Source organism: Chenopodium album, chromosome 10, assembly GCF_948465745.1.
Source record: "Chenopodium album chromosome 10, dcCheAlbu1.1, whole genome shotgun sequence".
In the NCBI taxonomy this organism is placed as follows: domain Eukaryota; kingdom Viridiplantae; phylum Streptophyta; class Magnoliopsida; order Caryophyllales; family Amaranthaceae; genus Chenopodium; species Chenopodium album.
In genome coordinates, this window is record NC_137843.1 from 56865039 (window position 1) to 57007968 (window position 142930).

Genomic DNA, 142930 nt, shown 5'->3' on the forward strand with positions numbered 1-142930 from the left:
TAAAACATCATCAAGTGAGGTCTTAGGGCTTGTTTTGATTTACTGAAGTAAACTGAATTGAATTGATTGGAGTTGAACTGAACTTAACTGAACTGATTGGAGTTGAACTGAACTGAACTGAACTGAATATTTTATGAGAGAAGGAAATAAGGAACTGAACTGAATATTTTATAAGAGAAAGAAATTAGGAACTGAAATGAATAATTTATGAGAGAAGGAAATTAGAAACTGAACTGAACTGATTAAAGCCGAATTGAATTGAAATAAATTGAAAAGAATAGATAAAGAATTAAAAAAAGAATCTAAAAAAAGGCACCTCAGGGGGGCGGGAGGCCCCACTACCCCGGTTTGTAACCTGAGTATACATTGACCATGGCAGATAGACAGAAGTTATGACAACCCTCACACGAGAGCCAAAAAGAGGGCGCTTCTACGGATTGAAAGTAGCACGGCTATAGGGCAGAACTCCAGATCTACGAATAGCCGCGGGCAAGCACCTTTAACAAGCAAGTAGCTAACTTCCACCTTACTTAAGAGCAAAGCGCGAAAGTCTTCGCCTATAGCTTCAGAGTAGTAATATACCCTTATTTACTTTAAACTTAAAGATGATTTCATGAAATAAAGTTCAAATGACGTGAAATTGTGGGGGAAACGTAGCTAGCTACTTACTTAACATTGCGTAGTGCTACTAGTAAGCTAAGTTTGGCGTAAATCATCAATTACCTTCTAGATATCTCTTGATAAACCTTAATCATCTTTCAATTTACATTGTAATAAACTTAATGGCTTAATTTCATCATCTTTATGAAAGGAATTTAAAATATTGTCACATGTATATATTTGACCAATGAACTAGAGCATGATTAGTTAATCGGCTTAATCCAAATCTTGGTGTGAAATGCAAAAAGATATACTTGATAAAATTTTGACGCTTTACAAGTGTATACTAATATCAAAATGCCACGTACTCCAATAAAGATGAGAGGAGACTTTTGTAGAAACAAAAGAAAAACGTGAATTGAAGAATTGATAATGACCTAACCCATAAGTCCATAACGTCGTAACGCGTAAGTAAACTGCAAACTATCCGCGACTAATACAAGTGTTTACTTGTGCACAAGATATATTATTTACTTAAAAAAAATGATTATTGAGAGGGTGTATTAAATTAAAAATTATTTTAAAGTAGTAACAATAAAAATTGAAAGTATATTTTTTAAACATTAAAAAAAAAAAATTCTTAAATTATCTATAATTGAAAGATTCTAAATAAGAACATCAAAATAAAACGAGAAAATATTTTTAGAATTTATTATATACACCCGGGTGTATCGTACACCCGAGATTATTTGCTCATTTAATCAATAAACTAGTTTTTGGGCCTGGGCGATGCCCGGATTATTATATGAAACTAACTGATCATTAATATAAATTGTAATTTATGGTTTAATTTTCTTTGAATGAATATGTGTTTTTTTTTAAAAGTAATTAAACCATGTGATTTATACTTATATATATATATATATATATATATATATATATATATATATATATATATATATATATATATATATATATATAAGTGGTTGTGGGGTTCGAATTCTCAAGTGTTTGTGAACTGATGTGGCGTAATTTGGAAGAGTTTACATGGCGCATGGACGTTTTTATAAACGCCTTTTTATATATTAGTATAGATGAGCAAATAATTGAATATTTCTTTAGTAAGTTATGATGGACCCTTTATTATTTACAAATCCATAAGCATAATAAATCGATGATTAGCAATGCCGACGGCTAAAATTACCAAAAAGAAAAAAAAGTCAATACTTTTGGCAGTTTATCAAACCATCAACGACATTATGATAAAGCTTTTTTAAAAGGTGGCTTTTTTTGTGAATTTTGTGATAGATGTATGATGTATATGTATATCTAATTAATCAACTTAATACTCAATCAAGATAATTCTATCCACTTTAGCTAATCCTAAATAAGTCATTCTAAGACTTCTACTATATTCTTCATTTTTTTCTTTTTTGCCTTAGCTTAAATTTATAGATGTTAGGTTTGATTTACTTAAAATATTGAAGAAGGATAAAGCAAAATAAAAAAAGTCTTTGATCAACAAAAAAAAGAAATTATTCTATACATTGAAAGTGACATTTATTATTTTGAAACAGAAAATATCATTAGAAAACTTAATTATTTGGATGTAGTGGAGTACTTGATGTACATGAAGAATTAGACCAAGGGACATACAACAACTTATGTTGATTAAATATCTCCATATTCTCCGCAATTTAACTAATGAATATCACACTCGTGTATATCTCTAAATTTATACGCGTAATTTTAATTTAATTAACAAAATTATGATGATTATGTGACTTTCTCTAAATTGGATGGAAGATCTTGACAATCTATGTTGTATTGATTATATCAATTATTATTAAAAATAGAAGTTGTTAAAGAGAGTTAGAGTACTTTACAATATTATATTTAATTATACTCATATGTTACGCGTCAATTTATCAAAATTAAAATAAAAAAGGGTAGCAATGAAAATGAAAGTTGTTTTTCCAAAATTTGACCATACCTTATGAAGTGTATATAAATTCATGTGTGTGTATCACATTTTGCCACAGAAATATAAAGCCCCACAAATTGCTCCACCAAACTCACATTGATTTGGCAAGCTACCCTCTATTGCTTCTTATTACATATTGCAAGGAAGAAAGAAAAAGAAGAAAAAATTTGAAAGATGATGCAGTTGGGTGTTGTTGCTGAGCTCCTTGAACAATACAGGGCTGTTCTTGCAAGGATGAGGCTTGAGTTGGATGCTAGAAGACGATCGTCGCCTTCGTCTTCTTCTTCTCCGTCTTCTTCACCATGGTCTCCCATTTCTGAAGGCTCGCCTTCTTTCATTGTTTATTTTTGATGATGAAAAACCCAAGAATGGTTTTTTTTTTTTTTTTTTTTTTTTAATCTCTTAAGGTTATGTTTATTTAGTTGTTGGTTCATTTTTTATTGTTTGAATTATTCTTTCATTTATTTCTTAATATGATACAATAAGTGTTGTATTTGATCATATTATCCATCATAAATTTAGAGGTATACTTGTTCAAATTATTTTTATTGGGATGATTTATGACACGGAGTACCATACTTTACTTTAAAAATAAGGTTACTGATATCTCATGAAGATCAGTATTAGCACACAGTAATTATGAGTTTACCGTTTACGCAGTACATAGTTTTGATGCTAAGAATAGCTAAGGTGTTTTTGATGGGAATGTAATCTCGTTGATCTTGTACGTAGTCAAACTCTCTCACAAATTTTAAAATTTAAATTATTGGTTCTTCATTATGATAAGCGTCACTTTGTAATTAATCTTCTTTTTTTTTTTCCCCTTGCCAATTCTTCACATACTCATGGAAAAAAAAGTGAATTCTACATCTCTACAAACTGACAAGTTAGTTAAATGTTACTCTTTAAACCATAGCTTCGGATGGAAGCCAAGTATAGAGGCATGGTTGATAGTTCCAAATTGAAGAGTGCATGTATCTTAGAATTGAAGATGTGTTAAGAGTCTTAAGATCACATTATTTTGATCAAGTAATCGTTCGGTTCCTAAATAATACAAGTATAAGTATGCTACTCCATACTTTTTTTTTTTTTTTTTTTTTTTTTTTTTTTTTTGGGTGTTTAGAGAGCCATAAGGACGAGTGATGAGAATCGATCCCAAAATCACTTGGAATCGAAAGGGAAACTCTAACCACTTGAATTATTTGAGATATCCCTCACTCTCACGATTTTAAGGCCGGATTTGAGTTGTTCATTTGGTTGCTCTTGGTAAAAATGGTTTGGGTGACTAACTTGTTTTTTGGGAAGCCAAAATTACACACCTCCCTTTCAATAACTCGATTAATTAGATTAGATAAACATTCTTTAACAATTAAACCTAGAAAATGACAAATCGATTCATTATCATTAATTCATTAGTAAACGGGTAAGTTTACTCTTTTTAGAAGTAGCCAAAACATTATTATTAAGTACTCAATCCCATTAACTTTTAGTGATATTACAAATCATTAGCCCAATATGTTAGACAGGACAATAATTTTCCTTGGATTTGAAGTGCACTTTAATGTAGATACAATGTGTGGTAAGAAGGCAGTCCATGTGACATTGCTGTTTTTCAAAATATTGTGGTAATGAAGATATCTTCATTCTCCTCTAGGCCAACTTTACATTAATGTTGCATGACATACATCTAATGGCGAGGACGACAAGCAGGGCCAAGCCCTGTTTGACATTGTCCCCATAATCGGCTTATCATTTGTGCCTTCATATGCCTTTGCTTCAGATTCTTCAACCGATGCATAACTTGCTACATTGTTTCACGTAATTAGCAGTTACAAGTACTAACTATCGCGCTGCCTCTGGCCTAGATTTGCCGTACACCAGTGCTTGCCTTTCAATAAAACAGGTTAGATTCAAATAAGATTATAAGTTGACAGAGAGCTTAAAAAGCAAATAAGAAGTTGAGATGACGATGATACAGTACTAGCTTTGCGTGTCTTGTTACACGATTGCTTGTTTACAAAAATATAACTCCATAAGTTCAATTGATTATTCAGTAACCTCGTGCGTCTTATACAATCACACTCGTTCAAAAAAGAGTAACTTTTGTAGAAAAGAGGTAAACAAAGAAAATCAAAAGATGGAAAACCAAAAAAGAAAAATTATCTGCTTCAAATGAAACTAGAAGCAGATATGAGAGATAATATTCATACAGATCATCATATTGAAGACTCTGACTTGGGTGTAATGAGGAGCTAAAACAGGATATATAGTACAATGTACAGGAAGAGTTCTTCAGTCATCAACTTCAGCCTTGATCTCCTTCTGGAGGTCCTCCTTATACTCCTCAAATGTTCCAGGAAACTTTCTCACTGTCCCATTATCGACGATCCAGATCTGGCTCTTCTCTTCATCCTCACAAACACGTGAAATCAGCCGTGAATCATGACTAACCAACACAACACCCCCGGTGAACTCATCTAGTGCATCAGCAAGTGCATCAATACTCTGCATATCCAAGTGATTTGTGGGTTCATCTAACAGCAGTATATGGGGCTTTGACATTGAAATGGAAGTAAAAACCACCCGGGATTTTTGGCCTCCAGATAGTTTTGCAATTGGTGTAAGGTGGTTATGACTAGGAAGCCCGAATTTCCCAAGCTTAGCTCGGACAGCTTCTTGCTTGCTCATCCCTTCTTGATTGGGGTGTAAACGGAGGAGATATTGAACAGGGTTTTCATCCATTGTTAAAAGATCAACGAAGTGCTGCGAATACCTTCCTATCCTCAGTTTCTGGCTCCTCCTGGCCTCGCCTTCAGTTGGGCTCAAATCACCTGCCAAAAGATTGAGCAAGGTAGATTTTCCAGCACCATTGGGCCCCACAATAGCAACACGGGTACCCATATCAATACCAACATCAACATCTGAAAGCCTAAAATCAGGTCGATTAGGGTAGCTAAAACTGACTTCAATGAGCTGAAGGAGTGGAGGAGTGAGCTCAGTCGGTTCTGGGAAGTGAAACTCCACTGTGTAATCTCTCCATTTGCTTGGAGCTTCTTGCACTGCTTCATCTTCATCCACTTTTCCTTTTGATTTTTTCTTGGATACTTCTTTTGCTACTGCAAACTTTGCTCTCTCCTTCACTTTCTGCTGCTGAGCCTGGTTTCCTGATCTTTTAGCGGCTTTCAATTGCTTTTCATATACTTCATACTTTTTATTCATCTCTTTTCGACGCTGTTCATATCCACTCTCAAAATCATCAAAATTACCCCGGTATAATTGAAGCTTCATATCATGAAGATGTATAATCTCATTACAGACAGTGTTGAGGAAATCGCGATCATGGGAAACAACAATGAGTGTTTTTTTCCACCGGCATAAATACTCTTCTAACCAAAGAACTGCTCTAAGGTCAAGATGGTTGGTTGGTTCATCGAGCAACAAAAGAGTAGGTTGCATAAATAGCGCCCGAGCTAGTGAGATTCTCATTCTCCATCCTCCGCTGAATGACTTGGTAGGACGCTCCTGCATATCCTTTGTGAACCCTAAACCAGCTAAAATTTTAGATGCCTGAGCCTCAGCAGCATCTGCATCCAACAAATTCAGTTGCTCATACAATTCAGCAAGTCTCTCTCCTGCATCATCCCCACCATCATCATCATTAGCACCATCCTCTGCAGAAGAAGCATTCTGCAAAGATGCAGCCTCTTTCCTGAGTCTCACCAATTCTTCATTGGCTGAAACAACTGCTTCAAGTGCTGATCTATCATCACCAATTATCTCTTGTTCTACCAGTAAAACATCTATATTTTTAGGTACTGGAACCTTTCTCCATGCCAAAAGCTTCAAAAGGGTAGATTTCCCCATCCCATTTGGTCCAATCAAACCATACCTCTTTCCATGAGAAATTTTTATTGATGTATTCTTTAGGAGCTCTTTTCCTCGAGCAGAGACGGAAAAGTTCTCTACTGTAATATCTTTGATATTAGCATCAGCATCATCTCCGCCCTCAAGGACAGAAGCCCGGCTTCCAATGACAACAGTGAATGCATCACGATCATCCCTCAAGGCCTCTCTTTTTGCCAGCTCAGCAGCTTGAGCAGCCATCATTTCTTTTTTCTCTCGTTTCTTCAGCTCTTTATCAGTTATAGAAGCTTCAACCAACTTGGGTTCTGGCTTCTGCAGTAAAGAGCTATGCTTCTCTTCTTCTGAGTTATAGTCATCATCGTCATCTGATGGAGGAAGATCTATATCATCAGTATAAGATGAGACTTTTGGAGGGGCTTTTGACTTAGGTTTACTAGACACAGATGCCTTTTTTGTTTTGTCCGGCTTTTCATCCATGCTAGCAAGCATGGCTGAAACAGAAAACTTCTCTTTCTTCCCCTCTTTGGATTGACCTTTCGAAGTGGTTCCGGCATCATCAGATTTTTTCTTTCCCATTGAAACGATAACTGCAACAAAAAAATGGGCCAGTCATTCACTATTTGTATGATACCAACCCTTAGTTTGAAGACTTACAATCATAACATATAAACCTAAAGGGCTAAAGGGCACTTCAGATCCTAGTAATTGCAAATTCAGCAACTACACTGCTACATCACCAACTCTCTAAATATTTTAAATCTTAACTCTATACAATTATACTGCACTGAGCTAATCTTCCTCAACCATGTCAAAAATCGATATAGCTCATGAGTCAAGGCATATTTTTTGCTAAGGCATACTTCCTCCGTTACTTATTACTTGCAAGAGTTGCAACACTTTCATTTTCACAATTGCCAATTCATAATTTCAACTATGAATATCTTTAATTTTCAGCAATTAAAAGCTATAAAAAGTTTATACTCACTGTCCCTTTTTTTGTACCATGTGAGTCATAAAGCTCTTACATAAAGCGGGTGCAAAAAAAGGGGGACAGAGGGAGTATTTAATAATTTTCGCCGAATCAACTATAACAAGATCCCACCTGACTGAATTATCACATTTTTTCTTTCCCATTGAAACGATAACTCCAACAAGACAAATGGATAGTCATTCACTATATGTACAAATGATTTCTTGTTCTCTACCAACAAAGAAAACAAAGGCTATAGAAACATACAATCCTGCTGTGGTTCTAGCCAGATTATCCTCTAATATACATAATAACATCATTCCATCCCATTTACTGTAATTAAGATTTCATCATTGCTACAATCCTCGAAACATCATAAAAATACAAATTTATTTGAGATATCATAAAAAGACTTACAGTCTCAAACTCTCAAAAGATAAACCTAAAGGGCACTACAAATCCTCATCCTAGTGATTGCAAATTCAGCACTTACACTGCTACATCAATTCTTCTAATATTCTAAATCAACTCTAAATTGCACTGAGCTAGTCTTCCTAACAATGGAAATCAGTGAAAATCGATATAGCTCTTGATTTACGGCATATGTTTTGCTACGGCAATACTCCCTCCGTTTCTTAATACTTGCTACACTTCTAATTTTACACTTGCCAATCCATAATTTCAACTGCGAAATATGTTTAATTCTCAAGAATAAAAAACTACGAGTATAAAAAGTTGATATTTTGGAAGCATACACCGAGTCAATTATAGAATTATAACAAGATCTCATACGACAGTATTAAGAAACAGAAGAAGTATAAGTTATAAACAAGGAAGCATCTAAATCACATCGCATAACTGATATTGGTTAGAACAACAAAATCTCAAAATAATCAAAAAAATTCCCAATTGAATTTGAAACCACAAATCACAAGAAAAAAAACCCAACTAAATTTGATAACAAACATAAATTCGTATAATAATAGCTTGAACAAATCCAAATCCAAATCCAACCCACAACCCCAAAGAAAAAAAATATGTTAAGCAAAGATTCGAGGAGGGTATAACGAAACAAGCAAGAAGAAGTTACCAGAAAGTCGGCAGTTTTAGGAAGACAAATTGGATAGCAATGAGAGCAGATGAAGTTGAGAGCAAAAGTGTGTTTTTTTCTCGTGCGTTTTATACAAGTGATAGAGATTTCATATGGATTTAGACTTTTGTAATAGCTAATGTTCCGTTGGGCCCAAGGAATTTGTATTCAAGTTTAAGTTGAATTTTTGTTTAATTTTGAGCTCTAAAGAGAGGATATTCATAATTTTTTTTTTTCAAGAAGAAAAGAGATTTCATTAATAAAATATAGCCGAAAGTTTATATATAATTCCTAAAAAATCAAGAATTTCAACATAAGTACACACCTTAAAACTAAATACATCGTAAATTTGATTAACAATCCGCCTTAATAAAATACAGTAATTTTAGTAATAATTTTGTTACTCCGTAATTTTTTGGGGTTAGGATAAGATTTTAAGTGATGAGATGTACTGATGTAGGTTTTTTTGCCTTCAAAAAAAAAATGTAGGTTGGTTCACACGGGAATTAGAACTTTTAATTAATTGGAAATTATGGGAATCAAATTAAATTCCTATAATCAAATTCATGGTTAACAATGAGGAAAGTAATTTTTAATGGGAATTCTACTTACTTAAGGGGGGTTAGGTAAGTAAATTCCTATATTTTGTGGGAACTCAAAATTCTTAGAAAATTTCACTTCTCCCATTTTATCGGACTATTGTCATCCAAAAGCACACAAAACTTACAATTCCTAGGGAGTCTCACTTTCCATTTTTTTAATGTCAACTAAATAAGCTATAATTTGAGGTTGATGGACTTTCTTTCTCACTTTACTATATAGTAACATTTTTTTTTTCTAACTTTAATTCAATCAATTATCTTACTATGCTCTTTTTTCTCTACAAACGGTTTCTTTTGATGATTCATGTTAACCAAATGTAGAATGATTATAGGATTGAGATTTTGGTGTAAGTAGCTTTTAACAAAAGTTAAGAATATTACATTAGAAGGATAAAAGTAGATGTTGTCATACTTTATACATTCAAAGGAAAACTTAAATCTATCTGACAAGCAGTTTATAGTTAGGATCTACTCAACAACAACTTTACCAAATGTTCAACTGGTCATACTTTAAGACTTGTCACTGCTATAATTATCCATCTTCACAGCTAATTGCTACTCGTATAGTTATAATGTAATTACATTTTGTTGGATAGGGCCTCAATCAAAACGTTTAGCTTAGTTTGTAAAGTTTCACCTTAGTAACTAGAGGTTTAAACTTCGGATCCTGCCAAGTGAGGGGTGTACTTGGAGGTGGAGATCCTCTTACCTCATCCTAGACTTCTAAAGTTCCAAGTATGTAGCTTGCAACTATTGAACCAAAAAAAAAATGCAGGAGTTGAGGTTTGATCAAAGTCTCAATACTTTGCCTCAACTTTATAAAATTTGGCTTAAAAACTTTTTATTATTTGATCCTAACCAACATGTACCTTTTGGCTCAAAATGAGCAACATTTTTTAGTTGAAATGACTAGAATACGTCAATTCTGCTATATTTATTATGGTTATAAGTACACCGAACAAAAATATACATCATTTTCCTTATTTTATTAATGGCTATGCATATAAGTATATAACCCTTAACATTGCATAATTACCAAATATATTTCCTAAAAATGTATAGAATTATAACAAATCATGCATAGATTAACTTATAGATTATACATATAGATTAATGTATAATCAATCCTAATGTATTGAATTTATAGCAAATCATGCATACATTAATGTTATTAATGCCTAATAATCCTTTTTAACTCTCCTTTATAAATTTCTTGTATGCCCCTTACACATCATTTTCTTTCTAATTATTTAATCAAACTCAAGCAAAATCTCATTATTGTCAAACGTGCACTTATTTTCGAATACAAAAAATGTGGAAATTTCAAATTTGTACTTGTACAATTGACTGATCACCAACTACTTTGTATACTTGTATTACTTCTATGGGTTTATCACTTTATCTTGTTCTCAAATAAAAGATCAGAAAAATAAAATTACAGGAAAAAAAAATTAAATAAAAATTTCAACCACCGACACGTGGTTGACAATCTGAATTGACAAATAGAGGTCCATAGACTGTGGCGTAAAACAAATAAAAAAAAAAAAATAAATTAAAATAGAGTCAAAAAAACCCAAACAAAAAGAAAAATTGATGCCCATTGCATAAACAGAGTGACTGGGTGAAAGAGAAAGAAGCAAAAGAGAGCATCCAACGACGTAGTTTTGTGGGTTCATCGGTCAATCTTCAGGTTATCCCTAATTTATTGTATGAATTGTTGATTTTATTCTTCAAGTTTTGATTTTGAATGATTTGATTAATTTTACTGTTCTTGATATTTTGTGCGTTTTAAATATCTGATTTAATATGGATTTTCGGTGTTGTGAGATTTTTAGGTTTTGTTCATATTATGGAATTAATTGTCTGCTAAAACCCTTATCTTAGGTTGATGATTGATGGGGTTTTCTCAAATTTATCAGATTATAGTGTAATCATGTTAATCCTCTTTGATTCTAAAAGATTTTGCCATTTTCTTTTTTGGGGTTTCTAATTCAGTTTGTAGATAGTGTTCTGCTTAGTTATTTTGTTTTTGGCTGTTGATTATTTATTTCCTGATTCTGGGTATTTAATTTTGCTGGGCATTTGGTTGGATGAAGGAAGGAATTATATGCTGGAAGACTAAGAAATAAGTGTGAATTTTGAAGATTGTTATAAGATATGATGACTTCTTCTGGGTCAGGGGCATATAGGGTTGGAGGATCTTTATCATCATCTAATCTTTCACCCTTAGCTCCCCCGTTTAAGGTTGATAAATTCCTTTTGAAGCCGAATTCAACGAACACGACGGTGAATTATCCTGATGTGCCTGTTTATGGTACTTGCTTTGACCCCACCCCTGGCCACTTCTGGAACTCGTCTTCGTCGTCTAACTCTGGACCAAACTCTGTAGCAACTGAGTCCGTGGTTACTAATACCAATTGCTCATCTTCAGCTCACATGTATGGGTACCGAGACCCCCAATCCAGCAGTTCGTCTGCCAGTGTTTATTATGGTAACACTAATTCTGTGCCTGCATGTGACCCCTTTTCGTATGAACCTTTTCCAACCACAAAGACTGATGAGGCCGCCAAGCCTTATTATCCTCCATATGTTTCTCCTCCACCCCAGAAAGATGAATACTTGGGTTTGGGGGTTGGTAGTGGGCCAAGTTATGACTTGCTGTCTGCTCATTTGAGCGGACGTGGTTCTGCTCAAGTTGATCACACACAAGCTGTGTCTGGTGATGGAAGATATAAATCGAAGTGGGGGGTTTCCTGGAGTGGATTGAATGAGAATGATCATGGCAAATGGACTGATTATACCCAGGGATTTGTCTCGAAGGACTTAAATAGTTCAAAGCTATCCAATAACAAGAGTCCTCTTGTTGTTGATGGGAGTAACAAGAGTCAACCTTTTGTTGACATCAACGTTCATCCTTTTGCTAGTGGAAGCAACAGCAATAATCTTTTTGGTGATGTGAGCAACAAGACTTCAAATCAAGGTATTTTACTTCATTCTGCTTTGCATGTTCTTGTAGACCATTTCAATGTCACGGTGTTCTGTTATAGGATTCTTATTATTAACGCTAGTGAGAGTGGATTTCTTTTTTCATTGGCTTGTTCTTTGTTGTTTGTGGCTTATTAATTGTTGCTAGTGAAGTTGAATGACCGAACAAGTAGAAAGGGTATAATCAGGAAATTTTTTAAATTTACTGGGGAATGGGTCAATTGTGATTGGATATGAATGAGAAAGTTTACTGTTGCTTCATACATATGGTGTTATGTTTATGTTATTCCCAGCCTTTTCTCCTGTAATTTTTATGTAATGCGACTTCTTACCAAATTTGATGTTTTTTGGCATTTTAGTGATCAATATTACCTTTTTTCTTGCTCTCTTAATGTCTCTGAATTTTCGTACTGGTTGTGATGTTGGCAAGGTATTTAGTAAATTGTATAGCTTGCTTTGACGTTGTCTAGGCACCTTGCTAAATCTCAGTACTGATGCTGGTGGAATGCTGGGGCTAGTGTATTTTCGTACTTTACATTTTTTGAGCTATTATTGTGGCCGAGGTCTTCTGATTCAGCCCTGATAGTGTTCTTTGTATCTGTGTTGTGGTGGGGTTAGTGTGTTTTTTTAAACAGCAGCTGTTAAGATTCTGTTCTAGGAGTTAAATATCCTATATTTTTTTAGTTTTGGATTTAAATGGACTAATTAAAATAAGTCATTGTGGAGTACAAGATAGCTGCTGTATTTCAGCAGTGTCAACTGGAAACAATCTATTGTTCTCATGGGGTAAGAATGTATGTATCTGAATGTCCAACATTATACCCCTTTTACCCAGCTTAGAGAGGGAGCTTTGTTAGCACTGGGGATTGGGGTAGTGATGATGATGTTGATCAAAGTATTCTACTTTTTTTTTCGTGCTATTGATCACTGAGGCGGACAAAATTTGTTTATTTTTAAAAATTGACCATCAATGGTTTTTATTTCCTTTCTCAAATCACTTTGCATGTTGTTAGCTTATGAAACCATGCTTATTTTGGTATCTATGAATCTATCATAGCAACGGGAAGCATGTTTCTCAGAAACACATGAATGCCTTTTTGTGTTCCATTAAAATGTGAAAGCTTGTTGGTTATAGTTTTCTTTTGGACATGAGAAACCAAACAGTCATGATAAGTCTTTTTAATATCTTTCAACATTATATCTTCTTGGTATATATAATGCTAAATCCTTGATATCTTTGTGATCACTGATCAGTGATATTTGCTGTTCTTATATTCAGGGGCTTGTGGTTTACATGGGCAAGTCTCTACTGCAAAAGATAACTGCTTCGATATCTTTGGGGGAGGATATAGTCTGGGAAGCCTTGGGATAAATCAGCTAGATTGTAAGTTATCATCTGAATGCTCAAGAACACGAACCTCTGCTTTTGCATCTGTCACTAAAGAAAGCCCTCATCCTCAGGAACCAGTCCTGGAATCAATTACAAGTTTCTGTGGCCCTCAAAAGGCAAATATTTCTTCACCCGAGGGCCAATTCAGCCAAACAAGCTATTATATGTTTGGTTGTCCATTAACCACCAACACTTTCCCCATGACTGTGTCTAAATTACCGTATGGTGGGAGCAGCTCTTTAGTGCAAAGTACTCCATCAGGTGCTAGTGTGGATTCTATGGGCATTGATGCAGCCAACCAAAGTAACTCTGCTGCAGGGTATAACTCTTATCAAATGGAGCCTCAGATGCCAGTTGGCTCAAAACGCCATTCGAGCATTAGAATTAGAAGACCTATCCCCTCCTCAACAGCAGCATCCTCTGGCCAAATAAGAGAAACTGCAGATAATAGACTTGATGACAAAGTTGTTTCTGAGAAAAGGAAATTTTCACCTGAACTACCTCATGAATTAAGTTTAGATGGTTTAAACATGGACGCTGGTGATGCTGAAGCTGTGTATTCTATAGAGAAACATTCTGGGGGGTCTGATGGCCATAACCCTGCTGAAGATTCACCATGCTGGAAAGGAGCTTCATCCCAATTTTCACCATTCGGACGCTCTGAAAGTGTGGCTTCTGATGTTTTTGCAAAGAAAATAGATAGATGCAGAAGTTTGAGTTCTCAGGATCTCCAGAATAAGAGCTTTTTTTATAATGCTTCTGCTTCTAAAGATTTTTACTCTGGAAAAGTAAATGAGGCAACTTCCTTAGAGAGGCCTTCAGCCCTGGATTGCTCATCAAATGGTAATGAAGATATTGGTATTGTGAAGAACCCAAAATCCTATTGCTTTGATCTTAATACTGGAGATGGCCTTCAATCTGCTGATGATTGCCATGCTTCTGTCATGGAATGTGGTATGATGAATAAATCAAAAGCAGTGTCAGACCCAAAACATTCTCTGACTGCACAACTCAATCTCAAAGGAGACTTGTCATCTGCAAGAAATGTTTCAGCAAATCCCTCTTCTGAAAAAAGTGGGAAGGGCACTCCTGCAGCTGCAAAGAGTCTTTCTGGGTTGCCATCCAATATTGACATTAATTGCTCTAATTCACTTCCTGAAAATGAAGCCAGTGTAAAGTCAGCCAGTGAAGGTTCTGATTCAAGGATTGATGTTAATGTTCTGCTGAGAACAATGATGAATCTATCAGAAATACTTCGGTGCTACATCCTGAATAATCAAGTTGAAGTTGCAGGGATACAATCTGTAGCCATTAAGGAGATCATCAACAATCTTAATGCTTCCATGTTAACAATGACTGGACATACTAATGTGCTTTCTTCACCAGACTCTTATCTCCAGAAAGATTTTCCTGCTGGTCAGATGGTATGTTGCTTTTGCATTCTGTTGTTATATTTTCTATGATCTGGAAGAAACTTGTCTCCCTATGCATGAGGACTAGGATATCCCTACTATGCTCTTTCTCTTGGATAATCTATTATCCTGAAGTTCAATAATGCTGTTCAGTATTCTATAATTGAGTTGCTTATGCTGCTTACTGTGGGTCTCAGGTGAATGACGCTGAAGCATTTGCTGCTTCTGTGAGGCTTGGTGGGACAACTGCGGAGATTTTGGATAATGTTTCTGTAAAGGATGATAGAATTCCATTCGGGGATGCTAATATGACGGAGGTATGCTTCTTTAGAATGAAAGAGGAAATAAAGAGAATATAATTGAGGAGATTTTGTTAGTTTTAACAAACAGCAATTTCTGCAGGCTGTAAAGAAGCTCCTTTCTGAGAATCTTGAAGAGGAGGATATAGACCAGCAAAAACTTTTATATAGAAATCTGTGGCTTGAAGCGGAAGCTTCACTCTGTGTCATGACTGCTAAAGCTCGCTTTCTTCGTATGAAGACCGAGATGAAGAGGATCCATGACGGAAAAAAAGGTAAGGTTTATCTTGAGTTCATTGTGTTTGGTAATCTAGTTTAATATTGTTGCTCAAAGTGATTGGAAGTATGTTGCAGATAGAAATATCCCTATGAGCTCTGATGTTTTTGCAGATTTACATAGGGCTGATGAATTAGCAAATGAGGATAAAAAATCCCCGCTAATTAGTGAATGCCCAAAGTCTACTACAACCAGCCATCATAATCACACAGGGTTCTTCCATACTACACATCTACAGGTAGCGGGCTCACATGTCTCTGAACATGAAAGGTCAGGATCAACCAAAAAGGAAACCAATTTTCCATTGCCTTGTCTTTCTAAACCAGGTGCCTCTGGAGATGACTCCGATGATTCACTCACTGCCAGCCATGCCAATGATGTTGACACTGGTGTTATGGCCAGATATCAAATCCTTAGGAATCGTGTTGGTTGCTTAGACTCTCTGAATAATGAGAGCAAACAATCTTCTAGTGAATACAAGTGTCCTTCGAGTTTTTATGATTCAGGCAATGGTATAAATGCTTCAGGCATGACTACCAAAGAAAGTGATCTTGATACTGTTTTTGGTGGGTATCAAATTTTGAAGTGTCGGGATGGCAACTCAGATTACACAAACTACGATGGCGAACAGTCACCAGGAGATGAAAACTATCTGCCTGGCAATAGTTTCTCCAGCCCAGATAAGGCTTTTACGGATTCCCAACTGTCTAACTCCTTGGGTGTTACTGATGAAAACGAGGCCTCTGTTATGGCTAGGTTTCGGATCATACAAAGTCGTATGAATCATTCAAACTCCATGATCAATGATTCAACTCCAAGTACAGCAGTTGCCGAGGATGGAACTGAAAAGATGGATGGTTCGCAGCAGGACTTGAACATCAAGATAACCTCTTTTGGGCCATATCCCGAATTGACTGAGGATGAAGATGTAAATATACTCAAAATTGGTGTGAATGGTGTCAGTGATCAGGCATTAGCTCCAATTGTCAAGAACAGTGTGATTTTCGAGGGCTGGTATGATAATGACTGCTCTTCATCAGCAGACTGGGAACACGTCTCTAGCCGTGATGTCTGAAAACAGGATTGATGCCTTCGATCTCACTTGTCCTCTGTTGCACGTTTTAAAGCCGCTTGTACATAGTAATTAGTTACCTCAAGAACCTTTTTTTTGTTTTTAAATTTTCTTTTAAGTTTGTAATAAGTGATTGCACGTCTTGGGTTATCAAACTTTCTATTGCGTGGATTATGCTTGTTTGGATATATACTAATTTTAATGTCCAATTGTTCGTACATTTTGTGTCCAATTATCAAACTTTCTACTGCGTGGATTATGCTTGTTTGGATATATACTCTGCAAAAAGGGTTTCAGAAAGGTACTCTAGTTATGACTTCGCCATGGTTGATAATTTGTATAAGGGTTTCGCGGGTAACCCTTACACAAATTATCAACCATGATGTCTTTGATTTTTTTTAAATTCTAAAATAAAAAATATATTTTTTTTTTCATTGGATGAAAATGTTTCCTTTATGTATATTACGTATAGAAGAAGAATATATATTAATAAAGATTATTAATATCAATCACAGATTATTAATTCTGGTTGGAGGGAACATTTTCAGATATTCAATAGCTCCATAGCCTCCATTTACTTCGTAATTAACTAGTAATATATATATTTTTTTTCATTAGAAAACCCTAAACATTAAAAGATAAAAAAATCTAACTTACTAAAAATGGCGGTATCTCTTTTCAACTAAAATTACTTAATGTGTGTTTGCCTCATAAGAGGGCTAGTTCTTAGGTCACAATCATGTTCATTATAAAGAAATTTGTCTTAATTTCAAGTTTACTAAAAGGTGCTAACTGTGGTCGGATTACTGATACTACATATTTAATTATGAACCAAATGCACTTAATAATGTAGAAATAGCTAACCAATTTTGTATTTAGCCAAAAAACAAGAAAAAAAAATCTAAGTAATGAAAAAAATGAAAGGGGTTGAGGCTATATATGAAGGGTAGAGAACTAGCTAGCTATCCAATAACAGAATGCTAAGTAGACAGTAATTATAATAGGAACTAATTATCATTAGTGGAATTAATTATTAGCTGTTTTTTATGGTTTATATGCTTCTTGAGTAATAATTTTACCAAAACTTTTGGCAGTGGAATAATGGATCATTATTAATTTGTCCATTTCAAAATGTATATGAATTCCAATAGTGATCATATTCTTTGTTGTTGTAAAATTATGAAATATAGGCTAAAGTCTATGATTCAACCTGTCATTTGTGGTTCCGACCAATAATAGAATTACAAGTTGAATTTCGCTTAATTTGACAGATCCATATTTACATCTTGAAAATCAACCTTAATAGAAAAATGACTAGCTATCTCGCGTGTTATAATTGATTTGAATCATGGATACGTTAAGTAAAATTTTTTGGTGACAGGTTAACTACAGTCTAGAGGTGCCAAAGCCTAAATATCACACAGCTCATGTGTATTGTACATGAACACGTAGTGCTATATGTGCATATATGTAAACAAAGGGTAATTCGAAAGGAATAACTAGAGTAAGTACACTTGCTTGACCCCCTATAAATACCAATGAGTTTTCTGAGCAACAAACTCATATTACCACCAATCATAATGACCTTTTTGCATCAAAATATAAGAATACAGACAGCTAATATACTCCTGAAAATGAAGCTAGCTTTAGTAATAGTAGTATGTTTCTTAAGTTCTGATCACATTGTAGCAGGACTGCAAGTAGGATTTTATCGCGATAAATGTCCCTTTGCTGAAGCTATAATCAAAGACGAGGTCAAAAAATCCTTTCTTGGAGACAAAGGGATTGCTGCTGGCATTATCAGGCTGCAATTTCATGACTGTTTTGTCAGGGTAACATTCATTCATTATCAATGCTACTACTCTTGCTCTTCATATATACTTTGTATTACATGACAATAAGTCAGTAAGTACTTGATAATAAATGTATGCATTACTTATTTTTCTGTGACAGGGTTGTGATGGATCGCTACTGATAGATTCAACCCCAGAAAATCAAGCTGAGAAGGACGGTTCACCCAATGTAGCAATACGAGGTCTTGAGGTGATCGACAGTGCTAAGGCTAGACTCGAAGCTGTGTGTATGGGTGTTGTGTCCTGTGCTGATATTATAGCATATGCTGCTAGGGACTCCAATGTACTTGTAAGCACATCTATCAATCTCATTACTAAATGTCTGACTCGCTGTCTGTTAGTACTATCTGAGGCATTAATTAGTCTTATGCACAAATATTGTTTGGGGAATGTATGTAGTCAGGAGGACTGTACTGGGATGTACCAGCAGGAAGGAGGGATGGCAGGATTTCAAGAGCATCAGAAACTGAAGATATCCCTAAACCCACTTTTAACCTCGATCAACTCATCCAATCTTTTGCAAAGAAGGGTTTGACACAGGGTGATATGGTTGCTCTTTCTGGTATGTCTCCATTTTTTCCTATGTTCAATTAAGTGTGATCTAAATACCTGATAATTCTTCAACAACATTCATGTTTTGGCTGAATGTGTTGAATTATGCGCCTTGAAGAAGTACCTTATTCTTTACTCTTCTAATCAGCCAATGTTCTAGCACTTCAAGTCGCGCATGTGCACAGATACACCAGTACATGAAAAACATAGTACATCACAGTATCACACAGCAGAGTTTAGGCAAAAAGAAAAGAAAATGGCCTAAAAAAAACATGATCAAAAGTTTAATTTAAATCAGCTAATATTCATAACATTATTTATATGTATGCAGGTTCACACACAATTGGTCGCTCACATTGTTTCTCATTCACAGACAGACTCTACAACTATAACACCAAAATGATGCAGGACCCGAACCTAGATCCACATTATGCAAAGTTCCTGAAGATAGAGTGTCCAAGATTTTTGCAAGGAATTCTCAACCAAACTTTGGTTGTTGCTATGAACCAAAGTCCATTTTTCATGGACTCAAGCTACTATGGAAATCTTTTCAAACATGCAGGTCTATTTAATTCTGATCAGTCACTCCTGGACAGCCAGACGACTGCTGAACAGGCGGCAGTTTATGCAACAAATAATTTAGCTTGGAAGGTGGATTTTGCTCGAGCTATGATCAAGTTGAGCCAGATTCAAGTCCTGACTGAAAGTCAAGGAGAAATTCGAGCTAATTGTAGGGTGATTAATCCATAAAAAAGATTAGACTATTGGGTTACATAGCAAAATTTGCTGGTTTTCCTGCTGTTACTGTAATGCTGCAGTCATTAGTAATTCTTAATAAGCCAGAGACTTAGACCAACAATCTCAACTTGTAGCTCTTGAGATGTGTAATGTTTGTTAATGACGCGTTCCTGTCTTTTGCAATGGTCAGACTAGAGCTTAAAGTCTTAAAGATGAAAAGTTTCAGAATTGTCAAATAAGACGCACTTTCTTGGTAAATCATGTATGTGAAAATGTTAAAAATAAAAAAACAACACACATAAATCTTACTAAATAAACTACAATGATGAAAAGCATAGTTATTGGTGATATTGTATAACATCAACTTGCATTCTGTTACACAATTTGCTCAATTGCTCCATACTGCTACTCTTGTCTTTGGCTTTCATCATCCAATTATTGGCCATCTGTTAGCTCATCAGCAGCGTAACAAAATCCATCTCTTTGATTTTATTAATATCAAGGCTTAATCAAAGCGACTGACTAAAGCAATGGAATTTTTCATACCTTTCATTCAACTACAATTGCCTAAATAAGGGGTTGCCTCATTGGAAGAAGGTTGGTCTAGGGTCTCAATCATGCGCAATTTAGTGAAATATGCTTAATTACAAGTTTTTACTATTAAGTGCAAACAGTGGTAGGGCAATCATGTACAATTTGGTGAAATATGGCTTAATTACAATTAACTGACTAATCATAAAATCTAATGCAGAACAACTAAATTAATTCGAGTGTCTGCTTCCTCTATTTATTGAGTTGCAATATACTTTGACTTTTATATATACACAATTTTGACCAATAACGTATGTAATTGTATAAGTATTTAATTAAAAATATATACAGAATACATTGTTTAAGTGAACAAATTTTTACATAGTATCAACGTGTAAGAGTCAAAGCTACTTTATGAATTGTGTAAAAGTCAAACAGCTGCAATAAACATAAAGAAAAAGAAAGGAAAATAAGGCTTTAATAATATAATATCAAGTATATTCTCTATTATAAACAATTGCAAATGACACAAGTATGTAATAGCATGTGAATTTATGGTTATAGTAGAATACAAAGAAAGTATCAAGTGGATAGAAATTATGGGGGCAACATTATATTTCCAAATGTGTGCATTATTTTTTTCCTGCTATAAATAAATCCTTGGGATTTTTCTGTATAACAAACTCAGAACTAATAACAATTGTAATTACAGTACATCACTTGTATCAAATATTAGGAACATATTAGATAGAGATCAGAGCAGCTAATTTACCCATGAAAATGAAGCTAGCTTTGGCAATGATTGTAGTTGCATGTTTCTTAAGCTCGCGCATTGAAGCAGCACTGCAAGTAGGATTCTATCTTGATACATGTCCCTTTGCTGAAGTTATTATTAGGAACGAGGTTTTTAAATCTTTACTTAGAGACACCGGGATTGCTCCTGGCATTGTTAGGCTACATTTCCATGACTGCTTTGTCAGGGTAATAAAATTACACACATTATATTTGTTATTCTTGCTCTTCCTCATATAATCATACATACATGATTATGTACGTTAACATAAATGTTTGTGTTCCTATTAAACTATTGTTTTTGTTACAGGGTTGTGATGCATCAATCCTTATAGATTCAACCTCAACAAATCAAGCTGAGAAGGATGGTCCACCCAATGGAATTACTTTACGAGGACTTGAAGTGATCGATAATGCTAAGGCTAGACTCGAAGCTGCTTGTAAAGGGGTTGTGTCGTGTGCTGATATCCTTTCATTTGCAGCAAGGGACTCTGTATTATTTGTAAGACCATCAATAACCAACCTCAATTTTTTTTTTTTTTTTTTTTTTAAAAAAATCTTGTTAATAGCTAAATTTTGTACAATCAATTACTTGAGTCTTCTGATATTGTTTTGGCCTTATTGAGCATGTAGACTGGCGGACAATACTGGAATGTACCAGCAGGACGTAGAGATGGCAAGATTTCGAGAGCATCAGAAACAATAGAAATCCCTGCTCCGACGTTTAACCTTGATCAACTCACTCAATCTTTTGCAAACAAGGGCTTAACACAGGAAGAGATGGTTATTCTTTCTGGTAAGTCTGTTTCTTTTCCATTTAATAAGTTCACTGTGACCTTTCCTAGGAAAATACAACAAAAAAACAGTTAGAAAAGAAAAATTAAAGCAGAATAAACTATATTAATATGTTTTATCTATATGTTTACAGGAGCACATACAATTGGGCGCTCACACTGTTCCTCATTCACTAATAGACTCTACAACTTTAGCACCATGACGATGCAGGACCCGAACCTAAATCCATCCTATGCAGAGTCTTTGAAGCAACAGTGCCCCAGAGATTCTCAAGGAAATGTTGATCAAAACTCGGTTGTTTTCATGAACCAAAGTCCATTTCTTATGGAATCGAGCTACTATAGAAATCTTTTCCAACATGGCGGTCTATTTACCTCTGATCAGGCGCTCCTAGACAGTCAGAAAACTGCTCGAGATGCAGCAGATTATGCAGCAAACGGTTTTGCTTGGCGCAGAGATTTCGCTCAAGCTATGATCAAGATGAGCCAGATTCAAGTTCTGACTGGTGATCAAGGAGAGATTCGAGCTAATTGCAGGGTGATTAACTCATAAAAGGAATAGACAACTTGGCCACAGAGCAGAATTTGCTGCATTTCCTGCTGTTGCTGTAATTCTGTTTACTACTTTACTAGTAAGGGCCTCTTTAAGCCAATTTAAATCTTGGGTTACCATTCTCACAATGTTTCCTGAATTGTCAGACTATATAACAAGGATAGAGTTTCAGAAATGTCAGAGTTTATTAATTTTCTTGGTGAATTATATGTTAGTCATGTTAAAATGAAACCAAATGAAAAATTTACATGTACCTTACTAATTAAATCTGATCCCAAATTTTCAACGAGACCTTATTTAGTTATTTATACCTTTTCACCTAATGGAAAATTGTTCCAAGGTGACTTGAAGGTCTCAAGTTCAAGTGTGATGAAATCCCTTCTCTGAAGAACAAGTTAAAAGTTACATACTATGTTACGCGGACTCTTCATTATACCTCAAGGACCCATGTTGGATACTAACCAACCCAATATGGGAATGAGCATTTCAACACTTATTTGATTTGCACCAAATCATTAGATAGTCGAGCCTAACACTGGGACAATCGACATACCTGTGGGTTATCAAGTCCGACTGTCCGAGTAAATATACATTACATATACAATTGAAGGGTACATTTGATACCCCTGAGCAAACCTCCACTACATCAATGGGAATACTGTCATGCATTTCTGTTGCGTTCTGAAAGGGATTTCTCAAGTTTTGACCTTGATCAGTCATTTATCTTATTATATCCTAATTATTTTCCCTAGTGAAATATAAGTTGCCTAGCATCACAGTCCATCAATCTGAACTTTTATTTGCTGCAGAAGTAAAATATACAATTAGTCAAATATTAGTGGTAAGTTTACAGGTTTAAGATTAGATAGAAGACAAAGGCGGCGTAACTCTAGAGCACAATCAAACTTACTTAGTATTAATCTTGTTAAGTATTCCATATCAATCTTCAACTGCAATGCTCCACAGTCCTCAGTTTTCCACCACTCAAATCACTACACAGTGGACACTTCCTGATTGATCCATAAGCGAAGCCACTTTTTACGGGTCAATAACATTAATTAGCACTTACTAAGCAAGGAGTGCCTGTAAATGACCACAATCAAATAAATAATTGTAGGCCTAACCAATCCTCTTTGTCTTATCTTCCCAATTGTCTGTAAACATCAAAACACTAATGAGTCATGACAGTATACTACTTCTGTATAACGCACTAAGAATTAAGATCATGGAACATTAAATAAACTAAGATTGTTAAAATTGTGGCGCAAATATATAATTTTATATTGTCTCACTTTGACTATAAAAGTCCCTTCAGAGGTGCACAAGATCTTCAGAGTAAGTAAACAGACATTGTCAGAAGTATCAGTACAGAAAAACAAAGATGAGTCAAATTAGGAAACGTCTTCAAATTTCAACTACTATAGCCTTTTCAATCTTGGTCATATTAAGTCTTACTGGTTTCTTAGAAGCACAACTTCAACGAGGGTTTTATATGCAGTCATGCCCTATGGCTGAGTTCATCGTAAAAAATGAGGTCCGAGAAGCATTTTTCAGTGACAGGGGATATGCTGCTGGCCTCGTAAGGCTGCATTTCCATGACTGTTTCGTTAGAGTAAGTTACTAATAATCTGACTATACAACTTTTGCATTTTTTTGCACCTTCCTAGTTTTGTTCAGCAGCCAGTTATTACAAAGCCAAGTTATAACCGAAAATTAGTGGGATTTTATTCCTTAACCTGGGTGTCTTTTCAGTAACCTTCCTAGCTAAATTCCAAGGAAACAATCATTAAGTTGGTATATGCAATTATATATTTAATTATCGAAAGGACTAAAGTCTAAAGCTAAACCAACTTCCACTGATTGAATGCATTTCTTCCAGAAACTTGCAAGAAAAAGTGCCATGCTTTAAAGGATAGTTTGGTGCATGACTGAATGCAGGCCTATATTGTATCAGTAATTAACCTTAATGTTTCCACTTAAAGCTAATGTTCTAGTAAATAATGAGATTTATACTCTCATAGGTATAGTATACACGATAATAATCTAACAAAATTTGTTATGTTACATGTAGGGATGTGATGGATCAGTGCTCCTAGATTCAACTCCAGGAAACACAGCCGAGAAAGATGCACCAGCTAATAATCCTAGTCTTCGAGGGTTTGATGTCATCGATAATGCCAAGGCTAAAATTGAAAATATGTGTCCAGGAGTTGTGTCCTGTGCTGATATAGTAGCCTATGCTGCTAGAGATGCTGTTGAAATGGTAACTAAACTAAAGAACTAGGAAGACTTCTTATTTCGTCTTAATATATTTAAACATAGTATAATACATAGAAAGTTCTGCCAAGTTTGGCTGTAAGTTTGATGTTGCAGCAGCAGTAGTAATTAACTGGTATGTTTGATCATTTATGTAGGCAGGAGGATTTGGCTATGATGTTTATGCCGGAAGAAGAGATGGTAGAATCTCCCTAGAATCAGACATCAAGAAGAACTTGCCTCCAGCATTTGGCGACGTTGATCTACTCACTAAAATATTTGCCAGCAAAGGATTAACACAAGAAGAGATGGTTATCCTATCTGGTAATGAATTAACAAATTTTAATTTTACTTAATACTTAAGTGCTTTCTTGTTCATATGTTACTCAATATCGTGTGCAAAAGAAACTGAAACAGGAAGGTAAGCCTCAAGGATTTGTAACTAATCAATTACTTGATAAATTTCCGGGGTGCAGGGGCTCATACCATAGGTCGCGCTCACTGCAATTCCTTCACTGATAGGCTATATAATTTCAACTCAGCATCAGGACAGGATCCCAGTATAAATGCCGCTTATGCAGCTCAACTGCAGAGGCAGTGCCCATCAGTGAACTCAGATACCAGTACTGTGGTTCCAATGGATCCAATAAGCCCCTTCACAGCAGATACTGCTTACTACAGAAACATCCTGAATAACCGCGGCCTGTTTGCATCAGATCAAACACTAGCGTCAGACCCTGTTACTAAAGATCTAGTTACCCAATATGCAAGAAATCCTGGGCTTTGGGGAAGGAAGTTTGCTGATGCAATGGTGGCCATGGGTCAGATCGACGTCCTCACTGGTGGTGAAGGGGAAATCCGAATCAATTGTAGAGTTGTTAATTAATCAAATGCAGATGTCTTAATTATGCTAGGTGCTGAAATCAATAAAATGGAAGTAATATATGGCTTTGTAGATTACAGGCTTACAGCAATAAAATTGTAATGGTTGTATATGTTTGATCTAGTACCTCAAAGCTATTGTTATTTGAAATTAGTGACACTATCTTAACTACTACTAGATTTTCTCAACTACTACTACTGAATATTCTATTTTCTGCTGACTTTCTGAGTATTAATTAAGCATCCATTCCAAAACATAGTTGCTAAATCAAGAATGAAAAAAAAAGCCTGAACTTTAGAAAAGTCAATAAAAACCCCCTACTTCCCCTCACCCATAGTTTTGGCTCAGTAACTATTAGAACTTCCGATTGTTCAGAAGACTAGGAAATAGAAGATCGGATATTTCTTTTAGGTAGGTTGGTAATAATATCACTTTCGTACTAGATATTTTTCAACCGAACCTCTAGGAAACAACATGGTTAACATGGTATAACCAATGAAATACGAGTGTTACGCCAAATCAATCTACATAATACAGCACTTATGAACAAAAACTGCCTTATTTGTGTGAAGTATGTACATAATCAATCCACTAAAAATACTGTGAAATGGCGCTAATTTGGTTTTTCACTAATTATATTATCATTAGTAAGTCATTTTCTTGTAACTTTAATTTTGTATTTTGGTAGTGGTAAAAAATATGAAAATTAGATACTTTCTGATAAATAGAAAAGTTCTAACAAGATCCAGTTTGATTTTAAGAAAGTTCAGATAAAAACTGAACACCTTATTTCAAATAAAAAGATAATATTGTTAGCTAGTTAATGAATTGAACCAGGTCACCACACCTCCCTTCATATAATAACACCCTTTCCAAAGTTAAGCTAAACAAAGGCAACTACGACGCCTCTAATCAAGTGGCGGCCAGAACTTCCACCTTAAACTAAGGCAACTGTTGAAAAAGTGTTCAAACATACAACAACCAGTTGAAAAACATGACTACAGTTTATGAGATCAATGCTTCCACTAACAACTATATAATTAATTACGTATTAATTCAGGTCACGTTATCTAATACGAAGTATGTATACTAATAAAGTATTATACTGCATTAGGTAGTTCATACCCCCACTCTAAGTAAATGACAAAACCTACCACTAATTGTACTAATTGCACATGTTTCATTATCATTATTATAGAATTCTGTCCATTTTTCGAAGTTTAATAATGATAGTAGTATGAGTAGATTATCACTAGGGAAACTCTCATCTAAACTGTAAGCATGAAAGTTCGGTCTGTTGTAAGTACATCTTACAGAAAGGTGAACATTTCATCATCAAAGTACATAATATCAAACTCTATGAACCTATGATGAAGCATGGTCCTTATTTGGTGCATCAGTTTTCCCAACGAATACTAAGTTGTCACGGTGGAGATTCAACCGGCTTTGCTCGTGAGGAATAAGTGACATGATCTAAAATGCAGTCTTGTTAGACATAAAAAATTGCCATAACTAAATGATTACAGCTGTGCAGTAGCTTGTATTGATTGTCTAATACCATGAACGACGTAGACACATAGTGACCCTAAATTATCTGATACTTCATAAACTTTCGGATGATCATCTAATCCATTATAGTTTTTGAAAGGGTAAGGACTTCCTAACAAGTTTTTGACAGGTTAAACAAACAGGTACAGTCGTGTAGAAGACAGCCATGAACTCAGGATTACGTTTTTCTTATCAATAACACTCTTCAGAGCCTTCACTTTTCAATGCACTTAGTCACTAATCACCACAGCAGTAAAGTAGAAGGAAATATAATATTTCACAGTGCTCCAAATCACCCAATAATGCATTAAACACCATTAACAGAAAAATATTTCCGCCATTTCCATCCTATAGGACCAAAATTTTCAGGAAAAAAACTATATATGGAGCCTCATCCATCTCCACTAAGTTGTTTAAATCAACGATAGACATCCTGTGAGACAATACCTTCCATTGACACTCGTTGCTGACTGTCTAATCATCCTTAGATTGTGCCATAAAATATGAGAGTTAACAATGAAATGCATACTTTGAATAATATGCAGTGACAGTGACAACTTAATAATGCCCGAAAATCAGCACTATTAGTCCTAAAATATACCTCTATTCAACTAATCTTGTTGGCTTCTTATGCATCTGAAGTCAATAGAAGTAGGAATAACCGCTTTAAGGGTGGCTAAATAGTGCTTATCATCACATATTCCATAACCAAAATGAATTAGACAGGTCAGTAACTATCAGAAAATTCTAGTTTGTGTTTTCTTCCATCTAAAAATGCCATGTTGCAATTTAAATAAATCCAACATATTGTATCACGACGCACTAATTAGGATGTACATCATTTTATATTCCTTGTTTTCGGCTATAAAATGGTTATTACTGCATGATTAGGTTCTTCAAGAAGAAAACAAAGTACAATAACACAGAATGAACCTAAAAATGAACATTCATTCTTTAACAAGATTTCTTGTTCTGTTTTTGGCTTTCTCTTGTCTAAGTGTTCAGCTAGAAGCACAGCTTCGAGTTGGATTTTACTGCAACTCATGTCCATCAGCTGAGCGAATTGTCAATGAAGAAGTTATGAAAGGATTTATGAATGACAAAGGGATTGCCCCTGGTCTTGTCAGAATGCACTTTCATGACTGTTTTGTTAGAGTAAGTTAAATATATTAACAAATTTTATCTATAATTCAGTGAACTACAAATCTAAATTTTCCTTCTGATCTTTTCAGGGGTGTGATGGATCCGTTCTCATTGACTCCACTTCTGCAAACACAGCTGAGAAGGATTCACCAGCAAACAATCCCAGTCTTCGAGGGTTTGAAGTCATCGACAATATAAAGACTAGACTTGAAGCTGAATGCAAAGGGGTCGTGTCATGTGCAGATATATTAGCTTTTGCAGCTAGAGACAGTGTAGCAATAGTAAGTAGAATTTTTTTTACTGATAAGAAATAGTAGTATATAAGCTTGGGTAGAACAAATTTAACTCTGTTACCTGCTGCTACTGCATAACTTTGTTTCGCAGACCAGAGGACAAAGATATGATGTTCCATCTGGAAGAAGGGATGGCAGGGTCTCTTTGGCTTCAGAAGTGTTGCAAAATGTCCCTGGATTCACATTCAATGTTACTCAACTTACACAGAGTTTCGCAAACAAAAATTTGACACAGGAAGAAATGGTCACCCTATCAGGTATCAGCTTTTTAGCATATTCTACATTTGAAGCATTGATCTTCAAATTATCTTAACTTTCAAGGATGAATGTAAGTATATGACAGACTATACATAGCGCTAAGCGGATAAGTTATGTTTCCATATAAGGGTCTACAAACAGCAATCAGCTGTTCAAGTGGTTGTCATCAGTTTCATCAACTACTAACCGGCCAATTTTTAATTGAGAAATTAGGCAATGTTCACTTCAACTTGTAAGATTATGGTTCATTAGATATTAGATTTATTCAGTAAAACATAAGTTTTGAAAAGTCAAAATCAGATTTAACAGCATATAACAAATACTACTGAATCAAAAATATCAGCAATTTAAGTCAGCAGAAACCATTTTTACAGTAACAAACAATTATTCAGGTGACAGGACCTTAGCTGTAAATGGTTAGTTTAACAATTAGAATAACTGGTAAAAACTAAAAAGACAAATCCATTTTGGCAAATCATATCAGGATTTTACACTATCACAAAGGGCAAATTGGTATATATCCTGCTAGGTTTTCAAATTCATTATTCCATACCCAAGTTTGTTTGCTTTGATGGGACTAATACCTACCTCGGCTACATTTATCTAGCGTTAACTCTATTGAGAGCCTAAATCACCTCATATAAGTCTAATATTGATCACAGGGGCTCATACAATCGGACGGTCTCATTGCACATCCTTCAACAATAGGCTATTCAATTTCAGTGGAACAAATGGGCCAGATCCCACTCTGGATTCCAAATATGCAGGACAGTTGCAGCAACAGTGCCCACAAGGAAGCACAAATTCTAGCATGGTGGTTCCAATGGACCCTCGTAGCCCATTTATTTCAGATGTAAATTACTATCAGGATGTCTTAGCCAACAAAGGCCTGTTTACATCTGATCAGACATTGTTGACAGACTCCAACACAGCTAATGAGGTGAACCAGAATGCAAGGAATCAGTTCTTGTGGATGAGAAAGTTTGCAGCAGCAATGGTAAACATGGGTCAAATTGAAGTTCTTACTGGTACTAATGGAGAAATCCGGGAAAACTGTAGGGTAATCAATTAAGAAATATGGGTTTATTCCCCTTGTCAAGAGATCAGACTTACTGAGTCTTAAGTAGAATTAACTCATGTTTGTTTGTTTTATTGGAAGGATAATTTTCAGTCTCAAACATATGTAATTTGATGAATTATATACTTGCAAGTCTATTTTTAGATGCAAATAGAGGAAGACTACCATGAACCTGAAGTACTGAGGAAAACAGAAACAGATAATCAAGTACCCCTTTGGATTATTGAATTATTGCACGATTGATGCTATGATGACTTCCCTCTAACCTTTGGTGGAAGCTTTTTAAGAGGCATCAGAGTAATTTTATAGTTCGTTCTATTTACATTTGACACAATCAGCAAACCCTTTCACCGGGGCAATGGAAGCAACCTAGTGTACCATGTAATGTTATGTTTTAGAAATGGATCCCTTCCCCTGCTATTATCTTTCCTTGGACTGGAAAACTCAGTTTGCCAAGCATCATAGTCCACGGATCTAAAATTCCATTTGTTCAACGATAACAGAATCTTGGAGAAATGGTTGCTTTTAGCTGATGGAGCAAGAAACTAGCATTAAAACGCTGGATAAACTAACAACAAAGCTGCATAAATACTCCGTTGTGCAGGAGCTAATAACATAGGTCATGCTCAATGCACTTCCTTTAGCAAAAGGCTGTATGCACAGGATCCCAGCATGAACTCTGCATTTGCAGCTCAACTGCAGCAGTAGTGCCAATCAGGGGATGCTGGTGCGAATATTGTGGTTTATTGGATCCTAATAAGCCCGTAAATTATGACTCTGGAATTCTGGATGTCCTCAATAACCATGGCTTGTTCACAACAGGTCAGACTCTTGTCAGAGACTGCTAAAACAGACCTAGTAAACCAGTATGCCTGAAATTCTTACTCTCGGCCTCTCGGGGAATGAAGTTTGATGATGCTATGGTGAGGATGGGATTATAGGAAATAATCCCTTGAGTTCTCATTATTGCCAAAGGGTATAAATACAAGAGTATACACAATTAACTAGGATTAGGTACAGCTAATCTAGGTGAACATCATAAATGCAATAATACACTATACATAATCTAATACACCCCCGTAGTCGAAGCGGGAGGTTCATGTACGCTTAGACTATTGCGAAAATCATCAAAAAGAAGTTGAGGCAGCCCCTTTGTGAAGATATCGGCAATTTGATAGCGAGAAGGGACGTGGAGAACACGGACTTGGCCAAGAGCAACCTTTTCCCGGACAAAGTGTATGTCCATTTCGATGTGCTTAGTCCGTTGGTGTTGAACAGGGTTGTCGGAGAGGTACACGGCACTAACGTTATCGCAGTACACCACGGTAGCTTTCTTGATAGGACAATGAAGTTCCAAGAGCAAATTACGCAACCAACAAGACTCGGCAACGACGTTAGCCACGCCACGATACTCTGCTTCAGCGCTGGATTTAGAGACTGTTGGTTGGCGTTTGGCGGACCACGATATCAGATTGTCACCAAGGAAGACGCAGTAGCCGGACGTCGAGCGGCGGGTGTCGGGGCAACCACCCCAGTCGGCATCGGAGTAAGATATGAGACCATTTGTGGGAGATGAATAAAGATGAAGGCCAAGTTTCAAAGTCCCCTGAAGGTACCGCAATATGCGACGAAGAGCAGCCATGTGCTCCTTGCGAGGGTCATGCATATATAGGCAAATCTGTTGAACGGCGTAGGAGATGTCGGGCCTAGTGAAGGTCAAATATTGGAGTGCCCCTGCTAGACTTCTGTACAGTGTTGCATCTTCGACTGGTGGGCCAGAATTCGAGCTTAATTTTGCTTTGGAGTCGACGGGTGTCGCGGATGGTTTACAGGAAGACATGTTTGCACGAGCAATTATGTCGGCAGCATATGAGTGTTGAGACAGAAATAAACCATCACGATGCCTTGTAACTGAAATGCCGAGAAAGGAGCTTAGTGGGCCGAGATCGGTCATGGCAAATTCGGAGCCCAATTTTGACATAATAGAAACCCGAAGATCATTAGAAGAAGTGGTGAGAACAATGTCATCGACATAGAGAAGGATGTATGCCAAATCTTTCCCATGAGAGTATATGAAAAGAGAGTTGTCGGAGGTGCTATGAGAAAACCAATGGGAGATTGATATTCTCACAGGCAGTGAAGGAGAAATCCGAAGAAACTGTAGGGTGGTTATTTAAATAAAGATATGAAAGTTGCACTAATCTGAGCTGAAAGCAACAAATGAAGAATATGATATGACTTTAAAAGACAGATTTTAATGATTGCAAAAATAGCTTTACAGCACTAAAATTACTGATATCATATCATATGGCTATACAGCCATAAATTGACTAATGTCACATGATATGCCTCTACAGATCTAAATCCTCCATAACATATATTCCGTATATCTCAGATCTCAAGTAAGGTTAAGTATCTTATTTGCTACTCATTGTCAGAAATGTATCCGTATCAAAATGCCATAATGTTAAACAAAAGCCAACTACAAAGAGCTTAAACAGGACATTGAACTTCCCACCTAATACTATTAACAAACATTCAAAGTATGCTTAAAAAGAAAGCAACCATAACTATTACAAAGTACTTAGTAGTATGCATTTAGTCAGATAATGTTTTGTCTAATGTAATAGATAGGTAAAAGCACACCCCCTCATACAATGACTTGACAACTTTTAACACTTCAGCAAGTATTTCATCAGTACAGTACTGTATTCTGTTAAGATCGTACATATACTCAATAGAGTAGACAAGTACTGACTCAGGAAATACTCGTAAATGGGATCCAATCTAAGGCACTATGTCTAGAGAGATAAACATTCAAACACAGCCCACAAATTGGTTTATAATCCAGTACACAGGACACTGCTGGTGTGATACAAGCTTAACCTTCTTTTTTTTAATTCTGTTCATATTTTTACTAATACGCCCCTATGAGAGGATAATTATAGCTACTTCCAAGTAAACAATCAGTTATGTGCTTCCATGCCTTCATAGTAGCTAGGAGTATTGTCTTTATCACTGTTTCGAATCCCCCAATAATGCAATGTTACCTTTTTCTATAGGACCATAATCCCCCCTAGAAAAAAAAAACCCTTCCCCTTCCCAGTTTCCATAGGACCATAATCCCCCCCTACCCCGGCCCCCAATAAAAAAGGAGTCTTACCCAACTTCCCTAGATTCTAACCGAAACGAAGCATCCTTTGTACAGACACTTATTGTTAACTCTAGTATTCTCAGCCTAATAGTCAGCATACTAATGAGAGCAATGCATGTTTGAATCGTACACTGACAGATTAACTATATCAGAATATCAAAACTATTGGTCCCATAGTATACCCAGTTCAACAGCTATCATTGGCATCTTGTGCACTGAAGTCAATAGAATCAAGGCATGCCTACTTCAGGGAGCTCATACAATGCATATCACATAATCCATAACAAAAATTAATAGACAGCATAATTACTATCAGAATCATTGTAATTGTCTTTTTCCAACTAAAAGTTTTATGTGCTCAAACTAAACAAAGCAAATGTGCTGTCTAACACCACACTAATATGAATTTTTTTCTTCCACTTATAAAATGGGACAATTGTGTGTTTAGGTTCTCCAAGATTGAAGCAAAGTAAAGAATGAGTCTAATGATTCCCCATCACTCTTCAATCCTCTTTCGTGTTCTGTTTTTGGCTCTTTCTTGTCTAAGTGCTCAGACAGAAGCGCAACTTAAAGTTGGGTTTTATAGTGAATCAAGTGAATCAGCAGAGCGTATTGTGAATGAAGAAGTTACGAAGGGGTTTATGAAAGACAAAGGAGTTGCCCCCGGTTTAGTCAGAATGCACTTTCATGACTGCTTTGTCAGAGTAAGTTGGTTAAACTTTTACTGTATTATCAATTCGATTAATTGAAGTTTCCCTAAGTTCCCTCTCTTCTGATACCAGGGTTGTGATGCATCCATTCTCATTGACTCCAATTCCTCAAACACAGCTGAGAAGGATTCATTTGTAAACAATCCTAGCCTTCGAGGATTTGAAATCATTGACAATGCAAAGACTAGACTTGAAACTGAATGCAAAGGGGTCGTATCATGTGCAGACATTTTAGCTTTTGCAGCCAGAGACAGCGTAGTAATAGTAAGTAAGAATTTTTATTTCTTTACCAGAGAACAGTTAATTTTGTAGTCTGCTGCATAACTTTGATCAGTTTCACAGACAAAAGGGCCAGTTTATGATGTTCCGGCTGGGAGAAGGGATGGAAGAGTCTCTTTAGCTTCAGAGGTGCTACGAGACATCCCTGGACCTTCACTGAATGTTGACCAACTTACACAGAGCTTCGCGAACAGAAATCTGACACAGGAAGAGATGGTCACCCTATCAGGTATCAATATCAGAAAAGAGCATAGAGGGTGAATTTTTCTTTAACTTAGGTTAGACTTTCAAACAGAAACAGCCAGGCAAAATTTACCAAAGCTAACAGACTAATTTACTATTCAGTTACGAGTCAGAGTCCTGAAACAAAGAAGTCAAATAATGTCTCCTATCTAAAGGTCCTAATAAACAGCTTTTAGTTTTCAAGCAGACCCATCAATTAGAAATTTAGAATCTTAGATAATACTCTCATTAACTCTTCTATGTTAGCTATCCAGTGATAAACTATGGAGTAGCAAATAAAAACCAAATCCATTTTTGCTAGTCATGACAGGTATTGAATAGCTATCGACAAACACAAAGGTCGAACTGGGTTCTAGATATAAAAATCTTCCTATTTATACCAAAATTTATTTGCTTGCTTAAGTCTTGAACAATTGAGCTTGAACCTAAGTCTTTACTCTTTTGAGGACTTTAATCTGACATCAAATTTCATAAACCCAATCTTGAACACAGGCGCCCATACAATTGGCCAATCTCATTGCACATCCATCAGCAACAGGCTATACAACTTCAATGGAACAAATGGGACAGATCCTACTCTGGATTCTAAATATGCAGGACAACTGCAGCAACAGTGCCCGCAAGGAAGCAAGGATTCTAGCCTAGTCGTTCCAATGAACCCTGGTAGCCCATTAGTCACAGATGTAGGCTACTACCAGGACATCTTATCCAACCGCAGCTTGTTCACATCTGATCAGACCCTCTTGACAAACTCCAACACAGCTAGTGAGGTGAATCAGAATGCAATGAATCAGTCATTGTGGATGAGAAAGTTTGCAGCAGTAATGGTTAAGATGGGTCAGATAGATGTTCTTATTGGCATGTCTGGTGAAATCCGGACAAACTGTAGGGTAATTAATTAGAAAAGATTATTTTATATTTATATTCTTTGTAATCAGGAAACTTACTGGTTTGATAGTATTAGTAATTTATACCGTTTAGAAATTACTCAATAAAATGTGGACACATTAATCCAAATCCGTCAATTTAAAGTGTTATTCAATTGTTCATATTTCTAGTTCCAAATATAAGGATACACCTTGAACAACTGGTCAATCAACAAGTAAAACATCTAAAGATTGTATAAACCCCAATCAAATAAATAGAAAGCTACTGCAACTTTGAGGCAACAAAACCATTATATTATCAAAAGGCAAATCCAAAATAAATAGAATTGGCAGCAGTTCGAAAATGCATAACCTCATCACTAGAATGTTTAGGGCCCAAAGAAGAATAATAAAGCTAGAATGGGCAATTAAACTCCCGAGGAGTGGAATCAATGAGCAGGTAAGATTGCCGACCTAAGCAGTGAGCTCCATGATAGCACCAACGATGTCACCATCATGAGCCTTGAGTGCATTGACAGCCTTGCCCTTCGAAACCCCAGCTTGAGTCATAACCAACTCAATGTCTCGAGGCTCTACCCCTGTTTCATCGATCTCTTCTTCCTCTTCTTGGGCAGCAGCAGTGGCAGCAGAAGCTTCTGAGTTGGCCATCATTGATGACATATCAGGGAGTCTGAACTGTTGGGCAGCTTGAGTTTGCAACTGAGAGCTCAAGTCTTCGATCTTGGCCTCACCAAATATGACATAGGTTTCAGAGTAAGGGCTCTTGAACACATCAGGCTTTGAAATGAAAAACAATATCTGTAATCCCAACACACTAATGTCAGACCATTACATGTTCAAAAACACCTGTTATCAATAACGTTTCATAAGGAAAAATTCTTACATTTTTGGCTCTCTTTATGGTGACCCGGCTTACACCTGAGACAGGTTTCAATCCTAGTTTCAACATTGCTTTACGACTCTTCTTCTCACTCCTGCTCTGCTTGATACCCTCAGCTGAGGCTAAATGGATACAACAAATCACAGGATAAAATAATTAGCACTCAAGCATTAAGAGCACGTAAAACCCATCAACCCTCAACCCTAGAAATAGAAACAAATCATTCACATCAGTATATAACATACAGTAAGAGTTCTTCAAAATAATCAAACAAATAAAACCCAGATTCCCAGCCTTACTGATAAGACATATGTTGCTCAAGCTTATACAACAAAACGTACACGAACAACAATCAAGCAATATAGCACACCAATAATCCTAACAGCTAACCAATCAAGCTACAAGAATTTCAATATATCAGGTCCAGTTTCTATCCAAAATTCAGGAACCCTAAAACACCAAGCTTCCCAATTCTTCATACATCACACAGCAAAAAAAAAAAGTCACCAAAACTGCCAAATCAAACAAATACCGAGTTCCAGTCCAACACATATCTTCAATTTCACTCAATCCTCAATTTAAAAAAAAAAAATCAAACATTCTAACAAATTAAAATTTCTAGCTTATCACTCAAGATAACAGAAATTTGCAATATTTACGGTCAAATTTCATCAGAATTTCAATTCAACGACCCTTATCCTATTATAAATAACCCCCATTCCAACAAATTACACAACCCAATTGTTTCGGGTGAAACAATGGGACCTCGCCGAAAGTCCTGAGAAGTGGTGAAGACTGGGCTCGGTCCAAGTGATGTTGGGCCGAGGATTTCCTGCACAGCAAACACACGTAAACTAGCCTCGGGGGTGTTGCCGAGGAAGACCCCTCCAATGCTAGAGTCAGTACAATGTGTAGAGAGAGAAAGCTATGCAAGACAATTAATTGCTTGAGGCTTTATGTAAATGTCTGTAAAATGGTGGAATTGATGGCTTTTATACCTTCATACATATTGGAGAAGTGGGCCTAAGCCCAATTGACTTGCCACGTTCGACTGACCTTGACTTTAGCACAAATGGGGAGTTGAACCTTGACCTTGGGCTTTTAATTGGATCATTTATGGACTGGGCCCAATTAGACTAAATTGGATCCAAACAACTTGCCCCCCAGACCCGATTTGGAAGGATGACGGGTCGGGTTTAATTAGCCAGAAAAAAGAAGGGAAGTAAATGATTTAATTAATCCAAAAAATTTGAATTTAAACCGCAATTAATGAAGTAACTGCGGTTGAACGGATAATTGAGGAAGTTGGACGGATAATGGGTAGTTAATTAGGAGGGAACGTGTTTAACGGTTACTTAATGAGGGATTTAAGAGAAAATTAAAGCGCGGACTCCCAAAATTCCCACTTCTGGAAATAAAACAAAAGGGGCGCACTATCTCTCCTCATTTCTTCACAAACACGAACTCAAACACGCGAAAACCCCAGAACCCGCATCAAAACTTCACTAATTCCCCGAGAATTGAGGTTTGAAACTTAAATTCGTCACTTCGAACTTGTAGATCGACAAATTCCGCCTCAGATTAAGGTAATTTTCCTTGATTTTTGTTTGATTTTCTTCGAATTTGAACACATCCCCCTTTTTCGACTTTTCTCTTCGAAAATCCGACAATGGTGAGAGGTAGATCACGCCAGCCACGGCGAGCACGACAAATTCCAGATCCGAGGGACCGGATTGAAACATGGAATGGGGCAAGGGTAAGACCTGACCCTGCTGAGGGGATTATAGAAACCCCGATCTCTTCGGCGCCTCCTGAGGGAACGGAGGAGCTGAGCGTCTCTGGGCAGGATGAAGAAGTCCCTACCATGCTTTGGGATATACTCCCCGGCTTTTAGGAGTGGGAGAACCCTGAAGTGATCTCGGCGATGATGAAGAACATGCCTTACTTTTGGTGGGTAAGGCACGCCGAAGTGTATCGGTTCGCCGAGCAAATTGAGTTGCACTACGGCATTCTTGAAGCCGATGGGTACTGGTGCTGAATGCCTACGACATCAGACATGATTCATCGTCCACCCCCTGGGTATGTGGGGATGTACACAAGGCAGCTTCAGTACGGGCTGCGTTTCCCTTTGGACGAGTTCGTCAGAGATCTCCTGATTCACTACAAGATTTCTCTGTGCCAACTGACCCCTGTCAGCATCCAAAGGGTGATGACTTACTTATGGGTTTGTAAGTTCTTCAGATACACGCCGAACCTGCACTGCTTTAAAAAGCTCCATCGGCTGGTGCCGAATGCTCAAAGCAGGTATGGCGAGCATGGTGCTGGGCGGTATCGGATCGAGTCCCACCCCCAGTACCTAACAATGTGGCCGAATGACTCTTCAGACAAGGACTGGAGAGGGCAATGGATTTGGGTTAGGGCACCCGCAGATCCAGGCCATCCCTTCGTCTTCAGCGCTCCTCGGTATCTCTCCGAGCCTGACCCAGACATGTCGAGTCTGGGCCCTTTAGAAAATGATGGCCAAAGAAGACTTTCATCTCAATCAGGCCAATATCTTCGGGAAGAGAGATAACCCTGGAGGGATCGGCCGAATGAGATTTGTCCCGGAGACTTGGCTCCCAGACAACCATTATGTCTTCCAAGAGAATATGCTTGCTGCTGTCGGCCTCAGCCGAAAGTTTAGAGACTGTAAGCTCCTTCGGCTGGGGCCGAGGCCTTCTCCTTTTTCTTTTTCTGTTTTTGATTTGCACTTTTTCTTTGGAGTTGTCCAGCGTTTTTATTTTGCTGAACTAACTTCTGCTCATTTGTGTGTTCAGAGCTGAACGAGGCCACCGCAAGAATCAACTACAAGCGTCTCAGCGTCAACGTTGAGAGGACCATCACAAATTCGGTTCCTCCCATCACTGATCCGAAAGACAAGGAGGTGCATCTGGACCATTCTCACCTCCAGATTGAGGCTGCTGCACTCTATCAGAGGCAGAAACCCTGGTGGAAGAAGCGTGACCCTTGGTATCGCTTACTTCCCGAAGAGGAGGAGGCTGCTCGGACAGCTGAAGAGGTTGCCCGTGCCATCGAATCCTACGAAGGAGGTGAGGGGACCTCCAAAGCTGCTGAAGACGAAGCAGTTGCCAGAGCCGAGGCAGAAGACGAGGCCTTGGTAACTTTTAACTTTTCAGCTTCCTTTTTTCTCTTTTTTTTTTTTTAAAACTCAATCCTTTCTTGCCCCCCAATTCTGCAGTCTGAAGGAGGCAGAAGGAGAGAAGGCAAAGCTCCAGCCTATCCCGAAGACCTTTCGGACAGAGAATCCTCGGACTCAGAGGACATGGACGATCAGCCTCTCGTCCGCCGAAAGAGGAGAAGGACGGGTCCCGCTGTCGTGGGTCCCGATGGCTTCGAGCTGAGGCCGATGCCGGGGGTTGTTATTAGGGACCCTGCCCCTGGCTGAGGCAGGGCTCGAGGTGCAAGAAGCTCAAGGGGTCCTCCACCCCCAGTTCAGCCACCACCAAGAATCCAATCTCCACCAAAAACTCCTCCTCCAGAACACGAGAGATGGAGGTGGATCAAAGGACTTCTAAGCCGAAAGAGGCGGTTCAGGAGGAGGTGCTGAATCAGGAGAGCGCTTCCAAGCTCTCCACTGAGAAGGAGCCAGCTACTGCAGGGGTAGCTGAAGAGACAGTGGCAGCCAAAAACATAACAGTGGCTGCCACTGCTGAAGGATTTGCTGCGGAGATTCAGCAAGCTGCTGACGCTCTTCTGACGCAGCCAGAGGAACATCCAGTGGTTGAAACAGTCAACCTGGATGAATCTGCTGAAGAGACGAAGGACCAGAATGTTGAGGTGCCTTCGTTTTCAATTCCCTCATTTCAGACATTCAGGTCTGAAGAAATGGGGTTCTTGGCCCCCCCGCATCCCAATTCCCGAGCACATCTGGGACATCATTTGGGGCCAGAACAGAGAGAGAGCTGCTGCCTACTTCGGCAATTTTGCCGGCATGTCTGAAGTAGACAGAGCAAGGTTGTGGTCGCTGAAGGCCACTGCTGGGATGGGAGAATCCAGCAGAAAGGTTCCTGACCCTGCTAGATCCAACCAACTGCTGATGATGCAGGTAAATTTTTCCGTCTTGCCTTTACTTTCTTTTTACTTCAGCTCTTCAGTTGTTTTTTTTTTACTGACTTGTGCCTCTGTTTCCAGTTTGTGCACAATCAGACTCTCACTGTAGAGCTAATAGACGATCTCCTGGACAAGTTGGAGATTGCTCAGGCTGAAGCATCCTTAGCCGAGGAGAAGGTAAAGGCTTCTGAAAAGAAGCAGGCTGAAGCTCAAAAATACGAGAAACAGGCTGATGAGGCCCTCAAAAAGTTCTGCGATGCTATGCAGAATGAGATCTTCCCCACCCTTCTTGAAGGGGAGCAGCTGATCAATGAGTATGGGGCTGTTGACATTCCCAGCTTCAGGGTGGCTGTTGAGCGCCGAATTGCTGAGGAGGTTAACAACAGAGTTGCCCTTCAGATTCAAGAGCTGCAGTCAAGGGTTGAGGTCCTTGAGGCTAAAGAAAAGAATGCCGAAGAGGCAATGCAAGCCAAGGACGCTCATATTTCTCAGGCTAACACCACTGCTGAATATCAAAGCCTGAGAATTGAAGATTTGGAGGGCCAGCTGAAGGCCAAGATTGAAGAGCTGTCTCAAGCAGAGACTACTATTGGCTTAGTTCAGAACCAGCTGAATAACACCAACGTTGCTGCAAGCAGAGTTCAGCTGGATTTGGACGAAGCCAAACAAAAGTTGGTCGATCAGCAAGCCGCTTCTCAGCAAGCCCTTGAAGGTGTCCAGAAGCAGCTCGCTGATGCTGAGGGGTTGTTGGCCGTGAGGAAGTACACTGAAGATCAGTATGCCACGACCTTCCACCAAGGGTACAAAGTGGCCCGAAGATTGGCTCTTCATCTGGCGCATGAGCTAGACTTTTATCAGTGCGAGCTTTGGGCTGAATATCCAAAGCATCCTCATATGCTCTTTGCTAGTCAGGCTGAAGTGGACTTGGAGAATCGTCTCCAAGTTGAGGAGCTTGAGGATGCTGAGGCTGAAGAAGCCGAGAACCAAGAGAGAGAAGCCCAAGCTCAAACTCAACCTGCACATTCAACAGCTGGAAGCGAAGCCAGCACAGAGCCCAGCGCCACTGAGAAGCGTGATCCCTCAGCTGAAGCCTAGGGACTCGGACAGTCGTCTTTAGAATCTTGCGGATCAACTTGTGCTTAATTTCTGACCTGCCGCTTCTGAATTTTTGCCTTTGTTTTGCTTCAGCTTGCCTTGATGTACAAACAGTTAGTTTTTGTATTTGTACGTACTTCGGCAGCTGTAATTTTTCGCTAGTGGGCGGCTGCCAATGCTTTACTTTATGTTTTAGAACACTCGAACTTGTAGCTCGTTTCCCGAGCACTTTTCTCATTTATCCAATGCTTTTCTCCAATTTCTTTGCCTTAATTTGCATGCTTGTTTTTCTGAATTTTGAAATTTTTCGCAAAATTTGCTAAGTACAAAGCTTTCGGCTTGAAGATTAGCTGAAGACAGTCTGCACTTGTAGTGCCTCTTGCCCCCCCAGAAATCTGAAGACTTGGTCTTTGGATTTCTAAGTTGGGTTTTGTTTTCTTTTGCTTTCAGACGAAGCTAAGTAAAAATTTCTAACAGTTTTGCTATTTATTCTTGGTTTCCTGTCTATCTGAAAGAATGGATATCTGAAACACAAGGCCAACTGAAGGCAATGTTTCAGATAATGGCCCTCTGGGATACAAGGCTCAGCTAAGGCAATATCCCAGATTTGTCCATGGACTCATTGTCTTGGAGAACAAGTCTTGCTGAAGTTTTCACTTTAGTTGAAAGTCCAGAGTTCTTTAAAAGACGAGTTTGTCAGCAATCTGAAACCCGGTGCCCTGAAGGCGAAGGTTTCTGACAAGGCTGAATAAAAACCCTTAAAGAGTAGATAGAATAAAGAAAAATTGAAAGAACAAAAAATTGCAAATATTTATAGAAATGGTGGCTCTGAGGCCTTTCAAATAACTCAAAATGTACTTACAAAGATTGTTTTGCCCCGAAGGGTTTACACATGATATTTCTTAAAAACATCAGCATTCCTGTGATTTTTCAGCTCAGTTCCATCTAACTGCCGAAGTCGGTATGTCCCTGGCTGAAGCTCATCATAAATTTCATAGGGCCCCTCCCAAGCAGCTGAGAGTTTCCCATGGATTCGGCTTTTCTGAACTGCAGCAGCATTCCGAAGGACGAGTTCTCCAACTTTGAGAGGCCTCGCATGGACTATTCGGTTGTAAAACTTGCTGATTCTCTGCTTGTAAGCAGCTATTCTATCTCGGGCCGAGTCTCTTACTTCGTCAAGGAAATCAAGAGATTCCTTCATAAGTTGCTCATTCTCAGCCGAGAAGTGGTGCACTCGTAAACTTTCAGAACCGATTTCTACTGGAAGAACTGCTTCGGCACCATACACCAACTCAAAAGGTGAATAGCCCGTAGCCTCTTTTTCGGTTGTCCGAAGTGACCAGAGGGTTCCTGGGAGTTCCTCTATCCACTTGGACTTTTGATCTTCAACCCTTTTCTTCAAAGCATTGAGGATCTGTTTATTTGCAGCTTCGGCTTGGCCATTACTTTATGGATGACACACTGCTGAATATGCCAACTTAATGTCGAACTGATCTGTATACCGCCTCAGCGGCAAATTATCAAATTGCCTTCCATGATCGAAAACAAAAACCCTCGGAATACCGAAGCGAGTAATGATGTTCTGCCAGATAAATTTTCTGACAGTTTGCTCTGTGATATTCGAAGCTGCTTCAGCCTCAATCCATCTGCTGAAATAGTCGATGCCTACTATCAACCATCTTTTTTGGTACGGTGCATCTGGAAAGGGTCCCAAAATAACCAATCCCCATTGAGCAAATGGAAGCGGATTAAGGACTGGCTGAAGGTCTCTGGCTGACTGATGGATAACTGGTGCGAATTTTTGACATTTTTCACACTTTCTGACCAGCTCCTTAGCATCCGAGATCATGGTGGGTCAGAAAAATCCGGCCCTCAGTGCCTTGTGGGCTAAGGTCCTTCCCCCAATGTGGTTCCCACAGATGCCGAGGTGGATCTCCTGAAGGATGTAATCTGCATCAGTTGGGCCCACACATTTCAGTAATGGGGCTGAGAAGGATTTTTTCAGAAGCTCTCCCCTAAAGACGATGAACCTTGAGTTGGTTCGCTTCAGTTTGGAGGCCAAAATTTTGTCTTCGGGAATTTCCCCCCGAAGCTTGTAAGCTTGGATGGGACCCATCCAGCTGGGTTCTGGGTCGGCGCAGCACACCTCAGTTGCTTCGTCGACACTTCTTTCTCGGCGCACTTCCACATATACAAATCTGTTCAGCTTAGTGAGAGTTGAACTGGCAAGTTTGGAGAGTGCGTCGGCTTGAGCATTTTGACCCCTTGGGATCAGCTGAACTTCAAAAGTTCTCAGCTTTGCAATGACTGATTTGATCTTGGCAAGATAGGCTATCATTGAGGGCTCTTTGGCCTCGTAGCTGCCACCGATCTGATATGCAACTAGCTGAGAGTCTGTCTTCAGACAGACATGTTCGGCTTCCAGAGAGATGCACAGTTCTAGGCCAGCAATTGCTGCCTCATACTCAGCTTTGTTGTTCGAAGCCTTGAATGAAAATTTCAGTGCATACTCGAAGGACTTGCCTTCGGGAGAGGTTATTACTACCCCTGCCTCCGAACCACTTATGGTGGAGGATCCATCCGTAAAAACGGTCCAGATTTTCTTTTCATTGTCTAGCGTCTCCTAGTACGAGCATTCGGTCAGGAAGTCCGCTAGAGCTTGAGCCTTGATGGCTGGTCTCGGCTGGTAGCTAATACTAAACTTAGTGAGCTCGAAAGCCCACTTTGCCAACCTACCAGATTTTTCAACTCTGCCGAGGACTTTTTCCAGCGGCTGATCAGTTAAGACCACTATTTGATGGCAATCAAAATAGGGCCTCAGCTTCCGAGCAGCTACCACTACTGCAAAGGCAACTGTTTCGAGTAGAGGGTAGCGGGTCTCGGCATCCGTCAGAGTGTGGCTGACGAAGTAGATCGGTTGCTGAATTTTATTTTCTTCCCTCAGCAGCACTGCACTGACGGTGGCTGGGCTAACAGCCACGTTCAGGTACAAAGATTCTCCCTCTACTGGACTAGCTAGTGTTGGGAGTTGAGCCAGATGCTCCTGAAGCTGCTTGAAGGCTTCTTTTTGCTCGTCTTCCCAGACGAGCTCTTTTGTCTTTGGGAGTTTCAGGGCTTTGAAGAAAGGTAACCCCTTATGCGAGGCTCTAGAGATGAACCTCGAGAGCACTTAGGGCATGGAACCTTGGGCCGAAGCACTTAGGCCTTTCGGCTTCTTCGCACTTGGCTCTCTTTCTTTCTCCTCCTCATCCTCATCGTCGTCTTCTGAATGACTAGTGGATGGCTTGAGGTAGTTGCACCTTCGAGCTTCCTTTTGGCTGCCCTCAATCCTTTCCGGGTAGCCGACTGATATGTCCATTTTATATAGTATTTTACCCCCGTCCCTTGGTCATAATTAGTAGTGTTTTTGGCTCTTTAGAGCCACTTTTGTTACTAATATGTGTTTTCTAGTGTTTTCGTAGTTTTGGTTGAGTTTTGTAGGGAATTGCACCTTTGGAGCATTTTCCCGGGATTTTATGAAGCAATTACGAGCATTGGAGGAGCACGGCCGTCGTTGAAGCCCAAGGCCGGCTAGATCCATCGAGCCGGTGATTAAGGGCTCGGTATCTGGAATACCGAGGTTTGGACCGAGTACTCAAGACCCGAAGAGGAGATCCGGATTGGGCCGAGGAGTCGAGCCTAATCGGAATTCCAAAGCCTCGAGGAGCCACAAGGGCCCGATCGGGCAAGCATAGCCCCGATCGGGCAAGGCAACGCAGCACCAAGCCTCGAGTGCTAGGCGCGCCCGATCGTGCGAGGCCTAGCACGATCGGGCGAGGTGCGCAGCAAAGGGCATCGAGCAAAAGGCGCGCCCGATCGGGCGCGTGTTTCTGGGGAGTTGAGTTGCTGAGGCACTTAGTTTCTAATTAGGATCGTTAATTATTTTCGTTTAAGTACGTTTTAGGATTGTAATTTGTTACACACTCTTTCCTTTTACTTTCTCTCTCTACTTAATATTTCTCTCTCTAGACTTTTCTCTCTACCTTACTCTTGTTCTTGACTACTTTGTAATTCCGCCGTCTTTGGTACGATTTCTATTTCAATTAATTTCAGTAATTTCTTCCTTTCAATTCCTTATGACTTGTTTTATTACTTTGCTTGCTTTAGATTTAATTATGTCCGAGTAGTTTAATTCTAGGGTTTATGGGGATCCATAATTAATATGAAGGGATTTGTTATTGTTGATTATTGATATTTCATGATAATTTCTTATTGAATTGGTTTAATTCTTTGCAATTTGATTATGAATCGAGCAGATGTAATTTGATTGTGAATGTTTAGCAATATTGAATTGATAAATCGAGCAGATCTTAATTTAATGTTAAAGGCTATTTTCAATAGGAACTTAGATCTAGTAAATTGCGAGAGCCTGTTAGATCTATGTTGGTTAATAAATTGCGAGAGCCTGTTTATCATGTTATCCGTGCAATGTTAATTAATTGATTGTTATGTTTTATCCCGAAATATTAATTATTGGTGAACCTATGACCCTAGGCCTTCTTATTATCGACTTTCTCTCTAAACTTAATCTCCGTAGTATAATTTCATATTAAACACAATAAATTGGTTACCTTAATAATTTAGATTATATTAATTAATTAGGAGTAGAAAGACCAGTTTCCCTTTGGATTCGACCCTACTTCCCTATTTACTTTAGTTAGAGGACTTAGGTATTACTTTTGATTAGGGGATACGACTTTACCCTGTCACAATTTGGCGCCGTTGCTGGGGAAACGGTTTTATTTTTATTTCTAATTGTTTTTGTAGTCTAGATTATTTTCTTTTTGCCTCAAAGAACATTAGTTCTTTGAGGTAGTTCTAATATCTGTCTTTTTAGTTCTTTGTTTATGCACAGGTGTTCCAGATCAGGTTACACTCCCTTCGATCCTGAGATCGAGCGCTCTTTTCATAGACAGAAGAATTTTTATAGGCAGATTCTGGCAGGTTCTGGGAGTAATGATATTTCTAGAAATCCATTACCTAATTCTAGTGATTCGGAGCACTCTTCTGATTCAGAACTAGAGATGGGTACACCACCACCACCTCCACCTCGCAAGCTCTGTGATTATTCGCAGCCGTCCCTGACGGATTTTCCACATCTTTCTCCTACACCTGATCTCGAGGGAGTCCAGTTTGAGATAAAGCCCCAGTTTATAACGATGATAGAAAGAAAGCAGTTCAGTGGAGCTAAGGGTGAAGATCCTAATCTTCACATTGCGGATTTCTGTCAATACTGCAACACTATTAGGCAGAATGGGGTAACGCATGACCAAATCAGGGAGATTCTTTTTCCCTTTTCTTTATGTGGAAAAGCTAAATTGTGGTTCAATGGTTTGAATAGAGCTGCACTTGGTATTACTAACTGGGAGACACTTGCTTTGAATTTTTATAATAAATATTACCCTGCAGAGAAAACAGCTTTACTGAGAAGCGCCATTCAAAACTTTGCCCAGGAGCCAGATGAAGCATTATATGAGGCTTGGGAAAGATTCAAGGATCTGCAGAGGGAGTGTCCCCACCATAACTTGGCAAAGTGGCAGTTAATTCAAGCTTTCTACAATGGATTAGGGAATGCATCAAGGACAATTTTAGACTCCGCAGCTAGCGGTAGATTTATGAATCTTAATGTTGATGATGCAGGTCAGGTTATCGAAGATATGGCAATACACAATTCCCAATATGGGAATACTAGAGGTTATGCAAATAAGGGCAAGCACCATGTTGATTCAGTAACCCTTATGCAAGCCCAGCTTACATCTATTTGCCAGAAATTAGATAATCTTAGTACTACTATTCCTAATTCTGTTGCTAATGTTTCTGCTGTTACTAACAATGCTAACGATGCTTTCTGTGAAAATTGTGGAAGTGTAGGTCATTATGAACAAGATTGCAGGAGTTCAATGGAGCAAGTTAATGCTTTCCAAACTTACAAGCAAAATAACCCATACTCCAACACCTACAATCCTGGCTACCGGAACCATCCCTACCTATCTTACTGTAGCACCAATGTTCAAAATCCTCCACCTCCACAACAAGCACCCCCTCCACAGCAGAAATATTACCACCCTCATGCTAACCAGAAAGCCCCAACACAAACCCCTACTACATCTTCTGACCCTGCTTTGTCAGAAATTAGAGCAATGCTGACCAGTATGCAAAATCATATGGAGAGTAGAGACCAACAAATTGACTCTATTATAGCCCATAATAAAGTCATGGACACCCAAATTGCCCAATTGTCCTCTACCCTTCAATCTCGCCAACAGGGAGCCCTACCAGCGCAGGGAATTCAACCTACGGAACATGCGAATGCGAATGCAACAGGGAGTTCATGACCATGAAGTCGGAGAACGGTCCAGTTTTGAGACCGTGCTGAAGGGAGAAAACTGCCAGCCCTTGGTCCAGCTGGAAAATGCTGGATGACTCGTTGCTGAAGCGAGTCAGATAGTTGCGGAGGCTTTCGGCCTCCCCTTGCTGCAGACCCATAAGTTCTGCATTAGTCTTCTCCCGGCGATTTGCCATAGAAAACTTGCTCTTGAACTTGGCGGACAGATCGTCCCACCCAGTTATTGAGCCCTTCTTTACTCCCTTGGAGATCCACGCTTGCGCGACCCCCTTGAGAGTAGTGGGAAAATATTTGCACCAGGTCGCTTTGGACCTGGGGCAGAGGTGCATGTGTGCCTCGTATGAGGCAATATGGTCCTTCGGATCCGAAGTCCCATCATAGGTAATGTGCGACGGGATTTTAACCGTCGGCTCATGGTCTTCCAATATCCATTGATCGAATAGAGAACTGAAAGGAAGCATCACGGCCTTGCCTTTATTCCTAGCCGAAGGGACCGCGCTTTGCCCTCTCAGAGAGGTAGAAGTGGTTTTTGTCCCTGGCTGGGAAGTCTGGGCTTCGGCTGCAGGAAAGGAGAGGCGACTGTGCACACTCCGCTCCCTGTCGCCGAGACGGTCAAGAGCGCTTCGGCGAACAGTTTCTGGCCGAGAGGCAGAACTGCTGCTCCTGTTTGTTTTGCTCAAGGTGAGCTGGGTAGTAGGTTCCTTGAAGAAATGAGAGTTCCTGTTTCTTTCTCTTTCGGTTCTCCAGGTTTCCTCTTCCCATTCTGCCAATTCCCTGAAGGATGAGGGTTTCCCCCCTTCCTGACCAAGCGTTCTCCGCTGATGCCTGGTTTGCGGAGGAGTTCGGTCTCGTGGAGGTGGCATGTTCTAGGCCTTCATGGCATCCATGAGGACCGCTAGGGCTCTCACTACCTCCTCCGAGTTGGGCCCCGTCTGGGGTGTTCTCGGCTGAGAGCGAGAGTTAGAATGAATACTCCGAGGTTGATTCCGAGAATGAGAATGAGTCCTATGAGTAGACTGATTGTCTTCATTCGACCGAGGTGGACTCGGTTGATGATTGGATCGAATTATGGGAGAAAGGGTCCTCTCCCTTGATTTCCCCCCGGAACTGAGCTCCCCGGAGGGGCTCCGGTCCCGCGGAGGAGATGGACTAGGAGTAGGGTGGTCCAAGGGCCCCCCACCTAGTGACTTTCGGCGTTTCCTCGAAGGAGAAGCACCGTTGTTCTTGTTCTTGCGATTCTTATCCATTGATACTAAGATTATGGTAGAATGAATGAGATTGGCTTAAAGACTTTTTGAAGGCCTTCCCCACAAACGGCGCCAAATTGTTTCGGGTGAAACAATGGGACCTCGCCGAAGGTCCTGAGAAGTGGTGAAGATTGGGCTCGCTCCAAGTGATGTTGGGCCGAGGATTTCATGCACAACAAACACAGGTAAACTAGCCTCGGGGGTGTTGCCGAGGAAGACCCCTCTGATGCTAGAGTCAGTACAATGTGTAGAGTGAGAAATCTATGCAAGAGAATTAATTGCTTGAGGCTTTATGTGAATGTCTGTAAAATGGTGGAATTGATAGCTTTTATACCTTCACACATATTGGAGAAGTGGGCCTAAGCCCAATTGACTTGCCACGTTTGATTGACCTTGACTTTAGCACAAATGGGGAGTTGAACCTTGACCTTGGGCTTTTAATTGGATCATTTATGGACTGGGCCCAATTGGACTAAATTGGACCCAAACACCAATTAAACACAAATGTTTGAAATAACACACAAAAAGTTCAGCGTCACATAAAACATTAAATATGAACCAAATAAGAAACTTTACGAAAAAATAAGAGCCATAAACCCTAAGTAAGAATATTGAACAAACAAAAACAAAATTTAAAATCGAAAGACATAAAATTTATAAAAGATAAAGAACAAAGAAGAAAATTACTTAAGGTAGTGTCATCCTCCTCCTCCTCATCATTGTCGTCATCATCTTCATCGTCATCCTCATGTTCATCCTCCTTAACATCTTCATAAATTACTTCATCTTTCTGCAAAATTCAGATAAATAAATGCAAATAGAATCAATACCCAATAAAATTTAACCCATAAACCCCCAGAAAAATGGTAATTGAGAATGAAATATACTTCTTCTTCTTTAACGGGAGTAGGAATTTTTTCTTCTTCAACAACTGGAACAGTCATGGTGGTGGGATATGTGTGATTTTCTCTCTCCTCTGGTAGAAGATGATGAGTGGCAGAGGGAAGGAGTGACAAGAGTGAGCTTTTTTTGGTTTTTAGTTGTTTATGGGGTTTTGGTTGGTTGGTTGAAGAATGTAGTTATGTAGATAAACTTGGTTTGTGAGAGAAAATGATGTCTGGCTAGATGGGTATTTTATGTCTATTTCAATTGTTGGGCTTTCAGCCTTATAAAGTAGTAGTCAATTGTTATGCCCTGTTAGTTCACCTTATTTTTACTTATTTTAGAAAAAATAAGTTTAGATCATATCAGATCAGAAAAAATAAGTTCAGATCAGAAAAAATAAGTACAGATTAGATCATCATTTTATGTGCATTTTTTTATCGCTAAATATCTTTAATTTCATAATAAAAAAAATTATGAAATTTACATATTAATAAAATACACATTATAACGAATCTAATAAGATCCCACTTGATATATTTTTCTTTTATAGATTATCGTACACTTAAGGTCAAAGTTTGATCAAATTAGACAATCAGATCAGATTAGACCAGACCAGATCAGATTAGACTAGACCAGACCAGACCAGATTAGATAAGTTCAGATAAGTAAATATAAGGCAAACTAAACAGGGCCTTAGTCATGATTTTATGGGCCTGATTTATTTACCTTATTTTCACTTATTTTAAGTTTAATAAGTTTAGATAAATTCAATTCGGAAAAAATAACTTGTGATAAAGGTTACTTAGGGTTGTTCACATTTACTGAATTGAGTTGAATCGAATTGAATTGATTGAAGCTGAACTGAACTGAACTGAATAGAGCTGAATTGAATAGAGTTGAAATGAATATTTTATGAGAGAAGGAAATTAGGAGCTGAACTGAACTGAAATTAAGCTGAAATGAACAAACCCTTAATGTTGTCTATAGGAGAAATTTGTGAAAAAATGGTTTATACAATACTCCCTCCATCGTTTTATTAGAGTCCACTATTCCTTTTTTAGCAAATCAAAATTAAAGTTTCATTGTTAAAATCTTTCCTTTTTTAATAAGTGGTTTTTTACAATTTTAACCTCATTCTCCTAATTTAATATCCAAATTATCCTCAATTTTTACTGATTTTTTATGCCAAATATTTATGAGCACACTATTTATTCTCTTTTTTTTCTTTTTCTCTAACTTGTTATTTAATGTGCTTTGGTACTTCAAATCACATGGTTTAAGTGATCTGTCTATTTTATATAGTATTTTACCCCCGTCCCTTGGTCATAATTAATAGTGCTTTTGGCTTTTTAGAGCCACTTTTATTACTAATATGTGTTTTCTAGTGCTTTCGTAGTTTTGGTTGAGTTTTATAGGGAATTGCACTCTTGGAACATTTTCCCGGGATTTTATGGAGCGACTACGAGCATTAGAGGAGCACGACCATCCTTTATAGCCCAAGGCCGGTGAGAGTCTTCGAACCGGTGATTAAGGGCTCGACATATGAGATACCGAGTATTGGACACCGAGTATTCAAGCCCCAAAGTGGAAATCCGGATTGGGCCGAGAATCGGAGCTCAATCGAAGTCCAAGCTTGCCCAAGTGTCCTTCCCGGCCAAGGAAGCTCCCGCCCGAAGGCGCGCCCGACCGGGCGGGGTTAATGAAGAAAAAGGCCTCGCGCCCGGCTGGGCGCGAGAGACGCCCATGATGGAAAAAAGGCGGACTCGATCGGGCGGTGCCTCGCCTGATCGGGTGCGTGTTTCTGAGGAGAAGTTTAAGCGTCGTTTAAGTTGTTTTAACTTAGGATTTTCGAGCTTAGTATATATACGCTTTTGTTAAGCGAGTTTAGTATTCTTTTCTCCCTTCCCTTAATCCCTCTCTCTTTCTCTCTCTAACTTTTCTTTCTCTCTCCTCTTAAACTCTAGTATTATTTTCTCTCTCTACAACTCTTTGTTTAATTCCATCTCTTGTTTCCTTCAACTTTGGTAACGATTTCTTCTCCTTTAATCTCAGTTATTTATTCTCTTTCTTTCATCATGACTTGTTTAATTTCTTTGTTTAGTTTATATTTAATTATGTGTGAGTAATTTTCTTTCTAGGGTTATGGGGATCCATAAATAATATGAAGGGGTAATTTATTAGTGTTAATTGTCAATACTTGATTAATTTCCTATTGATTGATTTAATGTTATGCGGTTAGATTTGGCCAGATTTAATTCGTATGAGTTTAGCAATATTGATTCGAGATTCGAGATATGAGAATTGATGTTTAGGCTTACTTTCAATAGGCAAACTAATTTATAAATGGTTAGGTTGAGATTCGAGAGATGAGATTTAATACCGGTAAATCAACTCTGTGATTGTAATACGTAGCGAAAGCCCTTTATGATCTGATTAATTGATGCATTGATGATTGATTGTTATATTTTACCCTGGAATATTATTTATTGGTGAACCTATCCCCTAGGTCTTTTATTATTTGATTTCTCCCTACTCATATTCTTCGTAGTATAGTTCCTTTAAATAACAACTTTTGGTTACTTAATAATTTAGATTATAATAATTAATTAGGAATAGAAAGACTTGTTTCCCTGTGGATTGACTCTACTTCCCTATCTATTATTAGTTAGTGGTTTTAGGAATTACTTTTGATTAGGTGATACGACTTTAGCCTGTCATTAAGGAATCTAGGAATCTACAAAAACCTTAATTTCCATGAAAAATGAGAAATGAGACTCTAATAAAAGAACGAAGGGAGTATATTTTTATTTGAGGTATAATTATAGCTATAAAGGGAAATGAGAAATATAATTCGGGACTCTAAAAATGAGAAGGCATGGGAAAAGTAACAAGGGACGAATGAAACACTTTCAATTATTATAATATATTAATATGAATTGTCATACGGAGTATATGTTTTTAGAAAGGTAAAACATGCATCACGTGCATTTAAAGCTTTATAATTGAAACCAATGTTACAAGTAAGTCATCACCAATTTTTTGTTTGATATAAAAGCTAGTGATGAGTCATCACAAAATTTGCATAGACTTGAAACAAGTCCACTTTTTTTGAATCAAAGAGTAAGATAAGTGAATGAATAGAGGTGTCAATTCGGGTGTCTGGATTGGATTGCATAAAGTTGGCTTAGGTTTATTTTGAACTAGCTTAAGGCTCGTGCCATGCACGATAAGTCTAATGTTTTTTAAGAAAATTAATTATATCCAACAAACAAAATTTGATTAAACATATATACACATCAAATATATAGAAATTATAATGTCATAATCTATATTAATAGGCAAAGCAAAATATTAAACAAAAATGGATTGGGCTATCCAAACCCGAGAATTTTTTTAGGCAGGGTTTGATTTGATAAACATAAAAAATTAATCAAACAACAGACTAAAATCTCCACTGAAACTATTAGCAAAAGTGCACAAAATACACACACATATACAAAAGGAAATGTCAATTGTCACTACGTTTGGTACGATATGTCTTTTAGTATGCAGATCATTTATGAATGACAAATGTAATAAATTTATCATCTCAATTAAGTGTCTCAGCAAAAGATAATATATTTTTTTTCTTTTACTAAGATATTGATTTTTTAATTACGTAATTTATAAAAAAAAAATTGATTGATATTTTATCTTTCCCTAGATTTAGACATATGATATAATTGTCAAACACAACATTTATTTTATAATAATACTATACTCTATAAATCCTTAATTTGTGATAATATATACGTAGTAGTAAAATTTCAAAAACAAAATTGTAATTAATTTGAATATATAGTTATATTGAAATTGAAATAAAATATTAGCTAGAGGTATTTGAAAAAAATAAATTAAGTGATGTTTTGAAGTAATTTCTTTAACATTTATAATATGATTGAATCAAATTATTATGTTTTTGGCAAAATTTAATAATACTCCATTTACAAAATAATTAAAAAGTAGTTGGGATAATTATTTAGCTAAATGTGTATAGAAAATAATAAACACTAAGTAAGAAGAATATATATTTGTTATAAAAATAATATCAAAGATATGGAAAGATATTATTATAAAATAAAATATTAAAAAAAAAGTTAAAAAGGGAAGGGGAGTTTTGGAGAAAAAAAACAGCACCATGATGTGACACGTGTCACTCGCGGTGTCTGTTTTAATATTAAGTTATTAATAGTTTAGGACTCGTGCCATGCACGGTAAGTCTAAAACAAATCATACATTAATTATATAGCTATATAACAAACAAAATAAATTAAAAAAAAAAATCAAAGATACACAATGAATATCGAGGACTTAATTAAATTATGAATAATACAAAACGTAAACATATACTGATTAAATAAAGTAAAAATATAAATAAAGTAGAATGGTGAAATAAAGATAGTTGATCACCAATCGCTTTAAAAATGTTTCAATTTATCTAATTTATTTCATAGAGTATTTAAGCAAGATACACATAGAGTTCACAACTTGTAATTATGTCAGCAACGTCTAGTCCAATTTCATCATTAACTCCAGCAGATATCTCGTCAAAAAATAGTGAACTAATATGTCTAGTCTAATGTCTAGTCCAATTTGAATTAATATGCAGTCTTGTTACAAATAGTGAACTTTGTGTTCCCACAATACCTTTTAATTGATAAATAATAAGTACATGAATTTATATAATTAGAATCAATTAATTTCAAGACCAAAATGTATTATTACATATACCATTCCAATTCTTTATTTTTACGAATTGCACTATCAATATAACTTGACAACCTGGATGCTCATTCAAATAATCTTGCATTTGATTCGCATACCTATCCCATAAAGTGCAACTCAAAACATTTTTCCTGAAATATTTTTAAAAATAATCAATAACATTCTTTTAAAAAAAATGTGTATATATACGATAGCAATGTTATATTAAGATTCAAATAATTCATAGTAATTACTGCAAATCTTCCAACTGAAAAGTGAGCCACTTGGTTGGTTTGCCATCTCATGTTGAATTGGAAGTTTCCACTATATCAGTAAAAAATCCAATAATATATGTTGCAATAAAAAAAATGATATTACCTCAAAGCAAAGACTTTTGAAGGTACAATTCATAACCTAATTACTCTAGCCTGTATAACTACATGCTCATTGATAGGACTAATATCTTTAATTGAACAATGATTTGTTACCATGATAAAAATGATGTTTTGCACATTTATTCATAGATTTATTTATATAGGATAAATTATTGAAACTTAACAAAAAAAAGTTTTGTTTAATTAAGTAGTATGAAGATCAAATCAACAGGAAATTATGCCGTATAAGATCTAACCCTTTGTGCGTATAAGATCAAAAACTTCACATTTTGTGCGCTCATCTAAATGTATAAGATCAAATCATTAGTTATATAGTAAGTGTAATGATTTACCAACTCATGCATAGTTATATTGTGCTATTATTATTAGGGGTGAGCAAAAAAACTGGGTACCCGGTATTGGATCCGGAACTGGTTGAGAACCGGCGGGTCCGGACTTGGAATTGAACCCGGCGGGACTAGTTCCAAATCCGAAAATTGGGACCCGGTTTTAACTGGGACCAGATCCAATTCCTAATAATTTGGACCCGGTACCCAGTGGGTACCCGGTACTAGTAAAAATCCTTGAAATATAGTATGACTAAGTTTGCATACAAGCCCAGCCCATTAACCAAAAGGTCCATAATATCACTAAAACCTAATTTATCTATCATCTATCTGCCGTTTCACATGTCATGCTTCACTCATTTGTTAGATACAAAACAAGTCAGACTTTAAATCATCCTTTTCTTCCTTTAATTTTTTAGTTGTTTCATTTTCTTCATTTTCATCTTTATTCATTGAATATTTTGTAAGTTCTCTCTTTTTTTTTGCCATTTTTTCTTCTTAATCGACTAGTAATTAAATATTGTGTTTAGTTTTCATTTCTTTCTGAAATTAGTTAATTTTTTGTAGATCTAATATGTTTTTAGAGTGATAATCTTGAGTTGGTTTGAAACTTTGAGAATTTGGGGGTATTTTTTCATTTGGTAAGGAATTCATCTATGGTGTAGCATTGTGTAATTGAGGGATGGCGTGGTGAAGTTGCAGGGGTGGTGCGATGGAGACATGTGGTTGGTGCAGTTTTTTTTTCTTTTTTTCTAATTTATGTTTGCTGGAACCGGGTACCCGGTTTAGGAACTGGTACCCACCAGTTCCAGGACCAAGTCTACAAAACTAGGACCCGGTATGATCGGAACCGGGACCAGTTCCAAATTTCAGGACCCGGTTGTGACTGGATCCAATTCCGGGTCCGAGATATTTGACCGGGTACCCGGTCTTGCTCACCCCTAATTATTATAGTAAGTGTAATGATTCACTCATTCACCAAATCGTACATAGTTATACTGTGCTATTATTATAGTAAGTATTATGTAAGATTTCTATTATTGTGGTATTATCAATTCAAATATTCAATTTATTATAAAAGAGAATCAAATATATTTACTGTTATATAATATTTCATAATAGAATATTTACATATGTAAAATATTTTAATCCAAATATATTTAAATTGTAGACTTGATATATATAATTTAAATAAAATTATAGAGAAATATTTTATATAAGGACTGAGATAATTAAAAAAAAAAAAAAAATAGAAAAAGCTTTTGGAGGGAAAATGACAGAACCAGGAAGTAACACGTGTCATTTTTGGTGTCTGTTTTAGTATTATGTTATTGATTATTGATTGATTGATTTAAACCATGCTAAAATATTGTATTAAAGTAGAAATACAATTTTTTTTTTTTTTTTTTTTTTTTTTTTGTGAGCGGTTTCTATTGAGTCGGTTTTTGACTAACTCTAGAAACAAAGTGTGAAGAGATTAAGATACATGAAGTTAAGAAACTCTTAGCTTGTACGGAGTATGGATTTTTATAGGACATTCATGAAATTGGAGGGAGATCATCGAGGTGACAAAAGAAAGAGATTTAAACCACCAAAATCCTCAAAGCTCTTGTGAAACAGAGTTGGACCCTAAAGTTAATAGTCTTCCTAGCTCCGTTGTTAGAACAATATTCCATACATCTTCCTTGCTTAATCTTGTCGATGTTTTCGAGCATGCAAAAACCAATCTTCAATCTTCAGATCCTAAGCATCCAATCACTCACTGGACACCATAATGCCATATACGGTTTACACTTCCTTCGTAAACCTTGTTACCAGTAGCATCACAATGCTTCGCAGCAATATTTGAAAACTTTTTGGCCCATTTCTTGCAAGATGCTGGGCTATCACAAACACAGCAATAGCACTGCAATTATACCAAGAAGCCGATCAGACATATCGAATGCTTAATCGAAGAAACAACTGTCTACCATTTAACAAAAAGAGGTAATGATATTAGCAATGAGAGACAGATAATATTAGCAAAGGATACCATTTTGCAGTGAGTTTCGTGGCGAGTTTTGTTGAAAGGGTGGACGACACAGAGGTGCCTTGGATGTGGACAGTCTCTACAAGCCACCTGCCAATTATTTTAAAAGGGACATTATTATCATCAACATCATTACAGAAAACCAATTAACCAAACATACAAACTTTTATTTGTAGGAAATGTACACAGCTATTTACAAATATTGCTGACAAAAATAGACAGCAGGTTATTAAACTAATACTACCTGGCCTTTTTCGGCGATAACAACAATGTTAGGAGCATCTTGAACTTCTTCTAGGCACTTGGAGAGTGAAGAAAGATCAAATGATTCATAGGGATCAAACTCCAATATAAAGCAATCTTCAACCTTTTCGATATCCTTTATTCGTTTCTTATTCTTCAGACAAAATCTTTTCCAACATGGCGGTCTATTTACCTCTGATCAGGCGCTCCTAGACAGTCAGAAAACTGCTCGAGATGCAGCAGATTATGCAGCAAACGGTTTTGCTTGGCGCAGATATTTTGCTCAAGCTATGATCAAGATGAGCCAGATTCAAGTTCTGACTGGTGATCAAGGAGAGATTCGAGCTAATTGCAGGGTGATTAACCCATAAAAGGAATAGACAACTTCGCCACAGAGCAGAATTTGCTGCATTTGCTGCTGTTACTGTAATTCTGTTTACTACTTTACTACTAAAGGCTTCTTTAAGCCAATTTAAATCTTGGGCTACCATTCTCAAAATGTTTCCTGAATTGTCAGACTATATAACAAGGATAGAGTTTCAGGAATGTTAGAGTTTATTAATTTTCTTGGAGAATTATGTGTTAGTGTTAAAATGAAACCAAATGATAAATTTACATGTACCTTACTAATTAAACCTGATCCAAAATTTCAAAAGAGACCTTATTAATACCTTTTCACCTAACGGAAAATTGTTCCAAGGTGACTTGAAGGTCTCAAGTTCAAGTGTACCTTCAAGTTCAAGTGTGACAAAATCCCTTCTCTGAAGAACCAGTTAAAAGTTACATACTATGTTACGCGAACTCTTCATTATACCTCAAGGATCCATGTTGGATACTAAACAACCCAACATGAGAATGAGCATTTCAATATTTAATTGATTTGCACCAAATCATAAGATAGTCGAGCCTAGCACTGGGACAATCGACATACCTGTGGGTTATCAAGTCCGACTGTCCGAGTAAATATACATTACACATACAATTGAAGGGTACATTTAGATACCCCTGAGCAAGCCCCCACTACATCAATGGGAATACTGTCATGCATTTCTGTTGCGTTCTGAAAGGGATTTCTCAAGTTTTGACCTTGATCAGTCATTTATCTTATTATATCCTAATTATCTTCCCTAGTGAAATATAAGTTGCTTAGCATCACAGTCCATCAATCTGAACTTTTATTTGCTGCAGAAGTAAAATATACAATTAGTCAAATATTAGTGGTAAGTTTACAGGTTTAAGATTAGATAGAAGACAAAGGCGGCGTAACTCTAGAGCACAATCAAACTTACTTATTATTAATCTTGTTAAGTATTCCATATCAATCTTCAACTGCAATGCTCCACAGTCCTCAGTTTTCCACCACTCAAATCACTACACAGTGGACACTTCCTGATTGATCCATAAGCGAAGCCACTTTTTACGGGTCAATAACATTAATTAGCACTTACTAAGCAAGGAGTGCCTGTAAATGACCACAATCAAATAAATAATTGTAGGCCTAACCAATCCTCTTTGTCTTATCTTCCCAATTGTCTGTAAACATCAAAACACTAATGAGTCATGACAGTATACTACTTCTGTATAACGCACTAAGAATTAAGATCATGGAACATTAAATAAACTAAGATTGTTAAAATTGTGGCGCAAATATATAATTTTATATTGTCTCACTTTGACTATAAAAGTCCCTTCAGAGGTGCACAAGATCTTCAGAGTAAGTAAACAGACATTGTCAGAAGTATCAGTACAGAAAAACAAAGATGAGTCAAATTAGGAAACGTCTTCAAATTTCAACTACTATAGCCTTTTCAATCTTGGTCATATTAAGTCTTACTGGTTTCTTAGAAGCACAACTTCAACGAGGGTTTTATATGCAGTCATGCCCTATGGCTGAGTTCATCGTAAAAAATGAGGTCCGAGAAGCATTTTTCAGTGACAGGGGATATGCTGCTGGCCTCGTAAGGCTGCATTTCCATGACTGTTTCGTTAGAGTAAGTTACTAATAATCTGACTATACAACTTTTGCATTTTTTTGCACCTTCCTAGTTTTGTTCAGCAGCCAGTTATTACAAAGCCAAGTTATAACCGAAAATTAGTGGGATTTTATTCCTTAACCTGGGTGTCTTTTCAGTAACCTTCCTAGCTAAATTCCAAGGAAACAATCATTAAGTTGGTATATGCAATTATATATTTAATTATCGAAAAGACTAAAGTCTACAAGCTAAACCAACTTTCACTGCAGCATGTTATCTATTCTTCAGTGAACTTAAAATCTAAATTTCCCTAAGCAAGTTTTCTTTCTGATCTTTTCAGGGGTGTGATGGATCCGTTCTCATCGACTCCACTTCTGCAAACACAGCTGAGAAGGATTCACCAGCAAACAATCCCAGTCTTCGAGGGTTTGAAGTCATCGACAATATAAAGACTAGACTTGAAGCTGAATGCAAAGGGGTCGTGTCATGTGCAGATATATTAGCTTTCGCAGCTAGAGACAGTGTAGCAATAGTAAGTAGAATTTTTTTTACTGATAAGAAATAGTAGTATATAAGCTTGGGTAGAACAAATTTAACTCTGTTAAATTCATTATTCCATACAGGAAATTTTAGAAAATAACACCACAAAAAGACCCAAAATTTGATTATAACACCACAAAAAAAAAAACTTTTTATTATAACACCACCAAAAAAACTCCAAAAATTGATTTCACCACCACTTAACGGATTCTTGGATGAAAATCCGTTAGTGGGACCCACCACATACACGTGTCAGTGTAGCAATGGTTTACAAAAAAAAAGTTTTTTTTTTTTTAAATGAAAAATCCCTAAACCCAAACCCAGCCACAACCGGCAACCTCCACGGCCGGCAGCTCGATCTCTCTCTCCCCGTCCCACCGCCAGCAACCCGTTCCCCCTCCCCATATCTAAACATAAAACTTTATTGCTTAAGAAATCTATTCAAGGTTACTGTATTATTTATAACACATAAAAATATAACTTTTTTATTAAGATTAAGGGCCTGTTCATTTCAACTTAATTTCAGTTCAGTTCAGTTCATAAGATATTCATAAGATTTTTGGGAAAGTTAATTCTATTTCACATTAATTGTTTGCTATAATTGCCGCCCAAGTGAAAACAATCCCACCACAATATGTATAAGCGGTAAATGGGTAAAATAATTCCCGCCCAAGCTTCCCTCTTTTTCCCTCTTTTATTTTTAGTTTCCCTCTTAAGCTAGCTGATTTGGCATAATTTAATTGGTGGTGTACAAAAGAATATTGTACACTAAGAGTGTGCGATCTAATCGATCATAATTGTGGTGAATGGGATATGAGCATTATTTCAAGCAATTTTAACAGTGAGGATACAACAAAAATCCTCAAGATCCCTTTGTCTCCAAGCTGCCCCGTTGACAAAATGTTTTGGTGGCCATCTAAGGATGGCGCTTACTCGGTGAGATCGGGGTACTGGTTATGCAAGAAAGTTCCGTCTGTAATGCAGGGGTGTGATATGAATGAGGTTTGGAAGCTGATCTGGTCTCTGAAGTGTCCCCCGAAACTACATCATTTCTTGTGGAGAGCATGTATGGGCTTTCTCGCTGTTAAAAAAAGATTGTTCTATCGCCACATTGTCACTGAGAAGAGCTGTAGCATTTGCAACGCCCCTGAGGAGTCTATCATACACGCCACTTTCGAATGTAAGGCAGCAGCAGAAATATGGGCAGCAAGCCCACTTGTATCCCAGGTGAGTAATGCCCCCGCAAGTAGCTTCGTGGAGCGATTTTTGTGGTGTTCAAAGAATCTATCGAAGGAGGAGCTGCTCTCTACTGCCACCCTTGCTTGGGCATCATGGCATTGTCGAAACAAGGCTATCTTCGAGCAAGTCAATTTTAATGCCGTCGATGTAGCTCGTGGGTGGGTGCATTATGTGAAGGAGAGTGCTGAATATGCTGTGAAGACTGCTAGATTAGCTCCTGTTGGGAACAATGCTACGAGCACTTGGCATTGCCCTGCTGCTGGTATGGTAAAAGTGAATTGTGATGCGCATTTAGGGGTGAGGACAGGGCTGGGCGTGGTTATTAGGAGTGAGCAGGGTACTATCTAGCTGCTGCTATTCGTGAAGTTGGGGCTGGCTGGGATGTGGATGCTGCTGAGGCAGCAGCCTGCAGATATGGGTTGCAAGTGGCGAGGAGGTTGGGCTTTATCAACGTGCACCTTGAGTCTGATGCAGCAGGTGTGGTGAATGCTGTAAAATCGAAGGCAAAGGGCTTCTCTCCTATCTTCCTGTTATATGATGATATTAATAGCTTAGCGTCTTGTTTTAGTTCGTTTTGTTTTTCTCATGTTAAACGTGCGGGTAATACTCTAGCCCATAGTGTTGCACGATGGGAAACTAGAGGATGTAATGAATGTGTTTCTCTTGGTCTTTCCCCCAAAGCTTGACAACTTTGACGGAAATCGATCTCCTTTAATGATAATTCGCAGCGTTGTTTCAAAAAAAAAAAAAGAATATTGTACACTATAGGTCTGTTTTGATTTACTGAACTGAACCGATTGGAGCTGAACTGAACTGAACTAGATTGTTTATGAGAGAAAGAAATTAGAAACTGATTGGAGATGAATTGAAATGAATTGAACTGAATTGAAATTAAGCTGAACAGAACATGCCCTATGTGTACCTCTACTTTTTTCCGTAAAAAGACAATAATAGGCCTTATACCATATTACGAAGTATAATAACATGTCTGTCGTGAGTTGTGACACCTTCTATTTAAAATAAACTTTTTAAAAAAAACATCTTCTATATTACGGCCAATTGACCAGATTGGTAAATAAAAAAGACCCTAGTGACAATTTGGTAAAAAAAATATCTCCGACGACAATATGGTAAAAAAAAAGTTAACTCCAAGTGACAATTTGGTAAAAAGATATTATTCTCAGGCGATATTTAGACCAAAATATCTACTTTTTTTTCCGACAAAATATTCAAATTTCCTAATTCAATACATTATTATATTTTTTTAAATTATTTTTGTCATTTTAAAATTTTATTAATATGTCATCTCCTTTTCAACCTCATTTTTTAAGAAAATGGATAATATAGAGAGTAGGAAAATTACGTGAAAATTAATATTTAAACAATAATTTTTCTTCAAATTGTTAATTCCGAAAAAGTGGTTGGAGATTTAGGTAAGAAAACCATGAAAAATGAATTAAATTAAACACTTATGAGTAGTTTGTCGAAATTTTTTTTGTATATTTTAGGTTAATTGTCGCCTGAGATGATTTTTTTACCAAATTGTCGCGGGGTTAGCTTTTTTTACCAAATTGTCACCGAAATTATTTTATTTACCAAATTATCGCTTGGGGTTAGCTTTTTTACCAAATTGTCGCCATATTATTTTATTTACTAAATTGTTGCTAGGGTTTTTTTTACTCCGTGATTATCAATTTAGTCAATTGGCCTCCATATTACCGAGTAAAGGTAAAGGCGGTTTACTCGTTTATATAAAGGCGGTTTTGCCCTTGTTCATAGCTCACTAACAAAAAACAAAAAAACAACCGATTCTTTGAAGAACTTGTGTGTGTTTGTTTTCTGAAATTGGAATTTGGATTATTGAAATTACTGGGAATTTCATCGAAATAGGAAGAATATGGATGCAGAAACTGAAAACGTTTGCCCTAGTTTTGCGGTCTCTTGCTTACAAGCTGTAAGTTTTTATTATCTATATTTATTTTTGCACTTCTCTTGTTTGCTGATGATAATTATGTGATATTGTTCGTTTAATTTTACATATTATCGTTAGATTTTCGTTCGATTGTTTGATTGAGGTTAATTTCCAGAGAATGAGAGTTGTGAAACGAGATTTGAGGTTGAGGGCTTAGGTGATAAATTGTTAATAAGATTGGCAAAATTATGTGATATTGTTCATTTAATTTTACTTATTATCGTTAGATTTTCGTTCAATTGTTTGATTGATGTTAATTTCCAGAGAATGAGAGTTTTGAAACAAGAATTGAGGTTGAGGGTTTAGGTGATGAATTGTTAATATGATTGGCAAAATTATGTGATATTGTTTATTTAATTTTACATATTATCGTTAGATTTTCGTTCAATTGTTTGATTGATGTTAATTTCCAGAGAATGAGAGTTTTGAAACAAGAATTGAGGTTGAAGGTTTAGGGGATGAATTGTTAATAAGATTGGCAAAATTATGTGATATTGTTCATTTAATTTTACTTATTATCGTTAGATTTTCATTCAATTGTTTGATTGATGTTAATTTCCAGAGAATAAGAGTTTTGAAACCTGAATTGAGGTTCAGGGTTTAGGTGATGAATTATTAATAAGATTGGCAAAATTGTTGTGTATGAAACTCAAGATTTATGGGATTGAAACTTGAGCGTTTAAATTTTGATAGTTTATTGTGTTCATAATGCCTTAAAGTTATTGGATAGACTACACATTATACATTATATTAAATTCATGTTTATTTAATTGTAACCAGTATTTTAATCAACCGAGCAAATAAATTTGCACCATATCTGAGTTGTGTCATCATAAGCCTAATTGAAATAATCTATATATATGGACTGTCATATACGATAATTTGAATTGTCAATAGCGAATTTAGAATGTGTTACTCTCTCTGTTTTACAATGCTTAAATAAATTTGCCAACAATGTAGGGATTTGACTTGGAACATATGATCTGATAATGTGTAGTTGCCTAGTGGGAGTTGGGAGTTGCTCTGTAATTGTTTATAATTTATTTATTCTAATTAATTTTAATAAGAAGAAATCGTATTTTGTTTCAGGATAAAACGACCCCATCTGATGTACTGCAGTTTGTACCAAAAATTCGCTCAGGTAGCTCTGCTGATATTGGGCCACGTAAGCGTATGGAGGATGAACATATAAGGATTGATGATCTTTCTCTGCACTTTGACTCAATGTCTAGTTGTCCCAAGCCAAGTGCTTTTTATGGGGTTTTTGATGGTCATGGAGGTCCTGAAGCAGCAGCTTATGTCAGGAAAAATGTGAAAAAGTTCTTTTTTGAAGATGTGAACTTTCCCGAAGCCTCTGAATTGAACGACTTATATCTTCAAGAAGTGGAGAATTGCCTCCGCAATGCCTTTCTTCTTGCAGATCTAGCCATTTTTGAGGATAGCAGCATCAGTACTTTTACAGGAACAACTGCTCTTACAGCTTTGGTTTTGGGAAGGTATTCCTTCTTTTCTTTACTTTCTTTTAATTACAGTACATATGCCTCCTCTTTTTCTTGTTGTATTAGGTGTTGCTCGGATCTGTACTCAATATTCAATAATGCACCATGAGCATGGACTTATACTTGAATTATCTTAACTACGCACTATTGAGTGAGCTAGTTTAGTTTAGTTCAGTTTAAACTTTCAATGAAGCTGTTTTTGATCATTCATCATTATCCTGGTTCTCTTTCAGGTTCTTGCTAGTTGCAAACGCTGGTGATTGTCGTGCTGTCCTATGCCAGAAAGGAAAAGCAATAGATATGTCGCAGGACCACAAGCCTATTTACCCATCAGAAAAGAGACGAGTTGAAGAACTAGGTGGCTATGTAGATGATGAGTATCTAAACGGTGTTTTAGCAGTGACAAGAGCACTAGGGGACTGGGAAATGAAGCTTCCTAAGGGTTCAGCCTCACCCCTCATTGCCGAACCTGAACTAAGACAGATATTCTTGACTGAAGATGATGAGTTTCTTGTAATGGGGTGTGACGGAATCTGGGATGTAATGTCAAGTCAACAAGCTGTCAACTTTGTGCGAAATGGATTAAGGAAGCACAATGATCCACAACTATGTGCTGAGGAGCTAGTCAGAGAGGCTTTAAGGCTCAAGAGCTTTGATAATCTGACCGTCATAGTTATTTGTTTCTCTACTTTCGATCATCAGAATAAAAAACACCCAATGGTCAAGCGTTCGGGGCCTAAATGTAGCCTCACTGTGGAGGCCTTGTCAAAGCTGAGGAGCTTTATGCTATGATAAGCATGATGTGCTTAGAACATTAGAACATTTAGAAGTGAGCAAGTTTATCATATACAATTGCAGTGGATGGCTCATTTCAAAAAAAATAAAAATTGCAGTGGATGGCTGCATCCTGTCAATGCTACTCCCAATAGATGAATTTTGTTCTCGCCTTTTGTTATTAGCTACAGATCTGGTATCTGTTTGTTTGAGTTTTCAATGCTTGATACTTCTGAAAAGTTTTCAATGCTTGATACTTCTGAAACCTTGAAGAAAATGAGAAGGAAAATTCCATTAATCTGCAGAAAACAGGTCTTTTTTTCTTTTTTTTTTACAGTGATTTATGTTTAAATTCCCCTGGCTCTTTAAGTAGAAAGATTGTGGTAAGTTCTACAAGATTAGGGAAGTAGGTTACCTAGCTTTCCTTTAGGCAAGTTTCACTTTATGTGGGAAGATTGATGTCTTAAACATTATCTTTTCCCCCCTTAGTTACAAGTTTAAGCTTCAGTTACCTCATTTCAGCATAGAGCTCATCTTTCTATGACAGACAAATGAGACAATGAACCTTATTGGGTGTATCAGTCGTTACTGTGAATGCTAGGTGTATGCCTTTTAATTTTGATGTACGGACTATGTATAGTTCTCTTTACCTAAACTATAGTGCAAACTCTTAATTTATTATTCGGTACCAATTTAATCAGTCTGCAATCTGTCCGTACTACGCAACAAGTCATCTTTGACAAGATCTTGCCGTTGGCTTATCGAAAGTGGGCTGCAAGAACCCGCAGATATGAGAGTTTAGGCTGAAGACCACTTTTCTACATTGGTGGCGACAGATATGGATTGACCTGTTGATTACCGCCTTGAAAGACCTTGGTTTTTATATTGGTGATAGGTGATCCCTGTATCAATATTGTACCTTCCTATTTTCAACTATTTTGTGTGTGTGTGTGTTTAGAGAGCCACAAGGACGGAAATCTCCTGGAACCGGGAGAGCTAACCACTTGAGCTATCCCTCACTCTCTTCAACTAAGAAAATTTGTTATTCCATTTCATTTAATTTGTTAAGTCTTTTGCAACAATAATCTTGACGTCTTTAGGTGAAGATATATATAGAGATTAGTTATACAAGTTTAGTTACTCCGTATGCCTCAATTTTGTTTTTATTATTAATTTTTTATTTTTTATTTTTTTTACAACAGAGTAAGCATACAAAACACGAGACTACTATTTATCTCTAGTCATACTTGCTAGATTTTGTGTAGTCTTACACGACATACAACTACTATACCAATACTTAAAATTAGAAATACAAACACATAAACTATTGTTAAGTTTCTTTTTTGGATGATCGAAGAGATTTCCAAACGTACCACCCTTCCTTTTCATACCTGCATGAAAACTTGATCTAATGATAGGATAGGCATAATTAGGTTGCAGACTCTTGCTTCGTTTCCGAATCCTTAGTTACTCCGTATAATATACTACTACAAGTTTAGTTAGGTAGTGAAAAATGCCTCAAAAAAAAAAAAAAAATAGTGAAAAATTCCATCAAAAGTCCATTCTTATAAATACCCCCGATAATCCCACATCATCATCACCATTGCTCCATTTCTTCAAATTTTTCTTCCAAATTTAAAATCAACACTTCCCTCGCAATTTTTTTTTTCTTCCTCCATTTTTTCTCTCATTTTCAATGGAGCTTCGTAACTTCGACGAGCAGTTTGAGCCACTCTCTGTAAGTACTTCTTTAATCTTGAATGTTTTTTCTTTTTTTGTTGCATTTTCGTTGCATTTTTGTTGCATTTTCTTGATGTTTGATCGTATTTCGTATATGGTTTGATATGTGTTGTTTGTTTGTCGTTTTGGTTGATCTTTGTCGTTTTGATTGATGTTTGATGTTCTTGATGTTTGATATTTTGTATCTGGTTTGAGGTTTGATGTTTGTCGATTGAAATTAGAAATTGAAAATTTGAGGTTTAAGCTTAGGTTTTAGAACTTTTGATGTTGCTAATTATGCGAATTTGATGAGCAGTTGGCTGATTTTTGATATCTCGTATCTGGTTTGATGTTCTAAACAAGTTGAACTTAGAAATTGAAATTTTGAGGTTTAAGCTTAGGTTTTAGAACTTTTGATGTTGCTAATTATGCTAATTTGATGAGCAGTTGGCTGATGTTTGATATCTTGTATCTGGTTTGATGTTCTAAACAAGTTGAACTTAGAAATTAGAAATTGAATTTTTGAGGTTTAAGCTTAGGTTGTCGATGTATGCTGGAAACTGAATGTGTGTGTTGTTTGTGTGGGATGTAGGATCAATTCGTTTTGAATCTTGATCGTCTAATTTTAGAAGGAAACTTTATGTGTGTGTTGTTTGTGTGGGATGTAGGATCTATTTGCTTTGGATCTTGATCGTCTAATTTTAGAAACATCAATGGCAAGTATTCCTGTAACTCCAGTTCCAAAGCATTCCTTTACCATCTCAACCTTTCTGTCGGGCAAGCATGGCTATCACAAGCTGGTTTCTGATGGAAGAGAGCTGGTGGCTGATGGGGCTGCCCTGCACTTGGGCCTCTGTCTCTCAAATATTCAAGCTATTACTGTTAGGACTGTGTGTGGGAAAGAGTTTCAGTACCAAGTTGTGAAGCAGCAGATTGCTAAGAAGGGAGATGGACCTGTTGAATTGATTGTTGACGGCGAGGAGCTTGAGGACCAGAGTCAAATTCAGGTGTATTGTAAGAACAGTGATGCTGTTTTTCACTTGCTTGTTAAATCTCCCAAAGTGAGAGCTAAACCAGTTGAGAAAGACTTTGAAGTTTTGACAGTGGCTTCTGATTCAAATGAGAAAGGAGCTGATGAAGTAGTCACTGATGAGTGCAAACAGGGAACTCAACCTGTTCATCCTCTGGGTGCACTCCAGAAACAGTTTTGTAGAGATATAATTTTGGAGCATCAGATCGTGAATCCTGACATTGAGCTTCCTTCAGTGATTAGGAATCTGATTAAGTCTACATTTAGTGGGTTAGATAAAGGAAAATTTCCAGTATTGTGTCGTGAGGGCCGTGGAGGAACATATCTCATGTTTGATCCCAATGGTCAGGATTTTATCTCTGTTTTTAAACCTACTGATGAGGAGGCCATGGCTGTGAACAACCCTAAAGGATCATCTGTGTCTAAGGACGGTGAAGGGCTGAGAAAGGGTACTCAAGTTGGTGAGGGGGCTATTCGTGAAGTGGCAGCATATATTTTGGATCATCCAAGCAATAGGCGTCGTTCTCATTGCCATGAGGACTTCGGGTTCTCTGGTGTGCCACCAACTGCCTTTGTGAGTTGTTTGCACAAGAGATTCTCTAACAACTTGAAGATTGGCTCTCTGCAGATGTATATAAAAAAGTCTTTTAGTTGTGAAGACAGGGCTTCTAGTGTCTTTCCTGTTGAAGAGGTTCACAAGATATCAGTTTTGGATATCAGGTTGGCCAATGTAGACAGGCATGCTGGAAATATTTTGTATACCCGAGATCATGAAGGTCAATTTGTCCTCTTTCCGATTGATCATGGGTACTGTTTTCCAAGCAAGGTAAAGTTCTTCCCACCCTTTTACCTTACGTGGCTTGCTTTTTTAGCTAACTAGACACATTGAAGGACATGTTATCTAATACTTGAAATTAGATGTTCTTTGTTGTGTTAAGTCATTGTTCCTATGTTTTTCTTCATGTTGAGGTTGGATTTTTTATGTTCATTGTGAGTTAATTATGACTTATGATGCAAACCCAAGGCATACTCTGATCCATTAAATGATGAAAAACATTTTATCCCACACATTTCATGTACAGCCTTAATGTTTGAATGAGGAAAAAAATTGTGTTGCCAGCTTGCCACATGCCACTTAGTCCCAATTATGTAGGAAAGTTACTAAAAAATTCATCACATTGTGAATATGAATCACTAGTGAGTTTCTTTTACTTCACGTAATTACTAGCTGCATCACTTACTATTTGCCTCAAGCCCCCTAACTCTGGTGGAAATCCTATAAATGCTCTGAAAATATGTAGCCAGTTCTGGATTAGATAGCCTAATCGGGTGATAGTGTATCTGTAACTTGGTAATTGCTTTTTCTTGAACAATTTTAGGCTTCTACTGTTTTTACCAGACAAAACTCCGGCTTTTCTAACTTTGTGCATGCTTTCATTCACTACACAGTTTGAGGACTGCACTTTTGACTGGCTTAATTGGCCTCAAGCAAAACAGCCATATGCCCCTAAAACCATTGAATACATAGAATCCCTTGATGCTGGAGAAGATATTGCACTGCTGAAACTTCATGGATGGGACATGCTACCTGAGTGTGCTCGTATATTACAAGTTTCCACCATGCTCTTAAAGAAAGGTGTCGCTAGAAGGTTGACTCCCTTTGTCATTGGAGGCATCATGTGCCGTGAACCCTTGGACGAGAAGGAATCCGTGATTGAGCTGATTGTCAAAGAAGCAGAGGAAAAATTGCTACAAGAATCAAATGAAACTACATTTCTCGAGACCATCTCCTCAATCATGGATCGTTGGCTTGATGAGCTCTCTCTATGAATCCCATGACAGTTGATATTCTGAAACTAAATGAAGTTTCTGTTTTAATTTGTAAACTAACAAGATTTATGCAGCAGTAGCACGCATATGTAATAGTAAGTTCTTAAACTGTATAGCCTTGCTTCGGAAACAACTCACTCTGCAACATAACATGAACAATCAATAAGAAACATATTATTCTATCATGGATTCTCAACCTTAATCCAACTCCTCCCTGCAAGTAAGGTTTAAAATCAATGTATAAGATTAGAAGTTTGCCAATTTTCCATATATTAATAAATACAATTATAATCAGAATTACTTGCAAATAGATACCAAATGCTTATCTTAATATGAACTTTATATGCAAAGTATGCTTGCATAGACTTCACATACAAGGCTATTGCGTAAAGAGGTACATGAGCAATACTGAAAAGAAGGTCTATACCTTGTTACCAATTGTTCGGCCAAAACCACAAGCAACTGCTGCAACATCAAGGTCTCCAGCATGCATCCTCAAATTCTTTCTTACCCTAAAACATAGAATAATGATTATCATACATAAACAGAAGATGGGATGCCAATCAATGTAGCATAGTTGGTTTAAGTATTGGGTCTTAGTCTAGGATCAAATCCCGTCTACATGATTGCCCTTTGTGGCTCTTTATACACCAAAAAGCAGACAGCCACCATGAATCTATCATGGCAGGAACGAGTGATGTTCAATCAAAGAAGTGGTAGCAGGGGTAAAAATGTAAGCTGCTGATACTAGGAGGTTAACATCAGGATTAAACAGTCATGCATAGTTACCAGATAGCTATGAGCAAACCAGGCCAGCGAGGTGTCGTGAACCTACACGTTCAAAAGCGATTCCTTCATCTAAGATCTTACCAATAGCTTCTTCCCAATGCTGCCCAATGGCACTCCCTTCTAGTCCTACCTGTATGTACAAGAAAAGTTTAGAAAACATCCAAAGATGCTTTTTTCTTACTTTATGCAGTACTTGAACATTCAAATTATGCAAGTAGTTTAGTAGTTGCATAACTTTCTTATGCTATAAATATCTTGTACTCATACTCGGACATAAAACAATCATACTTACCTCACCATAATTGAGGTTTTGAAAAACCTTATATTCTTCAAGAAAGAAAGAATTCAATAGAGAAGTCAAAAATATAAAGAACAAAAGGGGGATTCTCAGAGTTTCTTTTGCTGCAGACATGGCAAGGAAGCCAGCTCCCATTTCCACTTCTTGCAACCCAACCACAACAATTCCAACATCTGATACTACAGAACCTAGCCATGTTCTGAGTGCTTCAGGGTTGGCTTTCCCTTGACCAACATTCCATGATCCAACTAACATCTTATACTTTCTCCTCTCGTGTATGTCAACTCTTTTGAAGACAGTGCAGAACGTATTATACTGTCGATTGGCCCAGGGGACATAAGGTGCCATCCGCTTATACCACCATGAATAGCCATGCTGAAAACGTAACCTCCACCTATATTGCCATCTTTATAACCGGACTGCTATGAGAAACCCACCCTGCTAAAAGATTTCCTTCAAGGTCCAGCAATTGAACCACACCACTAGCATATCCTACCCATATCCTTGGACCATGGGTGCAAAAGCATAGAACAGCAGAAGGATGATGATTAAAATCTTGGACACGGTTTCCATTTGAATCCCATTGCAAAATTAAGCCATGTGAACCTCCACTCCAAATCGTCCCATCAGTAGTTAACACTAGTGCTTCAGTCTTCCTGTTATCTTCATTAAATGCCCCTGTACCTCTCTCTTGTAGCTACTCGGCGTACAGCATCTGCTGCACCCATTAAAGCATTACGCGATCTCTGCAAAAACCCCTGGGGCTTTTCTTTCTTTGACTGAGAAGCAAACTTTACTTTCATCTCATCCTCTACCTGTGGTTGATCCTGTGGCGGCACTGGCATCTCAGCTCGATTTTCAACTTGGCCATCAATATCAAACACTTTAATAAGTTCCTTGGTACGAGCATCCCTACATAAGAAACCAATTATTAGGCTTATTTCTTGTATATTGCCACAACTTTCAGAACGCGAGTTTACTTTCACAAAAACTTTGTAATACAATTAATCTCAAATCAAAGAGAAAAAGACAAGATTCTTGTGATTCAAATCTTTGTATAAGCCAACTGAAAAGAATATATAAATCAAGCATATAGAATATATGGTATCATAAAGAAGATCTGCAAGCTAGAAATTAGAAGAAGGCGAGGGCATACCATAATGAGAGTGATAGAGAAGTGGCACACCACACCCTTCCTCTAGCATGATCAGACAGCGTAGCCTTAATATCTGATGAAGAAATGTTGCATACACCATTCACAGTAACTTGGCTCCTCAAGTCCACATTCGCCCTCTCAACTAGCAAGGTAGCCAAGTGCTTTTCCTCTGCTGATAGATCAGAGACAGCGATTTCTCTATCGAGTCCCATGGCCAAACTTTGATCACACCACCTTCTCCATCAGACCATAGGTCGCCTGCAGAACCAGAAAAGTCAAAGTGTATTCAACTTTGAACCCATTGTTTAAGATAATGTTATATCATTACATCAATTCTAAATTCAGCAAACTAATGTTGTCCCATTTTATTATTTCTTCAATCAAAAGATTGAAGACAAGAAATTAACTTGCAACCAAAAATGTTGACAACAACCTCAATCAAGATTATTAATTATCTCCATCCACTATAAGTTTATCAACAATTCCTTCAAATAGAACAAATGACATCGGAGCAATCTTTATCATCAATCACATTCTATGATTGAAAATACGAAATTATTGCTCCGCTTAACTCATTCTATCAACCACTTCATTTTAATAACATCACCATCACATTTAAAAAAAAAAAAAAGTAAAAAAAAACTGATAGAGAATATCCATAGAATATTCTCATCTTAGGTTTAGGATATATTTTGTATAAGATTATCTTTATATCTGTACATATCTTATAGTTACCTAATATGATTAGGTTTCTCATTGTAACCCTATAAATATTGATCAATGGAAATTCCACCATCAATTGCCAAAATAATAGTGGAAATGATCATAATTTGCCTAAATAAATTCACCCTATAAACATGAAATTAAGAACTTGATCCAAAAAACAAAAACTTGATCATTTAAATCAATTAATCAAATTCAACTACTCCCCATTTTCATCCTTAACAAACCCAAAACATCATGTATTACCATAATCAACAATGTCAATAATTTAATTGAAAAAAAATCCAGCTAATATTAACCCACCAAAAAAAAATCCAATTGTTTAATTTAATTACCATAGCAAGACATGATCATGGCAAGAACAGGTCCTTTATGAGCTTGCCAAACAAGACCTTCACGAAACGGTGGTGACGACGAATCATCAGAACAATTCTCAATCGGATCCATCTTCCATGACCGAATCTTACCATCCTTATATCCAGTCCAAACTCCAAACCAGCCTATTTCCATGATCAACAACCACACACATTGTAGGCGAAGTCACAGCCGACTCATAAAACGGCGACGTATCCTTATCCCCCTTTTACCTTTCCCGCCAGAACCGGCACCGGCCTCGTAAGCATCCCGAAACCAGAACCTCACCCCATTCTCCTGCCCTGCCCACAGCTGACTCTCCGTACACCCTATGGTACGCAATAACCTCCCCACCTGAGTCTCCCTCAAGGGGTGAGGCCGGAGCTCCAATGCAGGGGGCCGTGTCGGGTGCACAGCAGACCTCGTCGGAGCCTTAAAAATCCCGGTCCCGCCACTTGCGGTGAACTCCGCCATTGCGGAGGGCTGATCATCTTCACTAGTGTTGTTTGAACAGGTGGATGACATGGTGGTAGAAGGGAGCGAGAAGGAGTGATCATACCTCGGGTTCGAACCGGGGCATAAGATGGAAGCGTAAGGGAAGAAATCACCGTCGTTGTAGAACGGCCCACCAAGGTGGCGTTGGTGGTTTGACATTGCATTGGAGATTCGTGCTTCGTCGAGGGCCGGATTGGTTACGGAGCTGGTTTGCCCGCTTCAATGAAGTGTCGTTAGCGGCGGCGGTTGCGATGGCGCCGGCGGTGGAAGCGGTGGTGCCTTGACGGTGTTGGGAGCTGAGAGAATGGGCTTTCCGGTTGGCGGGGCCGCCATTGTTTGGGAGAGATAATAACACATCGCGGTCTTCGTTGTCCATTAATGGCGGGAAGTTATTGACTTTTCCTAGCTGCCCGGTTTGATGGTTGATTAACTTGATCACAGAAAAAATTATAAAGTATTAAAAGTACATAAAAATAAAAATAACAATAATAAGGGATTGTTCTCATATGTTTATTTTCATTTCAATTCAGTTCTTAATTTCCTTCTCTTATAAAATATTCAGTTCAGTTCATTCTAGCTGATTTCAGTCTATTAGAACAAGCCCGAATAGTACTTAACTAATAAAAGGATGAATTTTGTGGAAATAGAAGAAGGTGGTAGAATTAGAAGGCAAGAGAGAGGGTGCACTGATAGAAAAATACATATCCCCACCGGTTCAAACCCCCTATGCCACCGGTTTTGAACCGGTGGGCATTTGAGGGGTGCCAAAAATAAAATTAAATGCCACCGATTTAAAACCGCTGGCAATTCTTTAATTTGGCACCGGTTAACCAGTGGCAATTCTTTAATTTTAGCACCAGTTAATCGGTGACAATTATGTAATATATATATATATATATATATATATATATATATATATATATATATATATATATATATATATATATATATATATATATATATAAATGAATATATATATATTTATATATATATATATATTTATATATATATATATATATATATATATATTTATATATATATATATATATATATATATATTCATTTAAAAACGAGAAGACACTTAAATATAATCATAATTATATAACTAATATATAAAGCTAAACTTTTAGCCAAATCACGAGCAAAAGTTCTTGGGTGGACCTGGTCCACAATAAACTTATTGTGGACCAGAAATGTCACGTGCCACATACCACTGCAGCCCATCTACTACTAACTTATTTCACAGCCCAGTCCACTAACTTATTTCACAAGCCATTTCTTCTGCCACAACCTACTTATCTCAATAATTGCAGTTCGTCGCCATTAACAACTAAAATAGAGCTCGAATTTTCATCTCTCTCCTTCTAATTCTACGCAATTCTAGGTTTAATTTTCTACTTAATCAATCAATTTCTTCAAATTTCATGGAGAATTCTTCTATACAATCAATTGAAATGGATCTAAATCGAAGTATACAGGACACTATAGAAAACTTCGATATTAATGTCATCAATTTCGATCTGAATGAAGTTGTTGAAGATGAAGAACAAGCTATTATTGAAGCTGAGGATTATAATGAAGTTCATGACGAAAATCAATCTCTAATGAAACCTCAAGGTATTATACGATATATTTATATGCAATTCATATAAGAATTTGATAATGTGAATTAAACGATGATGCAATTGTTTGATAATTTAGGTTTTAATTTGATAATTTGAATTAGGCGATTATATTATGCAATTGTGAATTAAGCGATTATGCATATTTAATTTATGTTGATTGAAAATTAAGCGATTATGCGTAATGTATGTTTATTGAATTATGCGTAATTGTGAATTAAGCAGTTATGCGTAATTGTGAAAGTTAAGCGATTAAGTGTAATTGATGTTGATTGAAATTAAGAGATTATGCATAATTAAGCAACTTTTAAGTAATATAGTTGCCTTTAGTAATAGTATAGTAATCTATTTTTAAAAATAAATACATTGTACTTATATGGTGCTTGTTAAAGCTTTTCTGACATGCAAAGCCACTTTTAAGTAACATAGTTGCCTTTAGTGATAGTATAATGATCTCTTTTTTAAAAAAATAGGTGCAAGTAATAATGATGAGATTAGTGGTTGGTTAGTAGGAGAAACTCGAGCAACACTTGCGGAAATACATGAATTGTATTGTCAACATGCTGCTGCAGTTGGTTTTAGTGTTAGAAAAGCAAAACAAACAAGCAAAATTGGAACTAAAGATATCATCACCAAAAAGTTCTTTGTATGCTCTGCAGCAGGATTAAGAAATTCTGGTAAAAAAAAGGAAAAAATTGCAGAAGAACTCTTGACAGAGGAAAGTTCTTCAGTTAAAAAAAAAACAAGACAAAGTAGGAGAGTTCCAATAACAAGGACAAATTGTAATGCTTTGATAATAGCAAAATTGAATGAGGAAGGGCAATTTGAGATAGTTCAGCATGTGTTGGTGCACAATCATCCACTCACTAGACCACAATGGAACCATTTCCACCGTTCAGAGCGTGCAATGACTGGAATTAAAGGGCAAGTAATTGAGGCCATGCAAGAATCTGGACTAAGACCTATGGAATCCTTTAATTACATGTCAAATGAAGCTGGTAGAGAAGATGCTATTGGTCATACAGTGAAAGACCACGTGAATTATTGTTATAAACTGAAAATAAAGGCCATTGAAGGAGGAGATTCTCAAGTAGTTTGTGACAAACTACAGGAAGCTTATTCTGAGGACCCTAACTTCTTTTTCAGAGTAAGGTTGGATTCATATGGAAGGGTTTGTAACTTGTTTTGGAGAGATTCCATGATGCTTGAAGATTATAAAATATATGGGGATGTCACTGTATTTGACACCACATATAGGACTAATCGTTACAACCTCATCTGTGCACCTTTTGTAGGAATAAACAACCACTGGAAGAACACTATGTTTGCTTGTTCTTTTATGGGAGACGAGACCACAGATTCATTTGTGTGGTTATTTGAGACCTTCAAAAAGGCAATGGATGGTAAATGTCCTGTATCACTGTTTACAGACCAAGATGCAGCCATGGCAGCAACAATAGTAATGCAATAAAGGTAATTTCTAATTTTGAAGGAACTTTTTGAATACCACTACATCTAAATATGTTTGTACTAAAATTATATAGTTACCTATATTTTAAATGCAATAACCAATTTTGAAACTATAGTAACCGTATAAAAATGTGCAGGTATTTCCAAATACTAGACATAGATTATGTCTATGGCACTTGATTCAAAATGCTGTAACAAGATTTGGAGTTTTGAAGAGTGATGATACATTCAAAGCTGCTTTCATGAAATGTTTGAGTGGTTGTATTAATGAAGCTCAGTTTGAAGTATGTTGGGATTCAATGATGACAAAGTACAAACTGAAAAACAATAGTTGGTTCAAAAGGTTATACTCACTGAAGCACAAGTGGTCAACAACTCTAAGTAAGGACTTTTTCTCCGCGGGAATCTTGTCATCACAGAGAAGTGAGAGCACAAATCATGCAGTGGGATTCAAAGCAAACAAGAAAACAAGTTTGACAGAATTCTACAACATATTTCAGAACACAGTGAAGACTTGGAGAAGGAATGAGGATTTTTATGAGTTCAATAGCATAAAATCAATTCCTACTTCAAGCTATCCAATGTCTGCCTTACTAAAACATGCTGCTGAGGTTTATACACATACATTATTCAGGGACTTTGAAGAAGAATTCAACCTAGCCATTGGATCACAAACTAAACTGCTATTCATTAATGGAGACAAAATGGTTTACCAAGTGTACCTTGAAGGCAGAGATGGCACAACTCAAGCAGTAACTTATGATCCTGTTAACCAAACAATTCAATGTCCATGCAAGAATTTTGAAGAGTCAGGTTGGTTATGCTTCCATAGCCTTAGAATCTTACACATGCATTCTGTTGAAAAAATCCCAGAGCAATACATATCTATCAGGTGGACTAAAGTGGCTAAGGATAAAGTTTGGGAGAGTATTGAGGCAGAGCAAAGGAAGAAGGGGACATTAAACAACTTCACACCCTGGCGGCTACACATGGTGAGGAAGTATTATAGTTTAATCCTTCAGAGCCACAAGTTTGAAAAAGCAAGGAAAGTGTTAGAAGAAAGCTATGCAAAAGATTCAAGTGCAATTGATGAGATTATTTCTGCTATGAAGTCAACTGACAACCATTCTGAGAACACTACAGGTGTAGAAGAAAATTCAGAAGCAACTTCGTCTAATGTGGTTCAAGTACTAGACCCAGATCGTGCAAAAACTAAAGGAGGCCAATCAAATAAAAGGATTCCAGGAAGCTATGACTACATGAAAAAGGGGAAGAGGAGGAAACATAGAGAATTTGGTGCCAAAACACCAAATTTTAATAATAAGTATATGCTTTGATAGTTTTAAGACACCAAATATTAATATTTTTTATCATAGTAACCTGAATTGTTACATGGTTACCTTTTATTTGTAATTTCATTCTTTGAAACTTTATATCTTTTAAATACTTATATAGTTTCTTTTTTTTAAGATATAGTGTCTTTTTTTATGATATAGTGTCTTTTATGATTGACATAGTGTCCTTTGTTATAGTATTATGTCTTTTAATTTGATCTTAATTGTAATTATTGCTTTTCAAAGAAACAAGGAATAAAGCACATGAGTACTGTAATACCTTATACACAAACCTTTTTTCTCTAAACTTGTTGTTAATTGGTAGTTTGTGGTCCTACACAGAAGGCTCCTTTTAGTTGTTAAAGCTGTTTCAATGTTTCCTGTGATCAACAGATAACAAATCAAGAAATTGAAATGCTTAAATCTTAAATACTGATTATTATGATATAGTATCTTTTATGATTAACATAGTAACCTTTAATTTTGAGGTATATACTTCTTGGAATAGTAATATTTTTTTACAATATAGTGATCTTTATTTTAATATAGTAATCTTTATATAATACCCTTATATATATTGTTAGTTTATTACCATTAGTTAACATAGTCCATAATTTTGACTTAGTTACCTTTATATTTAGAATAGTAACCTTATTAATAAAATAGTGACTTTATTTTAACATATAGTGACCTATGATAATTACCATTAATTTAAAACATAGTCCTTATACCTTTGACACTATAAAATATTGAAAAGGAAGTAGCCTTTTATTACCAAACAAAGACCTTGTAAATAATATAGTGGTTTTATTTTAACATATAGTGACCTATGGTAATGAAGTGACATATTAAACCAACTAAAGACCTTATAAATGATATAGTGACTTTATTTTAACATATAGTGATCTATGGTAAATGTGACCTTTTTGAACCAAACAATGACCTTATAAATAATATAGTGACTTTATTTTAACATATAGTGACATAAGATAACAGAGATCTTTAATAATTGAATTAAACAAACAATATACCATTTTCATAATATATTGGCAAAAGCTTGTTTACACAAAATGAATATTTTTCCATTCTTCATTCAATAACCTACACAAAAGTTGAATGAATACTAATTAGCTATACATTCTTCAAAGTACTTTGCTTAGTTTAAAAAATTATGATAACAACTAAGTTTAAAAATCAGTTTCACAATGTTAAGCCTTTCCTTGGTTAGTTTCAGAAAATTATGATATCTTAAGCCTTTCCTTTCTTCTTCTTGTCTACAGTCTGCTTCTTCTTATTCTTCCTCTGCTCAATCTCTTTCTTCCTTCTTTCTTCAACCTCTTTTGAAAGATGCTGCCTATCAGGTTTGAATTCAGCCACCTTACCAATTACATTTGATCTAGCTTCATTCATATCAGATAACAGTAAAGATGCAGCAATTTGAACCCGGAGAATCTTCTTATTTGAAGCCTAAAAAATATATATAATCGATATAAGATATTGTGATATTAATTAAAAGAAATAAAAGAAATAAGTTAAAAGGAATAGAATCATAACTGTTTTTAAAATTTCACATTTAAACTCATCAGCTCCATTGAATAAAAGCATACTCATCATAGTATAAACACCAGAATCTGAATTATCTTTGCTAGATCTCCAATTCAAAGTAGGAAACTCCAAAGCATAGTCAACCATAGCTCCAGATTGAGTAAGTCTTTGATCAAAGAAGGTACTGATCATATCACACTACCAAAAAATCATATAATCAGATCACAGTCACATTTGTCCAAATCCTAATTACTAAAACTCACTGTAAAAACCTTTAGACAAGAATATAGTAAAAATATGGAAGAGTGAGAAAGTAATACCAAGAGACTAGATAACTTTTTGAAGAAGTTACGACCATTCTCATCATAATTCAGATTATCAATAAACTGAATTTTTCCTTGAGTCAAATTCACCACAAATAAGCAATAATGATTGCCACTTAGACAAGGTAAAAATATCTGCAACAAAGATATCATAATTAGCAAAATTATTTTTCTTCCCTCAAATTCTCTTATTTGAAATTATTTTTCTGTACACAGGTTCTTTGAGTAGTTAAGTGTTACATATAGGAGTTAATACATACCAAAACACACATAATTAAGGTCACAAACCAAGCTTGCAACTGTTTACAAGATCAGCCAAAATCAAATCAATAGCTAAAGGGCGAAGAGTTGGATAAGTGCATTTCTAAAATCGTCCCCTTCTATTCATAGAGAATATATCTGAAAGTCAGAAAGTATGCCAGTGATGGCACCCACTGATACTCTTCAATTCAAAACCATTCATTCATTCTGAAAATGTCAAACTAAAAATGGCACCCTTTATCAACTGATAATTAAGGTCACAAAAAATTTATAATGTAGACTTTCTAAGAGTATTTTACAATATGCACTCTCATTTAAATAAAGGTTACTACAACATAAAAAAAAGGAACTATATTATCATAGCATCAAAAAAAGAAAGTATTACCAGCTCCACTTCTGACAAATCAAAATCATGAGCTATTTTCATCCACTCCTCCAATTCTTGATATACATTGTCCACTAGTTGTGAATTGTCATCACTGCAGGCAGCTTCTACTATTGTAACCTTCATAACATTTAAACAAATACAAAAATAAGTGAAAAGTAAACACATGTATAAACATTGAAATAATCAAAAAACTCACACTAATTGAAGAACCAAAGTACAATTTTCGAGGTCCATCCTTAACAAATTTCTGATTTTCATTGAGAAGCAACGCCCAGCAATCCAAAATACTACTGCTCATGATTTCAGAAGGCTCTCCTAATGTGTAAAACTCTTGCCTTTGAATCAAATGATTTTCATGAAAGCATACCAATAGTTCACTGTGTCAAAGAATATAAAATAAGAATTAAAAAAGTGTTTCATAAATAAATAAAAAAATAAAAGAAAAACAATGTAATCAAGTAAAAGCTTACTTACTTAGGAGGCAAACAAGAATCATTGATAATGCAATAGTCAACAATCTCTAAGACTAATGGATCCAATAGCTTCATTTCCTTGTTATTTGACTTCAAAAAGTGTGAAATAACAATAAGCCTTTCATCAGATTTCCAATTTAAAGAAATCGAACACCTGGACCCTCCATTTGTAATAATATTTTCAAAGCCAATCACAGATAAAGTTCCCCTATTTTCCTCCCTAATTTCCTCCCTCCCTTCATTTGTCTTGTTTTGCTCAAATGCAGAAACTTGATCCAACACCTCGGGCATTTTTGTCACCCAAATAGCAAGTTCAGAGATCTCATCAATCACAGATTGAACTTGAGGATCCAAAAAAAAACGATCATCCTGAGAATCATTAACACCGGTAGCATTTTGAATCTCATTGTGGCGTGAAAGAAGAATCTCCTTTATCTTGTCATTGTAAAAACAAGATATCACATTCATATCTCTTTTCATGAACAAAAATTGTTCATGAACAGGCTGCAAAGAGATTAAAAAAATCATGTATAAATATTGAAATCAAATCCAATAATTCAAAAAAAAAAAAAAAAAAAAAGGAATAAAAGTCAGAAATTCCTTACATCAATAGCAGATGAATGAATCTCCTAATCTGACATAGAACCTGGTGGGAGATTAAACTGTATTGTACCATCATTACCCTCCCTAACATGTTCAACATTTCCCACACTTCCTGCTGTAGTACATACGGGAGCATCCTGTAAATTCAGCTTACGACTAACAGGATACACATCACAGAGCAAAATCCCTGAACCAAAACTTTTCGACAACTTTTCCTTCTTAATTCTGTCCCTAATCAACTCATCATTCCAATGTTGAATTAAGGGTAAAGAAGTACTTAATTCAACATTCCTAAATCTCAACCTATGAAAGTAAATAATCTCCAACATCAAAATACAACCACAACAGTTTTGAATTTCTCCTTTTTGGTAACTTTAACACCTTCACACAGTTTTTCAAGAACATATTTACACCAATTCAAATTTTTAATTTGTTCAACATCATCAATTGCCTTAGCAATCCTAAGATCAGCAGTTCGGTTAGAAGTAGGAGCCAGAAAAGAGGATACTGCATGCATAACAAAGAGTTGCTTAAACTCATCACCACCTTGATCTAAAGTAGGTATCCTATCCTCTAACAAATTAAGTGGAATTTGGTCATTTTCATCTGCCAACCCAAAATTCAACCTCCAATTATGTTTGAAAACAAAGTCAGGATTACTTTTATTAGCAGATCGAGGTATCTCCTCAACATTATTAGGGTTCAAAGGAAGGCAAAATACATCATAAACATCATATTCAGTGACCACAAACTCCTTACTATTGTCTATTGAAAACATGCAGCTACCATAGTCAAAACAGTCAATTAGCCACCTATACATACTAGTAGGATTCCTTTTCAATTTCAATGATAACAACCCTCCAAAGCCGATTTCATTCACAGAAAGTTTTTGAGCATCAGTAAAGTTAGACATCAAGTCAACCAATTGCAAAGGCCTACATTTAGTTTTAAATGGTCGCAATCTGCAAAATAGAAATAATAACGCAAAGTCACACAAACATGCACGTTGAATCTAATTTTTTCAGAACACTACAAAGTAAACAAAGTTACTTACATAGGTACATCACCACCAGCTTCAACTGCATTTGTTCTTGTCCTTTGCCTCTTAACACGTACAAGAGCAGTAGCGCGAACGCTAGATTCAGGTTCATCTTCTCGAGTTCTCTTTTGCCGAGACGAAGGTGAACCAGTTGCCTGATGCTCATGAAGCTCTCTGGAAACATCTTGTTCAGGAGCATTCTTTTTCTTTTTAGCTCTAGTTTTCTTCTTCAATCCTTTGACAACATTTGTATACAAAAGAAATCAAAATGTATATTATAGTAACCTTTAACAATTTTTATAATTATTATATAAAGCACAATTAACAAATCATACATGAAACATATTGCTATCAAAATTACATTCAAACCTCACAAAAAACTAGATCGAGAACAACACATTAACAATAGTTCAATTAAACAAAAACAATAATTAATCAACTCAAATTTACACAAATATTAATCGAGAACAACACATTAACAATAAAATTGAATGAAAAACAGGAAACAATAAAATTGAAAGAAAATAAAAATCGAAAATAGCAAAACCCTAAATCTTCACCACAAAACAAAATTAAAACAAAAATTCATACAAATAGTTGAAATTAGAGAAAAACAACAAATAACCAGTTCAAATTAACACAAATAATCATCGACAACAACACATTATCAATAAAATTGAATCACAAAACAAAAAACAATCAAAATTGAACGAAAATTCATACAAAATTGATCCAAATAATTTCAGTTAAAGAAAACAACAATTAATCAACTAAATATTGCAGTAAAAAAGAAATAAACGAAGATTACCTGAAGGTTGTGGTTCGTCGACTTTTGTAGCAGAAGAACGGAGGCCGCGTTTTCGTTGAAATGTACCACCTCCTCTGGTTCTCGCCATTGATGAGCTCGAGCTGAGGAGAGAGAAAATGGAAGAAGGGAAGAGAGAGAAAATGTCAGAGTAATTGGCAAAATAAAGGAAAGAATTAAATTGGTAATTTGGAGCAATTAATATGTAAGAAAATAGGAAAGGAGAGGAGAGGCAGAGAGGAGAGTAAACTCAGCCAGCTGAGTAAAGTCACGTGACAACTTTGGTCCACAATAATGTTATTGTGGACCAGGTTCATTTAAGAAAAATTAAATCACGAGACAGTGACACTTAGCGTTTCAATTTTTCGCCAAGTGTAGCGTCACGTTGGATAGACTTAGATAGATTTCATAGGATAAAAAAAAAATATAAGTTTAGAATTCTATTTTCAATCAAATTTGGATACCAACTATAATTTAGGATAAAATTGTTAGTTTAGAGTTTTATTTTCGATGAAATACCAATATTTCAGATGTACAAATTGAAATTTAATTTTATTCAAAACAAATTTTTAGATTATAATTCTCAAAAATATCATATAAATTTATTTTTTATATCATAATATTTTTTTGAAGCGGAGGAAGCAGTTCAATCGTAAAATATTCATTTTTAATATATACTAAACGTAAAATATTTTTTAACGCCAAGGATTGCATTTGCATGCAAGAGAGTTGTTCATTTGGAGTTGCCCACTTTAAAGAAAAGATGATAAAATAAAATTAAGAATAAAATGTTTAAAAGAGGGATTTGACAGTGAATTTATAATCTTTTGTATATTACAATTATTCTCTAGCATAAGGCATTTTTTTGCGGTTCCTTTTCTCATACTGAGGTCTAGTCTTTGGACACAGTTGCTTGCTAGCCAAAATTGAGAGATAGTGGTACTCCGTTTGTCCATAACTAGCTGTTACACTGTTCCATCATAAGTATTTGTCAAAATTTGACTATATTGCTACATCCCCTTCTCTCCCTCAGTCATTCTAATGAGGGTATCATGAGAAATCTGTTTTTGACTATATTGCTGGCTACTTGTTTTTCACTTGCTGATCGATGGGTTCTTCCCTCCAAGAACGATCTGCTCTAGTTATTGGTTGAAGTAGTCTTGGCCATGGCATGGGTCTCTTCACATTTTTAAATCTATTTAAATTACAAGATATAAAAAAAAAAAATTGGTGTACGCCAAACAAACCAACCATAGAAGAGTAGTTGGGAGAGGATTTTGATATTGATTTTCATTGCTGAAGTTATTTTTGCACTTAACCTTCAAAATTACATCAAGAAGATGAAAAATAATGAATTTTCATTTAGTTACAAGCTTTCAATCATATTCTGGTGCTGAACAAAGAATGAGGCCATATGTACATGAACTCCATTCAGTTTGGACAGTGGCGTCTTACTAATGCAGCTGGAATTCACCACACCCAAAAACAGATCTAATCAGTACATTCAAACCGAAATCAAAAAATCGAATTGAAAATACCTGGAGTGATTCACGGGGTAAGCACTGTAATTGAGAAGATCGACGACCTTTCCACTATGTCATACTCCGAACCCACGAACGGATCTGAAATATATCAACATGGATGACAATGGCGATTAAGAGGGTCGAGCTTCGAAGTTTATAAATTACTTCTTTCCTATATGAGTTTGATGGTAACGACGTTACCCGCTCCGTTAAAGGACCCCACTAACGGCTTTAAAACATCCTTAACGACAAAAACCCACAGACGAATATAAAAATAATATGAAGTACTAATGGGGCCCACGAAAATCGCTGATTTACAAAAGTTTGTAAATCAGGCTGATTGCCTGGGTGCTCCTCTAAAGTTAGTAGATAAATTATTATTCTGAAACGAAGGGACGGAGGAGGTAAGCGCATGAATTACCTGAAACCACAAGAGTTCCCGTTGCATTTGGAGGGCTGCACCCGAGGCCTTATTGAGAATTTTAGGGCAAGGTAAGGAGGCAGCCAAATGAAGAATATTATTTCCAGTGATGGGATGCACATATTCAGTTAGCAAATGGTTAACATCTTTTAAGTGGAAAATATGACTAAAGATCTTCTCTTGACGGTACTCAACAGCAACATGAAATATGGTTTTTTGTTGTTTATCCACTTCCCATATTAGATCCGGGTACTCGCGTATAAGGGTTTCGACGAACTCATTGTTGCCCACCTCTATAGCTTCAAAGAGCAGCCCGGGCGATGGAAACCATAAGAAACTAGAGATTTTCTTATGATCTCTTTCTCTTATCACTCTTTTCCAAACTTGTTGTACCAATTCTAGCTTGCGGTTATGATCTTTCTCTTGCTTCCCCCATTTGTTTTTCACTGTAACAAATTATCAATATATTGTCAATATAATAATGTACTAGTAGCAAATAATTAAACAATACTCCATCTGTCCCAAATAACTTACACAGCCAAACTTTATATAAATGTTGATGTATTAATTTGATCTTATTTTTACATAAATAAATATTAATAAAAATTAAAAAAAAAATTATATTATAAATCTTTATATCAATATCTATTTAACAAGCAACTTATTTTATGATATAATATGTTATTAAATGTTAAAAAACAATAGTCAAAGTTAATATATGAATAGTGAAAAAGTGTAACGCGTCGGTTATTCTGAGATGGAGAAAGTGTTTCATAGTATGTTAAGAAAATAACTTATATATGAGTTGTTGAAAAAGTTTAGCTAAGATAACTAACATATAAAAAATAGGTTTGATGGCATATTATCAATTGGTTACATAAATCCAACAGCTAGTGAACAAGCTATTAAAAAAATTATATATGTAGAATGGAATGATTTAGAATAAGTGGAATGGGACAATTGGAATTATATTGGAGTAGTTGAGAACTTACATGCATTGCAAATATACTGGAGATGACTTAATTTGCTCATCATTACTGGTGTCTTTCTGGCCAAGGCGAGCAATGGTGACACTGCGTTTCCATCCCGCTTAATGGCTAATTCGTCATCTTCATCTAGGATCTTCAAAGCTACATCTGCAATTTATGTATTAAGGGATTCAAGCCGATGAAAAACCATAAATAAACAATTTATTTCAACATTACTATGATAGTAAACTTACAATAGGAATTCCCCTCGTGAGGAGGGCTTCCTAGTGATAGCAAACTTATACAAAGTCTTATACAGTTAATACATACGAAGTATTATATTAGGCAAGCATACCATATAAATCTTTTTCGATGACAGTGATGAGTAGATTGATGCGGTCTTCAGGAGACAAATTGTTAAAGTGAGTCATGAGATGATCAACCACCTTCTCATGGCCTTGCACCGCGGCCATTTGAATTGGTTTCTTGCCTAGGCTCCCGCCAATGTTTGGCAGATTTGGGTTATGCTTCTCCATCTCCTTGACAAGATCAAGCACACCCGAAGCAGCAGCCAAACAATAAGCTGTATTTCCGGCTTTGTTTGGCTGCACTAATTGTGTATCCGTTAAATTGGCATGTGCAAGTAGTTCTTTTACAAATATATGCTTCCCTGCCGTTGCTGCTATGTGCAATGCTGTATTTCCATTTTTAGAAATTATTTCCGCGAAGCACTTTGGGTCTTCTACAAAAATTTCATGAGCAGATTTCCAATCACCATTGAAGGCCGCTTTGTACAATCGTACATGATAATCTTGGAAGCATCGTCGTCCTACAACATAATGATGTACATTATGTAACACTCGTATTAGTTACAAGTATATGATACTCTTCGAAAGGAAGAATTGTACTTTATTTTGTAAAGAGCAATAATAGTATGTACCCATCGATAATATACACAAGTATATCATTAATTACCAATTTCACATATATAGCACATATATACAAGCCACTAGCGGATGCATTTGGCTTCCAAGGGGAGCACTTGCATCCCCATTTTGCAAAAATAAAATGAAATTCATGGGTAAAGTATAATATGTAATTTGTATTCTAATAGATTTTGCTCTCCCATTTTCGTAACATGATCTTCTAAACGACAAAACCAAGCAATAAAAATACATTCTAAATATTTATGCCCTGCTATTTTCATCTTATTTTTGTTGAACTTATATTATTCTTATTGAATTAAAATTAACATAGCTTTCGAAATTTCTACAAAAATCAATATATATATATATATATATATATATATATATATATATATATATAACATAAATTATATGATATATTTTCCCTGTTTTATAAATATTGATATGTTTGAACTTATGACACACAATCTTTTATAACCACAAATTGTGATTTATACGTAAATGAAAATATAGTCATTTGAGGCTTTTTTTTTTTAGATTCGTATCAATATATTATTATTACAAAAGGAACGGAGCGAGGATGTATGTAGATATAATAAGAACTAGCAAGTAAAAACATTCACATTATGAAAACATTAATAATATCAATCAACATCTAATTTTGCACCCCCATTTCGAAATTTCTAGATCCGCCACTGTATACACTCTAATAAAGTATATAAATTAAAATATGAGTTTTTAATCATCAATTTACACTTTTGTTTGATTTAGGTTGGTTCTTTGACGTGGTAATAGATTAGGTATCTTTAATCTACGATGTATGGATTGCTTTAACAAATGATAATAATCTACAAATTTTCTAATGACATGCATGAAACCAAAAAAAAAAAAAAAAGTTCTAATTAAGAAAAAAAACGAGAATCTGACTAGCTATATATATATGAGTGTTAGTTTACTTACCAAGCAACTCTATTTTAACATTGATTTGTTCAGGCTTTGCTGAAGAGTCCATCGGATTAATTAATTTGGCCAGTTAATATACGATCACGATGATGTTTTTGAGGAAAAAAAAAATGTAAAAGGAAAACGAAACTTTGAGTATTTGGAAGAAGATAACACAAACTCAGAAATTGGTATAGATCAGAAAAACTATATGGGTTAGGATAAAGTGATTAAAGGCAATATAATGACCCTTTTATAATGTGTAATTAATTATTCTTTAATAAGACTTGATAAACGACTACCAAAAGAAGAGCTGAGCTAAGTGATCTTCAAAAGCTTACCTAAAGCCATTAAGTGAATGAAAAAGTGAAGTTTAGTGATTAATAAAACTGAGAGACGTGTTTAATTTTTGCACTAAGAAAAATCTCTTTGTTACTCGAACATCCTTTATACTCGTTTAAGATATATCAATCTTATACTTGCTATCTCTTGCCATTACTTTAAATATTGTGCGATTATTATATCTAGACTTTAGAGTTATTAATATGAAGTACGTACCATTCAAACATTCTATTTTATTGTACTTACATATATTATTATTATTCCAATTCCACTTCATTCTGGTCCAGCGGATGTACGTAATCAGATGTATGATTCCTCGTTAGCTCTAAGCAACATTCAAAATTTATATCAATTTTTAAGAATATATATAATCAAAAAGGAAGAAAGGAAAAAGTGAGAAGATGAACTAGGTTATTTTAGGAGATCGAGAGCCTTCCTAGAAGTTACCGTCTCGGCTTCTCCATTTCAGAGAGGTTACCCAAATTCTGTTTTCTTCTTATTGTAACTTTCTATCCACAAATTAGATACTCTCTCTATATTTTAATAAGTGTTATACTTATTAAATGAGGCCGTTTTTAATAAGTGTTACACTTTTTTTTTGGCAAAAAGCTACACTTTATTATTATATCTTTCTCCTCTCATGGTCCTAACCTAAACCCACTACTACTTTTTTTTTATTATTTCTTTCCTCACATTCATCAGTTTTCAATATATTAATCCCATTATCTTTCTTTTATAATACTCCCACTACCCCACTTGCCTCTTATTTTATTTAAGTCAATTAAATTGCCTAAAATTATATATCGGTCAAACTGCAACACTTATAAAACACGGAGGGAATATATATTCATGATAAAGGCCAAGAAAATACAAAATTGCAAAACACATGTACGCGCAGAGTCATCTTAAACTTTTAGGGGCGGCATGTGTTAATAATAATAATAATAATAATGATAGCAACTTTTTGGTGCAACAGGCCACACCGTGTGGCAGGAGTTACTTGAGTTATTTTGTTAGAGGTTATCTGAGTTATTCAGTCAGGGGTTACTCGACTTACTCGATCAGGGGTTACTTGAGGGGTTTGGAGAGGGGTTACTCGAGGAGTTCACTTGGTCAAGGGTTACGTAAGGGGTTACTCGGTCTAAGGTTACTCGAATTACTCGATTAGGCCGGTTATTCAAGGGGTTACTCGGTCATGGGTCACTCGAGTTAGTCGGTCAGGGGTCATCTAAGGAGTTCGATCAGGGGTTACTCGAGTAGATCAGGGGTTACTTAAGGAGTTCGGTCAAGGGTTACTCGAAAAGGGGTTACTTGAGGGTTTAGTCAAGGGTTACTTGAGAGGTTATTCATCAGTCAGGGGTTACTTAAGGGGTTACTCAAGGGGTTCGGTCATGGATTAGTCGAGGGGTTACTTTGTCAAGGGTTACTTGAGGGGTTACTCGGTTAAGAATAACTCAAGTAAGTAACCCCTGACCGAGTAACTTGAGTAACCCTAACAACTCGAGTATCCCCTGACCATGTAACTCTGGTAACCCTGACAACTCGAGTAACCTCTGACCGTGTAACTCAAGTAATCCCTGACCGTGTAACTCAAGTAACCTCGGCAACTCGAGTAACTCCTGACCGAGAAACTCAAGTAACCCCGACAATTCGAGTAACTCCTGACCGAGAAACTCGAGTAACCCCGGCAATTGGAGTAACTCCTAACCGAGTAACTCGAGTAGTCCCTGCCGCACGGTACAGCAGACCGCGTAAAATAAATTGTGTAATATTATGTGGTTACATTTTTATCTCAAATACTTACAGTTCTTTAGTAATAAAAAAACCGTAGATAAGAATTTCTTATTTATCCACTAAAATTAATGATAAATTATTTTTAGTGAGTAAGATATATACTTGGAGTAGACTAGGTACGCCTTCACATAAAATCATACCTTAATTTGTTTTAAAATTAAAAAAAAAAAAGAGAAAGAGAAATTGCGATCCATAAATAGGTCTATATTTTGGTGCATCGGAGTAGAAGATCCAAGAAGGCCAAGAAATTAAGAATCCAAAGTTTATGCACATATATTTTGAAATGAGAAGTTTCTTAAAATGAGAAGAATGGGAAGGATTAAATGTGCATATATTTTGAACTAAATGTGTATAAATTCACAACTAAAATTCGGCTAAATTGCGACCGTCTCTAATGGTCGTAAAAATAGCAAAAACGGTCGCTAAAAATAATTGCAACCGTCAATGGTTGTAACGTGGTAGTCGTTATTCACTTGGTCGCAAAAAGTCAAAATTGCGACTGATTGACGGTCGCAATTTATTTGCGACCATTTCCGTTATTTTCAATGACTGTTACATTAACAGTTGTAATTTATAATAATTGCGACTGGTACAGTAGCGGTTGCAAAAATATTTATTTTCGACGGCCTAAAGCGGTCACTAAAATTTGAAAAAAAATAATAAAAATCGGAAACAAACGAAACCAAAATCCAGAAATCAAAGCAAACAAAAAATAAACATCAATCAAATTCAAGCAGAAACAAACCACAAAATCCAAATTACAAGCAGAAACCACAAAAATCAATTAATAAAATGAAACCCAGCAGAAAATAAATCAAAATTAAAAGCAAAAAAACTGTAAATATCAAACAAAAAATTAGAAAATTACTTAAAATCAAACACAAATTCAGAACGAAAATCAAATCCAAAATTAACAAAAATCAAACCGAAAAAAATGAAGAACAATTCGACCAAACAAATCAACATACCTTTAACAAACATCAAATCGAAATTAACGAAAAACCATCAAACCCAGAATGAAGAACAATTCGACCAAAAAAATAAATCAAACCGCAATTAACGAAAAGCACCAAACCCAGAATGAAGAACAATTCGACCAAAAAAATCGACCTAAAATCAGACCCAAAAAATTCGACCAAGAAGTCGAAGAAAAAAAGAATTAAAATCCACATAAATTGAAAATAAACAAAAACAAACAAAAAATTAAACCCACATAAATAAAATCGAACAAATATTAAATCCACATATAAAAATTCGAACAAGTATCAAAACCACATAAATAAAATTGAATGAAATAAAACCCACATAAATTAAATCGCAAAAATTAATTATATTCGCAGAAATTAGACCAAATTCGACCAACAAATCGAACAAAAAACGAATTAAACCCACAAAAATCGAAAATAAACAAAAACAAACAATATTTCAAGAAAAAACATACCTTGTACAATATATCTTCCTCTTTGGGTTTATATGGTCAAATTCGACCATGAAAACTCCAGATCTGGAATTTTTATGGTCGAATTTGACCATTAACACCATAATCCAAATAAGAACAAAGAAAGATTAAGAAGAAAAAGAGAATAGAAGGAGGAGGACAGGCGTGAAGTCGTGAAAATGGTGGCAGAAGAAACAAGAGAAAGGAAAGTGAAAGATGGAGGAGGAAGAGGAGGAAGAAAGAGAAAGATGGAGGAGGAGGAAAGTGAAAGATGGAGGAGGAGAAGACATGAGAGAGAACAGAGAGAAGAAAGAGAAGAAAGGAAAGGAGAGAGCGGCGTGAGATCTGTTAGGGTTAGGATGAGTGGGCTCCCTTTTATACCCGATCCTTTAATAAATGAAAAGCCTTTTGCGACCGACAAAAACGGTCGCAAATTACACTAATTACGACCGTTTCTAAAACGGTTGCAATTTGCGACCGCCAAAAACGGTTGCAAATTACACAAATTACGACCGTTCATGAGACGGTCGTAATTTTACGACCGTTTTTGACGGTCGCAGAAGGGTATTTTAAATTTCAACTTATTTTAAAATCATTGAAATACCTTTGCGACGGTTTAAAAAGGCAAAAACGGTCGCAAATCTGCAACCGTTTTCAAAAATGGTTGCAATATTGCGACCGCCTTGAAAACGGTCGCAAATGTCATATTTTGCGACCGTTTAGATGACGGTCGTAGAAAAACGGTCGTAATTTAGCCAAATTTTAGTAGTGATTTTATACTAAATGTGCATAATTTATTTTTGACCTGTTATTTTTTTCAAGTTTATGGGAAAACGAAAATTTATGCACATTATGCACAAAAAATATGCTTATTGAATTTCGGTCAAATTTCTTTTGCACATTTATTTAAAAAATATGCACGTTTAGTGGAAAAATTATGTATATTAAATCCTTCTCATTTTAAGAAATTTCTTAGATGACAAAATTAATGAGTTTGACATTTATAGTTCGATTCTCATAGATTACAGGCAGTAGTAGATAAATTTAGCCTTGGAAGTGACTTTTTTGCCTTGGCAATATCAGCACCCAAAACAAATACAAAGTATAAAAACTAACTACTCGTATAAACTTTCTACCTTGCCCCTAACTTTATTAATTAGGCTTTTTTTTTAATATCTTTAATGATCAATATGTAAAAATTATAAACTTTAGATATTAAAATTGTATAGATCGAGACGAACCTAACAAGATCCCACATGACTATATTTTTACTTGTGTATAAATTATCAAAGCTAGTCAAAGTGAAACACATGAATTGTGTAAAAGTCAAATTGTTACAACTATAAAAAAAAAAAAGGAGAAAGTATATCACATGCGTTAGCACGGATACACTCTACTTTTTTTGACAAGAAGAGAAAGGATTTCATTAATGAAAGATAGCCAAACGACACTTACAAACAATTCCAAGGAAATCTAAAATTTCAATACAAATACAATTCACCTTAGAACTAGTTACATCGCAGATTTGATCAACGATCGCCTTTATAAAAATCTTCATTTGATACACTCTACTTAAATAAATTAAAGATTGTAAAATATCTATAAAAAAAAAAATAAATAAATAAATAAATAAGAGGGTAGATTTGGCCCAATGTCATGAGCGGCCACAAATTCATGAGATGACCACAGAAGCCATGACCCAGCGATAAAAAGGCCCACTTTAAAATCAACACTGGGCCCAGTTAATGTCATGCAAAAATCAATTTCAGTTTACGATTTATTCTAGCTGTAAAATTCACACTTTGCAAATGTAATTTATGATTTAGAGTTAATAATCTTAATATGATCACTTTGTATATTTAATAGTGGATTTTAAGTTAGAGTAGTAAATCTGAAAAAATCCTTCTTCTTTCTTTTCTTTTTTTTTTTCCCTTTTTTTTTCTTTTTATAGGAGATAAATAATCATTTTGAAAAAATTATTTTAAAGCAACGTAAGATATTCTCAAAAAGAAGGAACAAATCTCACAAACAAACGAAAAATTCTACAAAATAAACCGGATGTCAAATCAATAATTCTACCATTTCATAATAGCTAACTAGTTTTTTAAGACATTTTTTTCAATGTATTTTCAACATTAATATAAATTATGAGTAATACAAATGTATATAACACCAACTTTTATATGTGTGACCAACCATCATGGGGTTATTTCATTGGTATTATAGGTTTACATATCAATTAGTGTTACAGGGATTACTTCGTTAGTGTTACAAGAGTTTCTCGGTCAATTTTCTTTTTCTTTTTTTAATTTATAACTTTATTATTATTATTATTATAATACATTACATACTTGAATTAGATATATAATACTACCATACACACACACACCATAAACATGCTTAGATTTAACTTATATTTTGATATTTTACATGGGCATCGTCCACTTTAGAGTGATCACATCTTAACATGCACCCTTGGGTTGCGTACGTTTTATACTAGTACAGAGCTACTCAAAGTATGGTGCACTCAACAACATTTATATAGCCATTATGCATCATATTGCGGAGATTATTGTAGTCGCCAACCACATGCCCAAACGTCACACATTGAGCCCTCAAAGTTGAAGCCTCGTCCGAGGAGTGGCTGATGATGAAGGACCCATCATTTGCCATGAAGAGAGCTCCTTGATTGAATAAAGAGTCGTCTACATAGTTGTTGAGATTGATATCTAAACGAAGTTGATTCGGGTTGTTGACATTGAACCTCACCCCTCCTGAGGGCATGGCTTTCAGTCTAGGGCCTATGTACTCATGTTGTCCGCATAAATTTAAGAAAATCTGCACCATGGGTGCCAAATTATTGTGAAGTTCCACCATAAAAGTTGTCCGGTAGTTATTCTGGTCTCCTATCAAGAACTGCACACTGTTGTGCAATTTATTTCCATTTCATTATTCAAACTAATAATGTAAGCAAATTAAACAAGATAAAATTTAAACATTTTAGCATGTGCACCCAAAAAACCAAAAAAAAAATGACTACAGAGAGTACCATATTAATATAATGATAAACAATAAAATGATCAGTTCATTATTTCACATTATAATATGAATACAAAATTAGTTATTTTTAATGTAAAATAATGAACCGATCATATTATATATAACGTGTATGTTGTATTAAAATTTTTCAAAAATATTTATTTTATATTGGATTAAAATTTCTTAAATATTATAGTTTTAGTTATTCTTGTTTATTTATTTATTCAGTTTTTTGAAATAGTGGTACGGTTTTAGTGAATGTGAATATATATGTGATCACATATTAACCTTTTAGTTGCGTTGATTCTTTTTCAACAAAGCTAACATGACACAAAGGTCATTGGTTCAAATCTCATTCATCCTTATTTTTAAGTGGAATGTTTCACGCGCTAGGTATAAAGGGGCTACATCCATATTCTCATATGAAGGGGCGTGATAGAGTATATAAACCAATTTTGAGATTCAACCATAAGCTTAAGCATTTCGTTGAATTGGTCTAACATTTATAATTTTTGCGTGTATAAAAATAAATTAAAGATATTTATATTTGAAAACCAGGCCACCCCTCCCTTTTCCACTTCCCCGAAAACAACCCCCGTCTCTTTCAACCACACCCAACATGACTCCATTTTCCCCACCCCAAAAACCACTCTTTCCCTTTCCGTCTCTCCATAAACCACTCTTAACTCTTTTCCCGACCCTCAAACGACGACATGTGCCAATAATTTTTTTAAAAATTTAACCAATTCCTCAAGTTACCGTTCATCTGGTCCTAATAATACCCATAGAGTTGGGATTATTCAATAATATTCCAAAGTTTTGGGATTATTAAAAGAAAATCAATAATTAAGTTAAAATCAATTTTTGCTTTATTAATTAATTAGGTTCACTTAAAACGTTCCATTTGATGAATTGATTGGGTTAGGGTTGAACCTTTAACTCAAAACCAAACAGCATAGCCAATTTTTTAATTTAATTAGCCAGACTACATACTATAAAAATTATTAGTGTGAATAGTAATAATTTGAATTTTTTGTCAAAAATTACCTAATAAAACATAGAATTTGTAAGAAACTACCTAACAAAAAATGTTGTAAGAACGAAACTACCTATTAAAAGGTAAAATATCTTTGGCGGAATTCGTCTGTTGACCTAATTTTTCGGCGTTGACCTACCACAAAACACCCCCAAACCACCCATTTTCATCCCAAAACCAACACAACCTGCTTGATATTGCCTCTATTATTTAGCAAGGCGAAACTACCATCCAACCCTAAAGCGGGCAGTTTTAAGGGTATTTTGTGTTGGGTCAACACCAGATAACTTGGTCAATGGTAAAAATCCGGCTAGAGGTAGTCTTTTACAATGGTTTACCTTTTATTAGATAGTTTATTAGAATTTCTTATTTATGCAAGATTTTAACTTCTTATTTATGCAATATTTTCTTTTGCCTGGTTATTTGTGTTTGGTCCATATAACCCTTTTAAACAAAAAGTGGATAATTAAGCCACCATGTTTATTTGCTTCAAATGCATAAATATCAATAAAGTGGAGGTTGCCAATAATGATAAAAAATAAATAAAATTTTTTCATAAATAGAATAATAAAAATGAATATAATTTAGAAAAACGGATGAAAACGGAGAGTGGGCAAGACTTAGGAAAACAGAGGTAGTAATAATTTTGTTATTTCCATACTAGCTTTGGTATATTTGTTTTTGTAATAATATTAGCTTATGATTTATCATCATTTTTACCCTACTATATACTAGTATAAATCAGGTTTTCACTCCTAAGTCCTAATTATAGTATATTACCTCTTTCTCTAAATACTCCCCATCTTGTATCTTCCTCTCTATTTCAGTTTCTCAATACTCATACCAGTCCCTCTCTTCACCTATTGCAATGTCAATAACCCGCCCTCTACGGAGTCCGTCCTCCCTATGGTATCTACTCTCAGTCTACTATGTCCCTAACATGAAGCAGCCAGTTAATCAGCCATGCATATCAATATCATTATGCACATTATTAATTAAAAACATACAATATGAAGACATATTTGTACATTTAAAAAAAAAAAAAAAAAAAAATAGGACGACGAACCTGTTAGCCATGATTATGAAGGAATAAAGGAGGATTTGTGTTTGGAATTTTAGGGATTAATCAACTATTTAAACTGTAACCCTAATTAAACCAGAACTTTATCTCGATCATCTGCATTATATACTGCGGAATCGTATGTATGTTTATGCATTAAACTATTGATTAAGTAGAGACCACTTGAGAGTTCTTATTTAAATTAAATAAATAAATAAAATTGAGGGTTGAACGTAATATGGTAGGTAATAGGATGCAGACATTGCACCCTATTGCTTCAAATAAAAAAATAAAATAAAATAAAAAAATTATATTATATGCGGAATTTTATTATTTGCAACAATTAAAATTACATATTCATGCATCCCATTTATTAAGGGGTTTATTAATTTGGTCTGGATATTATATTAAAATTAAATCAGAACAAAAAAAATACTCCGTATTATATTAAAACTAGATGAAGCCCGTGCGATGCACGGTTTGTTTGAATTTTCTAAAATATATTTTTATGTATTTATGTACTAAATTTTTTTGCATATTTAGATAAAATTCTTAATATCAAAAGATAATATTTTATACTTCGTATTTAATTAATTTAAACTTAAAAAAATCATTTGTCAATTTTGCTTACATGATATTTGAATTATTTAATTGTAAAATAAATTAATAATCTCTTATTTAATTGGCTACAACTAAACTTTATAATCCTACGTGGCGCGCTAAGAAAATTAAATCCTACGTGGCTCTCTAAAAACTTGGGAAAAAACTCCCCTATATATATATATATTAGATTACCGCTTTAGAAACATCCCATTTATTAAGGGGTTTATTAATTTGGTCTGGATATCTTACATAATGATGTTTAAGGATATTCACGAAATATTAAATATTTGTTTGCCAACCATATATGTTTTAATAACATTGATTACTTTAGTCCGTCCAAATATTTGCTTTTGAATCGGATTTTGTTATTCGTCATTATGTCACCAGGCCACGAATTAAGAGTTGACAATTTTTATTTTTTTTGTTCAAGTAATTTTTTAACCTAATTCTTATTTATTTATTTTTTATCTTTCTTCAAAGTTTGAACAACTTAATTCTAATTGTATTCACAAATCTATCTATACTATATACTAAAGTAATAACCAAAGGGGACACTTGGCATAATTTTATGAAAATTTTTCCCTCCAAAATGCTATTTATTTTTTTAAAAAAATTTCTATTAATAAATTAAAATTCTTTTAATAAATTTTATTTATGCAACACATAATTTAAGAATTTAAAAGATAGACATTAATAAATTCAAATTTGAAAAAAAATAAAATAGTTACATAAGTCATTTAATTTCAATTAACTCTATTTAATTTCAATCGACTATGATTATTAATAAATCTTAATTTATAAATCCGTGCATTGCACGGGGCCAAAAACTAGTAAGTTTAATAAATTAAAGATTATATATTCGTAATAATAAAATGGCAAAAGCTAATGAGCGCCCCCGGGGCGTTAGATAAGAGAATTAAAAGTGGAAATATTAGAGTAAAATTAACATTAATTACACCGAACGACGCGTGATTTTGTCATGCATTCCTAATTTAATACCATTTCAACCAATATAATTGTTCCTTATCTAACGCCCCGTGGCGCTCGTTAGCAAGATCCTAATAAAATTGCCTTCACGATTTTGAATAAATCTGTTGATAAGCTTATAAGCTTGGCTGAGAGTTGTTGGACTAAGGCCTTTTTTTTTTTTTTTTTTTTTTTAAGTCAGGGCAGAAATTAGATTAGAACAAAGTTAATGATATAGAGAGCAAAGGAGGTATGACATAATTGTGATGACCCACTGACTGTATTTTGGACTAAAGTCATGTTTGGCTCACCTTATTTATACTTATATTAGATCAACTCAGAAAAATAAGATATGACATACTCTATTATTTTATGTACGATTTTAAATCGTTAAATATTTTTATTTTCATAATGAAAATTATATATTAATTATAAAATACACATGAACTAAAGCAGCACTAAGGGCCTGTTCTCATACATTTATTTTCAGTTCAGTTCAGCTTCTAATTTCCTTCTCTTATAAAATATTCAGTTCAGTTCAGCTGATTTCAGTCTATTAAAACAGGCCCTAAGTCTAATATCACAATTACATATTCATAGTTTTGCGCTTCCTTCATGATTTTCATTACTCCCTATTGTTATCAATAACCACTCATTATTTTGCGCTATTTAGTGGAATTACCTAATTTGGTTGTCATGTAAACCTTTGTAAATCTTAGTGATAGTGAATGATCAAGCTCATGTTATATGGGAAATTGTAAATTCCATAAATAGTAACTTTTCCTTTTTTGCTTTTAAATGTTGACCATACATCATGGTAAAAAAAATATCATGGAAAAAGTAAATGCCTATAAAATTTAATGGCAACCAAACAATAACTAATCCAGGCCAATTACTAAATAATTGGCGTGTAACACACTCTAATAGGTCTCAACTATATTTTACTGAACTTGCATACACTCTTCAATAAAGGTATCAATTTGGGTACTTGGGTTGGGATCAGCCCCGTATTTGGGGCAGGGCAGCCGGGGCGGCCGCCCAGGGCCCCGGAATGGGAAGCCCAAATTTGTTAAAACAGAGTCTGGTTTAATTAAAAAAAAAAAAAAAAAACAAAGCCCAATTAATGCTTAATACTCCTTCATGTATTCACGCAATATTACAGAGAAAAGATTTCTCTTCCCCAAAATAATTACTCTCCCTAATTACTATAGATATTTCCCAAAACAGTTACACTCCCTATTTAATACTACCTACTATAATTAATCCCTTAATTTGGCTAGGTTCAATAATTCTCAGAAGAAGAAAAAAAAAAATTATAAAGAGGGAAATTAAAAGAATGACGATAGTTTTCTATAGATTATAATCATTGGTGGCTATCTAAGGCTTAAAGAGGTGAAGAATGATGAAAAGGGATTGAGTAGATCGAGATCGTTAGCAATGATGATTTCCATTGAAAAGCTTTAATTTATTCATGATGACCTCTTAAAGGTTCAGTTTTTGTGATTTTGTATGTTTTTGATGTATTTAATTTTATTGTACTGTGATTTTTTTATAAGCTAGCTTAGGTTTTACCAAGAATTTTTGAGGGTTAAGCTTAGTTGCATGTAGAATGTTTTGAATATTGTCTTAAAATAAAAGCAAAGTTGTCTTGATTATTTTTTTTTTTGAAATTATTTTATATTGATTTAAGTTTTTTTTTTTTTTTTTTTTTTTTTTTTTAAATCTTGATTTTAGTTATGTCTTTTGATGTATATACTACATATGGTGGATATGTTTGAGTTGGAAATATATGAAAAATTCAAGAATTAAGTTACTCAACATTATGTCTGCAGTATGCTTTAAGTCTTGTAAAAATATTCATATTTTTTTGGTTTTTGCATACCCTTAAAATTTAAAAAATTTTAACATCACTTTTTAAATAGGGCCCCAAATCATAAGTTCGCCCATAGGCCACCAAAATCTCAGAAACGGGGCTGGTTGGGATAGGTAGGTGAGGTCAAGTCTATTTCAAAGTTGAGTTGTGCTAAATTATTGTGTCCATACGAATACATATCTAAATTAGATAAGATTGGATCGATTGAGTCTTTTCTGACACCTCTACTCTTCGGCTCAAACTATGGCTAAGCTTGGCCTATGATCAATTCTACGTTTTACACCACTTGTAACATTAAAATGGATATTAAGTTCAATCGATCGGATCAAAATTAAAATTGAATTGTATATAGATTCCCAAAACAAAAATGTAATCTTGAGAGTTCAATTTTTTTAAAAAAATTATTGGAGTTTATGATATAAAAAAATTGCGATTAAATCCTAATTAGTTGAATCTTTGGGTTACTTACTTATAACTTCAACCCATAACTTGAAAGGAGCAACTGTCCTTGAAAAAAAATATATAAAAAAAAAAAGAATAAAAAAGAAACACTCAATGATCTAAGATAATCAAACCATAGAAAGAATGACTCCCTTTTTTGATTAAATTAATAGCCATTTGCCCATTATCCTTATATTTTTAAAAGTCAGAAATCTACTTCAAAAAACAAACAAACAAACAAAAAAAAACAGTTTGAAGTCTTGTCTTTTTATCAACCTCATAGCAATTAATGTATTGTATACATGAAAACTACTCCGATCCGTATGATACTAAACATATATTGTTTTATACTAGGTAAGACTAAGATTACCCTGACTAATATAACTTAATTTAGTTGCATCATACTCATAGTAAAAAAAAAGAGTAAAATCTTTCATCATAATACGTAGTAAAAATAAAAACAAAAACAACTATAACAAGTTTACAAGCATCGTCTTCGATCTGGCGCAATTGTTTTTGTTAGCAACCTCTAATCGATTCATTCATATTATTCTCTATTACTAAAGGTCTAAAGTTAGGATTCCTAAATTGTAATGTATTTGCTTATAAGTTACTTGTATTTCACAAGGTAGTATATTCTTAATACAATGTGGTTGTCCATAAGTTCATGACTTACATAAACAATTATAGTCTTTCTTTAATTATTAGATTTCGCTTTCCTCTGAGTACTATTATTAGAAAGGACATCCAATGCACTAACACAGGTTAGAAAGTCAACCTATTAACTTAGTACAAATCTAAGTCATATTAATAAGCAAGCCTACAAATAATTTAAGTGTTAATATGTTTATAATAGATTTTTGTTACTAAATTAATATTATATATCATTGTCATGGCAAAAAAAATACTAGGATTTAAGGAATACGAAGTAGTATTGAAATACGGAGTATGATTATGTGAATCTTCTTATCAAGTGGCCATGAGCTCATGATACCGTATTACATTGTAATCGAAAAAGTCAATAACACATTAAAATGTCGTCTTTATTGAATTTTCTCTATAAAGTCTAGACTATGTAACTATATTATCATTCAACCCTTTATTCCGAATCATATTATTCTTCATTTTTTCCACCTAACCATTTACAAATTCAAATGTGTATAAGCATAATTTAAGAAATTATATATATTTTTTAAAAGTATGTGTTATTAAATTTCAATTCTATACTTTAATATTCTATATATATATATATATATATATATATATATATATATATATATATATATATATATATATACATATACACAAAGTTAAAATATCAATTACTATATATACATATGATCGGTGTTAGTGGACCAACTCAAATGAAACTTAAACTAATGGTTAAGGCCAAAGAATATGTTTTATACTCTATTACCGCAAATTATAAGATGCACCATGGTGCATATAGTTCTATGTGAACCACCAATTTAAATATACTCTCTCTTCTCTTTTCTCCTCTACTTTCCTAATTTCTGATTTTTCTCTCTTTTATTTTCTCTTTCCTCTATTTTCTCTCTCCTCTATTTTTCTCTCTATTTTATTTTTCTTTCTCTTGAATTCGTTCATCATCCTTTTAATTGAATTCCTTCATAGTGTTGATCACCATAGAGTGAATTCCTTCATTACAATAGATTAAATTCAAATTTTGTTTTCTTCAACCTTCAATTTGAAACTTTGTTAATGGAGTTTTTACAATGAAGTAGTGAAGCTAAAAATGACGGCGTCGTCGAATAGAAGGTGGTTAAGACGATGGTGTGATTATTTTCTGATGAGATTTCATTATCTAAATCACCATGGCTAGGTTTGAGTTTCAAAATATGTAGCTTTCATATTCTTTTGATTTTTTTAGTGATAATTGTGTATTTTTGTTATGAACAGTTTTGTATTTGATTATATTTTAGCATTTTGAACATTTTAAGTTAAAAATATGAACGTATGATACGTTTTCTGTAAATACATAACATGTATTTTTGAAATTACGAACATCTTTATTATAATTTTGAACATGCGATACATTACTTATAAACTTATTTTTGTTTTAGATTATGTATTTTTAATTTTATTAAAAAATTTGGCATTCTCTACTTTATAATTTATAAATCTGAACATTTGGAATTCTGAGCAGTGTCTTCAAGTGTAGAAGTTTTTGAAAGGTGTTCAGTGGTTTATGGTTGGGTTCAAAAGTTTTTGTAGGGGGTTCAGAGGTTATTCTAGGGTGTTTAGTGGTTTGTGGTCGGTGTTTAGAAGTTTTTGTAAGGGGTTCAGAGGCTATTCTAGGGTGTTTAGTGGTTTGTGGTTGGGGTTCAGAAGTTTTTGTAGGGAGTTCAGAGGTTTTTGTAGGGTGTTCAGTGGTTTGTGGTTGGGGTTCAGAAGTTTTTGTAAGGGTTTAGAAGTTTTTGAAGGGTGTTCAGTGGTTTGTGATTAGGATTTAGAAGTTTTGTAGGGGGTTCAGAGGTTTTTGTAGGGTGTTCAGTGGTTTGTGGTTGGGGTTCAGAATTTATTTGGGGGGGGGGGGTTTAGAGTCTTTTGAAGAGTGTTCAATGGTTTGTGGTTGGGGTTTAGTGGTTTTCGTAGGGGGTTCAGAGGTTTTTGAAGGGTGTTCAGTGGTTTGTGGTTGGGGTTCAGAAGTTTTTGTAGGGGGTTCAGTGGTTTGTGGTTGTGGTTCAGAAGTTTTTGTAGAGAGTTTAGAGGTTTTTGTAAGGTGTTCAGTAATTTATGGTTGGGGTTCAGAAGTTTTTATAGGGGGTTTAGAGGTTTTTAAAGGGTATTCAGTGGTTTGTGGTTGGGGTTCAAAAGTTTTTGTAAGGGGTTCAGAGATTTTTCTAAGGTGTTCAGTAGTTTATGGTTGAGGTTCAGAGGTTTTTGTAGGGGTTCAGAAGTTTTTGAAGGGTGTTTAGTGGTTTGTGGTTGGGGTTCAAAAGTTTTGTACGAGGTTTAGAGGTTTTTATAGGGTGTTCAGTGGATTGTAATTGGGGTTCAGAAGTTTTTAACAATTGGTTTTTTCTTAGATACATCATCTAATTTCTTCTTTTTTGGTGATCTGACGTTGAACATTTGACTAATTGTACTGTTAAAAAATTTTAGGGTTCAAGTTAGTATTCAATTCTAAAAATTAACAATTTAAAATCAAATTGCGAATTTAAACAATAAATTACTTACACATCTTCATCCTCTTCAATAGAAGCAGATAATTTTGATTTTCTACCAAAAAAAAAAAAATTAAAAAAAAAAATTTTAAAAGTCAAAAAGACAATTATATAGTAGAATATAGTTTTAATTTTACAATTTGTTGAATTATATTAGCAAATTTAACATAAATGTAGGAAAATCAAAAAAGTTTAAGTGATATTTACCTTTTTAAAGGTGTTTTTGTGTGTTTTTTTGTCTTTTTCTATGGTAGATTGCAGAGAAAGAAAAATGGTGAGAGGAGAGAGAAAATACAAAAGAATTAATTGAGAAAGGTTTTTAATTTATGAGAGGAGAGAGAAATTTTTTAAAATGAAATAAAAATAGATATGACAATTTTTTTTTTTGAACTTAAATTGACATGATAGTTGGAGAGAGGAGGAACTAATATTCTTTAAAAAAAAAAAAAAAATTCGTGGGCTTCTTTTGTCTGGGCTTCCCCTGTTGGGCACGGATTGGGCCAGGTACACCTATTTCTAGGTGCACCATGGTGCACATAATACTAATTGCTCTATTACTTTCCTTCACATGAGAACTCTTTGGGCTTAAAATGTGGATACATCATGGGCCTTCTGCATACCCTACAATCAATGGTTTGCATATCCGGGTGTACCATGCGCATGGTACACCCGGATTAAAGCAGAAAGAACATATTATATAATTATAAAGAATATAATGAATTTATAAAAGAACATATCACTGAAATATAAGAGCAGTATTTTTTGAGGAACGAACAAATTTTAAATAAGGTAAAAGATAATTACTAATTGAGTTTTACCAATAATTTAATGTCAAATCATTTCAAAATATTCACATTGAAAATTTATCTATCTAAAATTAATTTCACACAAATATAATTCAAAATTTCATTTTTAAATTTCAAAAATTCGAAATTCAAAATATAAGAACATATTATATAAGTAAATAGAACATTATTTGTATTATATACCCAAAGAACATGATTAATTTATATACCTTAAAGAACATTTTGTAATATAATGAACATATAGTTTAGACTCAAACAACATATTGATCAAACTTAAAAAAACATATTTCATTGCAATTATAAAATGATAAAAGAACATTCATTAGAATGCAATGTGAAGAACATCATACATCTTCAACCTTTGAAAATAACACCAAAACAGAAAATAAGATAAAAAAATATCATCAAAATGATAAAATCAACTCCGTGATAAATATTAAATCACTTCGAAATTTAAAATTTACCATGATTTCTCTCTCTTAACATTAAAAAAAAAAATAAATAAATAAATTTGTTTATCAAAAGTAATATGGAATGCAAATAATAAAAATCAATTCCATAAATCAAGGATTACAAATAAGTGAATAACAAATCAATCCCTAAATTAAGGAGAGAATCGTTTTTTTTTTGGGTTGTGTACTTAGTATTTGTATACAATGTTCTTTTCGCATTTTTATAGCTCTTGTATTTTTATTTTTTTTGGGGTTGGTATAATGAAATTTTCAATACCCTACGCGAAATATTCCACCTGAAAGTGGAGGGGGGCCGGGATGAGATTTGAATTTGTGATCTTTGTGTCACACCGGCTCTGACATACCATATTAGAGTACCAATTCAACCAAAATTTTAAACTAGTGATTGAGACCCATATATTAGTACAAAGTACATTCGAGTTGAGTGTACCTGGATATATATGGTCCTGCTCAAATTTCGCTCCTTGCTTAATTGACATGAAAATTCATGGAAAATTCATAAAAAAATGTGATATTATAGCTAGTACATGTTGTTTGGTTGCCAAATTGACTACATGAGAAATCACATCTCTTAAAAAAGTTCCACTTCCCAAGAAATGGTGGAAAATGCTTAATTAGGTAAATTAGCCCCTCCTAGTAGAGTAATAGGTAGGATTATCCCATTTCTTAGAATAATTTAATATTTAATTATTAGTCTAATAATAAGGAGAGAACCTTCCAACCTTGATTTTGGGTTCAATACCCATTAGATATACTCTGAGAGTTAAAGATTCCCTTACATTTCCATCTTCCTACTCTCAAAGTGTTTAATATACGCTAAGATGGGACGAGCTGACTTCTGAAAGGTTTAAATAGATAAGTCAAGGCTCTATTATCGTTCATGAAAAAAGTAATAATAACAATAGTACATTGAATATCACGTACACTTAATATGAATAGTAAGATCTTTAAGGAATAGAGAGAATAGAGTAAATAAATTTCAAGTATTAGCCATGAAAATTATATCAAATGGCAATACTCCGTACATATAGTATGATATTTAGACAACAGTACACCTACCACTTAATCGAGAATACACACAAGTACACAACACAAGCAAATGGTTAATGAGACAATGATAATACTTGTAATTTACAAACCAATTACACCAAGCTTATCGTTTAATTTCGAAACAACTCTTGTCGAGGTCGAAATAGATAACGAGAACGAAATGTGGAACGGTATGCATCAACCAAAAGCGGGAGATGCTGCATAATATAGAAGCTGCCAGTCATCCACGCGAGTACAGCTATAGTAATCGCTAGTGATCGAGGTGGGAAGATGATGGCAATGGTTGCGGTGAAGGCTAATAACATTGTCATTATTGAGAAGAAAAGTAATGCGAGGCCAATAATTAATTTTAGAGGCAATGACACAAGAAAATCCTCCTCCGCATACCTTGAAGTAAGGATTGCGAGGAATGACAAGATTGAAGCCGTTGCAGCCACCAAAGAAAAGGCATTCGAAATGACAAACATCCAAAATAATTTTTTGTTGTCATGACTTGGTGGTTGGAAGACTGCTTGGAAAATTACTGCTGCGACTAGTGTTGCAACAACCATACACGAAGTGGCCGTGTCGCGCATCCATCTTTCTCCGTCTCTCCTAAGCGACCTATGCTCTTGGGTGAACAATGCTCGTGGTGTTTCTTTCCGTTTCTTTGATTTTTGTGGATTGTTTTTCATATCAGCATACTCGCGCTGTACAATTTCTTCAACTGCCTGTAATTATCGCAATAACACTGTGTCATTTTTTTTCTTTTAGGTGTGGTTAATTAGGTTAAACCCTGTGCAATTGACGGTTGATAAAAATGAACTGTAAAATTTTTCACAAGGTAATGACAAGTGTCATTGATTATTCGATTTTTGTATAAGTTAATAGATGAGATGAATGGAAAAAAAATTGAAATATCATCAGAGATAAGAGAGGGTAAGAAAAATAAACTTGTATTTAGTCCATTGAAAAACCAACTACATAGCAACATGACATGTATATATAAATGCAAAGGTAAAAATAAATTGAACTAAAAGTTAAGAAGATGATTTATGATCATTAGATCATGCCAAACTTTAAACCACTAAACCCATCCACTATTATTATGACACCACTAACACAAACTAATCCCTTATCAAGCTCCTAATTAATATTGAGACGCTTATCAATAGCATATTTGATATTCCTATACGTTAGGAGTTAACTAACCACTAACATTTTGAAGCAAATATTCCAACAAAAAAAGACTAAAAAAAAAAATCTATGCATATAGTAAAGAACATTATGAAGTCGATATTTCGGTTAGATTGTAGACTGCCTAGTACTTATAATTTAATGATCTTGAAGCTTGAAAAAATTACCTGAAACCATAAGAGCTCCCGCTGCATTTGTAGAGCAGCACCCGAAACAACATCGAGTCTATCAGAACTAGGCAAAGTGGCAGCTAGATGAAGAATATTATTACCATTGGTGTGATTCATATAAGCTGCTAGCAAATGGTTGATTCCTTCAATTTCATGAATATGACTGAAGATTTTTTCTTGACGGCATTGGACAGCAGCATGAAATATGGTTCGATTTTCTTCATCCGTTTCCCATATTAGATCAGGATAATGGCGTATTAGCGTGGCAACGAACTCATAGTTGCCTAATTCTATTGCGGCGAACAGAAATTCAGGTTGAGGTTGAGAGAGGATCTCGGATATAGTCTCCTCGGGTTGTTTTATAACTATTTTCCAAAGACGCTCCACTAGTTTAAGCTTAGCTTCATCTTCTTGTTGCTCCCCCCATAAGTAATTGGTAACTATTAAAAAATGATTATTAATTATACATCTACTTATAGTACTAAATCAAGAGAATTCACACGTAGAATAGTAAGACTATCAATAAACCAAAATAAATCCAAATCTTCTATCACACAATTTGTGTACCACCGTGTCTCTTTAATCTATTGGCTGATATTAATGCCGTAAATCAACCAATAGAATGAAAGGACACACAAATGGTACACAAATTGTGACGTAGTAGAATTGTACTCACCAAAAACCTACCAAAGTTGAAACATTGTCTCCAACTGTTAAGTCGACCTGGTCCATTTTTTCGAGATTTTCGAGCTAATACATGTAATGGGGTCTCTCCATTTCCATTTCGAACAATAGCTAGTTTTTCATCCTTGCCAAGGATTTCCAAAGCCACATCTACATCCCATAGATATAATTAGTAATGTACACTTAGAAAGTTGTGTGGAATATACATACATAAATGAACTTCCATAATTTATTTGAGTGTAATGAAAGCTAATATTACCATACAAATCTGTATTGATGGCACTAATAAGTAGATCAATGCGATCATCTTCAGACAAATCGTCAAAGCAATAAGGGCTTAGATGCCTAACCATCGCGCCATGGCCTAATAAAGCAGCAATTAAAACGGGTTTCATGTCATGACTCCCAGGGATGTTCGGCAGCTTTGGGTTTATACCCTGCATTTCCTGCACAATCTCAAGCACACCGGATGCAGCAGCCATACAAAACGCGGTATTTTCTAAATTGTTGCGCAGCTCCAATTGTTCAGCAGTTGGACAAGCGTGTGCTAATAATTCTTTCACAAAATTATAACGCCCTCCAGCTGCTGCTATGTGCAAGGCAGTATCACCCTTTCTTGATATTTTCTCCGTTAAACAATTAGGGTGTATATTGTGGATTTCTTTTGCAACTTCCCAATCACCACATAAGGCAGCTTTATATAAATGTACACGATAGTCCTCGGAATCATGTAGTCCGATATGTTTTGTAACATGAATCCCCTTATCTAGCCACGCCAAGAAAAACTATAATTCAGAATCGGTTTATATATGTTGAAGAAGGCTTTTTGTAAGTACACCTTCTAGGTTTGTATCGATTTTGGCACCGTGTTAGATGAACAAGTTATGGATGTCAAAAGTTAGGTGTTGAATAGTAAATTTGGCCTCTAAATATAAGAAAGAAGTTAATCCAATTTCACAAAGCTATATTGAGACCTTCTTTTATACTTGTACTTTGTTCCATTTAGCGATATATAGAAGGATTTTTTTTAATTTTATTTCTTGACCAATAATAATATGTGGATATTACTTAGACGTTTAAAGAAAACTAATTATTTACTGTAACAAATTCATCATTTATTACAATCAATTTACAACTTCCAAAGATTAGTTTTCGTAATCCTCTAGACTACTAGTCTACTACTAATACCTCTATGCTCTGTAGTCTGTACTAAACTTCTATTCAGATGAATTAATCTATACTTCAATCATTCAATCAGGAAGTTAAACGAGCAAGGAAAAATTTCATTGCAAGATTAATCTTAATGGAGAATTAGGGAAACAAATAGCTTCTTCATAACTATCGAGTAAACCAAACTAAATATATAGAGATTAGACCACGTGTGTAAGTATACAAACTATCAGATGTTTGATACATACCAGAATTTTGAAGTAGAACAGGCTGATTAATATGCCCAAATTCAACAGCTATTTGATCTTGTTGCGCCATTTATAGATAATCAAGCTTAATATTTAGTATTTGGACTGCCTTTTTATTAGCACAAAACTATCAATCGGAATGAAATCTCATAGATTAGGTTCAGCTAATACTTATTCGTTATAATTAGTACAAATTTAACATTTGGTATTCAAAGCTCACCTAAAAGCTATAGTCCCTTGGCAGATAGTAATTACCAGGATGCATGGGTTAATGACACTTTATAATATTTATACATAACCTCTTTAACCATTCCTCTTTGCTCTACCATATACAGTCTTTGTTTATATATAATTATAGCTTACTATTCCATATTGCCATGCCATTTCTTTAAAATAATTGTGGACGACATCATATTACTTTGTATACTATTCATATATTGACTTTTATCATACCAAATTACGTAGTATTCCGATATTGTTGATTAGAATATATATTATCATAATACGGAGTATCAACTTTATATACTACGAGTAGTAGTTTTTCCGAATGTGAATGAAATGGTCTCAACCAAATTAAATATTAACTAACGTACTTATTTATACCATGTTGACCTCGATTAGTTTTGGTGATGACAAGCAAACTCGATTTGATAAAAGTGTATTAAGTGTGCAGGTTATTTAGGCAGGTTCTTATTAAGAACAAAGTTCCGGGGTTGGAACAAAGAGAAGTCCTTAATCTACATATGGCATACACAACAATTTGAAGTGAAGAAGGCAAAGAAGGTTTTATGCTTGGATGTTCTATTTGGCAAGATAGAGTTATCAAAGGTCCAATTGGAATATCATAAAAAGCAACGAGTATTACATGAAGACTAAAAAGTATGAGTTATTATTTTTAGGCTTTATGTAAGTGTTTGATATTTTATGATTGGTTGGAACACAAGGAATATGAGAGTTAATTGGAATTAAAATTGAAACGATCGATTAGTTTTATAAAGTTGGTTTTTATCTTATATTTGGTTTTTGTTAAAAAATTATAAAAAGATATTTCTTTGATATTTTCTTTTTAACAAAATAAATATCTTCTGTAAAAATATTTTAACTGATTCCTTAAATTACTCTCCAAGGAAAAGATTTATTCAAACCTCATCCCACGTTCTATCTTGAACGATCTTCCTGACTTCTTCATGTAGCTTGAGTTAGTTCCTAAAGTTTAGGAACACCACCTCAAGTAGTGGAGAATGTGGGGAAGGTGGTCGGGTTGATGGAACAATATAAAAAAGGAGTTGAGTTTCAGTTTTAAGGCATCCTGACAATCGTACAACATTTGAGTAAAAAATATATTTGTGTGAGTGAGAGTATTCCTATGTTCCAACTATTGTAAGATATCTAAACACGTAGAGTTCAAATTACTGAGTTGTAATTTGGGAAAGGGTTGAGTGATCCTTGTAAAGACTTAGAGTTAAGTCTTGAGTGTAGGCTTCGGAGTAGAAGCTAGAGTGAGCATTTGGGGTTGGCTTAGGTTCTAATTGGAACTTAAGTTTTGTTGAGTTCCTTATAGGTTGTAATGGAGTAGTTGCCCTATTTAGTGAAGTCGTGTTCGAAAATCCCAAGTGGTCGTGGTTTTCTCCTTGTTGGGCATAAGGAGTTTCCACGTAAAATCTCTTTGCATCTCTTTATTTCGTTCTACGTTTTTTAATTTCCGCAAAATTTGGGAACACTAGTTCCTATACAATTCACCCCCCCTCTTGTGTGTTCCATCTAAGTTAACAAGTGGTATCAGAGCAGATTACTCAAAGAAAGCAGGCAACCCTATTGAGTTGTGTGATCCAAAAAAATGAACACACACGAGAAACTTGAAGAAGGTTACTCTACTCAGAGACCTCCAATATTCAACGGCAAATTCTTTTCCTATTGGAAGAACCGCATGGAAATCTTCATCAAAGCAGAAAACTATCAAGTGTGGCGAGTTATTGAAGTAGGCAACTTTGAGGTAACAACTACCAATGACAAAAACGAGGTAATCCTTAAACCAATGTCCGAGTTTGATAAAGATGATTTTGATAAAATGGAGGTTAATGCTAGAGCTGTAAAATTGCTCCACTGTGGTCTTGGACCTCATGAACATAATAGAGTCATGGGGTGCAAGAACGCAAAGCAAATTTGGGATTTGTTACAAGTCACACACGAAGGAACAAACGAAGTTAAGCGTTCCAAAATAGATCTTTTGATGTCTTAAATATGAACGATTTGAAATGAATCCAAAAGAATCTATTCAAGAAATGTTTACTCGCTTTACTAACATAACTAATGAGTTAGTCTCTCTTGGAAGAACTATACCAATTGATGAACAGGTACGAAAGATCTTAAGGAGCCTTCCACAAGATGAGAGATGGAGAGCCAAGGTTATTGCGTTGCAAGAAACAAAGGATTTCACAAAATTCAATATTGAGCAACTGGCCGGATCTCTCATGACTCATGAGCTGCACCTTGGAGCAAGTAACACAGAGAGTTCCAAAAACTGTGGACTTGTGCTTAGGGTTGAGGAAGAAGAAGATTCAAAACCTGATGAAGAAGAAGTTGCCATGATGGTTAAAAAGTTTAGGAGATTCTATAAAAATCTTAAAACTGGAAACCAAAAGGGTAAAAATCCAAGCAAGAGAATATCCAATTCTAAACCTGATCTCGGATGCTTCAAGTGTGGAAGTTCGGAACACCTCATTCGTGAGTGTCCTCTTTGGGAAACTGATCAGGGAAAAGCCAAAGGAAAGGAGCAGACAAAAGAAAGATACAAATCAACCTTTGGAAAACCTGACTATCGCAAGGCAATGATTGCAGCTTGGGGTAGTGACTCAGAATCAGAAGATGATGAGGAGCCATAAAATGAAGAGATGGCCAATCTGTGTCTAATGGCCAAAATCGAAGAAAAGAAAGATGTTCCATCAAATGAGGTATGTTCCAAAACCCTTCGTGTTTTATCTAAGGAAAAATTAATTGAATTGCTGTTAGAAACATTGGATGATTTTAAAAAGCTTAGCATAGTAAAGGAACAAAGTGATAAAGCTCTCAACATTAGTAAAGACCACATCACCTATCTGAACAGTACTAGATCAGACATTCAATGTTGGTTCTTTGATCTTTTGGATCAGAACACTGTCCTAAAAGAGTCTTTTGAACGTACTAAGCATGAGAATATTACTCTCAAGGTAGAACTTGCTCAATATAAATTGTTTAATGCTAGTCTAGATTCTGCTAGTTCTATTGAGACACATGCGTATTTTCAATGATGCTGATTTTGAGAAACTGAATAATGATCTTGTTACCGTTAAGGAACAAAAGGAAAAACTTGAAAAGGAACTTGCTTTAGCTAATGCTAGCAAGAAGGAAGTTCCTAAGATTACTCCTAAATATATCCTTGATGCCCAAGTTCGAAAAAGAGAAGGATTAGGTTTTTCCAAGCAGAGCCATAAGAAGAATAAATATGTAGATTTACCTAGTAACAAGCTCTGCTCTTTTTGTGGTAATACAGGTCATTTGAAAGAAGCTTGTTCCAAAAGGAATAAGAAAATGCTCAAAAATGAAAATACTGTTAAATTGATGTGGGTTAGGAAAACTAGTGGTGATGAAAAGGAACTCGAGGAAACTCGAGTTCCTAAAACTAACAATTAGTTTTCTTACAGGTCGCAGTGAGGGGGAACAACACTTGGTACCTCGATAGTGGGTGTTCCAAACACATGACATGAGACAAATCTAAATTTCTCTCACTGGAGACCTATAATGGAGGAACAGTGACTTTTGGAGACAACAAGAAAGGCGAGATAATCGCAATTGGAAAAGTAGGAAAGTCAAGTTCCCATGCAATTGACAATGTATTTTTAGTCGAGGGCCTCAAGCACAACTTATTAAGCATCTCACAATTTTGTGATAAAGGAAACTCTGTAAGTTTCACTTCTAACTCCTGTAGAATTTTTAACAATGACAGTGAGGAGGTTATCTTGGAAGGAATTCGTAAAGGGAACACATACATTGTGGATCTCAACATAGTTCCTAGGAACAACCTAACTTGTCTCAGTGTCATTGAAGATGACTCACTTCTATGGCATAGACGCCTTGGACATGCTAGTATTCCTCTCATCGACAAGCTTAGGACACAAGAGCTTGTTGCGGGGCTTCCCTCAATAAAGTTTCTAAGTGGAAAAGTTTGCAATGCATGTGTGAGAGGGAAACAAGTAAGATCCTCATTTAAAAGGAAGAAAATGGTAAGTTCCACTAAACCTTTGGAACTCATTCACATGGACTTATGTGGTCCTATGAGGGTACAGAGTAGAAGTGGTAAAAGATATGTTCTGGTAATAGTTGATGATTTTTCTCGTTTTGCATGCGTAATTTTTCTTTCTAGCAAAGATGAGACTTTTGATGAATTTACTGCTTTTGCTAAAAGAATTCAAAAGATAAGTGGTTATCAACTAATAAGTATGCGTTCTGACCATGGCACTGAGTTTGAAAACTCAAGATTTGATGAGTTTTGCAGGGAACACAGAATGGATCATAATTTCTCGGCTCCAAGAACTCCACAGCAAAATGGAGTCGTAGAAAGGAAAAATAGAACCTTGGAAGATATGGCTAGAACCATGCTTATTGCTAGCAATCTTCCTAGGAACTTTTGGGCTGAGGCAGTAAATACTGCATGTTATATCATCAATAGAGTCATGATCCGACCAATAACTAACAGGACACCCTATGAGTTATTCAAGGGTAGAAAACAAAATATATCTCATTTCAGATCTTTTGGTTGCAAGTGTTTCGTGCACAACAATGGTAAGAGAAACATAGGGAAATTCGATGAAAGGAGTGATGAAGCTGTATTCCTTGGTTATGCAAGGAATAGCAAAGCTTACATAGTCTATAATAAAAAGACAATGTGTGTTGAGGAGTCTGTACATATTATTTTTGATGAAACTGACTATTTGTCTAGTGTACAGGAACATGAGCTTGAACAGGAACAAGGAGACTTCGAAATTGGTCTGATCCGTTCCACTGACCAGGATGAAGAAGAAGTCCCTTTACCAATAAAGCAGCTGGTCAAAATTGTAGCAGAACCGCAACATGAGCAAGAAAAAACACCTGTTCCAGAAGACAATGGAACACATGATGAAGATTTGGAACAGGTTGTGGATAAAGTAGCAACAGAAGATGCAGAAACAAATGTTGAAGGATCCAATCGAGTAACTTTGCAAAATTTCCAACCTAAACCTTGGAAACACCAAAGATCACATCCAATTGATAAAATCATAAGTGACCTTGGCAAAGGAACCCAAACAAGATCCCAACTCCGAAATTTTTGTGCCTTTTATGCCTACTTATCTACTATAGAACCAAAAAATCATACCGGAGCCTTAGGTGATGCAGATTGGATCAACGCCATGCAAGAAGAGCTAAATGAATTTGAAAGGAACAAGGTATGGCACCTTGAACCTAAACCGAAGAACCATAAGGTCATTGGACTAAAGTGGGTATTTCGAAAAAAATTAGATGAGCATGGAAACATTACAAGAAATAAGGCTCGATTGGTTGTCAAAGGATACAACCAACAAGAAGGTATTGATTTTGAGGAGACTTTTGCTCCCGTTGCTAGATTAGAAGCTATTCAAATTTTAATTGCTTTTGCTGCTTTCATGGGTTTTAAATTATATCAAATGGACGTTAAATGTGCTTTTTTTAAATGGCTATCTTCAAGAAAAAGTTTATGTGGAACAACCCCCGGGTTTTGAAAATCCAAACTTTCCTAATCATGTCTTTAAGCTTGACAAAGCTCTTTACGGGCTAAAGCAAGCACCTAGGGCATGGTACGAAAGACTTTCAAAGTTCCTTTTACAAAATGATTTTAAAAGAGGAAATGTTGATAAAACTTTATTTTTGAAATCAAAAGGAACTCATCTTTTAGTTGTACAAATTTATGTAGATGACATTATATTTGGTGCAACTAACCAGTCTTTGTGCAAATATTTTGCTGAGCTAATGAGTGGTGAATTTGAAATGAGTATGATGGGGGAACTCAATTTTTTCCTCGGACTATAAATCAAACAAACTGACAGAGGAATAATGATTCACCAACAAAAGTACATCAAGGAGTTATTAAAGAAGTATGAGCTCAACAATTCAAAGACAAATCACACTCCAATGGGAACGGCTACACGTCTAGATGAAGATCCCAAAGGAAAAAGTGTAAATCAAACCAAGTACCGTGGGATGATTGGCTCATTATTATATCTAACGACAAGTAAAAAAGACCAGATATTTCTTTTAGTGTGGGTCTATGTGCTAGGTTCCAATCAAATCCCAAAGAATCTCATATGACTGCTGTAAAAAGGATTCTGAGGTACCTAAATGGAACAGACGATTTATGTCTATTCTATCCTAAGAGTGATACGTTCAACTTAAGAGGATATGCAGATGCAGACTATGCTGGAGACTTGGTAAACCGCAAGAGTACATCAGGTATGGTTCAATTTCTTGGTCCATGTTTGGTTTCTTGGGGTTCCAAGAAACAAAATACTGTTTCTTTATCCACTGCAGAAGCAGAATATGTAGCTGCGGCCTCTTGCTGCTCCCAAATACTTTGGATAAAACAACAGTTAAGAGATTTTGGTATTATTCTAGAATGTGTTCCTATTTATTGTGATAATACTAGTGCCATTTGCATCTCTAAAGATCTGGTACATCATTCTAGAGTAAAGCATATTCAAATTCGTCATCACTTTTTAAAGGACAACGTTGAAAAAGGTTTAATTAAATTAGATTTCTGCCCAACTGATAATCAAATTGCAGATATTTTAACTAAACCTTTTAACAGGGAGAAGCATGAAAAGATGAGATTGGAACTTGGTATGATAAAAATTCACTGAATTGCACGCAAATCTCCTAATTAGGTACGACTCAAATAACTAGTATGTGTCATGAAAAATCCAGCATAAAATTATTGTGCAAAAGCATATTTAGAGTTGTATCCGATAAATGATCATCATACAGGATGAGTACTTGTTAATTGCTATGTGTACAAATTGATCGTATAAATTAGAAAAATAAGCATGTTGACTTGTTAAAGTTCCTGTTGTGTTATGTAGCATGTATCTTTTTATTTATTTATTTTTTTTTCACTCATATTTTATCTTCTAATTTTTATTTTTTTATTTTTCTCTATTATTTACAAAAAGATTTATTTATCCCCCTAAACATTCTCTTCCGTAAACATAGCCAAAGACCTCTTCTAAAACTTATCTTTTATTTTATTTTTTTGTGTTCCATATTTTAATCTTATTCAAATTTCAAAAAAAAAAAAAAAAAAAAAAAAAAAAAACCATCGAAGAGTTAGAAATTTTTGTCAGACTATATTATGAGTCTAAGGCATTCTTATGACCTTATTCCACTCCAATTCTTTTACATATTACCTTAGCCACATAACCTTTCTTCTTCCCCAACACCTTTTACCCCTTTCTTTTTATCTCTCCTCTGTAAAAACACACCAACACCCTTCAATGGCAAAAACAAGTAACAACACCCTACTACCTCACCAATCAAAGAAAAGACCCCGTACCTCTTCACCATCTACGGACTCACCAACTCCGATGGATGCATCTCCGTACTCCCCTACACAAACAACCAATCCCGTATCAAAACCGGCAAATACATCGGAAAATTCAAAACCTAAATCGATCGAACCTAGTTTTTCCCCAAATTCCACTAACCGCACAACTAAGAGACGAAAGATAGATGGTGGTCCATCTAAGGGGGAAGCTAAGGAGCGTTTAAAAGCACTCACACTCGAAGCCGATAGTCTTACTCGGGGTTTTGCTTTAAACTTGGAATGGTGTCAATCTTGTAAGTTTTCAGAATTACTTGATATACTAGAGTTTCAAGGTTGGGTTCAATTATTAAATGTTCATGCAAAGAAACCCTTAATTCCGGGTGCCGTCAATGAATTTGTGCTAAATTTTGGTTGTGTGAATGGTGTTTGTACAAGTAAGGTGAATGGTACTTCTCTGTCTTTCGATGCACAATATCTAGCAAAATTGTTTAGTGTTCCTAATGTTGGTTATTGTGACTATTTTAAGCACAAACATACTGTGCAATTTGGTGATATTACTCATGAACAAATAGTGAAGTATGTTGGGGGTAGTACTTGTTATTCTACTATGACAGTGGTGTCTCAAAATAATTTCTCATCACCTTTGGTGAAATTATTATTTAGCATTGTTAGAAAGGGAGTAATTCCTCGATTACAAAAGAGATATGAGGTGGGTTTGCTAGATTGTGCTCTAATTTATTGTTTAGGCAATAATTTGAACATTAATTTTCCATCGATTATGATCCAACATCTTCATCATTGTATTCTTAAGTATACTATTGGTTATGGTCCTTTGCCCACCACTTTGTTTGAAAGTTTCGGTGTGGATTTGAGTGTGTTTTATTCACTTGGCATGCAAGCTAAGACCATTCTTCAATATAACTCTTTAACTGCTCTTGGCTTGACTGTGGTGGATGGAAAAACTTGTTTTATTCCACCTGAGATTGGACAAAAGAAAAAAGAGGGAGAAAGGGAAAGTGAAAAAAAAAGAGTTTATCCAAAACAAAAAGGCAGAAAAAGGTAGTTGTTAAACCAAACCAAACTGGTGTGATAAGGAGAAGGAGCATGAGGGTGGCTAGCCTACCTAAACTTATAAAACCTCCCACCTCTGTTGAGGTAAGTGATGAGGGCAGTGAGAAAAGTGAGGCTAGTGACGAAAGTGAAGAGAGTGAGGACAGTGAGAGTGACCCAGAAAAACTTGAGCCTATGGTGGAGCAGGATAAACCAAAATAGGGGATTTTAACGTTTCCTGTCATTCCACATGTTCCTACAAGGAACACACATCCTTTTGGCACTACTGGTAGCAGCTCGGGTTTTGGTGTTCCAACCTCTTTTGGAACATCTGGGTTTGGTACAATGAGTAACACAGGACCTTTTGGTGGTGATCCTAAGTTACACACTGTGGTTGACATGCTGAAGCAGGTGATATCTAAACAAACTCAAATTGACAACAAGATCATGTCACTTCAAGCTACTGTCGGTTCCTTGAAAGGGTCAGTACACCGTCTTCAACTTGTAACCAAAGCTCATAGAAAGTCAGTTACTCAGGCACAAGACACAGTTCATCGCCTGGAGGAGGTTGCTTTTGAAGATGTTCCTGAAATTGATGACTAGTCTGCTACATTTTCTACTCTTTAATCTTTTGCTTTCTTAGATTTCAGCTGGAACACTATCTTTATTTTGCTTTATTTGGGTCTGTAGTACTGGCTATGCAATATTTTGGTAATATGTGCTACATGGAACTTTCGCTTATTGATAATAAGTACTTTTGATTAGCATATGTGTGATTGCCTTGGAAAGTTTTGTATGGTTGTGAGTTAACTTGATACATAGCTCTATTTATACCCTTTGTTTATATATATATATATAAACTCTACAACGGGTGATATGTGTGGATCATTGTGCTATTACTATTGTTTTTGTTGATGCCAAAAGGGGGAAAGTAATGCAAACAGTGAATATAAGTCATCCGAGTTCCTACAAAGTCTCATACCATGTTTCTTCCAAGCAGTCATCAGGTAGTACTTACTACTTTACATTATTATATAAACTAGTTATTAATAATATTAATTAAATTATTAGACGCTTGTATTTGCTTTTCTTCATGATATTTTTGTCTCTTTATTTAAATAAGTTTGAAAGGTTTGTCATCACCAAAAAGGGGGAATATTGTTGACCTCGATTAGTTTTGGTGATGACAAGCAAACTCGATTTGATAAAAGTGTATTAAGTGTGCAGGTTATTTAGGCAGGTTCTTATTAAGAAAAAGTTCCGGGGTTGGAACAAAGAGAAGTCCCTAATCTGCATATGGCATACACAACAATTTGAAGTGAAGAAGGCAAAGAAGGTTTTATGCTTGGATGTTCTATTTGGCAAGATAGAGTTATCAAAGGTCCAATTGGAATATCATAAAAAGCAACGAGTATTACATGAAGACTAAAAAGTATGAGTTATTATTTTTAGGCTTTATGTAAGTGTTTGATATTTTATGATTGGTTGGAACACAAGGAATATGAGAGTCAATTGGAATTAAAATTGAAACGATCGATCAGTTTTATAAAATTGGTTTTTATCTTATATTTGGTTTTTGTTAAAAAATTATAAAAAGATATTTTTTTGATATTTTCTTTTTAACAAAATAAATATCTTCTGTAAAAAGATTTTAACTGATTCCTTAAATTACTCTCCAAGGAAAAGATTTATTCAAACCTCATCCCACGTTCTATCTTGAACGACCTTCCTGACTTCTTCACGTAGCTTGAGTTAGTTCCTAAAGTTTAGGAACACCACCTCAAGTAGTGGAGAATGTGGGGAAGGTGGTCGGGTTGATGGAACAATATAAAAAAGGAGTTGAGTTTCAGTTTTAAGGCATCCTGACAATCGTACAACATTTGAGTAAAAAATATATTTGTGTGAGTGAAAGTATTCCTATGTTCCAACTATTGTAAGATATCTAAACACGTAGAGTTCAAATTACTGAGTTGTAATTTGGGAAAGGGTTGAGTGATCCTTGTAAAGACTTAGAGTTAAGTCTTGAGTATAGGCTTCGGAGTAGAAGCTAGAGTGAGCATTTGGGGTTGGCTTAGGTTCTAATTGGAACTTAAGTTTTGTCGAGTTCCTTATAAGTTGTAACGGAGTAGTTGCCCTATTTAGTGAAGTCGTGTTCGAAAATCCCAAGTGGTCGTGGTTTTCTCCTTGTTGGGCACAAGGAGTTTCCACGTAAAAATCTCTTTGCATCTCTTTATTTCGTTCTACGTTTTTTTAATTTCCGCAAAATTTGGGAACACTAGTTCCTACACAATTCACCCCCCCCCCCCTCTTGTGTGTTCCATCTAAGTTAACATACCAGATGGAGTAACAAATGCTATTTGGCTAAATATAAAAACAAGTTAAGCAACCAACCTGGCCAATACCCACTAACAAGTTATGGGCTATGATGTTTCAGAAAAAAAAAAATAAAAAGTTATGGGCTCTGAAGAATTAGAACGAAGAAAGCCCAATAGGTATATGGCCCATTTAAATTTTGGTCGACTTCGGAAGATTTATTTGACTTTTTCTATTGCGTTGCGTGCCAAATGTGAGGCAATTATGTAGGATTGGTTAACAAGTCAAGTCAAGCCAAGCCAAGCCGGATTCATAATTTCACACACGTTATGGTCTTATGAAGTATAAGCTATATTAGTAATTTAGTACAACATTAAACAGATTAAAAATTTATAAATCCAAACCCCCCCCCCCCCCCCCCCCCCCCTCTCTCTTCTTTTGACACTATGGTAGACATAAGAAACTAAGAAAATGTAATAATCCATCTCAATATCCCATGCAATCGGGGAGAAGTTAACTACTCCATACCTCTCACTCTTCACTTATCTTATTTATTAAATGGGAATCCCAACACAGTACAATCTATTTATTGAATGGGGTTACTCATCTAGCCTATGTAATTACGGAGTATATTTTTTATTACTATTACTATATCTAGTAATTAATTACTTTTCAACAAATTTCAGAGTAAAGAAATAGGAGTATAAACACGCCAGATTTAACTCTACATTAAAATGCAATACGTACTTCATGTCTACGTACATAACTAAGGACGGATTCACGGGCAAGCCTGTCTACGTCATGGCCGTTGTTGGTATTAGGTATACCAAAAATAGTAGCTTAGCTGAATTATCGTTAATATTCATTCTATTGGTACTATAGAAACTGGGTGAAATCGCACCAGTACGAAATTGACTAAATTTTGTGTGTTTGTGTTTTTTTTTTTTTTTAAAAAAAACTTTTCTTATTAATTACTCGGTATTTCATACTAATGACATACATGTCTAATGCAAAAATCTTGGATATATCATTGTTAATGTCAATACATATAGAAATGCTATATTTTGACATCATAATGTAAAGTGAGCAAAGGTCAAAAAGTCAGAGAGCAAACTATCATGAAATTGCCCTAATATAAGTTCCTGTGTTAAAATAAAAAATAAGTAAAAACAGAATGAAGTTAAAAATTTACTTTCTAGCAAATCATGCAAACTTAATTCAAACCAGCCGTTTTTATGCCTTAGTAGTGTAAATTCTTTAGTACAATGATGAATTATGGAAACTAACACTAATTCTATCAATCATGCGTAACTTTTGGATTGACGATACTCAATCTCACAATTAATAGACGACTCGAATAGTATAAAAGGAAGGAAATCAAAAGTTGATTTTAATGCTATTGATCCGCATAAATGAGTATCTTCGTTTCAAAGTGAAACTTGCAACATAAGATCTGTAGAAGGAAATTTATCTAAAAAGAAGTTTCGCATAATCTCCAAATGAAGCTCGCACGCTGTATGCAGCAGGTTCTCCAGCTAGAATTTGCAAAGTTTACAGTGATTTAAGTTATTAGCTCATTTGTGTTCTATAATTGTATGAATATAGTCACAAAGGGAATGAAGGAGAAATACCTCAAACTACCTACCTTTCCGATCCAATTCGAAACCAAAAAGACTAGGTTATTTAGGTATCTTTCTTTCTTTTCTGGTTCTTTTTCGACTCCTTTCCCTTTCCTCTTCCTCTGCTTAAACCAAATTAAACGAAGTCTTAGCAAAGTTTGTCTAAATCAATAATTAATATCATCATTAATGACATTATAAGTATCCATTGATAATTTTAGACCTTATTGTTGGTAAAAAGTTTAGTATCAACACATGGTGTAAAAGCACCAACAAGACTATTAGTACAATGTTTGGTACAATATTTATGCCAACATGAGATCTAATAAAAGTACTGGTGGACATTTATTATTATCATTAACGACGAGAGTAATTATTTGCAGAGCTGAGACTATCTCAGTTTTAGTGATGCATGCGTTAAATTATCCAATAACTGTTAGTTCGTTGTTGGGTTAATGGTTAAGCTGCTTTCTATGTACAATATTTAAAAAAAATTATTAGTGACTTTATACTATATACTCCGTATAAACAAACTTAATTCAGGTGATTTATTTGCATGGACTGATGGACATTGCCTAGAGTAATAATGTTTGTACGTATGGATGTAAGAAGGCATGAAAGCAACGGGATACGTAGAATAAGAGGTACTTACTTAGCAATATTAATCAGTTGTAACTTATCAGTAAACATTAGGGTTGCAAGGTTGCGACTTCATGGTACAATGCATTTTTAGAAAATAGGGTGGTAAACTATTTACAATGCATTCTATGAAATCTTATGGATAAAGTAAATTCATTCGTCAAGCATTAGCACAAGTACTTTTTATTATTTGAAGTGTGGTAAACTTTCATAATATTGATAATTTTATCAACTAAATCTCTAGGATCTACAATTAGTTTTGTTACTCACTCTGTTGTTTGGTTTTTGTTGAAGTCTGCAATAGATGGCACACGACGTCCTGAAGTACTGGAGCTGCTAGCCGCGGTGTTGTTTTTGGGCTGGAGTAAATCAACAAGCTTAACTTTGTAAATCATACTTTTATTCTTTTTTTTAAAAAAAAAAAAAAGGATATTATTCTTTTTTTTCAAAAAAAAAAAAAAAAAAAAAAAAAAAAAAGTAATTAACATTATAAGAAATAGTGCTGTACAAGACTATATCTAGTGTGTGAACAATAATACATACGAAGTACCTTCTTTTTAGTCGAACCTATATCAGCCAGCTTCCTGCGAAAATAAACAAACAAAAGCATCAAATTAATTAAGTTGAGACACATTGGAAGACAAATTTTTTAATTCTTCAGTAATTAATCAGAAATTGAAATAATTTTGACGAAATAATTAAGCTTAAAGCAAAAGGTTACCCTTGTGTCAAATTTTCAGTTTTACGCACAGGGCGCTTTCCGTTGCCGTCCGAGGATGGCATTTTTGGTCCTCCGGAGCTATGTAGGAACTAAAGAGAGGGATAAATACTGATAATTTGATATATTCACACACACTGATTCACGGAAAATACAAAAGATATATATAGGCCTAATACTAACAAATTAATAACTTAAACTCCTAAATAATAGGAACTCATACTCCACTAACGGCTAAACCATTATCCACTAACAAAGTACTAACAAACTCCTAAACTTAAGCCACTACATACTGCACTCCCACGTACTACAAACAATTCTAAATAATAACTACTTTTGAATCATTTCCCAACATTCCCCCTTGATTCAAAAGTGGCAGACAATTGTTAAACATTGCAACTAACTCCAACGACACGTTACAATAACTTGAACTCGAAACTTTTAATGAACTCGACACATCTTAACTCGACACTTTTAATGAACTCGACATTGCAAGGTACCTCGATCAACCCCGACTTTCACAACCCGACCACGACACTATGTTTAGAAGAGCTTAGTCTCTTCCTCTTCGACCTTTTGAGCATAGTTGCTTTGCTTGCTTTGATCACCAACTTGCTCATCTCTTTGTTTATCCCAACAACGGTCTTCTTTATGCCCATACCTCTTGCAATAGTAGCATTGAACACTACTCATTGATGAACGACCCCGACCACTACCACGACCACCACTTTCTTCACGACCTTGACCTCGACCACGACTACCTCGACCACGACCTCCATCATTATAACGACCATCTGACATTTGCCCTTTAACTTGAAAAGCTTTTTCCTCGACATCTTCATCCGTAGACTTATCCATCCTCTCTTCATGAGCCATCAAAGAACTCATCAACTCATCAAATGTATAGGTTGATAAATCCTTTGACTCTAAAATTGCGGTAACAACATGCTTATAGTCTTTCATCTTGTGAAGACATCTTAATACCTTACTAATAATAGTCTCGTTAGTAATAGTATCACCATAGATTCTCATCTGACTAACAATATCAGATACTCTAGACAAGAAACTTTGGATTGTTTCTTTGTCTTGCATTGTCATATTCTCAAAAACTACTATGTAAAGTTTGTAGTTTAACGGCAATTACCTTCTTATCACCAAAATACTCTTTCTTCAAAATATCCCACGCTTCTTTAGATGTTGACGCAGCGGAAATTCTTGGGAAAACCTTATCATCCATTGCCGATTGGATGTACAATAAAGCCTTTGCGTCCTTCTTACAATTTTCACGCAATTGTTGATCAGGAATAGCCGGTGCTGGGTTCGGCTCACTATAACCGTTCTCCACCAAGTCCCATAACTCTTGAGACTTAAACAAGGTCTTCATCTTGAGACTCCATAGGTGATAATTCTCACCCTTAAACATTGGAATTAAGGCCGGCGACGACGAGTTTATACCACCATTTGACATGATTACTGACTCACAAAAAATGAACGACTATTATTTGAAACTCACAACACTTTTTTTCATCGCGACTGATTTTTTTTTTTTTTTTTACTCACGACTCTTCTTTGTTTCACTCACGACTCACGACTTTTTTTAATAAGGCCTAGGATTGAACCTGGCTCTGATACCATGTAGGAACTAAAGAGAGGGATAAATACTGATAATTTGATATATTCACACTATAGGTAGAAAATGAAAAATGGAAGCATATAAAGAGTGAAAACAACTATGAGGACATAATAATGACTAAAGAAACTATTGTGTTTTATACAAAGATTCTACCGTGTTCTTTAAAAAATGACTTAAATTTTACTGTGTTTGTTTAAAATATGACTACCATAATGTTATAATGATTATTAGAGCTGTCAATTTGGATAAACGGGTTGGGTTTGGGTCGGGTAAGAGTGGGTCAAGTCAACTCGGGTCGGGTCAATTCGGATTAATTCCATAGCCTATGCGGGTCGGGTTTGGGTTGGGTCATGTTTGAGTCGGGTCACGTCGGGTCATACTTCTTATCGGGTTTGGGTCGGGTTAATAACAGGTCGGGCTAAATTCGGGTCGGGTGAACAATAGGTCGGGTTTAATTCGGGTTTTCACGCGTAAAAACTAGTTAGAGTAATTCTTGGATTCGAGTCGGATTCGGTTCAAGTCAATAATTTGCGGTTAGAATCAGGTCGGGTCATTCTCGGGTTTGAGTCGGGTTCGGTTCAAGTCAATAATTTGCGGATTATAATTAGGTCGGGTCATTTTCAAGTCGGGTCATTCTCGGGTTCAAGTCGGGTTCGGTTCAAGTCAATAATTTGCGGGTTATAATCAGGTTGGGTCAATTCCAAGTTGGGTCATTCTTGGATTCAAGTCGGGTTATGTTCAAGTCAATAATTTGCAGGTTACAATCAGGTCGGGTCATTTCCAAGTCAGGTCATATTCAGGTTCAACTAACTATAAATAGATAATTATCATTTTTATCAAGCTAATTATTTCCTTTGACTATAATATATATGGCAATATACTAGGGAATTATAGTCTATAATTTAGGAAGATAATTATCTCCTTTGACCATACAACAAATATATACTATATTTAACTCTTAAATTTGAGGATGATGCTCCTTTCTTTTGCTGGCCTGGACCGACTTGGTCTTCCTAGACAAAATGCTTTGATCAACAATAATAAGGTGGTCTAAATTGCATTTAAGGTGATTTGAAATCGGGTAAGGAATAATTTGGGTTAAATTTAGGTCGGGTCAATAACAAGTCGTGTTAATTTCGAGTCGAGTTAGTAACAGATCGGGTTGAATTTTTGGGTCGGGTAAGTAATAGGTCTGGTAAAATTCGGGTCGGGTCAATAAAAAGTCGGGTTTAATTTGGGTCAGGTCAATAACAAGTCAGGTTAATTTCGGGTCGGGTTTGTAACAGGTTGGGTTTAATTCGGGTCGGGTTAGGAACGAGTTGGGTTGAATGTAAGTCATGTTAGTAACAAGTCGGGTTAAATACGAGTTTTGACAAATTAAAACGGGTTTGGGTCAATTTCGGTTCAAGTCGGGTTCGGTGCAAGTTAATTAAATTGGCCGTTGTAAACCAGTTAATCGGTGCAAGTTGTAAACCGGTAAATTGGCCGTTTAATGGCAAATTGGATGGTTCCACCCACCCACCCAAGTGGACTTTCGAAGGGTATTAGGGACCATGATAAACATTTCGGAAATTTTTATTCCGGGCGAAAAAAAGTCAAAAATTTCCAAAATTGAAGGCTAATGTCCACGCTTTTTGAGAAAATTTGGAGGTTTCGGGGCCCAAAGTTGCAAAGTCTTTATATTTTAGGGAATACATTTGGGGGTCATATAATGACGATTGGAAACATATATGATCATTATATGTTGTCATAGATGTTTGTGGTAGGCTTGAGTTAATGAAATCGGTGCAAGTTGTAAACCGGTAAATTGGTCGTTTAAAGGCAAATTTGATGGTTCCACCCACCCAATTGGACTCCCGGAGGATATTAGGGACCATGGTAAACATTTCAGCTATTTTAATTTTCAGGCGATAAAAAGTCAAAAAAAATACCAAAATTAAAGGCTAAGATCCACGCTTTTTGAGAAATTTTGGAGGATTCGAGGCCCGGTGTCGAAAAGCCTTGAAATTTTAGGAGATATATCTTGGGGTCATATAATTCCGTTTGGAACCATTTATGATCGTTATATGTTGTCATAAATGTTCGTGGTAGGCTTGATTTAATGAAATCGATGCAAGTTGTAAACCGATAATTGGTCGTTTAAAGGAAATTGGATGGATACACCCACCCAATTGGACTCCCGGAGGGTATTAGGGACCATGGTAAAAATTTCAGCAATTGTTATTTCCGGGCGAAAAAAAGTCAAAATTCCAAAATTGAAGGCTTAATATCCACGTTTTTTGAAAAATTTTGCAGGTTTTAGGGCACGATGTCAAAAAGCCTTGAGATTTTAGGGAATACATATCGGGATCATTTAATGCCGTTTGGAACTATATATGATCATTATATGTTGTTATAAATGTTCGTGGTAGGCTTGAGTAAATGAAATCGATGAAGTTGTAAACAAGTAGATTGGTCATTTAAAAGCAAATTGGATGGTTCCACCCACCCAATTGGACTCCCGGAGGGTATTAGGGACCATGGTAAACATTTTGACAATTTTTATTTCCGAGCGAAAAAAGTCAAAAATTCCAAAATTGAAGACTAATATTTACGCATTTTGCGAAATTTTGAAGGTTTCGGGGCTCGGTGTCGAAAAGTATTGAAATTCTAGGGAATATATCCCGGGGTCATATAATGCCATTTGGAACCATATATGATCATTACATGTTGTCATAAATGTTCGTGGTAGGCTTGAGTTAATGAAATCGATGCAAGTTGTAAATCGGCAAATTTGCCGTTTAAAGGCAAATTGGATGGTTCCACCAACTCAATGGGACTCCCGGAGGGTATTAGGGACTATGGTAAACATATTGGCAATTTTTATTTACGGGCGAAAAAAACTCAAAAAATTCCAAAATTGAAGGCTAATATCCATGCTTTTTGAGAAATTTTGGAGGTTTCGGGGCCCGTTGCTGAAAAGTCTTGAGATTTTAGGGGATACATTTCTGGGTCATATAATGTCGTTTGGAACCATATATGATCATTATATGTTTTCATAAATGTTCGTGGTAGGCAAATTAATGAAATTGGTGAGAGTTGTAAATCGGTAAATTGGTCGTTTAAAGGCAAATTGGATAGTTCCACCTACCCAATTGAAATCCCGGAGGGTATTAGGGACCATGGTAAACATTTCGGCAATTATTATTTCTAGGCGAAAAAATTCAAAAATTGAAGGCTAATATCCACGGTTTTTGAGAAATTTTGGAGTCTTCGAGGCCCGGTGTTTAGAAGTCTTGAAATTCTAGGGATTACATCTTGGGGTCATATAATAATGTCGTTTGGAACCATATATGATCATTATTTGTTTCCATAAATGTTCGTGGTAGGCTTAAGTTAATGAAATCGGTGCAAGTTGTAAACTGGTAAATTGGTCGTTTAAAGGCAAATTGGATGGTTCCACCAACCCAATTGGACTCCCTAGGGGTATTAGGGAACATGGTAAACATTTCGGCAATTTTTATTTCCGTGCGAAAAAGAGTCAAAAGAATTCCAAAAATAAAGGCTAATATCCACGCTTTTTGAGAAATTTTGGAGGTTTCAGGGTCCGGTATCGAAAAGGTTTGAGATTTTAGGGGATATTTCTCGGGGTCATATAAAGTCGTTTGGAACCATATATGATCATTATATGTTGTCATAAATGTTCGTGATAGGCTTGAATTAATGAAATCGATGCAAGTTGTAAACCGATAAATTGGTCGTTTAAAGGCTAATTGGATGGTTCCACCCACCCAATAAGACTCTCGGAGGGTATTAGGGACCATGGTAAACATTTTGATAATTTTTATTTTCGGGCGAAAAAAGTCAAAAAATTCCAAAATTGAAGGCATATCCACACTTTTTGAGTAATTTTGGAGGTTTCGAGACCCGGTGTCGAAAAGTATTGAAATTCTAAGGGATATATCTCGGGGTCATATAATGCCGTTTGAATCCATATATGATCATTATTTGTTGTCATAAATGTTTGTGGTAGGCTTGAGTTAATGAAATCGGTGCAAGTTGTAAACCGATAAATTGGTCGTTTAAAGGCAAATTGGATGGTTCCACCCACCCAATTGGACTTCCGGAGGGTATTAGGAACCATGGTAAATATTTCGGAAATTTTTATTTCAGGGTAAAAAAATGTCAAAAAATTCCAAAATTAAAGGCTAATATCCATGCTTTTTATGAAATTTTGGAGGTTTCGGGGCCCGTTGTCGAAAAAGCTTGAGATTTTAGGGGATACATCTCGGGGTCATATAATATCGTTCGGAACCATATATGATCATTATATGTTCTCGTAAATGTTCGTAGTAGGCTTGAGTTAATTAAATCAGTGCAAGTTGTAAACCGGTAAATTGGTCGTTTAAAGGCAAATAGGATGGTTCCACCCACCCAATTGGACTCTCGGAGGGTATTAAGGACCATGGTAAATATTTCGGCAATTTTTATTTCTGGGTGAAAAAAAGTAAAAAAAATTCCAAAATTGAAGGCTAATATCCACGCTTTTTGATAAATTTTTGAGGTTTCAGAGCCCGGGGTCGAAAAGCCTTTAGATTTTAGGGGATATATGTCGGGTTCATATAATTCCGTTTGGAACCATATAGAGCTGTCAATTTGGTTAAACGGGTCGGGTTTGGGTCGGATAAGAGTGGGTCGAGTCAACTCGGGTCGGGTCAATTCGGGTTAATGTCGTAACCTATGCGGGTCGGATTCGGGTTGGGTCATGCTTGAGTTGGGTCACATCGTTTCATACATCTTATCGGGTTTGGGTCGGGTTTAGGTCGGATTAATAACAGGTCAGGTTACATTTGGGTTGGGTGAACAATAGGTCGGGTTTAATTCTCGGGTTTGATTCGGGTTCGGTTCAAGTCAATAATTTGCGGGTTAGAATCAGGTCTAGTCATTCTCGGGTTTTAGTCGGGTTCGGTTCAAGTTAATAATTTGCGGGTTATTATTACGTCGTGTCATTTTCAAGTCGGGTCATTCTCAAGTTCGGTTCAAGTCAATAATTACGGGTTATAATCAGGTTGGGTCATTTCCAAGTCGGGTCATTCTCGGGTTCAAGTCGGGTTATGTTCAAGTCAATAATTTGCGGGTTACAATCTAGTTGGGTCATTTCCAAGTCGGGTCAAATTCGGATTCAACCAACTATTTTAAATAGATAATTATCATTTTTATCAAGCTAATTATTTTCTTTGACTATAATATGTTTGGCAACATACTAGGGATCTATAGTCTATAAATTAAGAAGATAATTATCTCCTTTGACCATACAACAAATATATACTATATTTAACTCTTAAATTTGGGAATGATGCTCCTTTCTTTTGTTGGCTTGGACCGACTTGGTCTCCTTAGACAAAATGCTTTGATTAACAATAATAAGGTGTTCTAAATTGAATTTAAGGGGATTTGAAATCGGGTCAGGAATAATTTAGATTGAATTTAGATCCGGTCAATAACAAGTCGTGTTGATTTCGGGTCGGGTTAGTAACAGATCAGGATGAATTTTTGGGTCGGGTTAGTAATAGGTCGGATCAATAACAAGTCGGGTTGAATTTGGGTCAGATCAATAACAAGTCGGGTTGATTTCGGGTCAGGTTTGTAACAGGTCGGGTTAAATTCGGGTTTTGATGGGTTAAAATGGGTTTGGGTCAATTTCGGTTCAAGTCGGGTTCGGTTCAGGTCAATAATTTACGGGTTACATTCGAGTCGGGTCATCTCCAAGTCGGTTCATGTTCGGGTTCGAGTCTCACATACTCGGGTCAACTCGGGTCTAGGGTTGGTTTCAGATCGGGTCAAGTCGGGTTTGGGTCACCATTTTTCGGGTTTAGATGGGTCGGTTAGTAATCGGGTTCGGGTCGGTATTTCGGGTCGGGTCAGTTTTTGACAGCTCTAATGATTATGTAGTTTGTAATTGACAATTTTTTTCTATAAGTAATTAATTGTATTACTTTATTTTTGGTATAGAATAGTATCATCAATTGTTTTTTAATTTCAACTATATAATTTTTTTATTATTATTTTATAGATTTTAGAAAAAAATATTTATTTTATATTGGATTATAATTTTTCAAAAATTATATTTGCATTGTATATTAGAAGCAGGGGCGGACCTATTAAGGGTCCTGGGTGGCACCCCCCCCCCCCCCCCAAATAATATTTTTTATTTTATTTATTTAGGTAAAGGTATAAATTTATAGGTTAAATACAATTTTAATGTAATAAATAACATTAATTTGGTTTTGTCATAATGGTAATGTATTGAGTTTACGCAAAAAATCTTAGGTGCAAGCCTACACACAAATATTCTACATCTGCCACTGATTAGAAGACTAATTGTGTCCATATTATAACGTGAAAAAATAAACTGATCATATTTCAAACATCCGTTGTTTTTTTACTCATACTAATCATCCATTATGACATTAAATTTAATCTCAACTCTTCATTGCTCTATCTTTATTTTAGTAAATGAAACAAATATACAAATCTTTTTTTAAAACAATTTCAATTTAGGCGAAGTATTTCATTTGTTTTGGTGATTTAAACCATAATTAGACTATTAAGAGCACATTCATTGAGACATCATCAACTAAAAAAATTAACTCAAATGTGTTCATATTTAATTTCCTCATATTGATTGAGAGAATTAGATTTCATTGGAATAGAAATTTATAATAATTCCAAACAAGATTAACAAATATTTCATTTCAAAATAAATGTCTTTGACTGTTATACTAATTACATACAAATATTTCATTTCAAAATAAATGTCTTTGACTGTTATACTAATTACATACATCTCCTTCACCTTTGTTAGTGCTTTATACATACATTACAAGTAGAATAGATGGCTTTGATAGATATGCCAGTCAAATTGGTGCTAGAGCATTTATTTTGAAATAAGGGAGGTTTTTTTTTTTTTTTTTTTTTTTTTTTTTTTTTTTGAGAAATTTATGAAAAAGGACCTTTTAAGTGGTTGACTATTTGTAAAAGGACCCTTTAAGTGAAAAGTTGTGAAAAATGACGTTTAAAGTTGTATTATGTTTTCAGGGGGTATTTGGGGTGAGTTTTCTTAGTAATCAATGCCGGAGCTCTGACATTGAATTTCACATGTTAGTGACATGAGTTAAACAAATAAAATAAAAAATTTTCCTCAAATTTCAGAAAGAGAAAAGTGAAAAAAATGGAAGGGGTAGTTTAAGAGAGGAGGGAAATTTGGAGGATTTTTTTTTTTTTATTTTTAACTCACATTACTAACATGTGAAAATCAACGCCGGAGCTCCGGCGTTGACCACCAAGAAAACTCACCCTAATACCCCATAAAAAATAATACAACTTAAAAGGTCCTTTTTTCACAACTTTTCACTTAAAAGTTCCTTTTACAAAAAGTCGATCACTTAAAAGATCCTTTTTTTTTTTTACAAATTTCTCTTTTTTTAAATTTATTTATTTATTTATTTTAATTGGGAGTAACTAAGGAATCAGTTCGAGGATGTTAGTTACTCACCTGGTGCTCTGCGGATTTGTGAAGTTTTCAGTAGCACGCACACTTGTTCTGTGACTGCTTGCAATGGATGTTTTTGACTGTTGACAATATATTATAACGGAACTAAAAATTTAAGGGATGGTGACCACCAAATTAATACCTTTTTTTTTTTTAAAAAATGAATGAACTGTAAGGGCAATACAAATTACAAATAAGAATGGGGTGAATTGAATCTGTGACTTATCATACATTACTCCAAGATTTCATTGGTATATAAATACGCATGATATCATAACTCTTTTAAATTAATACTGAATTTAATTTTAATCACTATATTCAAAGAAACTTGGTGAAAATAAAGAGAGAAGATGGTTAGTTAAGACGTAGTTCGATCTATTGAAGAGCATATAAGGCATAGTTAAGATACCTTTGTGTCTGCTGAACTTTCACTTGAAGATTTGCTCCTGAAGAAACGAAAGCACTACCAAGTCAGAATGTTTTTCAAATATACGAGTATCAACTTTTTTGTATTTTTACTGATAATATATTAGTGATAACAATGATAAAAATTATATATTAGAAACATAATTCATATTAAGAAAAAACCAAAAAAAAAAATTACACAGACACACTTAAAATAAACCCCTTAGGATTAGGCCACTTTAATTTATTACATTTATATGTATTTAAATCAAAGTTGATAAATCTTGACCCTGAATAGTAAATTGTGAAAATAAACTCAAATAAGTTCAGTTCGTATTAGAGCCAATAAATTTATACTAATACGAACATCAGGCATGAACAAATTAAAAAACCCATATGTATGCTGGCCCGTCGCTGAGCCGGGGCAGCCGGGGCACCCGCCCAGGGCCCACGGACGGAGAGGCCCCATTTTCTGTTTTAAGTTCATGAGACAGCTATATTTATTTTATAGAAGCAACAGCTAACATGAGTATCTCGCCAGCTTAGTGGTTAGGATAACTTGGTGAAGTTAAATGTTCTCTAAGGTCTAAGGTTCGACTACCATGTTTACCAATTTTCTTTTATTTTTTTTCCTTCCCTGTTTTAAAAATTAGTAACCATTTACGTAGTATATATCGATAATAACTACAAAATGCTTCCTTTATAAATTCTTTTTTTTACTACCATATAGTTGTAGTAGTAATGTAGTATATAATCATAGAAGTATTATTTTACATTGAGTTTTTTTTTTTTTTTTTTAATGGAATTTTTACATTGAGTTTAACTTATTATAAGTTTTTTTCAACAATAATTAAAACTAGATTATTTGGTCAAAACTTTTTTTTTTTAAAAATGATTATTTGTTCATATATATATATACTATAGGGCCCCAATTTATTATTTCGCCCTAGGCCCCCGAAATCTCAGAAACGGCCCTGTATGTATGTCTGCCGAACTTTGTAGCATTAAAACATAAATTACCACATAGTTTGATGTAACATGCTAAGATATATATAAAACTATGTAATACTCCGTAACTACCAGAATAATTATTTGTGTTAGACTTTGTTATGGAGTATAATTTATAAGACGTTAGCCAGCCATGCATGTCAATAAATAGTGCACGTATGACGAATATGATGAAGATGTTTTTTATTATCATATCATAGTCTTCATAGACTGTGGAATCGAAGATAGTATAGTACGATTTTCTCCATACTAAATTAATATGTAGTACTTGTTTATAAATATTTAATTGTTTCATTTTCAGATGGGATAATAATAAAGTTTTCTTCCATGTTTTTTCGGCAGTACCAAATCATGGTCAAACAATTAGCTAGTTTGAGTGTAGAATGTAACACAAGGATGGCCAAAGATCAAAGGATCCATTAATAGGCCAGTTCTATTGTTAGTTAATAGTTGATGCTCCTTAATTCCTAATTATAGGAAAAATAGTGTGCATAATTCATGTTTCTCACTTCATAGTAAAAATAATTAAATAAATAAATGAAATAAATTTTTAAATTAAATTAAAAATTTAAAAATAAAATAAAATAATATTAATTATTTTGAAAGGGGGAGAAAGATATTCAACCAAAAACAACCCCAAGGCGGATCTTGGTCAAAAATATTAGAGGGACCGGGATTTGAATCTTCTACCTCTCGCTCAAAACTAATCAATATATGCTAATAATTCATAAGTAAAATTACGTTATTTAAGCTCATTATTTAATTACAATAATTTATCAGGGGCCGGGCCCCAAACGGCCCCGGTTGCTGGAAAGCCTATCTCTCTTTTCTCCTCTCTTCTACACCCTAGCTTAGCCTCCATTGTTGATGGAAAGCTCCAATCTTAATTTCAATTTTATATATTTTTTATTTTTTATTTTTTTTATTTTTTTTTTGGCTCCTCCGTTTGAGAGGAAATTGTTTCTCATGAAAAAAAAGGGTTTTTAATCTCTTTCAGAAGTCAAGGTTTTCCAATCTCTTTCAAAAGACAATATTATATCGATCTATTTGGATATTACTTGAGAATATAGTATGGAGTAGCAATAATCTACTAAAATGATCCCAGCAAAACCTTTTCATCCTTAAGAAAATAACATCCAACCTAAGAACATAATTACGTAACTTCATACCTTAACAATCTAAATAAACATAGATGAAAATGAGAAAGTTTCTATAAGAATGATTTTCCAAATCCTCTCAACCAATAATACATCTACTTATATGAAGATGAGTTGCGCGTCTATTTCCTGTTCATATGTAAAAGTTTTTTTTTTTTTTTTTTTTTCAATTCTCAAGCACTCGATCTTAGCTTTCAGCTTGTATGATCGTGTATGTTCATTCTCCCATATTGATATATAGAGTATATAAACCATTAGCTTGAACTTTTAGTTAAGTTGATTCTTTAACTTTAATATGGTATAAAGAGCTTGCATAACAAGAAGGTTATGGATTTGAATCTAATCACATATCCCCGGCCTTCCTTGCGTTGAATATTTAGCGTTGTGCCAGGTTTTGGGAGGGTTAATTGTGAGTTTATGATCCTTTAACACATACAACTATATTAGAACAAGAATTCAAATGAGAATAAGTTCTTCTACAAGTATTGTATCATTTATATAGATCAAAATCATTACTAGTATTGTAAAATGTAAATAGATTGAGGATACGTACTTTCTTGTCACACTTTCAAGCATTTTCGCATGATTTCCTTCTCTGGAACCTTTGGAGTTCTTACTCGATTTGTCACCCATTGTTGTTTTTGCTCTGCAGGCATCGCAATATATATCTTTAAATTCAATAATATTACAAAAGCAGGGAAGATACAATGATATTACAAAACTAAACAAAAGTATACAATAATGACTATTTGCTTGCCTTAATTTACTGGCTAATGCACTTAGAAACTTCATATGATTAGTGTTAAAATTTAAGCTAAGGAGTGAAGGATTAATAAGAAATATGAGTATAAAGTAATACAAGTGTATGTAGTTTTTGCCTTACATATATATTTCTCATAATATAAGGGAAGTCAGGAATTGGTAGGCAGTACATGGACGTCATGACAATTATATTTACAAATGAGAACTTTTGTTTATTGGTTATATTTTTTTTTATGGAGACAACTAATTAATTTTATTTGATTTAATACATCACCAATTTTTTTGGTGCAGTAGGCCACACCATGCGGCAGGGGTTATCCGAGTTTGTTTTTTTTTTTTTTTTTTTTTTAGTTAGGGGTTACCTGAGTTTTTCAGTCAGGGATTACTTGAGTTTTTTAGTCAGAGGTTACTTGAGTTACTCGGTTAGGGGTTACTTGAGGGGTTCGGATAGGGGTTACTCGAGGGGTTCACTCGGTTAAGGGTTACTCGAGTTTCTCCGTCAGGCCACATTAAAAAAATTGTGACTCGAGTAACCCCGGCCCTGACCGAGAAACTCTAGTAATCCCAAAAAAAGTAAACCCTGAACGAAAAACTCGAGTAACCCCTGACCGAGAAACTCAAGTAACCCCAAAAACTCGAGTAACCCCTGACTGAAAATCTCAAGTAACCCCTGACCGAGAAACTCAAGTAATCCCGAAAATTCAAGTAACCCTGACCGAGAAACTCAAGTAATCCCGAAAATTCAAGTAACCCTGACCGAGAAACTCAAATAACCCCTGCCACACGGTACAACAAGCCGCATATAAAAATTTGTGTTAATACATATTGAAGATTGACCTAGCTTAGCTTGCAAGGCTGCAGTAGTCATGGGAGTGAACTAGGAAGGCACAATATAAGCTGTACGGGATAATACCGGTAGTAATACTAATTAGCCGGTAATATGCAATAATAACACAGAAACAACTGATTAGTAAGAAAGCTCAAATGTCCATAACGGCCTTTCTAAACGGCCACGTGGAGAGCTGCTTCAGACCACGTAGGCACCTGCTGCCTATGGGGTCGGTTTGCCACCTATCGTTATAGGTGGCACCAGCTTGGTTATTTCTCTATATATACCCAAGCAAATGTTCATCCAAAGGTACAATTCTCTCTCTCTCTACACATCAAAAACACTTTCTCTTTCTTCATTCTTTCTTCTTATCGGATTGCTGACTTTAGCATCGGAGAGGTTATTCCCGGATAACCCCCGGGTTAGCTTATCTGTGTTGACTGTGCAGGTGCGTAATTGGACGATAAACCTTTACCAACCCACGAAGATTATCTGTGCCGGAATTACCCGGAACAGTTGGCGCTAGAAGGAGGGGATAGTAATAACTTCTATCGTCCAAATAACCTTCGCCAGTCATGGAAGAAAATCAGGAACGCATAACACCGACAGCAGAAACCGAAAACCGTCAGTATGATAGCAGCACTCTGAATGTCAATGCAAACAAGACCGTCAATACAATACCCGAGATTGAAGTGGAGGATGAAACTCATCTTCTCCACAGGAATACTGTGAACACACCGGTAACACCAGAATGGAGCCCCGCCCGAATGTTGGACCCCATGGAGGAATTTACCCCAGAGGAGTTAGAGGTAACGGCAAGGGTAATGAAGGCGATATCCCGAAAAAGGAAGGAGGCTGAAGCTGCAGCCAACAGGGGGCGAAATAATACACCGGCCATTCCTGTGGTTGTGAATTTGGCAAGCCAGTTCAACCAGGCGGACGAGCAACCGCCGCCACAGCCCCAAAATCGAGGAATAATTATCCCCAGTGAACGCCAACCAACTCATGGGACGCCGATAGGAGGTTCAGGGTCCCGACAGCAAGAGGTCAATAGCGGGCCGCTAAGGCGTGGAACTAGGACTATAGTCAGGCCGAGAGTATCACCCTTCACCCATGAGATACTGGATCAACAAATGGAAAGGATAAAAATGCCGGCATGTACCTTTGATGGGAAAGGAGATCCTGGGCGGTATGTAGCAGCGTTTGAAAGCCATATGTTACTTTATACCGACACCGATGCGGTGTGGTGCAAGGTGTTTCCGACAATGCTCACGGGCCCAGCCTCGGATTGGTTTTCCAATTTGGAGAATGAATCTATAGATTGCTTCGATACTTTGGTTGAATTGTTTACCGGTCAATACATTAGCAATAGCGCAAGGCAAAGAACTTCTGGAGAGCTTATGTCGGTTAGGCAAAGAAGGGACGAGTCCCTTAGGGATTTCATAAGGAGATTCAACAGTGAGGCTAATACGATACCGAAATTACAGCAAGAAATAGCTGTAATGGCCTTAATGAATGGTCTATGGGATAGTGATTTCAAAAAATATATGGCGAGAAAGTTGTTTCCAAATTTAGGCGTGGCCTTTGGCAAGGCCTATGAATACATAAAAAGCGAGGAGTTGTTGAAAACCAGTAGCCAAATAGCGGCATCAGAACCCTCTCGAAGGCAGAACGACGGCGTTGCGCCTCACGCTTACATTGGCAGAACGAACAGATTACAGCAGCAATCAGGCCCACCAAGAGCCGCCAGACCACCCAGAGGTCTTGGCCGGTACAACAGTTACACGCAATTGAACACACCTAGGGCCGCGATATATTCGATAAATCAACACCGAGAAGAATGGACGCGACCGGCACCAATGATAACCAAAGGTCGGGACACAAAAAAGTATTGCATGTTCCATAGAGATATCGGCCATTATACGGAGGAATGCACTCAGTTGAAGGAGAACATAGAAGACCTTATTCGAAAGGGCCACCTGTCTCAATACCGGGCACAAGCAGGGTCAAGCCGGCAGCCAGCCCCGCAACCCAGACCAAATGAGTATCGAAGACAGGGTGACTCGTCCATGCAAGATGACACCTACCGGCAAAACCACAACGGGGAATACCGTCAGGGGAATGGCGTGCCCAATCACAAAATCACCATAGAGGTTATTACCGGTGGTCCGGTACATGGGGGATCGGTTAGCGGGGCGAAAAAGAGTTTGTCTGAGCACCGGCACACAGTAAATGCACTAGGTATAGACGAACGCCCAAGGCCCGCGTCTATGCCGTCAGTGTCCTTTTCAAAGGCAGACGCCAAGGGCTTGGTTTTTCCTCACGATGATCCATTGGTTCTAATTCTGACGGTCAATGGAGCCAACATCAAACGCGTGCTGGTCGATGGAGGAAGCTCCGCTAACATCCTGTTCGCAGAAGCATTTGATGCAATGAGAATAGGCCGGAAGTTCCTCACCCCGGTATCGTATCCGGTTATCGGTTTCAACGGTTCTACAGTTAGGCCGGAAGGAAGTATAGCATTGCAAGTTCGGATTGGCGAGGGCATGGCGGCCAGGGATGTTATGACGGAGTTTTTAGTAGTTGATGTGCCATCGGCGTACAACGCCATTGTCGGTAGACCCCTGATCCATGATGTGCAAGGGGTCGTTTCGACATACCATTTGACAATGGTATACGTTTCAAATTTGGGGAAGACAGAGCGCGTTAGGGGAGGTCAAACAATGGCCAGAGAGTGCTATGTAACAGCTCTAAAGCAGCCCAACCGACAGCCCCAGGTTAATCAAGAAACGCAGAAAAGGGGGCGAGCTATATCTACACACGACCTAGCAATGGAGAATTTCGATACACGCCCGGCAGCAGTTCCCCGCCCTTCGCCGGGAGGGGAGACGGTAGAAATTGAATTACAACCTGGGGTATCGGGAAGGACTGTGCGAGTAGGGTCGGACATGGATGTTGATACCCGTTGTCACCTGGTAGAACTTTTACGGGAGAATGCCGACGTATTTGCTTTCTCGGCAGACGAAATGTCAGGGATTCACCCAGACGTCATAGTGCACAAGCTGAATGTGGATAGAAAGGCCAGACCGGTTAGGCAGAAAAAACGAAACTTCTCCACAGAAAAGATAGAAGCAATACAAGCAGAGGTAAACAAGTTGCTAGCGGCAGGGTTTATTGAGCCTTGTACATACCCCGAATGGCTAGCAAATGTCGTCATGGTGAGGAAGCCGTCAGGAAAATGGAGGATGTGCGTGGACTTTACTGACCTGAATAAAGCCTGCCCAAAGGATTGCTATCCACTGCCCCGAATAGATAGGCTGGTAGATTCCACTTCCGGCCATGCTCTGCTCAGTTTCATGGATGCTTTCTCGGGATACCATCAGGTCAGCCTGTATGCACCAGACAGAACGAAAGCGACATTTATCACTGATGCCGGAGTATTTTGTTACAAGGCAATGCCGTTTGGGTTACGAAACGCCGGGGCAACATATCAGAAATTGGTAGACAAAGTCTTCGCAAATCAGAAAGGGAGAAATGTGGAAGTATACGTTGATGACTCCATCGTAAAAAGCCGGTTGGCCATGGATCACGTTGTAGATTTAAGGGAGACGTTTGAAACTTTGCGTCAATACCGAATGAAGCTCAATCCGGAAAAGTGGGTCTTTGGGGTTCGTTCGGGGAAGTTCTTGGGGTTTATGTTTAGTGAGAGGGGGATAGATGCAAATCCCGACAAAGTAGAAGCTATACTTAGCCTACCACAACCCAAATCGATTAAAGATATACAAAAGCTTACTGGCCGCATGGCGGCGCTGACAAGGTTTATTAGCAAATCAGCTGATAAGGCCTTACCGTTCTTTGTAGTCCTCCGGCAAAACAAAACATTCATCTGGGGAGAGGAGCAAGCAAAGGCATTAGAGGTGGTCAAAAGCCATCTAAGGTCTCTCCCGACCATAGCACGGCCGGAACAGGGAGAGAGCCTGCAGTTGTACATCTCGGCATCTCCGAAGACGGTTGCAGCGGTGCTGATAGTGGAGCGAAAGAGGGCTCAACTGCCAATTTATTTTGTGAGCCACGTTTTGAACGCGGCTGAGAGAAGATACCCTCTGATAGAGAAGATTGCATATGCAGTGGTAACAGTAGCAAGAAAACTTAGGCCATATTTTGATGCGCATACCATTGAAGTATTAACAAACCAGCCGTTAGAGAAGTCCCTACAGAAGATGGAGACGTCAGGAAGGTTGCTCAAATGGGCGGTAGAGTTGTCGGAATATGCTATAATTTACAAGCCACGAGTGTCGATAAAGGCTCAGGCTCTGTCTGACTTCATTGTAGAAGCATCTTACACAGAAGAAGAAGAAGTCAACGGATTGTGGAAAGTTTCCGTTGACGGCTCCTCAGCATCAACAGGCTCCGGCGCCGGTATTGTCATGACATCACCGCAAGGTGACATATTTGAATACGCCATCAAATTCAAGTTTAAAGCCTCTAATAATGAAGCCGAATACGAAGCAGCACTTGCGGGGGTGCAATTATGTGTTGCGGCCGAGGCAAGGCGGATAGAGCTCACGACAGACTCACAATTGGTGGCAAGTCAATTTGACGGCACTTATGAGGCCAAGGAACAAACAATGATGGCTTACTTGGCAAAGTTGAAAGCGGTAACGGCTAACTTGGAATCATTCGAAATACAGTTAGTGCCGAGAGCGCAAAACACACAGGCAGACGCCTTGGCAAAATTGGCAAGTTCAAGCTTCAATGATCTAGAACGTACTGTGATGGTGGAGCTTCTGAAAAATAAAAGCATTGACCCCGACAACACTCCAAAACAAGTGAATTGCGTGGTTAACGGCAAAGAATGGTATGATGGCGTACTGGCCTACAAGGTGCATAGCGTCTTACCGACGAACAAATTAGAAGCCCATAAAATAAGGAAGGACAGTGTCTGGTTTGTCATGTTTAAAGGAATGTTGTATAAAAGGGGGTTCTCGTTACCGTTGCGAAGATGTATATCGGCCTATGAGTCAGCTAGGCTGGTAGAAGAAATCCATGAAGGAGATTGCGGAAATCATGCTGGAGGCCGGTCAATGTCCTTGGAAGCAATGAAAAGAGGGTATTATTGGCCAACAATGAATGCCGATACCTTAGCATACGCGAAAAGGTGCGACAAATGTCAAAAATTTGGGCCAGCAATAAATCGGCCGCCAAACGACCTGACACCAATTTTAAATCCAATACCGTTTGCACAATGGGGAATGGACATTATCGGACCTTTCACGTCGGCAACAGGGAGCAGAAAATTCCTAATAGTAGGGATTGACTACTTCACTAAGTGGATAGAAGCAGAACCGGTAGCAAAGATAACAGCCAGTGAAGTTAAAAAGTTCATATGGAAGAGTATATTCACCCGATTTGGTCTACCGGTCGCCATGGTATTTGATCACGGCTCCCAATTTGATTGCAATCCGGTTAAGAACTTCCTTAGCATATACAAGGTGAAATTTGCATATGCGGCTGTCTGCCATCCTCAGTCAAATGGACAAGCGGAAGCCGCAAACAAGCAAATATTAACGGCACTAAAAAAGAAAGTGGAAGATGCAAAGGGCTTGTGGGCCGATCTGATCCCGGAAATATGATGGGCGAATAGAACGACAACAAGGGAAAC

General features: G+C 35.9%; 14 protein-coding genes, 1 non-coding gene and 3 pseudogenes across 17 annotated transcripts; 10 read left to right on the top strand and 8 right to left on the bottom strand.

The window, feature by feature from the left end:
- Window positions 1-4542: 4542 nt before the first annotated feature.
- On the bottom strand, window positions 4543-8627 carry LOC145562642 (ABC transporter F family member 4 pseudogene; annotated as a pseudogene). Its single transcript, XR_014094420.1, has 2 exons — window positions 8509-8627; window positions 4543-7035 (listed from the first exon to the last, which is right to left on the bottom strand). The product of XR_014094420.1 is annotated as an ABC transporter F family member 4 pseudogene (transcript).
- A 2017-nt stretch (window positions 8628-10644) lies between these two features.
- Window positions 10645-16763, top strand: LOC145562643 (uncharacterized). Of its 2 annotated transcripts, none has more exons than XM_081622997.1 (6): window positions 10645-10800; window positions 11207-12090; window positions 13375-14909; window positions 15095-15214; window positions 15300-15471; window positions 15587-16763. In XM_081622997.1, the coding sequence occupies exons 2-6, from the start codon at window positions 11268-11270 to the stop codon at window positions 16546-16548; spliced, it is 3612 nt and encodes a 1203-aa protein (XP_081479123.1). In that variant the 5' UTR covers window positions 10645-10800; window positions 11207-11267; the 3' UTR covers window positions 16549-16763. The 2 variants fall into 2 exon arrangements, with proteins under 2 accessions (XP_081479123.1, XP_081479124.1); XM_081622998.1 differs by having other exon boundaries at window positions 10683-10800; window positions 11211-12090.
- Window positions 16764-18125: 1362 nt separating this feature from the next.
- Window positions 18126-19700, top strand: LOC145565487 (peroxidase 5-like). The gene is made up of 4 exons (XM_081625471.1): window positions 18126-18377; window positions 18499-18687; window positions 18798-18960; window positions 19282-19700. The coding sequence occupies exons 1-4, from the start codon at window positions 18126-18128 to the stop codon at window positions 19698-19700; spliced, it is 1023 nt and encodes a 340-aa protein (XP_081481597.1).
- Window positions 19701-20919: 1219 nt separating this feature from the next.
- Window positions 20920-22358, top strand: LOC145564252 (peroxidase 5-like). Its single transcript, XM_081624578.1, has 4 exons — window positions 20920-21200; window positions 21322-21513; window positions 21645-21807; window positions 21940-22358. Exons 1-4 carry the CDS (start codon window positions 20994-20996, stop codon window positions 22356-22358), a joined length of 981 nt encoding a protein of 326 aa, XP_081480704.1. The 5' UTR covers window positions 20920-20993.
- A 1381-nt stretch (window positions 22359-23739) lies between these two features.
- LOC145564253 (peroxidase 5-like) lies at window positions 23740-25516 on the top strand. The gene is made up of 4 exons (XM_081624579.1): window positions 23740-23970; window positions 24430-24621; window positions 24773-24938; window positions 25091-25516. The coding sequence occupies exons 1-4, from the start codon at window positions 23740-23742 to the stop codon at window positions 25498-25500; spliced, it is 999 nt and encodes a 332-aa protein (XP_081480705.1). The 3' UTR covers window positions 25501-25516.
- Window positions 25517-27972: 2456 nt separating this feature from the next.
- LOC145562645 (peroxidase 5-like) lies at window positions 27973-29962 on the top strand. Its single transcript, XM_081623000.1, has 4 exons — window positions 27973-28200; window positions 28278-28469; window positions 28573-28738; window positions 29402-29962. The coding sequence occupies exons 1-4, from the start codon at window positions 27973-27975 to the stop codon at window positions 29809-29811; spliced, it is 996 nt and encodes a 331-aa protein (XP_081479126.1). The 3' UTR covers window positions 29812-29962.
- A 3458-nt stretch (window positions 29963-33420) lies between these two features.
- On the top strand, window positions 33421-35293 carry LOC145562644 (peroxidase 5-like). The gene is made up of 4 exons (XM_081622999.1): window positions 33421-33675; window positions 33754-33945; window positions 34024-34189; window positions 34696-35293. The coding sequence occupies exons 1-4, from the start codon at window positions 33448-33450 to the stop codon at window positions 35103-35105; spliced, it is 996 nt and encodes a 331-aa protein (XP_081479125.1). The 5' UTR covers window positions 33421-33447; the 3' UTR covers window positions 35106-35293.
- Window positions 35294-35362: 69 nt separating this feature from the next.
- On the bottom strand, window positions 35363-49751 carry LOC145565488 (nascent polypeptide-associated complex subunit alpha-like protein 5). The gene is made up of 4 exons (XM_081625472.1): window positions 49695-49751; window positions 49495-49597; window positions 35974-36086; window positions 35363-35888 (listed from the first exon to the last, which is right to left on the bottom strand). The coding sequence occupies exons 1-4, from the start codon at window positions 49749-49751 to the stop codon at window positions 35544-35546; spliced, it is 618 nt and encodes a 205-aa protein (XP_081481598.1). The 3' UTR covers window positions 35363-35543.
- Window positions 46635-46741, bottom strand: LOC145565928 (small nucleolar RNA R71). Its single transcript, XR_014095278.1, has one exon. It is a non-coding gene; the product is annotated as a small nucleolar RNA R71 (small nucleolar RNA).
- Window positions 49752-62985: 13234 nt separating the features above from the next.
- On the top strand, window positions 62986-65581 carry LOC145564254 (putative protein phosphatase 2C 49). Its single transcript, XM_081624580.1, has 3 exons — window positions 62986-63134; window positions 64242-64648; window positions 64885-65581. Exons 1-3 carry the CDS (start codon window positions 63078-63080, stop codon window positions 65441-65443), a joined length of 1023 nt encoding a protein of 340 aa, XP_081480706.1. The 5' UTR covers window positions 62986-63077; the 3' UTR covers window positions 65444-65581.
- A 1540-nt stretch (window positions 65582-67121) lies between these two features.
- LOC145565489 (phosphatidylinositol 4-kinase gamma 3 pseudogene) lies at window positions 67122-70084 on the top strand (annotated as a pseudogene).
- Window positions 70085-70107: 23 nt separating this feature from the next.
- On the bottom strand, window positions 70108-74195 carry LOC145565490 (type I inositol polyphosphate 5-phosphatase 13-like; annotated as a pseudogene).
- A 1078-nt stretch (window positions 74196-75273) lies between these two features.
- LOC145565491 (protein FAR1-RELATED SEQUENCE 5-like) lies at window positions 75274-78248 on the top strand. Its single transcript, XM_081625473.1, has 3 exons — window positions 75274-75436; window positions 75915-76900; window positions 77049-78248. Exons 1-3 carry the CDS (start codon window positions 75274-75276, stop codon window positions 78246-78248), a joined length of 2349 nt encoding a protein of 782 aa, XP_081481599.1.
- A 1245-nt stretch (window positions 78249-79493) lies between these two features.
- On the bottom strand, window positions 79494-82010 carry LOC145565493 (uncharacterized). Its single transcript, XM_081625474.1, has 4 exons — window positions 80760-82010; window positions 80111-80248; window positions 79800-79988; window positions 79494-79712 (listed from the first exon to the last, which is right to left on the bottom strand). The coding sequence occupies exons 1-4, from the start codon at window positions 80925-80927 to the stop codon at window positions 79494-79496; spliced, it is 714 nt and encodes a 237-aa protein (XP_081481600.1). The 5' UTR covers window positions 80928-82010.
- A 3526-nt stretch (window positions 82011-85536) lies between these two features.
- On the bottom strand, window positions 85537-87538 carry LOC145565494 (uncharacterized). The gene is made up of 4 exons (XM_081625475.1): window positions 87535-87538; window positions 86950-87423; window positions 86619-86762; window positions 85537-86072 (listed from the first exon to the last, which is right to left on the bottom strand). The coding sequence occupies exons 1-4, from the start codon at window positions 87536-87538 to the stop codon at window positions 85537-85539; spliced, it is 1158 nt and encodes a 385-aa protein (XP_081481601.1).
- A 20865-nt stretch (window positions 87539-108403) lies between these two features.
- Window positions 108404-110089, bottom strand: LOC145565495 (uncharacterized). Its single transcript, XM_081625476.1, has 4 exons — window positions 110020-110089; window positions 108861-109367; window positions 108594-108751; window positions 108404-108433 (listed from the first exon to the last, which is right to left on the bottom strand). Exons 1-4 carry the CDS (start codon window positions 110087-110089, stop codon window positions 108404-108406), a joined length of 765 nt encoding a protein of 254 aa, XP_081481602.1.
- Window positions 110090-111856: 1767 nt separating this feature from the next.
- LOC145565496 (uncharacterized) lies at window positions 111857-112258 on the top strand. The gene has a single exon (XM_081625477.1). It carries the CDS (start codon window positions 111857-111859, stop codon window positions 112256-112258), a length of 402 nt encoding a protein of 133 aa, XP_081481603.1.
- Window positions 112259-124486: 12228 nt separating this feature from the next.
- LOC145565497 (uncharacterized) lies at window positions 124487-125411 on the bottom strand. Its single transcript, XM_081625478.1, has 2 exons — window positions 125088-125411; window positions 124487-124975 (listed from the first exon to the last, which is right to left on the bottom strand). The coding sequence occupies exons 1-2, from the start codon at window positions 125409-125411 to the stop codon at window positions 124487-124489; spliced, it is 813 nt and encodes a 270-aa protein (XP_081481604.1).
- Window positions 125412-142930: the final 17519 nt, after the last annotated feature.

Coding starts and splice junctions, on each gene's coding strand:
- LOC145565497 (XM_081625478.1), bottom strand. CDS start 125,411: ATGTCAAATGGTGGTATAAACTCGTCGTCGCCGGCCTTAATTCCAATG. Junction 124,976..125,087: donor AGTATTTTGGTGATAAGAAG/GTAATTGCCGTT, acceptor ATTGTTAGTCAG/ATGAGAATCTATGGTGATAC.
- LOC145565488 (XM_081625472.1), bottom strand. CDS start 49,751: ATGACTGTTCCAGTTGTTGAAGAAGAAAAAATTCCTACTCCCGTTAAA. Junction 49,598..49,694: donor CTCCCGTTAAAGAAGAAGAA/GTATATTTCATT, acceptor TGAATTTTGCAG/AAAGATGAAGTAATTTATGA. Junction 36,087..49,494: donor GGAGGATGACACTACCTTAA/GTAATTTTCTTC, acceptor ATTTAGCCTCAG/CTGAGGGTATCAAGCAGAGC.
- LOC145562643 (XM_081622997.1), top strand. CDS start 11,268: ATGATGACTTCTTCTGGGTCAGGGGCATATAGGGTTGGAGGATCTTTA. Junction 12,091..13,374: donor CAACAAGACTTCAAATCAAG/GTATTTTACTTC, acceptor TCTTATATTCAG/GGGCTTGTGGTTTACATGGG. Junction 15,472..15,586: donor GATCCATGACGGAAAAAAAG/GTAAGGTTTATC, acceptor ATGTTTTTGCAG/ATTTACATAGGGCTGATGAA.
- LOC145565491 (XM_081625473.1), top strand. CDS start 75,274: ATGGATCTAAATCGAAGTATACAGGACACTATAGAAAACTTCGATATT. Junction 75,437..75,914: donor ATCTCTAATGAAACCTCAAG/GTATTATACGAT, acceptor TTAAAAAAATAG/GTGCAAGTAATAATGATGAG. Junction 76,901..77,048: donor CAGCCATGGCAGCAACAATA/GTAATGCAATAA, acceptor AAAAATGTGCAG/GTATTTCCAAATACTAGACA.
- LOC145564253 (XM_081624579.1), top strand. CDS start 23,740: ATGAGTCAAATTAGGAAACGTCTTCAAATTTCAACTACTATAGCCTTT. Junction 23,971..24,429: donor TCCATGACTGTTTCGTTAGA/GTAAGTTACTAA, acceptor TGTTACATGTAG/GGATGTGATGGATCAGTGCT. Junction 24,622..24,772: donor CTAGAGATGCTGTTGAAATG/GTAACTAAACTA, acceptor TCATTTATGTAG/GCAGGAGGATTTGGCTATGA.
- LOC145565494 (XM_081625475.1), bottom strand. Junction 86,763..86,949: donor CATCGAAAAAGATTTATATG/GTATGCTTGCCT, acceptor CATAAATTGCAG/ATGTAGCTTTGAAGATCCTA. Junction 86,073..86,618: donor CCAGTATATTTGCAATGCAT/GTAAGTTCTCAA, acceptor AATTTGTTACAG/TGAAAAACAAATGGGGGAAG.
- LOC145564252 (XM_081624578.1), top strand. CDS start 20,994: ATGAAAATGAAGCTAGCTTTGGCAATGATTGTAGTTGCATGTTTCTTA. Junction 21,201..21,321: donor TCCATGACTGCTTTGTCAGG/GTAATAAAATTA, acceptor TTTTTGTTACAG/GGTTGTGATGCATCAATCCT. Junction 21,514..21,644: donor CAAGGGACTCTGTATTATTT/GTAAGACCATCA, acceptor TTGAGCATGTAG/ACTGGCGGACAATACTGGAA.
- LOC145564254 (XM_081624580.1), top strand. CDS start 63,078: ATGGATGCAGAAACTGAAAACGTTTGCCCTAGTTTTGCGGTCTCTTGC. Junction 63,135..64,241: donor CGGTCTCTTGCTTACAAGCT/GTAAGTTTTTAT, acceptor ATTTTGTTTCAG/GATAAAACGACCCCATCTGA. Junction 64,649..64,884: donor ACAGCTTTGGTTTTGGGAAG/GTATTCCTTCTT, acceptor GTTCTCTTTCAG/GTTCTTGCTAGTTGCAAACG.
- LOC145565487 (XM_081625471.1), top strand. CDS start 18,126: ATGACCTTTTTGCATCAAAATATAAGAATACAGACAGCTAATATACTC. Junction 18,378..18,498: donor TTCATGACTGTTTTGTCAGG/GTAACATTCATT, acceptor TTTCTGTGACAG/GGTTGTGATGGATCGCTACT. Junction 18,688..18,797: donor CTAGGGACTCCAATGTACTT/GTAAGCACATCT, acceptor GAATGTATGTAG/TCAGGAGGACTGTACTGGGA.
- LOC145562644 (XM_081622999.1), top strand. CDS start 33,448: ATGAGTCTAATGATTCCCCATCACTCTTCAATCCTCTTTCGTGTTCTG. Junction 33,946..34,023: donor CCAGAGACAGCGTAGTAATA/GTAAGTAAGAAT, acceptor TCAGTTTCACAG/ACAAAAGGGCCAGTTTATGA. Junction 34,190..34,695: donor AGAGATGGTCACCCTATCAG/GTATCAATATCA, acceptor TCTTGAACACAG/GCGCCCATACAATTGGCCAA.
- LOC145565493 (XM_081625474.1), bottom strand. CDS start 80,927: ATGTGTTTACTTTTCACTTATTTTTGTATTTGTTTAAATGTTATGAAG. Junction 80,249..80,759: donor ATTTGTCAGAAGTGGAGCTG/GTAATACTTTCT, acceptor TCTTTGTTGCAG/ATATTTTTACCTTGTCTAAG. Junction 79,713..79,799: donor AATGTGAAATTTTAAAAACA/GTTATGATTCTA, acceptor TATATTTTTTAG/GCTTCAAATAAGAAGATTCT.
- LOC145565495 (XM_081625476.1), bottom strand. CDS start 110,089: ATGGCGCAACAAGATCAAATAGCTGTTGAATTTGGGCATATTAATCAG. Junction 108,752..108,860: donor CATCAATACAGATTTGTATG/GTAATATTAGCT, acceptor TATGGGATGTAG/ATGTGGCTTTGGAAATCCTT. Junction 108,434..108,593: donor TCAACTTTGGTAGGTTTTTG/GTGAGTACAATT, acceptor GTTTATTGATAG/TCTTACTATTCTACGTGTGA.
- LOC145565496 (XM_081625477.1), top strand. CDS start 111,857: ATGAACACACACGAGAAACTTGAAGAAGGTTACTCTACTCAGAGACCT.
- LOC145562645 (XM_081623000.1), top strand. CDS start 27,973: ATGAACCTAAAAATGAACATTCATTCTTTAACAAGATTTCTTGTTCTG. Junction 28,470..28,572: donor CTAGAGACAGTGTAGCAATA/GTAAGTAGAATT, acceptor TTTGTTTCGCAG/ACCAGAGGACAAAGATATGA. Junction 28,739..29,401: donor AGAAATGGTCACCCTATCAG/GTATCAGCTTTT, acceptor TATTGATCACAG/GGGCTCATACAATCGGACGG.